Source organism: Aquila chrysaetos, chromosome 14 (assembly GCF_900496995.4).
Source record: "Aquila chrysaetos chrysaetos chromosome 14, bAquChr1.4, whole genome shotgun sequence".
NCBI classification, from domain to species: Eukaryota; Metazoa; Chordata; class Aves; order Accipitriformes; family Accipitridae; genus Aquila; species Aquila chrysaetos.
In genome coordinates, this window is record NC_044017.1 from 30,631,435 (window position 1) to 30,764,650 (window position 133,216).

A 133,216-nucleotide genomic window follows, 5' to 3' on the forward strand; every position below is an offset into this window, starting at 1 on the left:
GTTGAGTGTTTATTTTTTCCAACAAAGTCATCTGCTCTATGACTGAGGGTCAGATTAACTCCTTCCCAGACAGAAAGTGCAAACACCGAAGATGAGAAAGGCTGAGCCAGGGCAGGGAGCAGTTGACTCCCATGTGCCAGACTTGTTTTCAGCATGCAGCCAATGGGACACGAACAAAGCAAATGAATTATGTGACTAATAATTATGAAAGTTTCCAATGGACAAAGGAAACTTTCCAGCAGTTACAACTAGTGACAAAACGACAAGGTAGTTTGAATAATGCCCATAACCATCTGGGTCACTTCACTAACCATTCATTTAAGCAGTAGAACACTAGGCAAAACTGCCTTCACCACTGCAGAGACCAGAGGAGAAACGATTTTCCTATGTAAGTAGCAGCGGAAACAGTGAAACGAGAATCAATGCACAAAAAGCAGAGCTCTCTGGTAGAATGGGTGCCCCTCTTTTGTTTAAAAAAGAATCAAAAAATGTGTGAGGAAACTCAGGAGCAGTAAGTTTAGGGGCCTGGGAACTAATTAATTAAACCTTAGCCCTACGCAGCTAGGAAAGAACTGGCTTTTGGTCAAAACTGTTGTAAGACTGTGTAACCGGTAGCACACCAGTAGCACACCAGTAGCACATGGATTGTTCGGAGACATGTGAAAAGATGCTGAGCACCAAAGTCAACTGCTGATATGGCACTGATGTCAGGCTCAAGGCAGCTTGCCAAATATAGTCTATTGGCTGTTGATCAAAGCATTACGTATCTCGTGGTATGAATTGGGTTGAAAATTCAAGAAAAGAGGTTATTCAGAGGACCCATCCAAAAATCACTAGAAGTAACAAAAGTTAGCCTGAATTCCTCTTTACTCAGAAGTACACAGTTGAGTACTAACAGGTACTTAAGAAATGCAGTCAGGTGCAAGCTGCAATGTGTGAGCAGGAACTGGTTTGCATCAGAGATAATAAAAACCGGCTGCCGGCGGAAGGAGCTGGCCAAACTCCAGGAACAACTTAAGGTCAAAGTGGAACTAAAGTCCTTCTTAAAAGGAGAGAGACATTTGGGAAGTCAGAAAACAGAAGTGGCTGTCCTGCAAAATCACTCAGCATTAGAATCGGTCCAAATGATCTCTGTGCAAAAAGAAAGAAAGGAGCCATTCAAAGTTTACCTCAAATAAGACCCTCCCCACTGTAGATATAACACCTGGAAAGTACTAGGCAGTTACTAGGAGTTTCAGGAGGGGGTCTGAACATGAGTACCAGTTCTGAGGTGTGAGTTTGTACCTATTTTCTGAGAGGCCCATCTGCAAAGATACCTTTGCAACACTGCAATTGGAGCATGAACTCTGTGGGCTGCCCGAGCCATAACAACTGAAACATAAAATTTCTGGGAGGTCTGCGATGGACTTGGATGGTTGTAGAGAACTATTTTCACCGTATGAAGCGTTTACAGCACACTGTGACCCAATTTTTTAATTCCTTATGTTTTGACAGATTCATGTAAGGCCACAGCTAGCTTCTCAATGAGAACTGAAGGGGCATTGTCCCCTTCCTCCACCAGCGGGTAAGCTTGAACAAAGTTTCTCAGCTGCCAGCCTTGCCCCGAGATCAGCGCGGGGAGCAATACAGCAGGATGTTTTGACCTTTCAGGGGTAAGGCATGCCATCCACTAGCCAGGCAGCGGAGTGACAGCAGCAGCAGGGCTGCACCACAGGGATAGATCCTACAAGCACGTCTGGCAGCTCTTCAGTCAGAAAGGGAAAGCACCAAGTTGCCAGAACAGGCTGCCTTTAGGGGCAGAGAAAAGAGCTAATTTCAACTATATCACAGGGAGTCCTGGGCTCTGAACCAAGGGAACGGACTAGTTCTGGTTCTCGCCCAGCCTTGGTGGACTGGTAGCTGCCACTTGCACAGCAGCGGAGACCTGCCCTTTCGGATGTCCCCGAAAGATGTTCCTCCTCTGGCCAGGCAGCATTGTGGTGGCCACAGCCGATGTCCTGTACGGCACGCTGCCATCCTTCTGGAAGGGCACTGGATATACATTTACAAAGCAATATAAAGCTTGCATACTGGCTGCATAATTTCAGCGTTGGTAATGCAAAGAAATATACTTAGAATTGCACAAAGGCGCATAATAATAATACAAAAAATCACCTGTGGAACTGTTTTGTCAAAAATATTAGACGGGGTATTTTAAAGAGCAAAGTAGCTATTTAAACCCACCGGGCCCCTCTCTGTTCCTCCACAGAGCAGCTACCTAAGTTTCCCGTACCGATTTAAGGAAGCTGAACCCAGATACTGCTGTCGCGCCGCCAGCCAGCACAGGCGGCCGTACAGCTGTAAACCGGGGGACAAAACCAACGTCGTTATAGTTAATGATGAGGAAAAACCCCGAGGGGTGAGTGACCCGTTCCTTAACCGAGGAGCACTGAAATACCTGACATACCTGTTCCAGCCTCCTGGGGCGGGATTGCTAGTGGAAAATACCACCCCGCCCGGCCACACGCAAGTCTCCCAAGGGCCAGCGGCGAAGGGAGACTTCTGACTGGCAGGACAGGGCGGTTAATTTTTTTCCCCGGTTCATTACAGACCGGCTCAGGCGTCCCCCCCAACCCAAACCTCCCCTCACGGCCCCTTTAAATCCGCCCCTTACCCCCCCCCCCGACCTCGCCAGCTCGTCCCCTGAGGCGAGCCCGCCAACGGGGGAAGCGAGGCGGGGCCCCGCGTTCCCCAGCGGCCGCCCCGGCCGAGGGCAGCGCGGCAGGCCTTTATAAACGGCGGGCCGGCGGCGGAGCGTGGCCGCGGTGGGCACGGCGGGACGGCGGCGGTGGAGGAAGCTGCGGCGGTGAGCGGGGAGGCGGCGGCTGGCCCCTCGGGTTGGCGGGTGGGAGTTATCTTTCGCCCGGCCGGCGAGGCCGTTGCGGGCTCCGGCTCTTTCAGCGGATGGTCGCGCTGCTGATGGGGGGACGGGGAGTGCTACAGGCAATCCCTTTAGTTGCGGAGGGGGGGGGTTTCACTGGCTTTCGTGCTTGTAAGAGAGCAGGTATCTTGCAGAAACTTGCCACGGAGGTTGCTAGCTTTAGTCCTGTGTTTTGGAGGGTTTTTTTATTTATTTATTTCTGATGGTGCTTTCCTGCTTGAATACAAAGTCTGTAGCTGTGTGCCTGCAGGGTAATCCATGCAGTTAGAAAGTATTGCTTGGATAACTGTCTTGTATGTGCATGCTTATATTACAGGTAATAACTTTTTAGGACTAATAACTCATTTAGCATAAGCCTTCTATAACATTCAAGGGTCAAATCCATCTTAAATGGCTAAAACCACTGTAATCTGGAGTATACTGTGTGCCTAGTATACTCGCAATGTTGTTAACCAATAAAGAATTTGATATGTGACTTTTAAAGCCTGTTCTCTAACAGGGAAATATCTAAATATTTAAGTGATGCGTTCTTTTATGGAACCTTGGCTTTTGATTTTATTTCAGTCACACTGCTAATAAAAAGCAATCAAACTTGCTTCTGACTTTTGCAAAGAGTTTGTGGATGAATTGCTCTATTAACCCCTAACCCAGTGTCCTTCAGGGTTAGTATTGCCTCTGTCATCTTAATGATGTTTGGGGAACAACAATGTATATTTGATAAGGCTGATTTCTTTCTAGTAGAATTGGAGACCTCAATTTATTCTATAATGAGGGCTGGACTTCATTTTTAAGTAGTCTGCCAATTGAATTGCCAGTTGCCAATGGAATTCTTCTAAGGAGATGCTTACTATTTTTATCAGTGTAGGGAAGAATTTCTGAGAAGAAGCAAAACAGGAATTCAGAAAACGAGACGGTAGAGGAGAAAAGGCGAAGTTGCTGATATGCCTTGGATTTTTTTTTTTTGAGGTAAGCTCTGCCACTCTGTTTTAATTTCTTCCTGTAAGTATGGAAAGCTAGAAGGAGGGATGCTAGGTAGAAGTAACTGGAAGGACTCGGATGGTTAGTTTAGCCTAAATAGCAGGAAAGGAGACTAGTAAGCCTTTCAGAGTTACAAACCTCGATAGTGCTATGTGAGGCCTTTACCTTGGGATCTCTCAGAGGAACAGTGTGCTATAAAATTTCTGCATTAGGGTATCCTATACATATATCAAAACTTCAGCTAATATTAGTAAATCTGTGTATGAATTGAAAACTTTGTTTGGCTGTGCTTGCATACTTCTACATTGTGTCAGTGCCCCAGAATTGCATGGAAAAACTGAGTAGCCTTCCTTGCCTAGGCAGAGGGAAATACAAAACAAACAAAAGTACAGATATATATTTTAAGGTTTTTTTCAGTGTTGTGGGATTTGTGATAGATGAAAGTTTGTTTTGATGTGTTGAGGGGAAAAAAGTTAACTCTATTTTCATCTTTGATAGTTTCTCAAAAGCAAAGATGCTGTGTGTGGCTGATAGTGAGGAAACTGATCTTGGCTTTGTCTCCCTTAATTAAATGATCTGCCATTAATCACAGCAGGACAGGAATATGAGCGACTTGGAGCTGGAAGTGGCCAGCCTCTGGCACAGTGCTGTAGCCATGTAGTTCTGCTGCTTTCATATTGAGAAGCTCCCATAGTCTGTGCCAGTGGGTCCTGATCTCTGTTTGTACTGTGCTCTTTTTGGCAATGTAGTGGGTGCCCTTACTTGCCTTTTCTTTGTGGTTTTTTTTTTTTTTTTTTACATCAGTGGTGTTCTCTGCAGTGGCCTAAAGAGTAAGATGGATTTCTGTGGGCTTAGTTGTTGAGTATTTGAAATTGTGTGCTTTGAGCTCCTAGGGTTTTTTATTGTATTGAGTGTCAGAAGACTGAAGACCCAGGTTAACTCCTTCCGAAGTAAAGATGACAAAAGGAAAACCAGGGCTGCAGTAAATATTTGGGCATGCTCAGTGTCTGCTACTTCTGTTAACTTCATTTGGATGCTGGATTATTGGCACTTCTAGAGGAAGTGACCAAAGAATGTTCATCTTTACAAAAGGCGGTGCTAAGTAACTGGTGTATTGGCGATGTTTTCCAGGTGGGCAGTACAAGTGAATAAACAAAATAACAGGGAATGGAAGTGCCAAGGGAAATAGTTTGAGGTACAATTATTCCACAGAATTAATTGGCGAAAAGATAACTGTAGAATCCAATGTTTAGGAGGATATTATAGAAAATGGGGAATGGAAAGTATTTATATTATGAGGAAGGGGAAAGATAAGCTGTGGAGAGACCTACTTGGCTTTGCAAAGGGCAATCTTGTGTGGGCTGGACTAGTCTGGTTTTGCAGTTCTTATCTCTTTTCTAAGATAATTGGATTACTTTAGCATTTTGCAAAGCATGTGCCATAGTTAATTATGATTTGCGGCCACTTTGACAAATTCACTCAATTGACCTCTAAGTTAGAGCAGCCTTTTTCACTGTAAAAGGTCTTAGGCACCCGATTACTCTATTTTCATATAACATTCACAAGAATGAATATTGTGAACACTGGTAGCAGAAATAGGCCTTAAAGTATGTGCCTCTATTTTCTGTCCAGGTATACCAGCCCATGTTAATGTTGGGGGGGGGGGGGGGCGGGGGGGAAGACACAAGTTTGGTAATGACTGTCCTAAAGTTCCATTTGATTGCAGGGTGTAGTCAAAGTAATTCAGCTTGGTAAGAATCATTGGAGGCTATTCACTGCAGTGCTCCTTAAAATCATGCCTGGGAGACAAACTACTTTAACCTTGCATGCTGATGATAGTAGTGGCCCAAATACGTAGCGGAGACACTGATTTGAACCCAGATGCCTTTGTGCAATATTACCGACTGACTTCTGATTGTCAAAGATATTAAGTGCTTTTACCCTTAGCAGGTTTGGAAGGTCCTTCTTAAATGGACAAGGCACAAAGTTTTATTAAATGTTAGCATGTATAAATATATAACAGATGTAGTTATTGAAGCATTAAATCATTGTCTTATTTCACAGAAAGAAAAATCAATAATGTCAGCACTAAACTGGAAGCCCTTTATCTATGGAGGTTTAGCATCAATCACTGCAGAATGTGGTAAGCTTTTCCTTTAACTGTTTACATGATTTCTTTTACCCAGAAAATCCCTTCTAAAACAAGCTTGGTTCCATGCTGTCAGTGACACAGTAGCATATGGTGGTCTACAGAACAGGAGTTTTTTTCTTTAATGCTGACTGAAGAGTTGCTCAGGACTTTGTTACAATGTCAGAACACTTCTGTCTGTAAACTCATGTCCCATATAAGTCTTTGTTTGTTTTTGTTGGTTGTTGTGGGTTTTGTGGGGGGTTTTTTTGTTTTGTTTTTTGGGGGGGGGGGGGTTTTTTTTTTTACAAACTTTGCCTTTGGATTCTGGTATTTGCTGTTTGTTGATGTGTTCTTAGATAGTGGTCATAAGTATATACAGCTTTTGTTTTTCTAGACTAGACAAGCTCTTAGCTTGTAAAATTTTTCTCTTTTCTCAGTAACTGTGTTGCAATTTAAATTCTCTTTTCTTGAATGCGAGTGGCTGATTAGATTTGAACACTTACATTCAGTTAGCGTGCAACATAGAATAATTGCTATAGTGAGATGGTGTATCTGATGTTTTAGTGCCTACTCTAAAGACAAACCTAAAATACTAACATCCTTTTAAAGTCTTACCTGAAATGCATGTACATGAATATAAAGGAAATCTGTTTTTTCCTAGTAGCAGAACGTAGTCTGACATGGTGGGCTTGCATGTGAAGTCTGTCTAATAACGTAGATGTAGTATAAAATTACACTTAAAACTACTATTTTGTTTTTCTGTTCTACCTTCTCATATGAATCCTGTTCAAACTTGAGTTTGAAACCTCTCTTATTTGACTTGACTTAACATGGCCAATAATACCAAAAGCTTTGTGCGGAAGACAAGCAATTCATAAAAGCCCTGCTTGTCTGGTAAACTGCGTTAGAACAGATGTAGTTAATACTGACTGCTGTTAGTGTTTAGGTGAGTATTGAATGTTGAGCTGGTCCGTTTTCTAAAGATAAGGTGTGGAAGAATAAGCTTTCTAAACCCTTTCATAAAGGGAGGATGGAGAGTATGAACTTGACATAGCAGCAGGCTACAGGAAAGCAATAACAGAAATGGATACTGCTGCTACTGCTTCTTTAGATTCTAGACTAGAATCTGTATAGCTTGTCCTATGGGATTTATTTCTTTGCCTTCAAAGAAATGCTCTTCAAAGATGTTGGTAGAATACACACCCAAACTCTACTTGATTGTGATTGCAGAGTCCTGTTCAGTGTGGCTGTTTACAACCAGGCAATACCATGTTGCCTGAAAATATAGTGAATGCAAAATGTAAACATGAGAAGTAGGTAGGGCTTCTGACAAGCTTTTAGAAGCAGCAAGGTAACATAAAATGAACCACTTGTTTAGAAGAAAGTCTTGGTAAGAGAGACTTTCTTCCCTGGGAGTATTTTTATATGTTTTAGTATATAATGAACACTGTTGTTTCTTATATCATGTTCTTTGTTGTCTTTGGTTAGGTAAGTACTTGATTAATTTTCTCTCTGATTTTTCTTCAAGGTACTTTCCCCATTGATCTGACCAAAACACGTCTGCAGGTTCAAGGTCAAGTTAATGATGCCAAATACAAAGAGATACGCTACCGTGGAATGGTGCATGCGCTAGTCAGAATATGCAGAGAAGAAGGATTGAAAGCCTTATACTCTGGGTAAAATTAACTGACTTGCAGTAATGGTTTATGAACAGTATATTGATAAGTATAAGCCCATAGTGTGTGAATTCTTGGGCTTCAGATTTACAAGGTATTTGGTTAGCCTCAAATAATCTGGAAGTTGATTGCTTCAATCTTTGCACTCTGCAATAGCATTCATGTTTTCTAAAAAAAAACTTGAAAAAAATAGCTAAGCCTAAAGTTATTCTATACCATGCTGCTATGGCTGTTCCATCTCTCAGAAGAAAAGCTGAATTAACCTCTGTGTATAAATGGCATACTTTTCTTTAAAACATGCAAGATGGTGGGGGAAAGATGTAATCTGCAGATTATGTTTCAGACAAACTTGCCAGTTACAGATCACAAGTTGAGGTATGCTCTAATAGTAATCCTTCCACAGTTCATTCATGTTCTTGCAGGCTTTATTTAAAAAAAAAAAAACAAACCCAAACAACAACAACAACAATCCCCCCCCCCCCCCCCCCCCCCAAAAAAAAAAACCCAACCCCAAACCAAAACAAAAACCACGAAAGCTTGTTTTGTCTATAGTGAATTTAAATTGTTGATTTAAATGAACAAACCTTCCTCTGGTAGGTATCTTGTGTTCAGTCTCTCCTGCTCTAAAAAGTATTTGCTAATCAGTCTTTTGCAATTTTGAGCATAAATATTATCACTGCCTATTTTTACAGGATTGCACCTGCAATGCTACGGCAAGCTTCCTATGGAACTATAAAAATAGGCACTTACCAGAGCTTTAAAAGAATGTTTGTTGAGCATCCAGAAGGTGAGTGGGTTTTTTTTTTTTTCAATTTAATTGAGGACTGTTTTGCTTGAAGCTGGTTGTTTCCATTTCATATCTTACTGTAGTGGTTTGAACCAAGGCTACTGAGAAGACATTCCTTGTACCAATTACAGCAAAGTGAGTCGGCAAGGAGAACTTGTCAGAGCAGTTTTTAAGGCTTCTGTAATTGGCACTCTCTCTGGTTAAAGGAGGGGTGGCATCATCCTGCCCTTAGGCATATTAAGCTTTGTAAATCTGCAGCTAAACTCTTTTTCTTTGTTTATGGAATAGATGAAACCCTGATGATAAATGTTCTATGTGGCATTCTTTCGGGAGTAATCTCATCATCTATTGCTAACCCTACAGATGTCTTAAAGGTAATTATGTGTTACATAGACTTTGTCCTTGGTTTTTGTCCTCTCCTTGAGGAGATGCAGAATCTCCTGATGAATATAGGATTTGTTGTTTTGTAACCCTATTTATTCTCATCTCTTAACTTTTAAAAATCAGTAATGTCCTGAATTCTTGGAATGTCCTTCTGGTCTATACTAATTATTTGGAAGTATGCACCAGGAAACTGATGGCTGGGGAGGCAGTTGGATCCATATAGCTTTTTCTGGGGGTGGGGAGAGAATAATTTAAGATGACTCTTTCTAACTTCCATGCTGTAGTGTTTGTGTGGAAGCCACACTGTATATTTCATCTATACTTCTTGGTAACACTTGCACTAGGATGTTTCTAGAGCTCAAAATAGGTGAAGATCAATTCAGAGGCAAGAGTTTCAGTGAGTGCTACTTGTACTGTGTGATTCTCTAATCCTGTAGAGAGGCTTTGCAATCCAGTGTCCCATGGAAACAGTGTTCCAGCATCAGTCGAAGTGAATTGGTAAACGATCACCTCTTTAAGAAGCTGTTAGCTTAATGATAGTCAATGACCTCTTTTCCAGTTACTTAGAAGGGTTGATGGTATTTAACTTGCGAAACTGTAGCATGTGACTTACATGACTGCCTCTAATGAAAAATTCAAGAAAACTCTCTCTGTTCTTCTAAAACTACTAAAAACTTCATGCTTCATAGGGCTAGTGTGGTTATGTAGAGGCATTTCAAATATAAGCTTCTATTTCAAGTGTAGCTTCAATTAGTTATTTCCCCAAATTATGTCCCTGTACCAACTTGCCTGTCACCAGACTTGTATTTGGTGATTACCATGGCAGGTTCCCAAGGACATTCTTGGGAAGTACCCAAGGTCAAAGACCATGGATCTTCACTAGCTGAAACCTTAATCTTTTTAACCTTTCATTTTCACATGTTCCTGTGAGAACACTGTGAAGAACATCCTGCAGAACCCATCTGTCAGTCTAATCTAAATGGAGTAGTGTACAAGTACAGAAATAGAAGTGACTTAATGCAGTTAACTACACCACGTACTCGTTCAAAATTAGCAGCTGCATTTGGATAGTTAAGGCACTTCGAAAGATTGCATCATGGTTATGATAATGTCAGCTCTTAATCTGTAGTCAAACAGAAGTTGACTTTACTACTTAAAAGATTGTAACTTCAAATGTTAATGAAACTGTATTAAACTATTATGGGTTGTATGTTTGAAAAGTATTTATTTTCTAATTTTATCTTCAAATGAATTTCAGATCAGAATGCAAGCCCAAGGTAGTGTGATTCAAGGAGGAATGATGGGCAACTTCATACAGATTTACCAAAAGGAAGGCACTAAAGGATTATGGAAGGTAAGTTTTTTGAACTATATCCTACGCTTCAAGTACGCTTTCTTGCTCAACTGAATTTCACGTACTTCTACAGTATTCTCAGCCAAAATACAGAGAAGTCAGTAGCTAATATGTGTGTAATTTGTCATGACTACTTCACTGCTGGTGTCTCGGTGCATTTTGACAAAGAGTTACTGCCACTGTTATGTTCAAGGATTAGCCACTTCTTAAAAAAGGGGAGACAAATGGAGGCTTAAATTATGGTGACTGGCTCTAGGATCAGTTCAGCAACCCTTCGCAAGGCACTTCTCTGTCTGTATGCTCTGTTCTTTTATAAAAGATACACTAAAGAACATTTGAAAGTGAAGGTATTAATGAACATCCCCTCTAGCTCAGGAATTCTTGTACTCAGTCTTGTAGGCTGTCTCTTATGCCAATTACAGTCAGTGACTGTAACAACTGAAGCCCAAGAATGGACAATTGTTCTGAAACAGCTGGAAAATAGAAATGTTTTTCTATTGGTGTGCTTTTCTCTGCAAAGTTTCTTGATTTCCATTTTTCTGTTCATCTTCCTTTGTCAGTTTTTCAGTTAGCAGTGAGGGGAGCCAGTATCACGTGATTGTTGAGGTCTTAGCTGACTGTTGATGTAAGAATTGAGGTGTTAAGCAGAGATGGGGTAGCATAAAGGAACTGAAATTGCCGTTCAGTGTGGAAATGTGATTTATCTATTAATTTGAATTTGCATTTTTGGAGCACATATGTCTAAGACTTGTACTAATTAATCTTATTTGAATTTACAATGTTCTTAACACATTCATGGTGTGTTGCTTTGTATTGTAAAATCTAGGCTTTTCTGATGGTGCACAAGTTCAATTTTAAATTTCAACTATATCCTCTCTTCTGACAGGGAGTATCATTGACAGCACAGAGAGCTGCTATTGTTGTTGGAGTGGAACTGCCAATGTATGATCTTACCAAGAAGCACATAATTGCATCTGGATTTATGGGAGATACAGTATATACTCACTTCCTGTAAGTTTGTATAACTAACTGTTTGCATAGCTCATCATTGGTTAGTTCTCATTATGAGGGATTTTTCTGTAATCACTCTAGATGTAAATATACTTCTGATGTGTTTATACTTTTTAATGCAATAGCATTTCAAATGGTAGCACATGGTATGGAAGCTAATTTTATGTAGGACTTGGATTTAACTTTCTTTTGAATATAGAATTTTGTTTTGTGGATGGTCTGAATCATCCTCAAACAAATTGAGGTTAGAGGGAAGTTCCAATCAAATATTTGCTATTTTCAGAGGCACAAACATTTCTTCAGGTATACCAAAATTGTATGTAAGGGCTGTATATCAAATCTTCAAAATGATGCTTTATAGTAAATAAAAATAATTTCTCACATGTATTAACTGGTGTAACTGTGGTTTAACCCCAGCCAGCAACTAAGCACCATGCAGCTGCTCACTCACTTCTTCCCCCCACCCAGCAGGATGGGGGAGAAAATTGGGAAGAGAAGTGAAACTCGTGGGTTGAGATAAGAACAGTTTAATAGAACGGAAAAGAAGAAACTACTAATGATAACACTAATAAAATGGCAACAGTAATAATAAAAGGATTGGAATATACAAATGATGCACAGTGCAATTGCTCACCACCCGCTGACTGACGCCCAGTTAGTCCCTGAGCAGCAATTCCCCTCGCCCCCACTCCCCCCAGTTTATATACTGGACATGATGTCACACAGTATGGAATACCCCATTGGCCAGTCTGGGTCACTGCCCTGGCTGTGTCCCCTCCCAACTCCTTGTGCCTCTCCAGCCTTCTTGCTGGCTGGGCTTGAGAAGCTGAAAAATCCTTGACTTAGCTAAACACCACTTAGCAACAACTGAAAACATCAGTGTGTTAACAACATTCTTCTCATACCTAGCTCAAAAACATAGCACTGAACCAGCAACTAGGAAGACAATTAACTCTCTCCCAGCTGAAACCAGGACAGTAACTTTTAACTAAAAGCAGTAATCACTCATTATTACTACATGTTCTCTGGGGAGGGGGAATTCTTGTGCACCTTTAAATGTGCTAGGTCAAATTTCAATAAACCTTTCTTTTATTAGCTCAAGTTTTACTTGTGGGTTAGCTGGAGCCCTTGCATCCAACCCAATTGATGTTGTGAGAACACGTATGATGAATCAGAGAAGCCAACAACATGGAGGACACTCAAACTACAAGGGTACTTTGGATTGCTTGTTACAAGTAAGTAGTTCGTGTATCAGCATAAGTAGAAACTGGTGCCATCAAGCAGTGATTTTGGTGTAGAACCTGAAATTGTTCCAAGTTACTTGGATTAATTTTTAAGGAAACTTAAATGTGCTTTTTGCCATTATGCTCAGAAGGACTGTACTGCCAGTAATGCAGTTGGTGTGAAAATTATCTACCGTCTTGACAGAAGGGCGGGAAGAAAGTTAGCTTGTACTGCAGGCACTTACTTCCTTTTGGTACTTGGATGAGTAGACTGAGTCTCTCAGCAGCACTGTCTCTTACTTAACTTTTTATGATGTTAGGATATTGATAGGAAACAGTAATTTCATAGGTCAGTTCTTAAAGAACAACATCTTCCAGGGCAGATGCTTTTCTCTGTTGCTTACTGCATAATAGGAAGCCTAGTACAGCCAAAGGCAATTTCAGTCTCTGATGATTTTGGCTTGGTTTCTTCAATCCCTAAATTGGGTATGAGGTAGGAGCATGATGGCCTTTTACATGCGGAATAGTGGGTAGGAAGCTGCTGTTGACTGAACAGTCCAGTTTGTTTAACAGTCCAAGTCACACTGTCCAGTGCGATTTTGTGAAGTCCATAAAGCAAACTGAAAAATTTCAAGGGGGTGCCTAACATGAACTGCAGGTTTACATGCTGCTCTCTGCAAGATTTTTGAAAAAAAACAAGTCCAGGAATGCAATTAGGATGAATCTGGGTTGGGTACTAAATGACATGGACTACGTCTTTACCTGCCAGGTAATGCTGCAGGTGTTACTAATCTTGGCTTTATCTAGTGAAATGTGTCCTTGTCCCATCATACAATATATTTAAATCAAGGTTACAGCACTAAGCAGTCCCCTTCAGTGGTATAGTATCTTGTTAGTTGAGCTGCTGTTTAGATTTCTCACTAATAAAGAATTACATAAGTGTGTTCTTGCTGTGTGGTGTGGTTTTTTGTTTGTTTTCTTTTTTTTTCTCCAGACATGGAAGAATGAAGGCTTTTTTGCTCTATATAAAGGGTTTTGGCCAAACTGGTTAAGACTTGGTCCTTGGAATATCATCGTATCCTTTTTCAAATGTGTGCAAAACTATTAAGCTGGCCATACAACAGCAAGTATTGACAGACAGTTTCACAGAGTGCTCTGTGGAAAGTGTCATGTCAGCACAAATATTCCCGTTTTATGAATGGAACATGGTGTAGTTGACCACTTTCTTGTCAGCTGCTGCTGGTCAGATTGAATTTGTGATTCACACAGTGAATATTAGAATGTCATCTTGCAAAACACTTTTCTGTTCCTCCAATTTCATACCTGTCCATTTCCTTAGTTTGGAGCCTAGTTTTAAATAAAATTGACCAGATGAGTTAGAAATGGGGGCTACTTCTAGAACTGGGGAAACTGCTGGCAGTTAGCCATGAAGTCTTTTTCTATTTATCTTAGTCTCACACAACTTGGTTTGTGTTTCAAGAGCCAGCTGATTGGAACCCTGGGAAGTGGGTTGGTACTTTTTTTTTTTTTTTTTTTTATCATGAGCAAACCTACTTTAGCTTATCAAAGCTAAGTGAGTGAAGTCTCTAAGGGCTTTTGTAGTACTCTCCTGCCTTGTCAGTCCTGTCTTTAAGATCCTGAGGAACAGGGATGGGAAAGCAGTTGGCATCACCAGCCTTAAAGCTTTTGATGTACAGGAGTGCCCTGAAGCAAGTTTTACTGTTCTGCGTAACAAAAATGGTCAACCAGCACCATTACATAGGAGGGAACTAAGAGAAGAGCAAAATTTCACACAGATGCTGCTGTCCTTTAGAAGTGAAGTGACCATCTTGCACTGCGTGAACAGGAAACAGTTTTCCTTAATCAGCTGTTCCAGTTCTTTTTGACATATGAACAGCTGAAGAAATTAGACTGCTGACATGCTGAACTGTATACTGAATTCTGTTGATGTACAGTTTGAGTTCAGAGCAACTTGTAAGTTACCCTGAGTATCAGCTCTTTATTGTCTGAGATGCTGGCCAAAGGAAGAGGTCATTACAAGACTGTTGTGAATGAGAACAACCTGGAAGTGATTTCAAGGCAAACTGGCTCCTGTAACAATGGCTTGCTCACGTGATTCAGTGGATGTAGTGCAGTATTTTCTAGACTGAACCAAACGTGGTGGAATACCTTCTGTCAACTGTTTAAGTCGTCTTGAATGTGAAAATGCGTAGTGCAACTTTATGCTGTTGAGACTAAGATGCACAGTGTTTAGAGGTATAAGAGACAGAGAACAATCTTTCTGTAAAGGAAGATAGGTAGTTCCAAGGAGGTGGGCTTCTCCTGTTTTCAGAAGCGTATACAATTTGACTGTAATAGCTTCTAATGAACTGAAAGTTTCACATGACATCTTTGCAGGCTTTCAGTTCAGCAAAACACCTGTTGCAATACAAAAATCTGCTTCTGTTTTTAGAGCTTTCCTGTGTTCCAAGTCCTTAGATGTCTGCATAATTTGCTGGGAATTACCCAGCTTCATTTGAAAGTGTGGTTGCTGCAGTTGTCAGTTTTGCGTAGCTTGAGGAAAGTTTTTTTTTTTCCAGTGTATCATTCTTGATTTTCGGCATAAGTGATTCTTCAGCATATTCATATGTAAATTGCAAGTAGGAACGAAGTTCAAACAAGTCCATGCTCATCTGCCTGTCTTGCAGAGAAACTTTCCATACTTCTTTCATTGTTGGGAAGAACTATTTGTAATGGTTACTGGCTGTTACGTGTCATCTGAAAGATGCAAGTTTTACCCTGAGCAGTTCAGGCTGTGTCACGTAGGTGCCTGTGTGAAAAGAACCAAGCCCCTCCAAAGGTTATGTCCTCTGTAAAGGCTGCTTTCCTCCTTTAAAAAGACACCCAAACCCAGAACTATGGAGCACTGTCATATAGCAGACAGGCCCAGGTTGCTGTTACATGCAGGGAAACACTTCGTGTAGAAATCAACCACAAGTTCCTTTAAGCATTACTTTGAGTGAAATGTATATCAAAACTTCAGGGCCATTAACTGAACAGTTACGTCAAGGTTCTTATTAAATGTTGTTGTTGAATTCCAGGAAAGGCAGCGTGTGAGATGCAAGTTGTGGAGCAGTCCTTCTGTGCTCACAGAGGGTGGTAAAGCAGGATGCATAGCTCTGCATTTTTGTGGCATTGTGTTAATCTCATAAATATTTTTGGTTAATCATGCATTCCACTTAAAGAAATTTCATTGTGATTTCAAAATTGCTATAATCACTTAAAACTACTGATTTTGAGTTCACAAATGGATTTTTTAAATGCACAAGGCACTTTCTTTCCTAAGGCACAATGTTTTTCTATGTATATGGGTATGCTTATGTGCAGCGTTTTTCCTTACATCTGTTTCTATGCATTAATAGAAGTATTTGTAAATATTTTTGTACACTGTGTAAACTAAGTGTATGTTTTACATTTTTTAAGCTTATTAAAAGTTTTAAAATCCTTATGTAGTGACTCCGAACTGCTTTAAGTTTCTAAGTTTCGGGGGGGGGGGGGGGGGTGAGTTTCCAAATCCTGCAAGGTGATTGAGGAAGGAAAGCCGTTGCTGGCATTGAACCGTATGATGTTGTTGGTTATAGGCAAGGTGGACTGAAGTTGTAGTTAAAAGCTTACGTTTCTGTATCTTACTACCCAAATAACAGGTGTTAAGCACACGTACGCGGCTCTGAGGGGATGAGGCGCAGGGCGGGAGCGTGCCCCACCAGTTCCTCCGTGGGGGAAGCCGGAGGGGGACTGGTGGACGGTGGGGAGTGTGGAATGGACGGCTGAGCAGGGAGGGAGCGGCAGTTCGGGATCTGGGCTGGAGGCGGCTGCCGCAGTGAACACCCACCTGCCTCCAGCGATCTTCCGAGCTCCCGCAATTCGGACGTGCCTCGGGATTTAGTTTAATGGCAAAAGACTCGGTTTTCGTAAGCGTCACGGCCCACCCGAGGTCCCGAAGGACGTTTCCGCAGCAAACCATGAATTCTGCGGCACGGCGGGGAGCGCAGCTCCGGTTAACGGGGCCCGCTCCGCGCCGCGCTGCGGCCGGGACGAGGTGCCCGCCGCCGCCAAAATGGCGGGCTGCCTCCCTTCCCGCCTTGGCTCCTCCTCCCCGGCAGGGGGCGCCATCCCCCCCCCGCCCCGGCTCCCTCTCTCTTCCCCCTTCTCTGACGCACTTCTCCCCACGCGTGACGCCACTGCCACGCGACACGGAACGCAGCCCGCCGTGCTTCCCGCTTCCCCACCCCGGAAGCTGCGTCACGCTCCGGTCCGGCCCCGGCCCGGGTCTCTCTCACCCCCCCCCCCCCCCGCCGAGCAGTATGGCGGAACCGCCGGCCTCCGAGCCGTCGGGGAGGGAGGTACGGGATCGCCTGTGCCTGTGGGACCGCCGCCCGCGGCCCGCCGCCCCCCTCAGCGACCGGCAGACGGACTCGGTGTTGGAGCTGAAGGCGGCGGCTGAGAACCTGCCGGTACCGGCCGAGGTGAGGCGGCGGTGCCGGCCGGACAGAGGGAGGGAGGGAGGGAAGGAGGCGCCGGGCTGCCACGTCGCCTGGCGGCTCGGCCCGGCCCGACCGGCTTAGGCCTGCCGGGCCGCCGCTCTCCCCCGTTTTGGGGTGTTTTTACGGGTTTTTTCTGACAATAATCTGTCGTTAGCGTGGAAGGGGTGGTCTACCGCTCACTTATAAAATGTCAAAACTCCGGCAAGGTGGTTCTTTGCGAATGCTCCCCTGTCCGCAAAGGGAAGGAGCGAAACGTTTGCGTTCCTTACCTGCGCTCTCCAGGGGAGGTTTTGTATTTGACGAGGGTCAAGGCACAGTGCCACAAAATCCACAAAGCTGGCTCTCAGCGGGTGTCTGAAAGCTCAAAATAACCAAGGGGAGCGGGCAAGGCAATCCCTTCCTGACATGCACCTGCTTCACGTCACGCTCCCTGGTTTCTTTCTGGTGTCAGCTGTGTGCAACCGTACTAAAGTAAATCCTGGCAGGCATCCCAAAGGATTGTAGAAGGATGTGCTGCTGCCCGCGGGTGCCCTTAAGGATCTTCAGAGGGCTTTGCAACAAGGCAGGTACTGGATTTGCCAGTCAGGACAACAGGGATGCCAAGACGTTGAGTACTTCAGCTGGTCTAGGCTGCCGCTGAAGCGGATTGGGACAGTGGCGTCTCGTCTTTTCCGAAAAAGCGGGTGCTGATGGACTCGTCTTTTCCTCAGCCTTCCTCAGGAGAGAAACCCGGGCTCCCCAGCTAGGGTCCTGCCTGTTTCGGATGGCGGGAGGGGTGCGGGAGACACGTGGAAGTTGAACAAGATAGGTCAATCTGTCTTTTCTCAAATAGTTGAAATCCTGATTGTTCTGTCTTTGCCGGACTAATGTTACCAGGCAATGGATATTTTACTAAGCGAGTAATTTTCTAGAGAGATACCGACTTCTGTTTAAGTAGTGTTTTCTGGTTTTATGTTACTGATGTTCTCAGCAATAGAAAGTATACTTTACTCGCCAAGTGAATTAAAAAGGGTATTACATTCATTAAGAGCATATAATGATATTTGTTTTCTTGAACTAATTTCTTCTATATAAGCTAATTAATAGTCTCCAATCATCCCTAAATACAATTTCTCTCAAGTTACTTTTTTCTGTATTTTTCTTGCTTAAAAAAAAAATCATTGTGGCCGTTAATTCCCGTTCAGCAGAGCTATTCCTTGTCTTCTAAAAAAGCCTTTCTTTTTAGCTTGGCTTCTTCAGTAAAAAGCATTTGAAAGAATATGTGACACTATTTCCTGAATAAATTCTGGCAGTGCTATGTCTTGAATTTTCTCTCAATTTCTGGCAAAAAAACCTGACAATTCCTGTGCGGTAGTGTTGCCATGTAGTGTAGACAGTAGTGGCATTTATTTTTGCTTCTGCATCTGTTCTGAATTCTCATGTTCTCAGGTACTTTTCTAGTGCATTTCTCTGGGTATAGAACCAGTTAAATTGGAAATCAAAGTATAGCTCATCAGGATGTCAGGCACATGTACATTCAGTTTCTGTTCTTACACAAACGTGTACTTACATAAAATGCTATATAATGTTTTCTGACTTAAAAAAATAATTAGGCGTTTCTGAATATATAGATATGGTAGTTGTTGGCGTATTATCATATTGGTAGATAAAATGTCCATTGCATTTGTTTCTTCAAAACTAGATGCCTGTAATTTTCTCAAGTTGATGCTTTGGATTGTGTCATTGTAGTTGAGATAAATACACTTATTCTTGGTAAGTTCTCTAACTAATGTCTGTGGGTTTTTGTGAGCAGCTTCCAATTGAAGATTTGTGCAGCCTCACATCCCAGTCGCTAACTGTTACGCTGACGGCCGCAGTGCCAGAATCCACAGAGGATGTCCTCTTGAAAGGATTTGCCATACTGGGGATGGAGGATGAAAGAATTGAAACAGCACAGCAGGTAAGTGATGCTGAAAGTAACCTCCAAGTTGCAGTGATCTTCTTCAGAGAATTCTGCGAGTTTCTGTGCCTCTTGCCTAGCTTTTGGTGGGTTTGTAAAATTTTTTTGGCCTTTTTCAAGATGCATGAAGAAACTTGCGGGAGGTGGGGGAATCGTTGAAGTCTTAGCTCTTAAGTGACAGATACTTTTCCCATTTCGAATGGAGTCTTATGTGAGATTAAGGCACCCCTTCAGTAAGGTGGTGTTGCTCATCATGTAGAAGAATGCCGTGCCCTCTCCCCCCCTTTCTAATGTGACAGGCTTGTTCTTGTGCAAATAAAAAGAGGTGAAATTCAGTCTTTCCCATTTTAATTTGGTGGAGGAACAGAATAGAATATTTCAGTTGGAAGGGACCTACAATGAGGAGTTAATAGTTTGTTTCCTTGATTAATAATAAAGTTCTGAAACAGCTCTGTTTTTAACAAAAGCTCATCTTCATTTCATAGATCTGATTTTTTTTTTTTTTTTTTTTTTAATTGACTGCATGTGATATCTGTGTTGTTCACACCATAAAATCTCTTCTAGTTCTTCTCCTGGTTTGCTCAGGTACAAACACAGATGGATCAAGATGAAGGTGCCAAGTATAGGTACGTGTTCTTCCTCAGTTCCTTTCACTGTAAGCAATTTCAACCTTGAAGGACTTCATCTTGTCCGTATAATGTTAGCACGTGTTCAGATTCAGCTGGCGGGGAATGGGGGAGTGTGTTGGAACAGCTGAAGCTTTCCAAGGCCGTGTGCCCCACTCCCATCCTGAAGGCTATTGCCCTCGTGGCAGAGCAGTTAAAAGGGACACAGATTTCCTTCTGAACTGCCCAGTACATTAAGACAGATTGAAATTAGTTTTGGCTTATAGACAGGGCTGTAGAGAAAGGCAATCTAAGAGCTTTCATATGCCTTTTCAACTGCCGCTGCTGTTGAAATGGCATCCTCTGAGGGCGAGACTGTGTGAGCAGGTGTAGCTGGTAGTCACTTCTTCTCTCACCATTTGGTTCACCAGTGCCTGTGGCTGTGATTTGTGATTCTCTATCTGCATTCCCTGCATTCCTTGACACTGACCTCAACTCCGGTTTTGAGACTTGGCATTCTCATCTATTTATGTCTAATTGACTTTTCCGTCGGGCTCCCAAGAGCTCCTTTCCACTGACTTCTGCAGTTACTCCTCAAGAGTCTGAAGTACAGCTGAATGGCTTTGCCAAATCTGCTGATGGCTTTTATGGAAGCTGGCTTGTGTTTTCAGACTTTATAAACTTGCCCTTGGCCACAAAGTGATGCTGCTGTGTTCCCCTCTTCTGTTTTTCTCTGCTTGTCTTTGGTCTGCCTCTTCCTCTCTTCCTCTGACATTTGAGGACGTGATGGTTCTTAAAAGCAGAGGTTTAGGCATATACTGAGACCATGATCAGATCATTAACAACCTAAAAAGAGTAGCACCCTTACACTTTGTCAGTTGACGTGTTCATAATAGCGCACACAGATACTTAAGTGTGCCATGGATGCAGAATGGTCTGTAGGATGGTCAATATGTAATTGTTTGCAGGAGGCCAGAGGAGCAGGAGGAAAGTAAGTTCTTCGCCTGTTGTATGCTAAAGGGTTTTGCACGTGACTATGGAGAATTGTGATTTTACTTGCTGCTTTGTATGTGGTAAAGTAGAGCTCAGAAGTTTTAGCTGAAATCCAAGAGTGATTCATTTTAAATGATGTTTTAGTCAAGCTCAATGCTTGATACATATTTAGTGATCGTTTAGAGTTTATATCTGTGTTGAGCCTTAGACAAACTTGGTGACATTAGATACTGGATCTATTTCATTTAAGCCTCTTTCAATCCTCGCAGTAAATTTTGAATCCTCTGGATAATTTCAACTACTTTAGGAGAGTGAAAGTGATTTCTAAATGGAAACTGAAAATTGTGTAGGAGAGACCCAAATTAACACCCCTACTGGAAGGAAGGCAGGTAGAATTTGCCTGCTAGCAGTAGCCTGCAGTAGTCACTATGTTTGTCCTGTCTGTTTAGACGATATTCGCGTGCTCTAGACTAGCTGTGGTGCATGCTGCTGCTTTCTGGGTACGCTTGCTATAAGGAATGTCAGGGAAATGCAGTTACTGCAGTGGCTATTCCAAACCGTATAGCTGTGTTATTTCTGCGGGTCACGGAACATCTGCTTATTGTGCGCTCTTGCTTGACGGAAGTGGTCTTTTATTCCTAGAGGGGGAAAGGTAGTGGCAGTGTCCCTGCAGGCAGCCGGATTTGCAAATTCAGAAAGTGAAATTTTACTTCTGTTTTCTGTTGATTCTCTTTTTCTAGACAGATGAGGGATTACTTGTCTGGCTTTCAGGAGCAGTGTGATGCTATCTTGAATGATGTGAATAGTGCCCTTCAGCACCTGGAGTCACTGCAAAAACAGTATCTTTTTGTGTCCACAAAGACAGGAACGCTGCATGAGGCCTGTGAACAACTTCTGAAGGAGCAGGTAATCTTTGATGGGAGCATTACTGGAAACTTCTAAGATACCATAAATGAAAGTTTCTTTTTCTCAGGCTGGGAAGACTTGTGAGCTGTGGTGACAATCCCTCCATTTGCTTTGGACCTCGTTTTTGGTGTGTTTCACCTGCAGCTAGGGTGTCAGGCTCTGTGCAGTAAAATGTTCAGTATGTGTTGATACATGCTTTAATCAAGAAGGATAGCTAGCTGAGGTGAGCTTTTGTAACTGATGCCTGACAAGTGCAAACTTTATTGAGATTAATAATTCATATCCCTTACAAAAGTATTTTGAGCTGGTTATTGCAAGAAGAAAGATTTTTTTAAAAGTTACAAGCTTATTTCCACATACTTTCTTTCTCCTCATGAACTGCTCCAATAGTGATATAACAAATGTGTCTTTTTAGCATAACTGGATAAGGGAGAACTTTTAAAGGCTCCAGTCCTGAAATACAGGATTTCTACAGTTCTCCGTAATACTGGTGACAGCATTGCTCTTTGTATGCAATAGTATCTGTGGAATGCTGACAAACCTGGAGAATATATGTTTTTAAATACACTATTGAGAGTAACGTGTCTTTTCTCTGGTAGGAGAGAGCAAGAGAGCACAGCTGTATTCTGCATCTTTTGTTGTACTTCTTCAGTTGCAAGTTATCTAAAGCTAGTTAACACTGGTGCATGCTGAGAGCTGGAAGGGAGGCTGGATAATTTTTTTTATATATATTTTCTAGTATATGTATATAAATATATATTTAAAGTACTTGCTAGGTTGCCGATTTTCTTCTATTTATTGTTTTTTAATAGTCAGAACTTGTTGACCTGGCTGAAAACATCCAACAGAAACTTTCCTATTTTAATGAGCTGGAAAACATCAACACAGTAAGTATTATTTCACTGTTAATAGTCTTGGAAAATGAAAGCATACCGATCTTTTGAACTTTGTGGCCAACACGAAGTTACTTGGGTTCCTTACAATGATGCTTTGTCTTGTTTTCCAAAGAAATTGAATTCCCCTACGCTGTCCGTGAACAGTGAAGGATTCATTCCCATGCTGGCTAAGCTTGATGATTGTATTGCATATATTTCATCGCATGTAAGTAATTCCATATTGGTTTTAGTTAAATCTTAATAGTTTCAAAACTATGCATTCATACTATTTTTGTGGTGTGGTTTTTTTCCCCTATAAAATGTTCTCTCTGCCAAATACAGTAAGAAAGCAAAGATGTCGGTTTGTAAACATAAGAAATTTTTACTGAATATATTTAATATTCTGCTTAATTTTTATAAAATACTGCTTTTGGTTCGTACAAACTAGCATTTCTAGCTAGTAAAAAGAGTATTTTAAGTTTTGGTAAATTTTTTACTCTTACTGTTTGTATTTAAAATGGATTTTTTTTATTTCTTTCAGCCAAATTTTAAAGACTATCCCGTATATTTGATTAAGTTTAAACAATGCCTTTCTAAAGCTATGCACCTTATCAAGACATACACTGTGAATACACTACAGAACCTCACAAGCCAGTTAATGAAAAGGGTAAGGTGAATCAGTAAGTGGTAACTTAAGCTGTGCTGAAATGTCTATCGTAACACTATACGGTTTTCTTCTCTCTGTTTTTTTGAGGGTGGGAGGCATCAGCAGTTCTGTGTGAAAATAGGTCAGTCCTATACCACAGTGTTTGTGTAGGTTGGCCAAGTTCCAGCTGAATCTGACAGAGACCTAGTGATCCAAAAGATTTAAAAATAGTAATAATTAAAAAATCCTGGTAATTGAAGAAGGTGAATTGAGGTAGGTGAACAGTAACCTCAGTGAAGGCCAGGGATGAATAAATGGTTGTGTTGGAGAGGCAGCAACCAGCTGGCCAGGCAGCATGCCCTCCTGAACCTGTTTGTGCACTGTAGCTCTGAATCAGCTGCAGTGCACGCTGCTATCTGTGTTGCCAAATGGGGAGGGTGCACAAGAGAAATACGGCTACTGCGGGGGTCTCTTTTGGAGATGGATCGTTAAGAGACAGAGAGAGGTTGCAGGGAATACTTGAAGAAAGTATTCAGGAGCTGGGTGTTGTAGGATGAAAACTGTTAAAGCGCAACAACTCGTGAGTTCGTGAAATTACTCTTTCAGTGTTATATTCCAGTAAGTATTTTTGGGTGCTCCTGCTCATCTAAATATTTCTTTTTGATCAGTCTGCAGTGCTTTGTGTAGCTGCAGACAATAACTGTGATAGGTTCTTACTAGTATTGGCAGTATCGTTTGGTTAGTTTTAAAATGGTGACAGCAATGTTAGAGAGTCACAGGGAAGAGTTAGGTGCTCTACTCTCACTCACTCTGGTGGGATTTAGGCATAAAGGTGAGTAGGGAGGCTTTTTGGTCTCATTAAAATGTTAATAGTCTCGTGCTGCAATATTTTGGCAGAGGAGGAAGGAGAAGGGACTGTTGCCTTCTACCCACTTTCTTTCTGCAATTAATTGTTGTATGCCTTGTGCTCAGTCCTATTACAGGCAAACTTGTTGTCATGAGGGATAACCAGTGAAACTGAAAGATGCTAGAATTGAGAACTGACAGATCTAAAAGAAGGGGATTTTAGACAGTGTTCATAGATACTTGCTAAAGGATACTCCTGGAGTGAAGATCTTGGTTAAGTGGCATTGAACGTTTTTCATGTTTGGTAAAAAAATATTTTTTGTTTTTAAAAAAGTATTATAGCTTGGTTTGATGCCAATGGATTGCCCTGACTGAGCTGAACTCGAGCAGAATTGAACATCTCTGATAATAAGCATGTCTACAGAAAGAAGTGAAACCGTATTTCTGGCTTTGAATTGCTGCTTAGCAGTTTTAAGTCAGGAAGGAGACCTCTTTTAGGAGTCAGATGACCTCCTCCTTCCCAGCTAGATGGGGGTTTTGTGGATGTTTTGCATATTTCTCTGAAACATCTAATGTCTGCTTCTGCTAGAAGTGCAGTACTGGACCAGTGGTCTTTAGTTGCGATCAAGCACTGAGATTTCCTATTGCAACACGACAAGTGGTCTTGTCAGGACTGGAAAGGGACTGATGAGATCTAGATGTTCTTTGTTACTCCTCACATGTGAGTGTTTGGGGATTTTGATCTGTGTTTGTAGAAGGATGATCGGGTTGCTCACAGGGATGAAAGCAGGAGGTGGGGAAGGTGGAAGAGTTTTCTTGTCCCCACCATGTTTCAAGGGAAGGCCATCTGCTTCTCTCTCTGTCATCAGTAGGGAAAAGGGGAAGAAAGCCTGGTGGCTAAATGGAGTCTCTGGTCTGCTTCATTAGTGCTAGAATTGCCTAAGTTCAAGCTGTCTGCCCAGCTATGCTGGGGAGCCGCAGGGGGAACTGCGTCAAAACTTGATGTTCCAGTTGAAGCTTGAATGCGAGCTGAATCTTAGCTTCTCCACCCTGGGACTGGCAGGTAGAAGGGAAATTTTGTTCCATTTTAGTACAACAGATTAAGGAGCAACAATCAGTACTACTGTGGCAGGTCCAGAGAAAATTGTTGTCTCTAATGGAGAATGCTGTAATTTCTGAAAATGTTACTTTTGCTGTAGAGACTGTTGGTCAAAACTTTTGTTTTGGGTTTTGTTCTTCCAGCTGGCTTTATCCAAGTTCTGAAACAGGCATGCCTTTCTAGGTGGAAAGTGGGAAAGAGCTGTTCCACTGGCAATATAAGCATAAAGAACCAATATCCTGTTTTAGAGCCTAATTATCTCAGCCATTAAATACTAGAAGCCAAATATAGTATTTTCCTTTTTAACCAATTACTCATCTCTTCTTTCAGGATCCTTCAGCTGTGCCAAATTCTGACAATGCCTTCACGCTGTTTTATGTAAAATTCAGAGCAGCTGCTCCCAAAGTCAGAGTAAGTAGGCTGGTAACTAGCTGTTAAGAAGGAAGCTATGAAAATGGGGTTTGAATTTATTAGTAGTGTGAATGTAAGGATTGCATATTGTGCAAGTGTGAATGTCCAAAGATTGCATATTGTGTCCATGGAAAAATACTGCAAACTATTTTCCAATTATTAGAAAAAAATCACTGATAATACTTTTTTCTTTTTATTGAGCAGACTCTTATTGAACAAGTAGAGCAAAGATCTGAAAAAATGCCAGAGTGAGTATGTCTACATAATTTATTTTCAACAATTTTAAGTTTTGAAAATCTTTACTTTTGTTTAAGTACTGTTTAACACATTATTCATTCAAAAGAAAGTTTTAAAAATTGAAATTACGTAGACCTTAAAGAGGGTATTAGAATGAATTTTGTGTTTAGCAGAAAATGAGCTTCAGGATGCAGTTACTGTTTTAATTTCTTGGCTAGGTATCAACAAGTTCTCAATGAAATTCATCAATGTTACCTTGACCAGAGGGAGCTTTTGCTTGGTCCAAGTATCGCTAGCACCGTTACAGAATTAACCAGTCAGAACAACAGAGATCATTGTGCGCTGGTAGGTAAAGTAGTCATGTGTTGTGGGGTTTTTGTTATGTTTTAATCCCCTGTCCCCCAAGTAAAATGTACTTACTTAATTCATTAGTTTACATGTAGAATTGTCACTTTTATTTGTGGTTTTGAATCTGTCGTAGTTTAACCCCAGCCAGCAACTAAGCACCACGCAGCCGCTCGCTCACTGCCCCCCACCCAGTGGGACGGGGGAGAGAATTGAAAAAAAAGTAAAACTTGAGGGTTGAGATAAAGACAGTTTAATAGGACAGAAAGGAAGAAAATACTAATAATGATGAAGATAATAAAAAAAGAATTAGAATATACAAAACAAGTGATGCACAGTGCAATTGCTCACCACTTGCCGACGATGCCCAGTTAGTTCCTGAGCAGCGATCCCCCCCAGGCCAACTCCCCCCAGTTTATATACTGGACACGATGTCACATGGTATGGAATACCCCTTTGGCTGGTTTGGGTCAGCTGCCCTGGCTGTGTCCCCTCCCAACTCCTTGTGCCCCTCCAGCCTTCTTGCTGGCTGGGCTTGAGAAGCTGAAAAATCCTTGACTTAGTCTAAACACTACTTAGCGACAATTGAAAACATCAGTGTGTTATCAACATTCTTCTCATACTGAACCCAAAACGTAACACTATACCAGCTACCAGGAAGAAAATTAACTCTCTCCCAGCTGAAACCAGGACAGAATCATTAAAATTTTACTAACATTTTCAAGTAATGCATGTTTTGGGAAAGATTATTCTGTAAAAATTCTGCTCTGCTACAAACCTCACAAAGGAGTGTGCAAAAGCATAAAATGTGGTTACTTAAATTTAATCTGAAACTAAAAGGGACAGAAGTTGCACAATGAGCTTGTATTTGGCTAGTAACATCTTTTCAGTCCTTAGTTTTATAGTTGATCTCAATAATTTTGAGTTCCACAAAGCTTCAATTTAATCATAGCTACTGTAGTAATAATGATAATACAATATAGAATATAATGTTTTAGTATATAATAATAATATCTGTAATACCTCCTGTGGTACTGATGCAAGGAAAATAATTTAATAATCAAGCATTTGCATTTCTGTGAATACAGGTACGAAGTGGTTGTGCCTTTATGGTCCACGTATGCCAGGATGAACACCAGCTCTACAATGAGTTCTTCACAAAACCAACACCAAAACTGGAGTAGGTGGTACATGCTGGTTTTTGTTTTACTGCATGTTGTATTTACTATGCTGTGATATAGCAGATAATGTTATATGGCAAATAGGGTTGTATTGAAGTGGTTTGGTAAGAACCAGCAAGAAAAAAAACCTTAATCACTTCCTGCATCAGAATTTGATGTTCTTTTGTTTTCTTTTTTTCTTCAAGAGAAGCTGATAGTTTACATTCTCCATAAGTAATCTGAGTAATGTAAATGCTCTGTAGATGGTCTGAAAGAGATAAAGAGACACAGTTGCTTTGGAAATAGCTGTAGAAGTTTACAGTGCTACAGATCTCAGCTGGTTTTGTACTGCCTCTATGCCAATGGTTTGCACAGTCAGTTGCAGAAATGCTTTTCATTTACTTCAGTGTAATATTAAGCTGATGAACTCCAGCCGTTTTTCATCAAGGATTTAGAGTTAGTGAGCTGCCCTTACTGTCACGGAATATTTGCATGTGCCTGTATGTGGGCTGAACGGAAGGCAGGGTAGTGGACACATGGCAAGAAGAGTATCTGTATCTGCTCTGCCTAGATCTAGAAGAGGGACAGGTCATTGTCTTCCCATGGTAATTGCATTATAAAGGTATTCTAAGTTTTTTACAACAGACCTGTAATATTAGAGCAATTGAGTAGATTATTCCCCTTTTCCAATTTGCTGGTATGTTTTAATAATGATACTTAATTTTGAAATTTGGGCAGGTCATGTTCCCTAGTTATGAAGTTCATAAATAAAGTGTATTCCTATTAATATAACTGAGACACTGGTTTTGAGTGTTGTATTATCTCTAAAATCAAGTGCAGCTTGAGTTGAATAAGTGTAACGTAGAAAAAAATACTGCCCACTACCCTCCCCATCCTCTAAAGCTAAAGGAAAACCATAAATGTGTAAAGCTCACTAGAAATAAGCCATAGTGCCAGAGTAGTATCAACCTTTCTCTTTTCTGAGAAATCGAGGTGTCGTGTAGGACATGCTCAGGTTTTGAGGTGACCTGACTAAATTGGCTTAAGAACCAATTTAGCTATCTCAGTCCAAATCCTGAAGTAAACATCCCTAATAGAAATCAGTGTAAAATGTTGTTCAGACAGAGATTTCATCACTATTGCTCTTCACACCAAGAATGAGAATAGACTTCTGATTATTTTTCAGTCTTGATGGAAAGTAGTTAACCTCCTTTTGTAAGAACTTGCTTCCCTTTTTTTGCCTACATCTAAATAAAATAATTTGAGGAAAATGTTTCAAATAGTAACTACTTTATTAGGTTTTTCTTAGCTGCATAATAGCTAGCCTCATTTTTTTTCTGAAGTGCTGAGGTGCTCTGAGGACATAATAACTAGGTGTCTGTACAGATAAAAGAGTTTACCAGAAATCTAGCCAAGAGTAGAGATCTGAGGTCGAGTGTTGTATTTAATAATAAGGCTGTTGAAACTTTCTCCTTTGTTTCTGCTTTTAACATGCAGAGTTACTGTTTTATAGAGTTGCTTGTAAAGCTATGGAATACAACAGAAGAGAGGCATTCAAAATGTTTCTTCTGTGAGCATTCTTTTGTGAGCACTTTTTGTCCACACTCTGAAAGGAACTGAAGTGTCCTTGTCCTATTGTCAGACACTCTTAGTGAATTAGAAAAAAAAAATATAGTGCAATAAACTCAACAACTGTAGCACACTGTAAATACTTAAATATTCTTAGTGTTATATTTCCAAGTCTAACTGGGGAATTACTTGAATTTTCAACTACTGGTGACAACATTGTTAGCTAATCTGTGATTAGTGAAGGGAGCATTGAGAATGGCAAAAATGTCTAGGATGAATGCTACTGGTGTCTTAACCAAGATAAGCATCAGTTTGAACAGGAAGGGAAAAAGTAAATCAAAGCGGGATTTCTGGTGTTTCATATTGCATTGGTATCGTAACTTCAGTTAGGTTGGAAAGCGTGCCATGCAACGTAGGAAGTTGTAACAGAAAAGGTTACCAAGCTTCTCCTCCTGTGTCCCTCTCTGTGTGGTCCTGGTTCTAATAAACTATTGAGTACTTGGAATCAGATGAGCCTTTTCTCAAGGGGAGATTGGGGGTATGATTCTGAGCTCACCAGGAGCGTTTCTTTACACAGAAGTCAGGTAAACCAGTTTGCGGTATCTTCCCTTTGTGACAGGTTGAGTTGTCGGTTGTTTTTTGAAATTGGTTTTTTTTTTTTTTAATTTTAAAATTAATTCAAAACTGCACCACCGTTTTAAGCAGTGGTATCCTACACCTCTTCAAAGACTTTGTAGGAAATCAGGGGTTCATGCGTTAAACAGTCCTTTCTTAAGTCTCCTATGATGCTGTGTTGCATTGTTTTCTCACCCTCCTTTTAAAAATCTTTGCCATAAAATAATCCACATTTGTGATAACATTTTATTTTGGTATTGCAGGTTCCTGAAAGTGTTTTGCTTTGTTTTATTTTTTTTCTTCATAGTGAACTCTTGGAGAAGTTGTGTCTTTCATTGTATGATGTCCTGAGGCCAATGATCATCCATGTCATTCACTTAGAGACACTTTCTGAACTCTGTGGGATTCTCAAAAATGAGATGCTTGAAGATCATGTGCAGAACAACGGTAACTCATAGATGGAAGCTGATTGTTTTTAACTGTCTTCTTAACTGATAAAATTATTAAATTGCATAGGCAAAGAAATCCCTAGATTTTTTTTCTTTCTAATGGGTCTTCAACATGTCAAAGATGAGGTAAGGTTATTTTAAATAAATTAGGTTTCTTCATTTATAATAGAAGGGTCTGTATTTATGGGTCTGTGTATATCTTCATTTAAATTAATGTACTGATGTTGTACAGTCCTGTTTTCTCTGGATTGTACAACTGCAAGCAAGCATCCACCCAGTGCGTATACATGCACCAGGATTGATTTAAATGAACTTTTCAAATGAATGAATTACTTCGCTTGGCGCTGCTAATGCATCATCCGTGTAGAGCTTTCTGCATACATGATGATAAAACAAAGGAATGCAAACCTGATTTTTTCATTCTCCTTGATGTGGTGTTTCCCACACTAGAAATTGCAACTTCAGCAGAGGAGTTACATAGCTGGTTGAGTTTTTGGAGGTTTGGAAGTGTTCAGAGCTCGTAGTCTCATAGAAGTGAGCTGACCGTTAGAAAAAAATCTGATATCTCATTTTCTTAGTATGACCAATGCGTAATGGAATCATTTCGCAGTCTTAACCTTGCACCAAGTGATAAACAGAAATCGTACTTGGTAGCTGGTATGTAACACAGTGTACCCCTTTGTCTCTGAAGCTCTGCCAGTATCATGAAGAATTGCTGATTTTCCTGGAAGTAGAATTGTAACACTGTTGGGAACGAGGAAAAAATTGGTGACATAATCTTTCAGCTAATCTTAAGTGACTTTCTACTACTTAAACTCAGGCTGATATAATAGTTCTTAAATTGAATGTGAGCTGCTTTGGATTATCTGTTCTGGTAGGTAGGTAGATGAGTTAGCTTGTCAACTCCTGACAGTCACACTGCAGGCATTGGTTATGATGGAACAAAAGCACATTGGTTTGATGTCTAGGCAGAAATGCCACTCGACGTACCCAGGTCTCAAATAATTAGAATGCTTAATTCTAACATGGCGTCTGATGTTATCAGCGTGAGATTGCATTTTCACAATCTAATGAAAATTTGGGGAGCTGAAGCAACTGCAATACCGAGTTCAGTAGTTCCTTGTTTGTCACAAATTTGTCTTCATGCTGCTGTTGCAAAAATAGTCTGAGTTCATCTGCAGCGAGCCAGTTTTGTGGCGGTTCTATATGTGAAACTTCAAACTTTGTGTCTATAAGCTTGTTTTGTAGTTAAATTAACAAATTTGTGCCTTTTTTTACCTTTGTCAGCTGAACAACTGGGTGCGTTTGCAGCTGGTGTCAAGCAGATGTTAGAAGATGTACAAGAGCGTCTTGTCTATAGGACACATATTTACATTCAGACTGATATCACAGGCTACAAGCCTGCTCCGGGTGATCTTGCATATCCTGACAAGTTGGAAATGATGGAGGTATAGCATCAGCTTTTTTATTGTTCTTGATTGGTTTTCTTTTTATATGCAGTATATACAATTGTGCAGCGTAGCGCTTTGCAGATGGGGTTTTCCAGTTCTTGGGTGTATTTAGTATTACTGGGACTATCAAACTGGCACCTACTGATTAAATTATGACCTTAAACTAGATGTCAGAGAACACTTTACATCAAACTCAGTAAAACTGGTGATAGTTCTCAGAGTTAACAGTTTTGTCTAAACTTGAAGCTTCTAAATTTTCTGTCATAGCAGTAAATTTTTATTTACTTTCGTACCTAATAGTAGGCATTACCCAATGTATTTTCTAGTTGAGCTGGAATTGAAGAGAAGCTTTAGACAGGCACAGTTAGCTGCAAGTTTGTTTTCAGAATTACTGGTCAACTAGTGTTTGGTACGCATGTGTGCACACTACGCTCAGGCAGTGTGAAGGGAGACTTGCTTGCACCTTCAAATAATTTAACATGTCAGCGATGGGTTCCAGTAGCCTTTTTCAAGTTCTTATCAGTATTAGCCATTTTTGTAGTCATTCCAAGCCCTTTGAGTCAATGTTCGTGCTGAAAGGAATCAAACTACTTCTACTTACTTTAAAAGGTTAATACTATATTGATGAAAGATTTCAGAATGAAACTACTCACAGAAATAAAAAAGTGGCTGATGAAAGACTTTAAGTTAGTTTTTGACTAGAGCGAACTGCATTTGATATGCAACTGAAAGGTAGCATTGCACAGAAGGGATTAAGCATAATAAAGATCCCCTCCCCAAATAACTGTTGCCATTCACTTTATGATGAGAGGCCCAAGCTGTCAAAGGATTGAGTTGACTAAGAGTGGCAATTCCAACATGGACTGGCAAGATCCAGGTTTTATTGCTCTATTCTGCTTTCCATCTGCGTTCTGGAATAGCTGGTGGTCCTTAGAAAATTGTGGGACTTACTTGCAGCTGACCAGTTGGTAGAGAAGCTGTTGTTTGACTTCAGAATCAGAGCATTACTTATATAAAATGCAGAAGCTTTATAGCTATATATATATTTATATTTTGCTGTGGGCTGGAAGAAATTAACATCGCACCTTATTGTGTTCAATTCTTGCCTGTAAACAGACAAACACTATGAGAAACTTCTTAGTACTGAACTCAGGTTGCTATAATCTTGTCTTTATACATGTCTAAAGCTTTTATTATGTTACAGTTTATGCTTTGATGAGTGTAAGGAACATTCACAGGTTTTTAGGAAAGCATTTACAAATCCTGAAGCTAGTGAGTTTGTAGAATAGTTGCCCTTTATACTGAAAGTTTAAGGACTAACAAGATTTTGAAGACAAAGCAAAAATAGTAATTGAGAAGCCCACCACACAAAATGTAGCTAAATGGGATTCCTCTGTTAGAACAATTAGGGATCAGAAGTTTTACCAGTATAACTGTTAGGAGTGCACCAACGTTTGTTTGGTTTGGCTTTTTTTGCTAAAACTGTGTGAATAGAGCAACAGGATAAAAAAATAATTGTGCGAACCTTTTAATGTTAGCTATAATTTCTATAGGCAAGCAATACAGATACTTAGTCTATACAAGGCCTTATTTTCCAACTAGGGTCCTGTGGCCATTCAGTTAGGAAGAAGAAGAAAGTGAGTTTTACAGTTCATTCTAAATTGAGAAATTACACTGCTCTTCATGTGTCCTCGTAAGACTCCAGTTTTTGCCTGGTTTGAGATTTGTTTTGCTACTTGATGGCTTTTAAACCTCAAAACCTTGCTATTTAGAGAGACCTTCTGTCTGAGTAAATGAATTATTAAAATGTTAAAAGCACAGGGCAGAAATATTTCTTATGCTGTTCTGCTCAAATATTAATGCAGTTCTTTGCCCGTTCTTGCTGCATCTCGTTGCTTTGAAGCAGATCAAGTAGTGAAAAAGGTTGAAGTGTGGAAGTGTTGAGTAATGCTGGGGGAAAGCTTTTTGTTGAACTCCTGCAGGGAATAAACTAGAGAGTACTTTGGGGCCATCTGCATGTATCGTTTATAGGAATAAAGCCATCACAGAAATTATCTGTATGAAATCCACGTGAGTGTTGAATTGGGTTCCCCTATTTTGAGCTTCTCTTTCTAGGTGGCTTCACTGGTTGTTACTTACAGGTCAGTAAAACCAGACAAAATGGAAAGAACATTGCTTTACACAGATCTGTGTAATACTTGTGAATCTTAAATTCATATTGAAATGTTTCTGTTACTGTTTTGGAAACATCTGTCCATTTCTTTTAATGTCTTTGAAACACTGGGGAGCTGAGTGTAGCTGACTCCTTTTGAAATTTAGTATGCTTTTCTCTATTGTAATCAAAGCAGCGTAATGCTGCTTAAATTAATGAGGAAAAAAAAATAAAATTTTGTGGTATATCTTCCTCTGCAGCAAATTGCACAGAGTTTGAAAGAGGAACAGAAGAAGCTGCCATCTGAAGCTTCATTTTCAGATGTCCGGCTAGAAGATCCCGAGTCCTGCACCTTAGTTAAATCTGGTATGAAATATATCTCACGTTGTCAAATTAATGCATAGATCTCACAGAGAGTGAGCATTAAGTTGAACCATCAGTGAGAAACTTGCATGTATCTTAAAGGGTTGTTTTCCTAGAGACATTCATAAGAGATTTTGAGGTGAACTTTGTCTCAGGGTTCTTAATAACTTTTTTTTCTTTTTTTTGAATGAGAAGCAACTTAATCTTGTTCTTTTGGTGGCATTTCTTTGTGCTTCCAGTGCAATCCATTCTGTGAAGCGACTGCTTTTGTAGCTGACAGCATCTATTGTACTTTGTATAAAACTGAGCTTCTGTATTCTCTACTGCAAAGTAGCCCTACCATCAAGATGTATACTTAAGGATGCTTCTGTTTGTTAGCTGTGCTAAGATGAGAAGGGTGGTTTGGTGTGTCAGGCATGTCTCTTAAATGAATCCTTTGAGCATCTAGGAGTGTCTTTGTGCGTGCCTTTACCTGGGAAGGCAACTTCTTCCTTTGAATGTGTTTCCACTTACTGAAACCAGTTAGTAATTTTAGCTGTTTACAGTAATTCAGAATATAGTCCTTGACTTTTAAAATGTGTGAGACCATGTGCCTGTAAATTACAGTGAACTGGAAGCAAATTCCATGAAACGTGGCTCTTTTGATGCCAGTCATTTGAGTGTTACAACCCTTTCAATTTTTGTCTAAGATCCATGAAGAATTTCTCCCTTTATTTTATCATTTTTCAGAATGGTTAATTTCCCAGCAGCACCTTTCTCAGCTCTTTGTCAGTTGTTTCTCATATTCCTTTTGATTACAGGGTAGTTTCTTGCATTTGGCTTGCAAGGCCTGTGGAGGTCTTTCTGGCTGTTTCTAGCTGGACTCCACAAATCCCACTGAGAGTGGAGTTCATCTTGCTTCAAGCCAGGTGTGTGGCATTCGCAAGTCCTGTAAATCCCACCTGCATTCAGGAGACAGAAGGAAGCTATATGGTGTAATTTGAAGATAAGTGTCTGAGATAATTGGGATTATCTGCCCTTCAGAGGTGCCTCTCTCCCATTTCAATGCCTGCAGGAGTATCTGAAGTGACGAATAAAGAGCCTAGGAACCTCAAACTGACAACTAAAGTCTTACAGGCCTTCTAATTACTGTTGCAATAAATTTATTGTTGCAAAAGGTAGAAAGATATCTCTGAATTATTTTAGAAAATTCCTGCACTGATCACAGAAACGTTTCACAAGTGCTTATTCCATCATTAGGTAAAACTTTAAAAATTTTACTTTTTTGAATGGTTGCTAATTGGAATCAGAGTTCTGATGCTATTGACTGAGCTGTTTCCCAGGACTTAAGGACAAAATGAAAATAATACAAGACTTCTGTCTGTCAAGTGTTGCAAGAATCCATTTCGAGCATACAGAATTATTACAAAGGTTACCCAAGAGGAGCACGTTTTTGTGTTTCCAGCCCCCTCATGACAAAATTGGTCTTGCCATTATTTTTGCAGTTATTAACGTGATGTTTAAACTCTACACTTTCTGCAACTGTTTAATCCATGTGGGATTATCCCCAGCAGAAAGGAAAGCATGAAGAAGTAAAATTGATGGAATGTTTTTTTTCCTTTTTTTTGCTGAGCATCTCCTGTAGGTCCATGATAACTAACCATTTTTTTTTCTTTTTTTTTCTCCTATGCTTTTTTTAAAGTAATTGTTTGATCATTTCCACTGTTGAGCTAAATTGTGTGTGTGTGTGTGTGTGTGTCATTGGAGACATGCCTGTAAAACTAACTCAGTAAAAAAGTCAAACTGGGCCATGCCTGAAAGTGAATTCTTGTCTTTCACAGCCGTGTGCTCTATATACGTCAGAAATCTAGTACTGACCTGCTCAGAAGGAAAAAAAACCCTAACCTGTTTGGGTGCAATAAAATATGTCTTACTACTGCGGAGTCAGTATAAAGTGCAGTTGATACTGCAGTCTCCTTCAGTTGAAAGGACAGATGGGCAAGTTTTTTCATGGGTGTATTATTTTACTTTTAAACAGGTTCAGCAGAATCCCTTAATCCCAGGCACCAGACCACGATTTCACCAGCAGATCTGCATGGAATGTGGTATCCTACCGTCAGAAGGACTCTAGTGTGTCTCTCCAAACTGTACAGATGTATAGACGTATGCAAAAATTTCTTTATCTAAATTTTTTAAGTGAAGTTATGAAGTGTGTAGCACCGTGTCTAAATATTTTAATGTAAATTAGGAATGGACAATTACTGGCCTCTGTTATCTCTTAGTCTTTTTGCTGCTATCTTCATGTGAAACACGTGAACTGACAAAATTTAGGTGATCCTTTCCAGGACAATTTTGTATTTGTAGAGTTAGAAAAAAGGCACTAGTTTGTACATCTATTGCTTTTGCTACTACAGAAATACTTCAGTGTCTGATGCTCAAGATATTTATCACACCAAAGTCGAGGACTGAATAGGACAAGAAAGAATAGAAAGTTCTGGGTCGATTATAGAGAATGATTTTACTGCTGAAATTACTGGGTAATGTGTTTCTTGCTGTGGGCTTTGCAGGACATTAGACAAGATAATGTTTCTGGTCTTAAAAATGGTGACTCTACTACTTCTACATTTTGGAAATGTTCTCAGAAGTTTTTTGTGGCTCATCTTTTCACCTTCCAAAACGTAGGAGACATTTCCGAAGTTTAAGACAGTAGGAATCGCCTTGTCTAACAGAAACAAAAGCAGTGCTTACTTCACAAGTATTTTGAGACTTGCCCTTTAGAATCTGATTTATGTTTGTCACCTAATAGCATAAAAGACTAATAAGTTTCTAAGAAACTTAATGCCAGTGTTTTTGCTTTTCTGTACGTGTTGTATCTTTATTAGTTACATTTAATGCATTTCAAAATATCTTTGGTAGGTGTTAGGTGAAACTGCTACCAAGATGCTATTTGCTTAAAAAGAAAGCTGGAAATATTAATACTTTATTGCTTGATATATCAGTCTCATTAAAGATAAATGAGTATTTGCCCTTGTTTTCAGCTAGACCTTTGGAGATGAAGTTGTTTTTGCATTGTCTGCAAGGCTCATTTATAGTGTGTCTGCACAGTGATTTATTTATTTTTTTCACTGAGAGATTCTAGCAGAACTGGTATGCCTTGCCTGCACCCTGTAGATAGGAGAAGACATGAATGAAGTGACACTGGCAAGCCTTGGAGCAGTCAGGGCTGTCGTGTACGACGTTGGAGTGCTGGTGGAGGCTGTTCCTACAGCTAGCTCAGCCTTACGATCTAGTTGCTGCAGCTCAATGAGTTACTCTTTGTCACCTGGGCCATGGCAACTGTCATGTTTGTTTACTAACCTGGCGCAAATATGAGGTAATTCGAGTTTGCTTGAGGTTAAGCTCCCTTGAATGATCTCATGTCTATTGCAAGTATAAATTGCACACACAGATAGTTACCCTGACATGTGATCTGTCTAGTCAGGTTACCCGGTAAGCATCGTTCATGCCATTAGCTGTGAATGCATTAGGTGTCACTGACCATGTCGCTACCCGGCTGCAAATTCAGAGCCGGAGAGTGAACAGGGCACGCGTGAGTGTGTACCTGTATCCACTCTGACGAAGTGCTGTAGCAAGCTTTTGTATATGAACGCTCCATCCTGTCTTAATGCATTTAGATGACATGTTTGTAGCTAACTACTGTGGAGTTTTATGTGCTGGTTAAGCACATCCTTCACAAGCTGCAACTCTTAAATTCTGCTTAAGCTTTGCTAACACCTGGTTTTTTGGTCTGATTTCCTCTTCTCTGCAGAGGGCAGTGTTTCAGGGATTATCGCAAGAGGCCTTATCTGCCTGCATCCACTCGCTGCTGGGAGCTGCTGATTCTATCAGCAAAAACAAGGTCAGAATCTGTGCTTTGGGTATGATTTCTTTTTTCCCCATCCCTGTTCATCTAAAGGCATGAAGCAGTTGTTCAGAATTCTATTGAAATCTCAGTGAAAGCATGTTGCTCTGCCCCGAGAGACCTGATGGATTTGCCAGCTTTTAGTTACGGTTAATGTATTGTAAAGCAAAGATAATGATTCACATGCTAGCCTATCTGAAAAGGTGGAATACAAATCGTAGCAATCGTGTTTACAGGCTGCTCTAACTCATGTGAATTCAATCAAGTGATACCTAAAGAAACATTTCTGCTAGAAGTCTCTGCTCCCTGTATTTGTTTTCACTGCCTGTTACTCTGTTCTCTTTTTCTCTGCCTCCATTGTTTGAATTTTCAAAAATCTTTCCAAGTATTAAATTCACTGGGAAGATTTGTTAAATATTCTCTGCTCAGAACTGTCTATTATCAAAAGGTTTGATCTGATGTGTTGCTCAGAATTCAATGCCATTTCATCAAGTCATTTTAATTTTAAGTGTTACTTTAAGTAGTTGGAGTAAGCCTTCGAAGTATTTCTTTCAAGTGTCCTTTGAAAAATATCTGCTAAACGTAGTATCTTTAAAAAGAAATTCAAACCATGTTTCCTTCTAGGTTGAGCAGAAATTATTTCATATGTAATTGATTCAGAGTTCTACAGTTAATTATCCATTCCAGCACTGTATATCGGGTCAGCATTGACTTAAAAGTATTGCAGAGAATGAAACTCATCCTGCAGCAAACCCTAGATAGGTTGGCCCAGGACTAGGATCTGTACCACTTTGTTCTTGATGCATGTTAATTTAACATTATCTGGTGAAATCATGCATGTAAGAATAAAAAAAATAAAAACTCAATAAACCCTTCCACCACTTATTTTTAGTAAACATTTCTATTTGTTAAAACTGCAGATTTAAATCTGATTTCTTCTTTACGGTTTTATTTAACATTATATCAAGGAGAGTTCTCTTCCAGCTTGGAAAAGCAAATTTGAATTCTTGAGTCCTCCTCCATTTACCTCAATGAGCCATGAATTTCAAAGATTAAAAGCAGCACGCAGTATAAAGCACATAGCTGAAATAACAAGCAGTGCAAAACTGATCGTCTCAGTGGTGTGAACTAGGCCTTGTTTTATTCTTTGTATCTTTGCTGTACTGTTTAGAAATTAACTAAGCTTTGCGTTTAATGACATGAGAAAAATGCCTTGTAAGACCTTTGCACAATAGCACAGTTAATCAGGGTCATTACAGAAACATTAACTGTGTGGCTTTTTCTTAATCATTGTAATGATTAAAAAAATTCTGGAACCTCACGTTTTTCAACTATAAATGATATGAATTACAGGAAATAATTCCTGGCTCTGATGAAGAATAAGTTTGTATCTTTCAAATAACGGATACCTGTACTTCATGTGGACATTTAGTAATATGGCTGTGTAATCTAATTCTTCTAAGAAATGTGAATAAAGTCTGCTGCTGTAGAGCAATGTGTTAGGAACAGTACAGAAGCAGGATTGGTGGTCCCAAAGTGTAGTTAATGGCACTACAGACTAATGGAAAAAGCTTGTTAGTAAGGTTATTAGTGTTAAATTTGTTATAGGAAGTAACTAATAAAAGTGGAGGTGTTGAAACTTTGCTCTTCATTTAATTGTTTTGGGTTTTTTTTACATGTAATGCATGTTCTTTCTCTTGTTGTGCTGTAGACCCAGGTTGATGGACAGCTTTTCTTAATAAAACACCTTTTGATTCTTCGTGAACAAATTGCTCCTTTCCACACTGATTTCACCATTAAGGAAATTTCCCTGGACCTTAAGAAAACTAGAGGTACTAAACAGTTGCTGGCTACAGAATGGGATGGGATTGTCCTCCCTTAATGTGCCAGCAAAAGTTCTGGGTTTATTTTATGTTCACTTGCAATGACCTGTATGCTTGTTCTAATCTCTTGCTTTGTTCTTATCTTCTCTGAAAAAAACAAAACCATTCTCTTATTCAGGGTGATTCAAGGTGAATCTAACAAATTCTTTATTTTTGTATGAAATGCGTTGACTGCTTTTTGCTGCTGACATAATTTATTTATCCAGTCCTTTTTAAGAACAGCTAAGTAATCTACATTTCTTTTGCACAGAGATGTCTTTCCCCTTTTCTGACCCTTTAAAGGAATATCTTTTGTTACCACTGTTTAGCAGGTGAATTTAACAATACATAGTTGACTTGCCTAGAACAAATTAAGATTTCCTAGACCTTTCTGTGAGGCTTTGTTTTGGAAAGGATTTCTTATGTTGCAAGTTCAATAAACAGTATTGTTGAATAGTTTTATGTAGCAACCGTGTCTGTTGTAGGAAGGGAAAATAGAGAGTAGTGGCCCTGGTCATGATTTTTAAGATTGTACTGTGGTTCCTTCGTAAAATGCAGAAAAACCCCTCTCAATACATAAGTGAACTGCCACGCACTTGCCAAGTTTATAAAGATAATCGGAAAAATAACTGGAAGCATGTCAAGTTTCTCTCCCATTGCAGAAGAGAAAGCTGAAGAAATAACTTTTCTTTCCTGCCACCTAATGTGCTGCTGTTTTAACTCTGAAGCAAGCAATTCTTACACTAACCATTTCACCTGTTGCATTTGAACATCAATGAAACCTCCTACCTGTTGAGTAGTTTCTAGTTGACTGGAGGTTAAAGGGCAAATACATCCTTTTGGTGTCTTGTCCTGGCTGACACACAAGTTTTTTCTCCATCTTCATTTAATTGAATAAACTTCTGTGCCAGCCAGTGCTTTGCAGATGGTGGTGGTAAGTAATGGAAAACGCTTTCTTTATATTGGATGGTGATGGTGGTGTTGAAAAGATGTACATTGCGCTTAATTCTTAATGTAGTTTAGCGTAGGCCAGTAGGGCTTTTATATTTGGGATGGGTTGTAGAAGAAAAATAACATGGCTAATAGGAGTTTTACTGTGTTGTAGCCAAGCTTTCTGCACATTGATTTTAAGATTTAATTTGGGATTTATAGACAAAGGGACACTGCTTAATATAAAAGTCATGCTTCCGCCCAATTTTTTTTTAAAGTAGTATAATGCTAAGGTTTGTGCAACTGAAGTATACAGTGGGGAGAAGTGACTTTCACACTGACTAGCCCATAGGCTTCTGATCGAGAATATAGGCTCTTTTTGGAATCGGTGAAGTTTCTGGGAAATAATTAGGAGAACAAAGTGAATCTTTCTCTGTGGTCTCCTTTAAGTGCATAGGAGTGCAGATTCTTAGTTCAGTGCAAAACATACACGCCTACGTATCTGGTGTTCCCTCTTTGTTTAAAGCTTTTGACAGCACTTCTTTAACTCTTATGTCTTGTTTCCCTCCCATTGTTTTATACAGCAAGAGGGGCGCAGAATTGCTTCTGAAATGAAAAAAAAAGCAGATGGATGTGTAGGATGATAAATGAATGACATTAGGGCAATAAGCCATTCTGAAGCTGTATTGATAACTTTCCTTTTCCCCAATTTGACTAGATCTCAGGTTGACAACATCCTGTTAACACTATAGGAATAATAGGAATGTGTTAATTACAGACATTGTTGCTTTTCCTTCTTGGGACTTCTGTAGAGACCATAACATGAGTGTATATCAACCTTGATGTTTTGTTCTTCAGTCCTAACTAAAATAATTAAGCCCAGAGGAAAAGAGTGCCACTTCTAAGTTATTTCATGCAACTGTACTTGGTTTTCCTAGGCAACATGGGCCAAATTCTGCATATTGTTTGTAAATGCTTAGCTACATAGCTTATGTAAAAGTCTTTCACTTGTAGATAGAGTTACAAAAGGAAAAGAGCTCAGACAGTTTGCATGCTATCAGCACTACAGCTAATATCAGCCATTTGTTAGGTTCATACAATGTATTTATCTGTTTAGACTGTGCAACTGTTAATTCAGGTTTACTATAAGTGCAATTAAAAAATAGTGGGTCACGCTTTGTGTGCTTCTGTGCATGTGCACTTGTGCATCCACACCTAGTGGTAGTGGAATCATTAACGTTATAGTCCTAATCAGCTAGGCCATTTTTTGTGTGTAAATGAGTGATTAAAGTTTTTAATTTCTGGAGCTGAATCCCATTGACTTAAAGCATGAGTAACTTTCTGATTCACAGATGCAGCATTTAAAATCCTGAACCCTAAGACAGTTTCAAGATTTTTTAGACTAAACAGCAACAACGCCTTGATACAGTTCTTACTGGAGGTAATATGGAGTCTTACTGCATTAAGAGAAATTGGGTCATTTAAGCGGGTGGTGATCTCTGGCAAATAAAAAGGAGAGAATTGTTGTCTTCTGTTCAAGGGTACTCCAGAAATCAGAGAACATTACATCGACTCTAAGAAAGATGTAGATCGTCATCTGAAATCAGCTTGTGAGCAGTTTATTCAGCAGCAAACCAAACAGTTTATAGAGCAGCTGGAGGAGTTCATGACAAAGGTACAGACATGTTGTATGTTCGTTAACCTTACTGAAATACTGGTAGGACAAGGGAATTAGTATTTAAATTGGGTATAGGAGAAGCTGCTAGTTCTGTCTGATTAGCTGATGGCATTTCCCATTAGAAGGTCGTGCTTCCCTTTAAGTTCCAACAACAATTTCCAGGCATTTTTGAGATTAATAGGTTAAAGGAACATGACATAGCTTGGTTTTAAAAGCACCCCTTATGGTCTTCGATCAAGAAGCTTTAATGTTTCATTGAGTTGAAGCAGGTCTGTGAAAGTTGGCAGGAGCTTTTCTGTTTGCGGGAAAACTCCTACCTTAACTGAATTTGTAAGCCTTCAAAAACAATCTTGGGTCGTGCATGTTCTTGAGGGAGGTCTTAAAGCATGGCTGTGAAGCATGTTAAAATTTTGTTTTCAGCATATTTTACACCAGTGAGGTGCTTGCTAAGCAGGACTTTCCTCCTCCCAAGTCCTGTTTGCAACAGAAATTCCTGATAGAAGTTGGTCAGAAAGATTAGGCATCCTAGGGGATGGGAACAAAAAAGATGTCTTGTTACAGTACGCTTCTTGCTCGAACGTGCTGTAGAGCTCAGGATTTCTAGGCATCTTGAGAAAACCACACAGCAGGATCTATTACTTCTGCAAAATGAAAAGTGTGATGTGGATCCTTATGTACTGAGAAGAAGTGGCATGGCCTCTCAGAAACTGGGGCTACAGCATCGCATGGACATCACAAATATCCCAGCTGCTGTTTTTTGAGAATTTAGAAGATTACAGTATTAAATTTACTGATGCCTGTCATGCTGGGGTGAAACTAAAATATAAAGGGGTAACCAGTGAGATTGATAGATTGTGCAAGTGATCCCAATGATTCATTGGGAATCTGGGGAGTTTGACTAACCTCCTTAAGTATAAATCTCTTTTGAGGTTTTGTATCCTTAGGTGCCTAAGTGTCTTTGTAAATGTAATCCCATTTTGAATTTTACTTTCAAGAAGTGATCATGGTTGTAATTTTCATTTGCATTTCTGTCAAGCTGCTTCCCTTGTGTGTTGTTAAATCAGGGCATAGAAGAGAGAGAGCAAGGGAGATTCTGCACACTGCAGTATCTGAGAGACTTGTGCAATTGTTACTTGGTCCCTTTGTTGTGAATTCAGCTGAAAGAAACATCATTTTGTTGGTTGTCCTTGTTTTAGGTAGCTGCTTTAAAAACAATGGCCACTCAAGGAGGTCCCAAGTACAGCCTTTCGCAGCAACCTTGGGCGCAACCAGGTATTTGCTTTGGTTTATATTCATGTTTTCTCTGAAGTGCTTGTAGGCTAATAAAGCCATGATTGTTTGCTACTTTGAGATGACTTCTAAAAACTTCTCATCAAATGGAGAAAAAGACCCTTTCCATTCACCGTTTTTGGTAGAGCTATATCAGCTGCATTATATGGGGCTTGAGTATTTCAGAATGTCATTTGTCTCTGTGCCTGACTTCTAAAACACAGGAATCTGAAAAGCAGGCCAGTTTAATTTGGACTGTAAGACTGTGATTGATTTGGAAGAATTCTAAGTACCTAAGAACTGTCTACCTTTTTCTTGAAAATCCTGGCTTCTATTTTTACCTGTGTGCTAGTTTAAATGTCTTAAGATACCTCTAGATCAAAACCTGATAAACTTCAGAGTATGTATTTAATTGGTGCAGTACATGAATGACTCGAGTATTTCTCAAGCTGTGACTGTTCTTGCATGAAAACAGCATTTCCGCAACTGCATACGGAATGTGTTTAAGGAATTATTTGATTACATTAAGATAAAGCTTTTGCTTTTGTAGGAAAAAATGAATCTGCATTGAAGCTTTTATTGTCTGTACATTTGGTACCTACTGCCTTTTCAGTTTTCCTGTCGCTATGCAAAAATGGAATCCAGCTTTGTTTCCCTTTTCTGAAGAATTCAAAAGTGAATGCTTCATAGAAACATTTGGTTCCTGGGTTGTTTTGCTCTTCACATCACAAAGTTGTGCTTCTGGGTGACACTGAAAAATCTGATTATTCCAATTCATACATTGGAACCTTCTGTTGCGTCATGTTCTTAAAATGCAAAGCCGGCCACATTCATTCATAATTCAGTGCTGCTCCATGGGTCAGACACTCTCAAGGGCTAACTCGAGCTTCTACTTAACATCTCCTGCTTCTTCAGGAGTATTTTTAATGTTTGTTTGGAGATAATTATATGTGTAGAGGCAGATCTAAGCAGAGCTTCTGCTGTTTCTTGGCGTCATTTGTCTGGGAAGCAGGAGTAGACAGAAAATTTAGATACAGTAGAAATTGCGGGGAAAAAAATAAACATAGTATATTAACTTTGGTACTTACATGAAATGTACTTTTCCCCTGCCCTTTAAACAAAGATCTTGTAAAATCATTAAAATACCCAGCAATAAAGAAAGAAGGTCTTGTGTGAAAGAGGATTCCTGCCTGGTTGATTCAAAATCCAGATGGCTGTGCAGCCTTTCTTCTTACAGATGTGGCCTGTGGTCAGTAAGGAGAATTTATGATATGTAGTTCTTTTTACTAGCACTGTTTATTTCCCAGCAGTTGCTTTTCCAGGCAAGTTTTCCGGGGCAAGTTTTTCCACAGGGGAGCCTGTGGAGGACTTGTTGCTGGTGGAAGGCTGTGACTTCAGGAACCTCAGGAAGATGTGGCAGCTTGCAGAAATGGGTTAGATGCGTTTTCTGCAGGGAGAGAGAGGCTGATGTCTTGAGTAGGTCCCAAAAGAAAAGTCTTGTCTGGCATGTTGTGGTCATATGATGGGTTGATGCTGCACAGCCCAGTCACCCCCTCTTTCCCTTTCACTCAAACCTGTGGTTATGATCAGCCCCAGTAAAGTGGAGGTGATATTCTGGAGTGTAGATTTCAACTAGCAGAACGCCGTTTTAGCCTATTAAGCGTATTTTCTTCTACTTTCAGCAAAGATCAACGATCTGGTCTCTTCCACTTATAAGACAATAAAAACAAAGCTGCCATCAACGTTACGAAGCATGTCATTATACTTGTCCAATAAAGATACAGAATTAATTTTGTTTAAGCCAGTTAGGGTGAGTATTGTTAGATGTACTTCAGCATGCTTTCCTGTAGGTGTTGGGCCTTCATTTAGTTAGACTTTAAACACATTTTGTGGGATCATTCACCTTGTATTTCTGTGTGTGTGTCGTTATGTGAATAATACATCTATATAAATATACGTATGCATGCATATATTTATAAGTGTATATATAGACACGCGTACATACACACATCTGTATATCTGTAGACTTATTCTAGGCTACCAGTCCAGCCAGTAAACGTGACAAATACCATGCACCAAATAGCGAACAGACTATTACAGTTGCTGTGGTGTCCCTGATCTGAGAAGCTTGTTAAAAAGACATATGAAATACAAATAAATAAATGTAATAATATGTTTTATAATGATATGTTTAGCTTAAAAAACCCAAACAAACAAACCTAGCTGTCCTGCTCTCCATTGTACTCAGCCTACATAACATACACACATTACAGGGAAGTAACCGCTTCTGTTCATTCTGCACATCTTCTGCTTGGCACCACATGAGCTGCTATACAGAATATTAACTCTGTCTCAGCCAAAACCAGTACAGCTTGGTCAGTTATGCATGGGCGGAAGCACTGGAGGCAGAGAGGATGGTACAGATTCAGTGGGAGACCCACTGTAAACCCACCAGAAAGAACCAAGCTTGAGTTTTAAGCTTCCAGGTTAAGTCTGTTGGACTCGGTGTTTCAGCTTAGCACATCTTAGCTGAAGTTTTTATCTCACAGTCAGTGTGGATTCCTCGTGGTTGTTTTGGGGCTTGTTTTAGAAGGAAGGCTCTTAAAGCTCAGCTGCTTCTCCCTACCTGGTCACTTCAGTAGCTATTCCATGTACATTGTGCTTTTTCTGGTTCATGTTTGAGATGTGTTTCGTGTTTTTTAATATTGAGTTTTTTCTTCTTTCCTTTAAAAGAATAACATTCAGCAAATGTTCCAGAAACTCCATGCTTTGTTGAAAGAAGAATTCAATAATGAAGATCTCCAGATCATAGCTTGTCCTTCAATGGAACAGGTATATATTAAAGCTCCCTGTTTTATCAGTTGCTCTTTCACATGATTGGCTTTTTTAAACATTATTTTTTTCATTTTAATATTTTCAGTGTTCAGAATCTTTATTTATTTATTATCACCCTTAATCCTGGACGATTAAACTCAGGGCTTTATCTGAACTCTAGGCTTTCAGCTAAAAGGGGGTTTTGGTTGGTTTTTTTATGAATATCTAATAGAGTTTTTAAACTGAAGGTGGTGATTGATGTTGCTGGGGATTGAGTTGTACAACATTGTGGCAGAGTCTTGCTGTTTCTGGGCTTGTCTTTTTGGAGAGATATCAAAGCTAGTGAATACGCTTTAAAAAAGCCCATGCATGTGGAGGCAGTCTTGCTTTTGACAGATACAAAAAGCAGCAACTTTTACATTTAGGAAGCATGAGAAAGAATTACAAGGGTTCATCTGAAGTAAATTGCATTGGGAAAATGTGCAGATGTTTATGAAAATGTAACCCTACATGATAAGGTCTTTAGTCTCACAGATGATTGGGGTTAAGAATTCTTTGTATTAGGATGCTCTGACAGAAACCAAGTAGGTTTTTAAAAATCTCACTTTGACCTTAATGGTCCAGGGAATGTGGATAGAATCATGATTATCCCAGGATGCCAATATTTAAACAGACAGTCTAGTTTACGGATTAGAGGACGTTGCCTGCAGTGAATGTGGCTACAGGGATGCAAGATAACTATCCTGGAGCACAGAGTGGGAGTGATGCACTGGAAGGAGGTGGGGTTATCCTAGAGGAGATGGCTTCCTCTAATTGTTTATCTGTTAATCCTTAGGATCGCTTCTTCTACAAACTGAAGTGTATGGGAAACCGTATTGTAATCTGTGGGAAACAAGTATTGCAAAGGATCCCAAATGTGTTTCAGATATCTAAGATGAATGTTAACATTTTTTGCCAGTGCGCATATTTCTTGGAATTCCTTGACAACGCTGAAGTCATCCTAGAAACCTTGATACCGTAGGTTGTGACTGCTGAAATGACTAGTCAACATGGTCAGCAATTGCATTTTAAAAAGCCTGTGAATAGGCATTTGACTGGAAATTTTGCCCAGTTGTTTTGTACCTGTCTTCTCCGGATTCATCTAAGACTCTATGTGCTTCCTGGGAATCCTGTTTGAAGGTTAAAATACAGGACGTCAGTTCTGAAACTTAGCTGCTCTGTCTAATGTAGGCTTTGCTTTTGTCTTTCAGGTGAACTTACTTTTATCAATGTCCAAGTAGCCCAACAGTGGGGCTGTTTGAAGTAAACTTCAGCTGAATGCCAGGCAGTGAAGGCAATGCAAAGACATTCGCTTGAAGTAAACGGAGGATCCCACTGTGCAGTCCAGTCTGCATCAAAACTATCCAGGCTGCTTAACCCTGTTTTAGGAAAAAAAAGAAAAAAAACAGTTTTATTGATATGTTAAAGGTCTTCCTGGTCATTGGCTTGAGAAGTGGGGGGGGGGGGGGAAGAAAAAAAAAAAAAAAACCCTTTGCTGATCACTCCTATGGAAGCTCAGTTACTGCCTTATCCAGATGTTTTCAAAGTTGAAATCCTGTTTTTTTTTAATGTAAAAACCTTTCTTGCTTTCCTTTAATAAGCTGATGTATGCAGTGAAAAGCCGCACTTTTCAAAGACGTGCTGGAAATAAAGCGTGGGGAATCAAATGGGAGCGGTAATAGATATTTGCAAGGCTTGGAGATAAGCCCATTAGTATGACAATTTGACTTAAGCAGGCATGCTCTGATTTTTCTTTAACTCCCCCCAAAATCCTGGTAATTCATCACGTGCTTGAACATAATTCAGAGGTTTTTAGTTGGGAAGACTTTATTTCCCGCATGTGAAGCATTTCTTGGAACACTGGATGTGCTGTTTTTCTTACACTGTTGTGACTGGGAGCTGTGAGGTCAGACCTGAAGTTTCATGCTCTAACCTTCCTCCATGTAAAGAATCTCAGTTCCTTTGGATTTGCAATGGAAGGCTGTGCAATGTAATTTCTGGTGTTTCTGAGGGAACTGCATGTTTTCAGATGCTTTACAGCAAAGCTTAGCGTTGAGATTCTCAGGTCCTTAGTTTTAGGTTAGAGTTGTTTTTTTGGCCTTACCCAAGATCAGGTGGTGGTGTGCATTGTTCAAAGTGGGAACTGGGACTGGAACTTGTACAGCCTTTGCGCGCTGGAGTAAGCGCTAATGAGGGGGTGTGGGGATGCCAGAAAATGAATGTGCAAGCCTGTCAAATCAGCATTGTCAAGAGAGGATAAGTACTTGGTAACTGGTGACTAATGCACGCTGTTCAGTATGCATTAATTGGTCATCGTTTCAGAAAGCTGAATGCTAAACACTTGGCCATTAATGGAATGAGACACTACTAGGAGCTTTAGGGTGTCTGAGTATGTAAGTCTTTATTGTGCAGCACTGCGAAAGAAAAATGTGGTGACTTACATGGCAGATTTTTAACTTATTTATAAAACCTGCTCTTTAGTTTTAGAGATGTAGAAATTTCCATGCACATCGGTGGTGTTTTGATTTAATAATTTTCCTGTTATAAACCATATAGCTGGAGACGGTAGGTATTAAAGCTACCACGAGAAGTGTTGCAGCAGTGGTGCTGAGGTACATAAATGGTACTCGTAGGACCTTACATGACTCCTTAAAAATTAACTAAAGGAACTAACAAGGAAGAAAACTTGCCCTTTCTTTTTACTTATGTAGAAATACAGGCTGTAAAATAATGTCCAGTGCATTGTAATATATGTATATTTGGTTTTTATAAAGTTTTACAGGAGGACTGCATGGTCGCTGTATAGAGTTATGACTGACTTAATACGGACATTGTACAGAAAAGACATGAAGGGTAAACCATTGCAGTAGTCACTCTTGTGCTTGGGATCTTTTTCTCTCTTAGAGTACCCAGACAGCTCTAGGACAGCTGGTTGAAAGATTAGAAGAGCAATCAGTTTATACAGCCTGTTTGCTAAATGAACATTTGTTTAAACATGTACAGTTTCAGATATTTACGTTTACAAATAGTGTAAATACTTTCAAAAGATTAATTTAAGATGCTTTATATTATCTGACTAGAAACTTGCCGTTTTTAATTTTTTTAAATGAAAATGTTGCCTATTTTGGTCCAAGAGTAAAGCTTTATTCTGTATCCTGAGGCTTGTCTGTCAAGATAACTGTAATACAGAGACAATAAACATCCTTGTAAGCACAAGCAGTGCATCGCTGAGAAGAAGTGTTCTTTTTTAGCAGTAAGAGAATTGACTTTATTTGGCAGAGATGTATACCTGAGTGCTGAATGTACAGCTAATTGTTGAAGTAATGCCTCTTTATGGTTATAATAAAAGTAAATTTGTATTTTCTTTACTGACAAATGATGTTGTGTGACTAAATGGTCTCTTGGCTTGCAATTTTGTTAGGGGGGAGAAATCGCAACTGTAATACAAGAACATATTTTAACTAGTTGGCTTTTACTAAGAGAAAACTTGCGAGCTGGTGGCAGAAGGCACAAGTAGTATTGTGTTTGATAGCTGTTCTTGTTGCCTGGTTACTCGCAGCCTCATCTACCCATAGTTTTTCATTACCACATACGGTTCTTCTGGCTGTTGGTATTGTAGAAACACATCATCCAGACGCTTGTGGTTTGTCCCCTGTAATGTCCATGTGAAGCTTCCCTTCACCCTCTGGCTTTGACAATGTCATTTGAATGAACTAACCTAAGGAAAAACGCTCTTTTCTTGTGGAATTCAGCTTCTGTCTGCCCGGTGTGGGGCAGTGATGTGTGACCATTGCTTCCTAGGTGCTTGGAGCCTCCTAAAGAGGATTGGCCCTTTGGATTACATCCCTCGTAAACGAAATGAATGCCAAAGCAGCTGGCCAGGCATTCACGCTTCTTTTTGTACAACAGTGATGCCCACAGCATAGCTTATCCTCTGCTGGGTGTTTTCCAAGCAAAACCAATTGTCCCTTCCTCAAACTCTGCATGTTTGGTGTTGACAAAGGGATGGGGCTAGGAAAAGGGGAAAAAGTCGGTGCTGCTGCAGCAAATCATGCGGTGACTGCAGGTAGATCCAGCCCTGTGTCCGCAAACACTGCTTTCTCCTACCCTCGTGCATTTTTATCCTCACTGAACCCTAAAACCAAGCCAACACTGTGGAGCAAATCAGATCTTTGGTACAAAGACCCCTGAATAGAACAAAACCAAAAGAAAAAAGAATTGGTTGGCCCCTTACAGTGGTGGCCAACGATGCCATTAAGCTATCTACCACCAACTGGAGCCCTTGAAACCCTCGTCTTCCCTCTCCTGGATTACCCCCGGTCCCTGTACCCAAGCTGTTGTTCGTCCTCCCCTCTCCACCAGCCCGGGTGTCTCCGGCTGAGAGCCAGAGCAGGCTCCTCAGTCACGCTCGGTACAACAAATTCCCGAAGTCCAGTTCATCAGCTGTAGGAATGAAGCCGTCTCCTTCGAAGTACTGCACATTTCGGCGTATGACCCCACTGATCGTACCAGGATCCATCAAGTGCTTTCAACCGAGACGAGTTTGGCGTTACAAGGACTTGATGTACAGGGAGATGGGCATCGGGAGCTTGAAAAAAGGAGCTTTATTTTCATCGCAAAGTGACCGTTCCGTCCTTGATGAAGGCAGAGTTGATCTGAAATGCTGATGTAACTGCTTGCTGCGAGTCTTAATACCTTCATTTCGATATTTCGTGCAGATAGAAGACGGTGAAACAGGAGGTGTGATATCACTGAGAGAGGGGTTGCCAAAAGCATCGCAACGCTGTCTGTATTTTGAACAGCAGGTTCCTGAGCTGAATCTTTTTAGACTGAAGGAAGAGCTCCTCTTCGCTTTCTGGCCGCTTCAGCAGGTGACTTGTCTCTGGGTCTTTTAACTGCGAAGAGAGCCCGTGCAAAGCGAAGAGCGTTAATGCTGACCCCCCCGAAGCGGGGCAGCGTCCCTTGTAACCCAGCCTTTCATGCTTACCCGTGTAGCGTGTCCGGGGTGCCCTTTCCCTCTGTGCCCATGGAGCACGATAACCCTACGGCTTCCCTCGGGAGGCGATCCTCTTCCAGCGCACGTACAAGGGGACTGAGGAGCTAAAATCACGGCTCTTGCCTCCTTTGGTGGGACTGGGCTGCCCAGAAGTGGTGGGGCAGCAAAGGTGACTTCCTTACCTAACGTAGCAATGGGTTGTGGGAAGAAGTCTGAATTTTGGGGATGGAAGAAGGAGGTGCCAGAGCTTTACGCTTCCACATACTGACCTTGAGTTGTTGCCACCTTTCTGAATAGCTCCCCCAGATGTCTGTTCCCATGAGCAATACATCTGTGGGCACGTATAGACTATTGCTATGAGGGCTGTCAACATTTGGTTTGTGCCCGCGTCGGGGAAGACAACTTAAATCCTTCGCCCTGAGGACACAGCCCCCAAGCAAGCGTGAGCTCCTGGGGACGTGACCTGCGTTTCAGAGCTGACCACTCGTGTTTGCATCCAGTGGAGGACGGGGATGCACACCAGTAGGCTGGGACGGTCACAGTGGCACCGAGCAGGGCTGAGCCCTGGCCAAAACAGCATTTCCACCTCCAGGGAAGGGTCAGAGGTGGAAATTTGAGTGACAACAAATACCAAAGGATTTTGGTGCTCCTCTCCCCAGATGCTCGTTTCATGTTAAGTGAAATGCTGTTTAGATAAAATCAGGAGCTTTGTGTTTGTATTGACATTTAATATAAATGTTTTGAAAAGAAATAGTGTTTCAGAATAAATTTGCTGTTCTTGCCCTTTAGCAACAGCATTTCAATCTTATCTAAATGTTTTCCCGAAAGGGAATTTCATTAAGATTCACACGGGCAGGAAATTTGCTTTTGAACGAAACAGTGATTTTTCCACCTGAAAATTTGTGACCGGTCCCATGCGGCAGCCCCAAGCTTATGTCCACCGGGAGGTTTCCCTGCTGCTGCTGCTCTCCAAGGAGGTGGTAGACAGGAGCTGGCCGGGCTGGGTTACTGCAGCGAGCGCTCACCTTGAGCCGGGACCCCACGTTGAAACGAATACGATCGCTGCGGCTGGTGAACAATAAGTCGATTTGATCCTGAGCCAGGATTTTAACGGTGAGGTGGCCGTTCAGTTTCATGGTGACGGACTGGAAAGGAGGGCTGTGAGTGTGGTGGCTGAAGTCATGCCACTTCCAGCGCTTCTGACTGTTCCCTGCCCGGTCCAAGCAGATCCCGGTGCAGGGATCCAGGGCGGCCCTGGGGACAAACGAGAAGCTGGATGAATCCAGAGCTGACAATTTCCCAGTTCCAAATGCCATCTTTTGTCTGCAGTCGGACCAATCTTCTTAATTTTGCCATCCAAGAGTCACCGCTGGGACCTGATGCATCAGGTCGGGGACTGGTTTTTCGGTAATAGTTTTTGCCCTATGCTAAAAGCACGCTACAGAAATTGGCCGGCTCCTGGGAGAGCAACGAGTCCCCGAAGGGCAGAGAAAATCCTCGGGCAGAGCGTGGGCTCTGTGTGTGTGTGAGTCTCCCTTTTCCTATTGCACATCAGCATCTTCTGAAAGTCCCTGGACACGGTAATTTCTTTTGCTCTAGCAACCTTTATGCTAAAAACAGGTCCTCCGTGCGTGCGTGTGTGGTTGCGCGCGTGGCTGGGAAATGGCCTTGCCAAACTACAAAGGAGAGAGAAATGCAGCGTGTCGGGGAAAACAGCCCCTAATTACGGCATACAAATACAAATTGATACTCCCCATCTCATGACAGGCTGAGAAGGCGGCTCTGGGCGCTGGAGCATCCCCCAGCCGTGGCACGCGGAGAGTTTTTATCATTCACGGCGTACGTTACGTTGAGTTTTTCCTGCCTAAGCGTGAAGTAGTTGATTCTCAGCAGGCTGCGAGTGCGGCTGAGCCTCCCCCAGTGCTACCTCACGCTGCAGCTCAGAAAAAACAGCAGGGAAAAAAATAAATCTAACTTTGCAGCTGTGACGTGCTACAGCTCCAGCCATGGACAAGCCTGAACCGGTCCATATGCGGGACAGACGACCTACCCACAGGCTGTCGGTTTTCTGTTTTCCTCTCATCAAAGCTATCATATTCTTTTTATAAATAGCATCACTGAGCATCAATAGGTCACTGAGCATCATCCTTAATTTACAGATGCTGGGAGAGGTTGGGGGGTCGTAGCAGCCTGCCCCAGCTTGATGGCAAGCCAGCAGCCGGTGCGTGGCTAACACCGATGGGGAGCGTGTGGTCCGGCGGGGTGAGGAGAGACCCGCGGCGGGGTCGGCGATGCTTTAGTGCTGCTACGGATCGCCTGGGTGCCGGGCTGTAAAAACCTCGCTGCTGCGTGATGGATGAAAGACCAAACATGCCTGCAGGCAAACGGTAGGACTGCAGGAGTCTGATGGAAGCATTATTGCAAAAGCTATTTAAAATGATTTGTAATAGGCAGTTAGACATTTAAGATGTCCATTCATTAGCCTCAGCACGGGGAGGACTTGTAAAACTGAGATGGGATTTACTGATTCCCCCAGACACTAGCTTTCTGAAGGGAAACTTTGGAGACTGGGGATGGGGTGTCGGAAAATTAGTATTTGATGGCTCGAACGCCAGCAGTTTCTACTAAAGCCATCGGTCACCTCATATTACAAAGACTGCAAGAAATTGGTCACCTAAGTCATTCTTTAGTGAGGAACGCTCACTGGATATTAGAAAGAAACCAGAAGCAACGTTGACCTCAAGCTAACCGACTCTGGCTATTGAGGCTTTCACTCGTGTGCAGATAATAACCCCATGTTTTTCCAGCGTGGCCACCTGGGGCTCCACGGGAAGCCGGTAAAGTAGATTCGCCCTCATCCCTGCACTGTAATGGGGCCAAAAGACCTCTGTGGCCGGGTGGCCAGCCTTGGCCGAGATGAGCCCTCACGCCGGGGTCTGTGGCCAGATGTTGGTGGCGATGGAGATGGGGCAATCCCCACGTGCCCTCGTGCCGTGCACGGTGCCTGCACCCAGCACCTGGGTGCAAAACCCAAGAAGCCACCGCGCCGGTGGGCTGCAGCACAGCCCTCCCTCCTTTTCCTGCGCTTTCTCATGGAAAAAAAAAAAAAAAAAAAAAAATTGGAACAAAAAAAAAAGAAAATGCTTTCAGCGTGCCTTAAAGCCCTAGGGTGCTACTGGGGCGAGTCAGGGACGAGCTGGGACCCGGTGTCACCTCTGGGCTTGCCGGCACTTACCAGAGGTGGCCGTCGGGGTGGAAGCAGAGCCCGTGGCCGTGGCTCCCGAAGGCAGCCCTGATCTCTGGGTACCTGCTGTCCTCCAGGATGCAATAGGTGAACAGGGCTTCCTTGGTGAACGTGATGAGAATGGCCAAGTTGCCAGACGGGTAGCTGAGAAACAGTTAAGGAAAGAACGAGCCCGTAGAAAGCCCACCGAAAAGCACGCTTGAGAAGAAAACCATCACGGGACAGTGTCTGGGGGGGGTGGGAAGTGACCCAAGCCTCCACCACCCTTCAGACAGCCAACGCCAAGGCCACCAGCTCTGTAGACCTCATTTTGTTGCAAGAGCAGCACGAGTTGCGTAGCCAGCCAAACACGGTTGCTGCTGGATACTAAACCTGACCGCTTCCATCCGGGAACAGGAGGAAAAACGTCTGTCCGTCAGGATAACGTCGTCTTACGGGCTCAGGAGAACGGCAGTGCTGTAGGAGCAAAACCAAGGTGGTGAGAGGCAGGTAGGTCGTGGGGATGCCTGCCTGGACGCAGGGGATGGGGATGCTCTGCCCGAGGTCTTCCTCTCCCCACACTGGTACCAAGCCCAGAGCACTGCCAGACCATCACACTCCACACTTTCCACCTAGCCTTGGGGTTTTTTTTTGTTTGTTTGTTTGCTTGCTTACTTTTTAATTAAATCCTTTTAAATAACTGAGGAAAACTCATCCTTCACTTCTGTGGTTTTTCTGCATTTCATGTACAAAGCTCAGCTCTCTTATTTTATGTTATTAGCTGCTCTCTGATGATATAATTTGCCAAGAGCCCTCTTTCCATCAGACGCACAAGTAATTTATCCTGCAACATACTGACAAGCGAAATAGAAACATTTCTTTGCTAAGGGCTTAGCTCCCAGCCTTACAAGGGAGCTGGGTTTAATGCTTTCTAATAGGAATAAGCAGCATTACCGCCTGCTTCCCCGGGAAGAATGGAGAGCAGCTAGGAGACGGGGGAAGCGGGGAGACCTCGCTGTTCCTTTTTAACATCTCTGTTAAAAGCAGCAGCTAATTCTCATGTGCAGAAAGGGGCCGTGCTCGGGTTTTTGTCTGTCGCAAGGACCTGAGGGACTCGTCCGCAGCAGCTCCCAGGTGGAGGCATTTTGTACATGTGAAGTGGCTGACTCTAGCCATAACTGCGGCGCTAATTTATAACCTGAAGATGCACGCTTTGGCTCTGCAGAATAGCTAAGAATTACTTCCCGGTCGTAAGGGATGGAGGGGAACCAAAAAGCAACAAACCGACGATATTGTTCCTGCTTTCATTTTTCAGGCTTTTTATGAGGCTAAAAAGACAGAGGGTCCCAGGCAGGAGGATTTGCTACCCCTATATTTCAGGAGGGGAGAGCAGTATAAGGCGCTTCTATGTCAAAAATAAAAAAGCCAACAAAATCACTGATTGTGTGATAAATCACAGGTACTTTTCTTGCACACCCGCAGAAGCTGCAATGCTTTCTGGTTTGGGAAGGGAGAGGAGAGGCAGGGGAGGGAAAAGCAGAGCCGTGCTGCCGGGGGCTGAGCTGGCGAGGGGGTCCCATCCAGTCCCTGGCTGATGGGGTGGACCACCAGTCTCTGCTTGCCCTCTGGGAGACACTGGGGCTCGGAAAACCGGCCCTGGGGAGCTGCTTCTTGTAGCACCCTGGGACACGCCATCCCTTGCTGGGCACAGCGGTGACGTCCCTCCTGATGAATTCAAGGCTGCCTGGACCCGTAAGGCTTTTGCCTGTGCTGTTAAATTGTTGGATTAGGGCTTGGCCCGGGACTGGGGGCGCTCCCCCAAGTGATTCCTGGCTGAGGAGCCTGGAGCTGACGCTGCTGGGCGGTTTGGGTAAGGCAGCCTGATTTGGAGGGCGAGGGATGAACGGTATGGAAGTGAATAGACCAGGGTCTAGGGCTTCAGTTTGGGTGGAGATCACTGGTGGTGTTCAGCCTTCAAGCTGCATAGGATGCTCCATAAGTAAAAGCCTTCATACATGGGCACCGTCCCAGTAAAACCGCAGGGACGCCAGACTCAGCTTTCCACCCCAGCCATGAATATCTGATTAAATCCATCTTCAGACAGCCACAAGTTGGTATGTCCCATCTACTTAGTGCACCCACCGATAATCATTTTATTGTTTCGCTGAATCAGGATCTTCTCCGTACCTCACGGGAGATATCTAAATGGGCTTGACTGGAACCACAGGACTCTCACGGGGTACGACACCATACAGCTCTCTACAATTCCTGCCTGAAAAGCAATAAGAAGAGACCCACCTTTAAGTGCTCTGCAACAAACTCGCTGTCTGGCTCCAGCAGGTCTTCTGGAGGTGCTGATGTCGGTCGGTGCTTTTTGAAAGGGACGGTTTTCGGCCTGACAGCATATTTGTTTTGTTCTGAGAGTCTGAACGAGATTCTGGTCCCTGAAAAAAATTTTAGAAGGTTGGTGTTGAGGAGAAGGCGATGCAGCTCTGTTTCTCCAAGCCTTGTATCATGGATTATTTGGAAAGGAGGGGGGATGGAGGGAGAGACTAAGGAGTTTTTGTGTGTTTTGCCTTGTTTGAGGAGAAATAAGTGGAAAGGCAAAATCTCACCTAACTAGAATGGGGTGGGATCTGTGATGCTGCAGGATGGCTTTCCTAAGAGATGTAAGGGATCTCCTCGGTTAAAACAATGAAACATCCAGCCCATGAACAGCTGATATTTACTTATAGCAAAGGATGGATTAGACATGGACTAGCAAGTCACTTCTGCACCATCTCCTACTCCTCTCAACCAGAGGACATATGGTGATGACAGGCCTTCTAGACAGGGAATTATGCAGACCTGTGTTTTGAGAAACTGTGGAAGGTTCCTGGCCACTCGTAATTAAGATTATGGCACCTTTTACTACACAAAGGGCTGGAGTCTCTGCTTCTTCTTTAGGTGCACTGAAGCTGCCTTGTGCTTCTGGCTCCAGGTCAAGCCCAGCAATCACAGCAACTCACTAGGAAAGGCACTTACAGGCAACAAATCTCAGATACTGCTGAAATATTTCCCTGTAGCTCTCAAAGCCTCCTTCGCCTAACCTAAGATCAAAAAAAAAAGGGAAGTTAAAAATAAGATCAAATTGTTGGCTAATGACACCACCCACTTAATCTAAAGGGAAAAAAAAATATCGTCATGGGATGTTATACCAGGATTCACCTGAAGCAATGCAAAAGTCTGCATATGAGATTGTCACCATCGATGGCTTTTATAGCCAGAGGAATGGGAGAGCCATCTCACTGCAGGTCTGACGAACGGTGCAGTAGAAACACCTATTTCCCTGCCCTTCTGTCAAGGGGAGCTGCAGGTGACGGGCGAAGGCGTGGGTATGGACTTGCAGAACTGAGGTGAGTCCCAACCCTCAGGACATGCTGCCCACACGTGTGGTGGGACACCCTGCGCCTTGTGCCCCTGACTGCCGCTCTGGTCTCTCAAGGCGAAACTCAGCTTACGTGGCTGGTGGGACCAAGCGTTGCACGCCGCGTACGCTGCTGACCCGTCCAGAGCCAGAAGGCAGACCCTACCCAAAAGGCTCAAACCAGATCCTACCCGGAGACCTGGTTTAGTGGGCATGGATGATGGCTGGACTCGATGATCTTGAAGGTCTTTTCCAACCTAAATGATTCTATGATTCAAGAGTGGCACTTGAACCTCATGATGCTCTTCTGTACCCAAGGGAAATTTTAGTGTGGGCCGTCGTTCCCATGAAGATATGATGGCACTTACAAGTCAGACCCCAAAGGACCAAAATAGTGGGAGAAAAGGGGAAACAGTGACAAAGCATGGACAACTCAAAAGTGATGCGGTCCGGTCTCTGCCCACCTTGGTGAGGTCAATATGCCCCAGCCACGGCCACCCGTGGTGTGCCCTGGGAGAGATGCGTCCCCAGGGGGGGTGAAACAGGAGTTAGACCCTTCTCCTGCTACTGAGCAGCCTGGGAGGAGGTTGGGAAGTCACATCCATGTCCACCAAGGCATGGGGACCGAAGCAACTCTGGTGGGAAGGTGTGTAGGGGCTCTGCAATGGGAGGGAGACCCCAGATGGGGTCAGGTGCCTTCAGGGTCTCTTGGCAGAAAACAGTTACCCGGGGTTTGACTTGGGAAAAACTTTTGCCATCTGGGAAAGCATGTGGCTCCATTCTTCTTTCTAGGGCACTTCCTAATCTGCGAATGTCACACCTTCAATGCCAAAATCGCAGAGATGGAGCAGCTGACGGCTGCTGAGCCCTCAGCTCTAGCTTCTCCTTATCAAGCCATTCAGTGCCTTTCTAAGGGCTCTAAAGTGAAGATAAGCTGCATGAGGACTCTCAAGCAAGTATTGCCTTGGCAGCACTGAACCGTCCTGGTCCAGCATTTTATTCTGGCCCTATTCGGTACTGTTGCATATTCAGCATGTCCTGCCCGGGACGGGCGATGGATCTTTCCTGCCGGGGGTACCATCATGGGATGCCTCAGTGCTTGTTGGTGCACGTGGGCAGCAGTGCAATGCCACAAGTTTCCACCAGCAAAATTCCCTGGGACCGAAGGGACGTGGTGATGGGGCTCCGCTCCTCCCACCAGGGCCTGGGGCTGCTCTCCCTCAGTCCCTTACTGTTGCAGCAGTTTCTTCTTGATGCTGCTCCTCAGCTCAGCTTGGGAAGGGTCGGCACAGGGAACCGTGTCCAGCTCTTCCTCCACTTCACCTTCACTCATCAGCTCTTGGATGACAGCGTCAAACGCTCCCTTATATCTCCTGCAGCAAAAGAGCTGTGGGGTGCAGCGCCCATCAGGAGCGGTGGGGCTGGCGTGGGGCACCTGGGTGGACCGGGGACATCCTCACCCTCCAGCTCCCACTGCCCACATCCCTCTCCCCTTCCTCTCTGCCACTTCCATGGGGTGGTTGCTCTCCCTTTTGCCAGGAAGAAACTAATGTTACAGGCATGCTCACATGGTATGGGTAGACTCACATTTTCCTGGGGCTGTTCCTTCAGATCCACCACTGTTGGGATCGGCTTTTCAGGAGCGCTGCAAAAGGTGCACTTTGCAGAGTCTTTGGTCCAGGTGGTCTCCCCAGAGGACAAAGGAAATTCAGCATCAGCATCATTGATTTTTTAAAAACTAAATTGGGCTTAAGTCTAGGTTGCTCCCATAAAGGCAACCAAAGAGCAAAGAAAGGCTTTAAGCCTTTTTAAAAGGCTTAAAACTTTAAAAGAAGTTTTAAAAAGCAGCTCCTGTCTCTTCTTTAAAAACAAAACCCTGAGAAACTGGAACAGGCTTCCTAGAGAGGTGGTCGATGCCCCAAGCCTGCCAGTGTTAAGGGCATTTGGACAATGCCCTTAAAAACATGCTTTAACTTTTGGTCAGACCTGAAGTGGTCCAGCAGTTGGACTAGATGATCATTGTAGGTCCCTTCCAACTGAAAATATTCTATTCTATTCTGTTCTATTCTATTCTATTCTATTCTAGTCTATGTCTCTTAAAGGGGAGAGCATCTCCCCTTTGGAACAATGTTTGCTCCATTATCAGAGAAGAGACACTATCGTCCTTTCTCCCCTCACAGCTGCAGGAGCATCAAACCACCTCCGCAGAGCATTTTTCTGGAAGCGGCATGCCTTTTCTGGAAGATGTCTTGCCAGACAGCTGGCAAATCCTGCACTGCCTGGCTCTAAATGCAGCAACAAGAAATTACCGGGAGGGGAAAACATGCTCGGTGGGAACCCACGGCTCCGAGGTGCACCACTGGACAGGGAGGAGGAATCCTCCACCAAAGCTGTTCACTTTCTCCGAATTTATTTCATGCTCACCTCTGGTGCCATGGTGCTCCTCGGCCTGACTTCTTTTGTCTACAAATAGCAGCGGCAACTCTCCAGCCTCTTCCCCCAAACGAGGATGCACCCAGCAGAGCGAGGTTCTCCTCACTGTTGCCCACCCCGGCACCGACCCGCAGCCAGGCACTGCTGCAAGGTGCTGCTCCCCAGGGAAAAAAACACCACTGAAAAAGCGCACGTCACCGTAATTCCTGGTTAACCGGCCGGCTGGGTCTCACCTCACCCAGGTGGAGGGCAGTCACAGCCATCCCGGCATCCTCACGCTCTCCTCCCGTGGACGGCGGCTCCTCGTCTAACTCCAGCCTTGGACTCCCTTGGGCAAGCTCAGCAGGCTCCCGGGAAGCTTGTTGCAAGGAAGAGTTGCCACTTAGCTCCTATTTATTCAAAGCAATGTCTCACAACTTTGCGTACAGTGCTTTTCTCAGAGAAAGGCTTTGCCATCCATTGCTTCCCCTCCGCCTCCTCTCCTGGGACCTCAGGACTTCTGCGCACCTCTTTTTGTACCAGGGCCCAGCTTCAGCAGAAGAAAGGGCCACCATCACCCTATCCGTCTCTCACTGGTCCCGTACAGTCTTGTGGAGGGGGCAGGCAAACATCCCAGCAAATAGCATCACCCCCCCCCCCGCATCTTTTTGTGCAAGGGGAGAGGGAAATGTGCTGGCTAGGCACAACGCCGTCCATCCCCAGAAGCACCAACTGATCTCCTGTCGCATGCCAAGAGCTTGGGAGACTACATTTCTTCCCTCTTCTTGGGACCTGGCACTTCAAATTTGAGAGGGAAAGCTGCTAAATTAGCCCAAGCACTGTCCCATGCTTTTGAAATATTCATAAATAATCTCAAAATAGCAGTGAGCAGGGAGAGGAGAAGTTTGCTGATGATATTCAGGGTGGTTGAGGCAAAGGGCTGACTGTCAAGAGTTGCAGAAAGACCCTCGTGGCACTGAATAAAAGGGTAATAAAATCACAGATGAAATCTGATGTAGATAAATGTAAAGTGATGCGCATGGGAAAAGACAATCCTAGCTTTACATACAAAATAATGGGCTCTGAGCTGGCTATTTCCACTTGGGAGCGAAATCTTCAGGTTATAATAGATAGCTCTATGCAAATGTCAGCTCAACACTCAGTAGCAATCAAAAAAGCAAACAGAAAGCTAGAAATTATTAGGAAAGGAGGAGAGAGCAAAACAGAGGAAATCATTAAGCTGCTGCGTAAATCCATGGGCTCCCATCTCTTGAATGCTATTGTGCAGTCCTGATTCACCAATCTCAAATATGATACAGAAGAAACAGAAAAGTTACAGAGGAAGGCAATTGAAGATGATCAAAGGCATAAAAGGGCCTCCATTCAGGGAATGACTGAATAGATTAAGACTTTTTATCTTGGAAGAAAAAAATGACTGAAGAAGAAATATGAACAAGTTTTGTGATGGGAAGAGTGGCGTGACTGGGGAACAGCTGTTCACATTATTCAGTGCTCTTCAAAGGAAGAGAGTGATCGTCAAAGAAAACTATCGAGTGACAAGTTCAAAATAAACAAAAGAGATTTTTAGCTGTGGCACTCCTTGCCATAGGCTACAGTGGATGTTTAAAGTTTGTGTTGGTTCAATAAGGTGCAAACTAATCGATGGAAGAAGAATCCCTCAAGCCAATCAAGGGCGATTAAATGCAGAGGGGGTGTCTACAGTTCAGGAGGTTCCCGAGTCACAGACAACTAGGGGAATGGAGAGTATGCTGCGAAGCATGAACAAATGTTTGCTCTATTTTTGTGTTGCTTCCTGAGCATCTGCTGTCTCTCATCCAGGGCAGGACACTGGGCCAGGCGCACTTTGGGGCTGACCCTTTGCAGTCAACCTTACGTCTTGCATTTTACACCGGGCCATTCCTCCCACTAAGGCCAAGCAGCTTAAATGTAGCCCGAGGTGTCTGGTGCTGCTGGTTGTCGTCATTTCTGACGCAGCCCCCTGCATCACAGAGATATAGCTGCTTGGTGGCCTTCCAGCCTGGGCACCCCAGGCGCGATTTTCGGCTTAAAAACCCTTCCGCCAAGACCTGCAGGAAAGCGCATCCCCTTTTCCTTTAGCTCCCAAAGCAAAAGCCTCTGTAGGGCAACCGCTTCAGAGCACGGACCCCTTCTCATGGGATACCCCCACCGTGGAAGACAAAGCAGTGACCCCTGTGGCTGTCGGTGGGAGCCCTGAAGCAGACCTGAGTGACCGAGGGAAAGCATCAAGCCGCCTGCTCTCCCCGACAAGCACGGTGACATAAAGCGAAAATCACCCCCTGCAGAAGCCTGGCTCGCACCATCTCTTCCCATCACCGGGTCTGGGACCTGAGGAAGCCTGTCCAGTCCACCTTCTCCTGCATGGACGAGTCTTCTCCGCGGGTCCTCAGCTGGAGGCCAAGTCGTTCTGAAACACGGCTGATAACCAAGGGATGCACCTCATGCTCATGCAGATCTCTAATTTCGCTGTGCGGTGGAAACGTGACCTGGTGGTGGCTGTGGCTCAGAACAAGGATGTTTTATGGCAGTCGGGTCACCTTCCCCTAGCCTGACCCGGATCATCTCGGCTTTTATCGTTCTAAGGCAGCATTCAAAGAGAGCGGCTCCCGTTCTGCTTGTGATGCATGGCTACAAATGACAGGAGAGGAAAAAAAATAAAATGTGCAGGAGTGGCTCGCACAGTTGGTCCAAATCTGAGCAATTCACTCAAGTTTTCCCCCAGTAAATTAAAAACAAACACTTGGACGCTCCGATGACACAATATATAAGTGTCTCTTCTGGCTGAAAACTCACCACCTTAATGACAGGGACATTTATGTCCCTGTGCACTTTTCCAAGGTTGCCTTAAAAGCCATGCCTTGGCTGTTTACCAGCTGATGGATACAAACTAGGAGCCTCACTTTGCACCTCCTTTCCAGCTAGAAATGAGAGTGAGGGATAGTGGTTATTACAAGGTAATCACACCCCGGGGAAAAATTCCTGAGCTCAAGTATCTCTGTTCCCCACATCAGGGTAATCTCCTTGCACTCGGCTAGCCATTGGCAAAGCTTGTCAAGCTAGGCTGGCTTGTCACTCTCAGCGTTTAGGAGTCTGCCCTATTTCTGGAGGCTGCTGCATCGCCTAAGCAGCCTCGTGTTGACACTGCGTGCTCAGTAATGTGGAGGAGAGGCTTATTTTTCTGAAAAACCTACCTTTTTCACCTATAAAGACTAATTTAAAATAAATGTAAGGCCAAATTCTGTTCTTATTGACACCTGTGCTATTTTGCAGCAGCTCCGAAGGAGTAATGATGATATATGTTGAGACAAGAGGACAATCAGACATCTATCTGGTCGATTGATCTGCAGGAGACGGAGCACAAAAAGCTCCATTACACATACTGAGGCAAATAATCTGATAGCGATAGTTATGGGGAAAAAAAACCCAAACCCCAAACCAAGCAACCAAAAGACACCCCACCCACATTTCTCAGCCCTAGATTTCCAGCAGGAAGGAGTCCCTGCTGTGTTTGGCTCTGTAGGATTAGGGAGAGACATGAGAGCCTTGAACGTAGAGTGTCAACTGCAAGTGGGCAAGAGCAGGTCTTGGCTGCAACCTGGGGAAAACAAGTGGCTTCCCCTTCCCCTTCCCCTTCCCCTTCCCCTTCCTCTTCCTCTTCCTCTTCCTCCCTCATTGCAGCTGCCCCCAGGTTCCCCCCAGCAGACCGGCAGACCCCAAGCCGGCAGAACCCTGGCATCCCATGACCACACCGCTGGCGCAGGCTCCTCGCTCCCGCGATGGCCTTATTTTCATATATTTGCGCTGAATAATACATATTTCTTGTGAAGAAAGGCGGGTGTTTCCGTGCAGGGGGGAACTTGGCAGCTCTGAATACTGAGCAGCTATTTCCTCAAAGCAGTAGGATTCGACCTGGTAATCAACCCTATTAGCATTAAAAGGAACTGTCTAAATGTCAAGCCAGGTTCAATAAATAAGCACTAACACATTTAGAAATGGCTTAGAAAGGGGAATTAAAAGTTTTGCTGCTAATTATGCTCCTTGTTTTAGATTTTCTGTCAATTGTAGCTCTTCCATTCAAATGAGACAATCATTTGCTGCCAAGATGAAGGACATGAGATGGCCTCAAAGTTGAGGGTGGGCAAAGCTGTTTATAGATAATAGAGAGCTAACGGGGACCTCAGCCCCTGGCAGCACCGTAAGGATGGGGTCAGCAGCCCTTTTTGGTCAGGTCCTTCCCAGCCTCCTGTTACAGCAGGTCCCAAATCCTCTGATACCTCTTGACCCCACCAGCGTCGGGAAATGCCAGGAGACAAAGGAGAGGAGGGCAGGCTCCTCCGACCAGCTGAAGGCATGCAGCCCAGGAGGTGGGCAAGCAGAAGCAGGGAGCACAGCTTGCTGGAGGCACATTTTTATAAGCAGCTTCAGAAACCAGTGCTGGTTTTACCAACCAACCCTACTCCTCTGGACCCAGCCACCTCCAACGCTGCCTGAATGGAGGTGGCTCACCCACATCTGGTGCTTTGATGCGGTAATGACATATAACTGATACTGATGGCAAAGGCTAACCCACTCTGCCCCATAATGTCCCCAGTCAATCACGCAATATTCTGTTATTGGAAAAACTCATTTTTGCCCCTCCGATGGTAATCAGTCTATGCCCTGAAGCACGAGGCTGGATAGCCTGTGTAATTTGCAACCTAGCTAAGTGTAACTGCAGATGTTAATCCTATTTATACAAATGCCTGACAAGCAAAAGTAGGGATGGAGAGGCGAGCTGCAGGGTGTGGGAAGGAATAGAGCTGGGTTTCCAGGAACTCTCCTCCTGCAGGTTTCAAGCTGCTGGACCCCAGCCATGGGAGACCGAGAGATTTGGTGTGGGCGAAGGGAGGTAGCACAGGCAGCGACTCTGCAGTTGTGCCCCTCCTTTTGCCTGGTATCTGCTCTGGAAAATGCTGGAGCAGAGCTCACCATGGAGCATGTCCCCTGCTCCAGGGAACCACCCTCTACCTAAGAAATGTGTGTCAAAGCTTGTTGTGAAAATAAAAAATTTAAAAAAAGGAAAAAAAAAAAAGAAAAGAAGAAAAGAAAAGCAAGAATGTCTTCTTTCTGCCCTTTCCCCTTTTCTCTCCAGAATGAGCGCTTTTCATCCCAAACAGAAATGAAATGCTTTGCAGTCCCAGGTCTTGCTTTCACAGCCTGATTCCTCCGAGGACTGCAGATACCCAGACAGAAGAAGAATAGACGAGTTACCTTTTCTGCACTAGTTTGTCACCAAACTTTCAATGGACAACCAGGAGCGTTGTCTTGCTGATCCTATCTCCCCTGCTCTCTGGAATCAGCTGCTCTTCGCTTTGCAGTTTTCATTTTGCAACACCGCTAAATTTCTTCTCCTTCTAATTTATACCCACCTCTGCTTTCAATGTCTCTCACTCTGTTTTTCCACTATCTCCCCCCAGTCTGCCTGTCTCTTAATCCCTATTCTTGTTTTCCTCTCCTCCCTGGGGTCTGTCCTCCTTAGTTTTTCATTCATATTCCCACAGCTATTGACATTTTTTCCTTCTTTAATCCCATATTTCCTGTCCTCTTTCTCAGATTCCCAGCTTTCCTTCTTTCATCCCCTTTCCCAAACCACATATTTTTCTTGCCTCCTGTGGTGTCTGACACCCCATGTCCCACCCAGCTGAGATGTGGCAGAACTGAAACCCACTGAAACTGAGGAGGAAGACCATGGGAGGAAGAGGGCTGCGACCCTTCGGTTTAAGGCTGGTACTCCCAGACATCCACTTGGCCCTTTTCTAGAGGCTAACTCTAGTATTTGGACAAAAATGCTCCCATTCACATTTCCCTTCTCATTTTTGTAATGGCCCTGGATGACTAGACAGGATTACTTGTCCTCCATGGCCACCAAACCGTGCTAATCTCTGATCCACAGCAGCAAAAGGAGGACTTCAAATGCTTCGGCCATTCTCATGAGCAAAATGTTTTTTAGTTTAGCCTGGGATTTTCAAAGGATGGGAGGTGGGCACCTAGAAAACACAAATTTATCTCGCAGTGGCTGTGATTATTCCAAATATCGCACTGTACCTTGCTCATACAGTCCTGCTTGGCTATTCTCCTCTCCATCCTCGGCCGCTGCCTCTTCCTTGGTTTCGGCTGGCTCCTTCTTATCTCCGTCCTCGGGGTACACCTCGGTGTCCCTGGGGAGCACTTCCACGGCTGGAGGGGAGAGCAGAATTTCCCGTAGCGTGAGGACACGGCGCCGAAACTGCTTCTGCACCATTGCAGCGCCTGAAGGGTGCTGGATGGGGTGGTGGGACCACGTGCCTGGGTGGGCGAGCTGAGCATGACCGGCCTCTGCAAATACCTTACCTGCGCCTTTTGAGGAGGGTGTCCCGTGAGTCAGGAGACCTGTGTGAGCTGAACCAAGGCCCACGGTCATCCCTGTAGGTGCAGTGCCTGAATTAGGAGCCTAATACTGTCAACAGCAAGGAACAGGCACCTCCAGCAAGCGATTCGGAGGAGTAGGCACCTAGCCCAGGGACGATGAGACGGGGACACAGTTCTCTAGCTACACACTCCTAAAAGGGCAAGAAAAGGCATTTCTTCACCTCGCTGGGGTGCAATGAGACCTAAACACTTTAAATAATATATTCTGGGTGAACTGCACCCTGAAGTGATGCTCAGTTTCTCTACCCGGCTGCACAGTACTGAAAATACCCTCCTAATCGCCTGGTGCAGGACTAAACTGTGGGAGGAAGGGTTATGTGTTCAGAGAGGCACCGAATCTGCTCCCATCGCAGGTGGGTGCTCAAAACGCGCTGGTGATGGGTACGTGTGCCTGCGATCGCTCACTCCACCTATTTCACCGAGGAGGGGGGAGGAAGGGGGGTCACTGCTTTGTAACTGCAGGAAACCCCCCGATTTCTAGGAATTCACGCCTTCGGGTGAAATCTCCCCGAACAAGTCTCTCCAGGCTTCACGGAAGAGAAAGGTTTGATGCTAGCAAGCCTGGGTTTTGCAGGAGCTGTGACCTGCCGATGACAACGGTCCCATCAAGACGGGAGGGACCCAGTGTCACAGGGACCCAGCCGCCCAGCAGCGTTTCCAGCCGCGGATTTCCCTGGATTTGTTCCCTTCCCAACAGCGCCGCAACACCCAGCACCTGCACCCCGATGTGTTACTGCTGGCACCATCCCTTGTCCTGCAGGATCAATGAAATAGCAGCATTTCCCTGGTCTTATTCCAGGTTTAGCTGACCTAAACCAAGCACCCAAAACCCCCCAAACCCAAACCAAGGAAAACCCAGCTCCACAACTATGTCATTAAGGATGATACCTCTGGAAAACGTAGTTATAGACTACACCGAGTTTGTTGTGCTTTGTTTTCCTGCGCTTCATCTCTACGGACGTCTCCCACTTGGGTGAGAAACACGGGATGCACTAAGAGCGCACGCTTGCGGGTGCACACAACGCTTTACCTCACCCACACATCCTCTCCTCCTGCTTACACCCAGCCTTGTTTGCTTTTCAGAGCAAGGCTGTGACGGCTTGGCCCTGTCGCACATTTTCGTGGCTGCAGGAGCCCCGACCGCAGCCAAGAGCCCCCGCTCGCTGTGGTTCCAGCTGCAGGGTTTAAGGACAGCAGCGAGGATGGGCTGGCAGGGAATGGTAATATCTTTAAGTATATCCATTAATACAGATGGAAAACAACAGATGAGCATTTGAGTACATTTGCTGCTTTCTTTCAGACCTGAGAAAGAGTTGGTATGGCCAAGAACACATTTCCCACCCCAACAGTATACTACAATTGGTCTAATAAAAACGTATTTCATTTGCCTACAAAAATCACTCTTCTGGGCACTTTACAGCTGTAAAGCACTCTGTTTTCCATTCCTGGCTTCCTTTAAAAGGCCAGGTCTTGCTGGTTGTATTAGTGAATGCACCAGACACATGGTACAGCCAAGTGAGCGCTGCTGTAGGAGTCTTCACATTATAGTTTTCTAAGCTTGATCCTCCATGCACTTAAATTGATTTTACACTCATGGTACTCCTGGGGCACCCAGGCAGCTGCTTCAGGTTTTCGCCAGTTTAAGTAAGATTAGGATCGGGCCCAAGAGCTTGTGTGCCTTGCAACAGCCTACGTGTTGCAGGTGCTTTTACTTCGGTGAGCTCCTATCTGTGTTTCCAGGGGACAAAGAGTAGAACTGGGATCCACAACTGGGATGACTGCAATACTGATGGTCAACTGTGGGAACGGGCAAGCAAACTCAGATGAAAACAGGCAAAACTGGTTTAGGATCTGGTTGTGATGCACGTGCCAGCAAGTAGCACTTGGTCCTTTTGGCATCCCTGAGATCATGTGCAGAGGATGGTTTGGTCAAAAAAGGTGTATTAAAACCAGAATCTTAATGCCGCTCACCTTGGCCTTCTGTGGGCTTAAGGCTGCTCTCGCCACCCACAGCCTCTGAGCTCTTCTCCTCTCCTATTACTGAAACAGCCTAAACATCATGTTTTAGTTATAAAGTGAGTTTAGTGGATGGAAGGGTGGGAGGGGAAGGGGGATTAAATTTACTGCTCCAGTGACTACAGATCTGAAATAAATCTCCAATTCAATGATAGATCAATAACACCAAGATTGGGTTTAAATTATTAATAAACTATGAGAAACGAGGATAATTATTCTATGAGTCACAGCTCTCTAATGCACTGCACATTTTTTCTCTGAGACATCTGCATCGAAGCACAACCTGCCTATCTCTTGGCAGAAAGCTGTAGCCAAGAAGTTAATGTTTTTTGTTTTGCTAGCTAAGCATTTCATAAACCCTCGTGGGCTGAGACAGCCTAGTGACAACATCGTGCTTCTCTCACAGAGCAACTCTTAGGCCAGGATCCCCTAAAACATTTAGGTGTCTAATGTGCCCCTGGAAATCAATGTGATTGATTCAAATCACATTTGTGAACGGTTCAGAAGGCCCTCAAGTCTCCTTCTGAGCCTGGGTGGCTGGGGATGGAGGAGTTGCGTTAGCCCAACAGGAGGTGCTGGCCTTGAAAAGTGACCCGGGATGGTTGCAGAGGCCCCTTTTGTTGGGGGTAGCAAGGAGGGACAACCTCGGAGGGGAGGAACGGCTTTGGCACGCTGCTGGTGGACTGCGATGACAGCACCATCGAAACGCTCGTGAACCTCAAGTGAAGTTGACTTCCCTCCCCCTTTTTTTGGCAAATAATAATATTCCTCCATTCTGGGTCGCGACCATCTTTGTTGAGTGAGACAACCCGGGCTGGCACAGGCGTGGGCTGGAGATGCTGAGCACCTCTGGGCATCGTCCCACCGCGGGAGGTGTCATCCCTCGGCTCCAGCATCGCGGCTCAGGGCGGTGATGCAGAGCAAGCCTGACTTCAAGGAGCAGCTCAGCGCAAAACCAGCTCATCCCTGCTCTTTGACAGAGCAGGCTGGGGTCGTATGAGCTCAGAGCACTCTTGATGAGGCTCATCAGCTGCTGGGCTATCACGCGAGGTGCTCAGCATTGCCCTGGCTTACCAGGAGGGTGCCTTACTTAATAGGGGAGGAACAGAATTCAGGATATTGGTAAGAGGATATTTATCAAATAAAAATTTCTGCTGAACAAAGCTTACCTTGTGTGTATTTTTTTAGTAAACTGATGCCAAAAAGACACTTTTAAAAAGAGATCTACAGTTCTGAGTACTTGTGATTTTGTACAGGGCAGCTTTAAATGAACTTACCGTCCTTCCTGGCAGCCAGGGACTCATCTGAATAGCTCCACTCCGTCTGGGTCATCTCATCTTCCATGTCGTGCCTTCTGCTGTGGCAGGAGACAGGACAGACGTCTACACGCTGTCTGCAAAGAGGTGACACCGGGTGGGATGCTCGTAGGCAGCTCACGGCCAGCGGGGAGGAGGGCTGTAGGGTTTAGGAGCAGGCAAACTTTCCCAGCAGTTTCCAGTGATTCTTGGTGGCGTTCTTTTGGGCAGGGAAGCGCCAGTCACCTTAAATGAGTCCTGCCTCAGAAGATGGGAAAGTTAGGTCTCTGCAGCGTGCGGAGGGGAGAGATGCGCTCGCAAAGCTAAGGACCGCAGAGTGGAGAGGGGCAACGGCCAGCCCCCCAAAAACGGGCAAGGAGGGTTGGTAGCAGCCGTGCACGGAGTCCTCTATGGGCTTACTGCTTTCCTTGCCTCTAGTTCCCTGGACGAAACAAGGTGGTATCAGTCCTAAAATCCCTCTCCTGCTTATCTCTGCTCACGCAGTTTCCCAAAAGGCGTTAGGCGAGCCCCGCTCCGCCAGGCGATACGGCATCGCTCTGCACCCCACGCGGGCTGGGGGTCTACTGGGGCAGCCCTCCTTTACCACAGCACGTCCAGCAGCAACTGGGGCTTTTCACTCCCGTTCTCTCCTTTCACCTGAAGCTGTCTGGCAGGGTGTGAAATCATTCCAAGCCTACAACACGGAGCTATCAAGGTGTCCAGATGCTTCTATCTGTGTAACGCAGGGAGAGTTTTTTGATTGCCCCTGTGATATACTAATTTAAATATGCCTGTGGCCTTGGCAAGTGAAAAAAAAAAAAAAAACCCCACACCAAAAACATGAAAAGAAAAAAGATGCTGAACAAACTGTGGTTGGGGCATGACTTGAGCTGATTCAAGGGAAGGAGTGAAGGGCTTTTGATTTTTTTTTTTTGATTTATCTGCATTAGTAATTCAAAAAGGCCTTTACACATCACTGCTTTTTTATTAGTTACCTACAAATAGTAAAGGATTCTGGGCACAGCACACACAAATTAACGCATCCGTGGATGAAAACTTTAGAGGAATAGGGGGAGCAGCGATGCTCTGGTGCCTCCACCGCACGTTTGCTCTCCCAGCCCTCCTGAGGTAGCAAAACGCCGTCACCTCTGCCTTACCCGTGAGGAGCAGAGCCCAGTAAAGACCCACGTGCAGGTTAACTGGGACAGGTACCGAACCCAAATGTCACGGGAGCCCCCGTTCCTGGCACCGAGGGGTTGGCGGGCGACTCGGGCTGCCCCGTGGGTCAAGCCGGTGTTTGGTGGAGGACGGGACGCGTGCTCAGACGGAGCAGCCTGCGTGCCCGTGAAGGGTGTGGGTCTGCCCCAGCGATGCGTGGGCAGCCGGCTGCATCCACCCCAAATCACGGCCGGTTCCCTAAGGACGGCTCCGGCCAGCCCCGCCAGGAGCTGGGATGCTGGGTCCCCTCCAGCTCCCGCAGCAGCAGCTCCCCGCCTCGCGGGAAGGCACAAACCGCTCAGACGGGCTGGAAATCTCGTTTTTCTTGCATTTGCGTAATGACTTTCTGTTAGCCTGGAAACCGTAAGACCGATTTCCCTTGATATCGCAGCGGAGGTTTTATCTCAGACCGTAACAATTTCATAATTTTGGGAAAAAATAGAGCCTGCACTCTTTCAGGCTGCAAGTTATGAATTTATAACCCTATAATGAAAAAACCACCTCGCTGCATGTTCATGTGGCAATACAACAGCCTTTGCTTAAACAGCTGCTTATATGCATTTCCCTTGGTGCCAAGTGCACGTAGTAACATCTTTCAGGAAAAAAGCCAAACCATCCTTCAGATATTCACGTAAGGACTGTTATCAATGAACTGAGTGCCATTTAAAGTACACTGCAGAAGAATTTGGTCTTTATTTGTCTCTTGAACAAGCGTGTCTACTCAATTTCTCTTCTCTCCCCTTCTCTCTGTCTGCAAGGAAGATTAGATATGTCTAACATTTATATCGGACAGCCGAAAGGAGTGAGCTACATCCCCGGCTGATGTAAATCCATGTTGCTGCAGCAGCATCCGTGGTGTGAAGGGTGGTATTAGGCTGATTTACCGTGGCTGGGGAATCAGACCTCCCTTTCCTCCCCAGCTGGAAGAACAGCCTGCAAAATAAAATCACACACTGCAGCCGCTTCGAGAGATGCTGCACAGCATTTATCTGTCTAACAAAAAAAAAAAAAAATTAAAAAAACCTCTGCAGAGGCCAGCAGCATCCCTTTTAATACAGCAAATGTGGAGGGGCCCAAAGACAACCACTCGGACAGACATAACTTCCAGTTTATTAACAACAGAGGCACAGCAGTGGCTGCCAGGCTGTGGATGTCTCAGGCATACTGTAAATCTCCAGTTGTTAGATGTTCCTGATGCTCGCCCGCGTATGGCATAAATACAGCCTAACGTGACTGAATTATATAGAAAAATGTTACCAATTACTCTCCTTACTTGGATTCCTTCCGCTTAGAGCCAGTGGGCTGAGCTGACAGGGAATCTGTCGCTGGTGCTGGAGGGGAGAGAAAAAGCTTTCTTGAAAAAAATCCAAAAAAGATCCTCTTTTTGTGCAGAACAGCAGGGTTTTTTTTCTTGCCTTGAGATTTCTTGCCATTTCATTAGTTTGTATTTCAGATAAAACCTTCCCACCTTAACGACGAACATTTTTCCCCATCAGTTTTAATGGTATAATAAATTGCGGGAGAGCGAAGAAAAAGCTCCCAAAAATGAGCTGTAAAAAAAAGTTGCTGGAGACCCAGGGCAGGCTTTGCAGAGGAAGAGGCAAGACTTACAAGCTAATTTACTTTGCCTTTCTGTTCAGGTTTCATCTGTAAGCAGCTTGGGTCTCCTTATTTTACCGACTCTTTGGGAGGGCATATTCCCATGCGTGTTGCACCTTCCCTGCTCGTGCCACAGGCTGGATGTTTCCCTCAAGCACAGCAGAACCGGGCTCTGTTGCAGCCCCCATTTACTGGGTTAATTGCACATCTCAGCTCCGCTCAAACGCTCTATCAGATAAACCACCGCTTAGGCAACCTACCTCAGTGCCAACATCCCAAGTGGCGTTATTTCCAAAAAATCAGAGAGGATAGAGGGAGAGATTTAGGGCAGGCGTATGCAGAAGGTGGTGGGAGAGAGGAGAGGCACCCGTGGACATGTAGAGGTCTGGGGAAAGAGCACGGGCGTGGGGGCATTTGGGGAGGGCAGTAGGGTGGCAGAGGAGATGATGGTGGAAAATAAAATGTAGAAAAGTAAGAGATGTGGAAAAAAGAGAGGCATGGCTGTGACAGGGCGCCAGAAAAAGCATTGGAATGAAGGTTACTGATCAGATTACATAAGCCACTCTTATGAAAGACAAAAAGCAACGAAAAGAGGTTGAAAAAGGCCAAAAAAGCCCTGTGAATCACTGTACTGTACAAAATTCTTGAAGACATATTAGCTGTTCACTCTAGGTCCCTAATGAGGCATTCCCATATTTGATTTTCCTTGGTAAACCTACTTGTGTCTAAATACTAGCCCTCTACTGGAACAGGCTGAGAGAAACTTCATATTTCATCTGAATTTTAAATTCTGATGTGGAAATCCAACAAGCGATTGCCTGGGATAGCACTGAGAGAGGTTTCAGCATGCATTTGCTTCCAGTCACTTGTGGCTGTTTCAGATCCTCAGCCTCTTGCAGGGGCAGATTTGTCCTCAAGGATGCAGCTCACGTGTATGCCTGCTAAGAATACTTGATTTCCACACGGAAAGCTCTTCAAAAATAAACCTTAGGTTTGCAAACAGTTGATTTTCCTATTCTTGGGAGCTGACAAATTTGCACTGAGAAAAATGCAAAAGTGAGCAGAAAACACTTCTGTTGGCCAACCCCCAAGGAAGACCAATGCATGAATTCTGTAGGAAATAGGTAACCCTTTACTTCAAGGATTAGCCTGGCTCTTTCATGCCGGCTGTGCCAAGGCAGGCTGCGCTAGGGGCTCTCCTACAGCAGGTGGAATGCATGCTCATAGCGTGTTCAAACGAGAAATATGGAAAAAGTCCAATCTTCCCCCTAAAAACCTGATTTATACTTAGGATAAGGCCAAGTTGTCCCACTTGGACCCCAGTTTGGGATCCAGCCTCTGTTGCAGAAAGCCAGATTCTCCCTATGTAGGGAACCAGTTGCTGGTCCCCACGGCTGCTGTGTGGTCCATTTCCAGTGGCTTTTGATGGGACCAGTTGTCCCTTCCTCACCCAGTCACTGGGAACAGCTGTGACCCTGTCCTGCGTACAGCCACAAGCCACGTCCTGGCTTGCAAGCAGAGGAGGTGGGCTGTGTCACCACATGCAGCCAGAACCAAAATGGGACAAGTTCTTGCCATCCTTAAAAAAGGGTTTTTTCCCCGTATAATTTAGAGGGTTTTCTTTTCCGTGGATTAACTACATTTTTGTCCCTGCTATCTGCCTCTGAACATTGGCTGGGTTACTTAATGAGCTGTAAAATATTATTAAAAGCGGAGTATATGTATATATAAAAAAAGTAAACATAGCTTGAGCTATCTAGTAAGAGAGATAATTGTCTAATATTAATTTGCTGGCATTTACACGCAACAGAGCAACTCTGCTCCAGACAAAACTAATCACTGTATTTGGACTCTGACCACCTCGGAAATTCAGGAGTGCTGCCTAAAATGGATGTGTGGGTTTTCTGTCTACACTCTATCCCGGCTTCACTCTGCTTCTGTTTAAATTACTGTTGAAATCCCATTTTTTCCAGCCGGGGCACTTAGACTAGCACGTTGCATTTGTGATGAGCTCTCTGACAAACTCCGTGGTTAGGATTCAGGTCTGGGTGCTGGTGCTCCTTACCGTGCTCTCACAGCTCAATACCTTTGCCCCGAACACGGGACAAACCAGCCCAGCAGTCCACAAAACCACAGCCCTCGCTGGCAGGCAAGGAAGGGCAGGCACATGCTGCTCCTCAAAAATCCATCGCCATTTTAGCTGTCCATGCATGGCATTCATATTTACCATATGCAAACAGAAACGTTGGAAAGATCAAGGACAGCTGTCTTTCTCTCCTGCCCTCTAACAGATCGCTGAAAAATACCTGTTAATAGCTTATCTTTCCTTGAAATTTCTTCAGAGGTCTTCCAGCAAACTTCTTTGCTATTTTCGCTGTGCTTAGCAGGAAAGGATGAGGAGGATCCTTCAGGCTCTGCTTCCCAGACGAGCTCTGTGCTGCTTTTCCTAGTCGTGTCTTTGTTGAAGTGAGTAAGATTAGTCTGCTTAATATAATCTTGTATTCTCTGCTTATTGAAGGCTTCTTTAGAAGTCATGTACTCCTTTTCCAGCCTTTTCACATTTTCCACTGTGAGAGAAGAGCTGGAATCTGATGAACCAGTCCCAGGGGGAAATATTTTTGGTTGGGACTGGTTACTGCCAGGCCCTGACAGCTTGCATCTATTAGACATATCTGCAATGCATTAAGGAGATGAGAATCTTCAGCAACAGGCAAAGTCAATTCATCATTCTGGTAACAAAGAAAGAAAGAAAAGAGAAATCCCATTAGTCATTTACTCCTGACGGGCATATTGATTGATGTAGTTAAAATGTTCACACTAAGATAACCTTATTAGATTGAAAATCACTTTCTTTTCAAGAGGATCTACTAGGCTCCAATTCAACAAAGCACTTAAACAAATACCTGATATTAAGGGCATGCCCAAGTCCCATTGGTGGGATTTTCTTAAATAGGTTCCACCTAACGCTTAAACACCAAAGCTTAAGATAGCTAAAAAACATGGCATAATGCCTATCTGTGCTCAGACAGGCCCAAACTTGAGCAACCAAATACCTCGCATCATAACACGCAATGGTACCCTCGTCTCCACTAAGGCTGTACTAAAGATTGCATCAGTGATTTCATTATTAACCTAGTTTGCCTTGGCTGTAAAAATGCTGTACAGCTGAAACTTACTGTATGCAGGCTGGAACAGAGTGCACTTTATATTCATTACTAGTACTCAGACAAATTATTTTGGACATTTTATGCTACACGCTGATGAAGAAAATAATAAAAACGTACAGTGGAATCTATTGAATCTGTTTAATTGGACCTGCTGGTGGCCATCCGACCATGCCAATTAAATAAAGACAAACAAAAGCAGCTCTCAAAGGACTTGCAGTGAATAAACCCAGGGTAACTACCACATGATTTTTGTTATTGCATTATTCTGTATAGTTGTGTGTCTGAAACATAAACTAGCCATAAAAAGCGACTCGTCCTCCTGTTTGCAATATCTGGTTAATTGTGTCTGCAGCTTCCCTTCATCCACTCAGCCTGTTTAATGTCAAAAGAGAAAGAAGGGAAAAATAATAAGGTTAGTTTGGCAGAACTAGTGCTTCGCAACCTCCTCTTCCCCTTCCCTGCCAATTCCCATCGGGCATGATGCTCCTCTGCTCTGACTGACTGCAAACCAAGATGGCTGTTTCCAGGTGTTTTAGGGATGCAGGATGCCCAAAACCTTCCGGTGCCCTGGGTGCCATCTTTGGGGTACCCGGGGATCACCTCCAGACTATGCATCCCTCTCCGTCCACATGGGCAGAGTGGTCTCTGCCAGCTGTGGGAGCCCACGGAAAAATACGCACGCGGGCACCATGGACCGCTCGGTGGGACGTGCTCCTCACCCCTCGGCTGGGCTTCCCTGGCAGGACAATTTCTGGGAAGAGAGTAGGCAAATGCCGAGCAATGACCCAGAGAGATCCCAAAGGTTTCTCTTTTACTACTCTTTGGTCTGGGCTAGATGTCTACATCTGATTTTAAAGCACCTAGCTTTACCAGTGGCAGTCTCACACTGCATCCTTCATTGGAAGTATCTCATTATCATGTAATCTAATTACGTCACTTGATGTTCATCTCCTTGGAGAATTAGCTTTGGAAAAGTCTGTCCTTTCTGCCTTTCACGAACAGTTCTGTTGTTTCTCTTGTAACAAATTAATGTTAAGATTCCTTTGCTTCTTCACTGTACTTTAAAGCATCTCTGATGTCATTAACTCTACTGATCATGGTACTGCTGTCCTTTTGCTTCCTGTGTCAAGTTTTCATGGTCATGGACCTGTAGAACAAGCCAGGCTGGAAGGTGCCTCTGGAAGTCACCTGCTCCAGGCCCCTCCTCAAAGCAAGTCAACTAGATCAGGGGCTTCGGGGTCTTGCCCAGTCAAATCTTAAATATCTCCAAAGATTGAGATCCTACAGCCTTTCTGACCCCAGTATTTAATCGGGATTTCCCGTACTCCAGATGGTGTCCGTTGCCCCTTCTCCTACAGCTGCCCAGCTTCTGAGTCTGGCTGTCTTCCCTTCACCCTCCCATTTGTCAGCTGTAGGCAGCAATGAGATGTCCCCGAGCCTTTTCTCCTCCACGCTGAACAGTCCCAGCTCTCTCAGCCTCCTAATAGGCGTATAGACTCCAGCCCCTACGTCCTGGTGACCCTTCACTCCAGTACGTCCATGTTTCTCGTACTGGGGAGCCCACCAGTGCCAAGCAGAGGGTAGTAATCACATCCCTCCACCCGGGGTTTGGAAGCCAGGTCTCACCCGGCCGTTTTGGTTGCCGCTTCCTCCAACCCAGCGTCGCCTTCGTCTCCCCGCTCTCACGGCCTGGAATTGCCATTTGCCTTGGATTGCAACGCACGGATCTGGGCAAGCTCAGAGACCGCCCTGGGGCAAGCCGGTGCCATTTTCGTAATGTCTGCATGGCGGGGGCTGTCCTGGCCCCGCGTCTCTGCACGGCGCTTCTCTTCTCCTGCGGCCAGGCACCGAGGTAAGTCCCTGCACACCATCGCCGCTTAAAACCGGCTGCCGCCCTTGAACTCGCCCTCTTTCACCAGCGTTTTAAAGGACGTTTTGTAGGATATTCTTAGTAAGTCTTTTTAAAAACTTTCTCTTGCAGTCTTGAAAATGGGGAATTTGAATTAATGAAAGCACAACTGAAACGAGCACTTTTCAAACCCAGCAGAAGAGCACAAGCCACGAAGAGGCGGGCTTGGCTCACCTGCCTGGCTCCACGCAGCTGCAGCAGCAGTGCCTAGGGGCAGGATCTCATCCTTAATATACAGCTTGTCTGTCTGGCCTTGTCACCCTTCCTATCCCAATTTCCCCCTAAAACAAAAGAGAAAAATCAGCTTATACAGAAAGTGCGGAGAACTTCTCTTCCAGCAGTGGAAAGTCTTTTCAAATGGAATTTCCCGTTCTCACTGTGCCACTCCGCACAAAACCAAATCACTGACCCTATGGGAATTGTATACCAGGAGGGTAAAGCCTTCAGGACAGCCAGCCTCTGGCTCTGTGCTCGTACCGTACCTGCCAGGCTGAGCTTTCACGCTCATCGGGACGGTCTTACCGAGTAATATGAATTACAGGAGCTTTTAGAAGGCCCTCTCTTGGCACTTGGCACATCAAAGCTGCGCAACTCCCAGATCAGCAGTTTCCCCACGATTTGAAGAAATGCAGTACTTAAATGTTCATGTTGCACTTTTCCAGGAAACTGAAGAGGATCAAATGAAGCTTTTTATTGAATTCTAAATAGAGGGTTTTTTTTGTTTCCATGCTTGCTTTCATAAAAAGAAATGTTCGAAACAAAAAGCCCATGGCAAATTAGAGGCATGAAATGCCACATTTTGAAGGTGCCAAAATTAAAGATTTCTGCTTTGGAAGTTTGCCTCCCCCTCTCCGTCATGAGCCATTCTGGGATTTTGATATCAAACCATCACATTTTTCACTTGACCTGATACATATTTTTGTTACAAAGCCCAATCTTTTTTCGCAAAATGCAAATAAACACTTTGCTAATCTGGCCAGATAGGATCGCCACACAAAGAAGAGTGCTCTTGCTTTTGTAAGCTCATAGTTCATGGGGACCGGTATTAAATAGAAAATTCAGTCACATCAAAATGACAGGCTTAAAAATCTAATAGATAATGGTAAGCCTCCCATTACAATGTCACAGGAGATTGTCCACTAAGTATTCACAAACACATCTGCAGCACAGCGACGCATCTTCTCCAAAGCCATATCTGTCCCTGACATCAGAGCTCGCCATAAAAAGCAAGTGAATTCAAAGCAACATTTATTGGCTGTTTCCTCTGTGAAGCTTCACTTTCTCTATAGCTCTTCTGTTCTCACAATAATATGCTGAAATCCAGTCAGAATATTTGAATCTTAGAGAAACAAAACACAGCTGAAGTAGCTGGAAGGCGAAGGGCTCGGGAGGCAATTTCCTCCGATTCATCGGGAGACAAAGGCAGACCGATGACTGTGTTTGTGTTAATAACAGTAGAATTGCCTCGCTGGTGCCGTTACCCCCATATTTCTTTGACTCTTGCTGTCGTGTCCCATCTCGCAGCCCCTCACTCCTTCGCTCTCAGCCACGGCCAGGCTGGATGAGTCCACGGCAGGTCACGGCAGGACCTCCTGCCATCTCCATCCCGGGGCACTGCCCTGAGCTCCGTGGGGCTGGTGAACCGAGACACCCGGCCCCCCACGGATATACCCATCACAGCTGCAAGAAAACCTTGTTTTCCTTACTCCGAGCTCTCCCATCATCCCCCATTAAGAATCAAGCTGAATTCGCCGTTTCTATGATCGGGGTCGGGGTCCCCCGTTGGGTGCGAGGATGGCCAGGAAAACATTGGCAAGCTCTTTTGCTGAGCGCGACTGGTGGGACCCATTAATCCAGGCTGCTCCGCTGGGTGCTGCAAACACACGGTCAGGGATGATTCCTTCCCAGCAGGATCGTCCCAGGGGAAACGTTATTATTTGCATGGCTGTAACTCCCCAGGCAGCAGCAGAAGGCAGAGGGTGCAATGCCATCAAATGAGGATTAAACTCCTCGCCGTACTGCAAAATGCCAACCAAATTAATTCCCGTCGTAAGCTCCCTGCACGTATCCCAAAAGGTAGAGGAGTGCTGTGTACACAAGGCTGGAGAGACCTTCATACCCAGACACTGCAGGGGAATTTCCACACCACAGCGGGTCTGGAGAGAATACTGTGTAAATATGAATTTAGTCAGCCTCTGCTTTCCTTTGCTATCTTCAAGATATTTGTGCTTGTAGAGGGAATCTTTCCCTCCAAGCAATGCCTGCTTGATCCTACGAGATTTATAATCTCCTGCTCTATAGTCCACCGCAATGAAAGGCATCTGGCAGTGCCTCTGCTTTCCTTAGACGTGATTTTGAGGCAGGGCTGTACAGTACGCCACCAGATCTCAGGAGCTTCCAGACCCACAGCCCAGGAGGGACTGAGGCCCCAGCGAAGTGATCCCTTCGCTGCGGTCACCCCGTTTTGTTGGAGCAGAGGGGACCACTGGCACCGTGGGTGCTGTGATGTGCAGATCTACGGCTTGATACCACCCACCAAGGGCAGGCTGGGCTGGTGCGAGTCCACACCTCCTTGAAGAAGCAGCTATATGTGTGTATATGTGCATATACATATGTATATATGTATCCATTTACAGATCCAAGGAAAGTAGTTGACTACTTTCCTAATAGTGTGTACATTATACACACTATTATTGTTATACACATTACATACATTTATATATATAATACAATACAATACAATATTATATATATTTAAAAAAGCATTTATGGGCTTTAATTGCAGAACAAGCCCATCAAAAGCAAGCAGGAAGTTTCCCCTATTTCTGCCGTTGCAGCTGCGTCCAGGCTAGATCTCCAAATTCCGAGTTATAACCACTACTCTTGTAGGGAAAACAATCTCCTAAAATAACTCCGTTTCTGCACTTTGCACTTTCAAAGACATTTGGAGAACAATCGGTCGCCGTAAATCACACAGAAGACTCCTGAGTGGTCTCCCGTTGTGCAGCCCTTATGCCTATTACATCCTACCAGTCCCGTAAGCACCAGCCGAGCCAGTAATACTCATCTCAGCAGCGTCTTTCAGTTTGAAGGGCTGCATCCAAAAGCCTGGATCTCACCATAGCGGTGACATCGGCTCCAACCGAGGGGCTGCCTACGCCTCTGTAAGCCGCAGTGGCCGTTATCAGGCTTATAGGAAAAACAGAAGGAAATGGCAAATATGCGGTGATCCAGGCCCTGGTGAATTCACTCATCCTCAGGGTTATAAAGACCACGCTATTTCTGCAGGTTCACGGATGAGAACCAGCTGCCTCTGCTTGGCAGCCACTAACACCCGCAAATTAAGAGTTAAACCCATTTATTCTGGTAAATTGGGAAAGTAACTTCTTCCCCTTCGCATTTGTAATATGTAGGCATAAACAGCTTGGGAGGGGCATGCAGAATCAGACTACCAACCTCTACCATTTAAAATAAACCTGATTTTAGCAGATGCCATTGCCTGGGCCGTGGAGCGGACAGGACACACACTCCACGCACAGCTGAGGAGCTACAGTCCATGAATATTCTTCGGAAAGCCTGGCTCTTCAACAAGATAGCAATTACACGACACAGTAAAATGAAGCGGCTCCAGCCGTAAATCACGGTTATTAGTGTGTGTTCTGGGATTTGTGTCATGAGAGACAAGAATTAAACTGAAGTTAGATTGTCTGAAAGCACAGAAATCCCCGAGTTACTGCCAGCTGCAGCCTTGATTTCTAGCACTGCAGCGAACAGCAGGTAGAAACATTTTGTGCTCGTTTCGGCACGCGGGACCCCATCCTCTCATCCACGCAAAGGTCTTTCGGCAGGAGAGTCCCTCCTGCTTCACGTCCCGCAGTGCAAGAAGGAAGCCCAGGCACCGCTGCCTTTCGCCCTGCCCTCCGCAGAAGTCAAATATTTTAGCAGAACAGCATTTCTTACAGGTGGTGAATAACGCATAACTAATCCATTAGCCCCTAAATGCAGAGCTCAAGGTCACAGTCATGACGCGCCCAGTGAAACGCCAGCGGTGTAAATTTGCAGCAATACGAAGTAACTACAGTTACTGTAGGTTTAGAGGCAGAATAAATCACAGAATCACAGGCAGTTGTACTGAGAAAGAGCTGAGAAGCTCTCTCATGTCTCCTCCTTCCCCTGACAGAATAAACTACTACTTACACTCTTCAACTGAGCCTCTTTTTTATGCTATGCTCTCTAAAGTGTGCATCTAGAAATATAAATGTTATGGTGAGTCTCAGGAAACAACACATATATTCACGGAACGGTCTATTAAAGCTACAAGTTCTGAAGTAGAAATTTATGATGGCATAATCTGATAAAAACAAAGAAAAACAAATAAATTAGTGTGAACACTGTTTATGAAGAGAAAAACAGAGAATGAGAAAGAAGCCAAGAGCCAAAGCAGCCAGCACTGACCCTGCTGAGGCACAGTCCTACCAAATGCCTTAAAAACCACTTGACTGCGCGTTATCCATAGGCGCCTTGGCAAGAGGCTGCCTGCAAGGCTGCCCTGTCCCCGTATGCCATTTATAGGGTCTGCAAGCCTGAGGGTCTTTGCTGGTGCCCTGGGGTGGGTGCAGATGGGGGCACGGACTCCAGCTCTCACCAGGACCAGCTCAGCAGATTTGGAGAATGAAAGTTTTTCTTCCCCCAGCCCCCCAACTTTTTTTTTTTTTTTTTTTTTTTTTTTACTTTTTAATTCAGGTATGTTATAGTATGGTCTGGTCAACTGTTGCTCCTACATTTCAAAAAAGTCTGATTTCAGGGAGGGCTGGGGGTCTGAAGGGGGGAGGTCTGCTCTGTGTCTCTCCCCTTTCCATCACCGACCCTTGTGTTTCCACCCCTGCCTGCTGCGGGGAAGGGGACAGCTCTTGGGGCACCCTGAATCTTCCTCCTCCTCCTCCTCCTCCCTCCGTAACCCCCTTACAGTGCTGGGTTTTTCATGCGGGAGTTTGATTTCTGTCTCCTGGGAGAACGGGAAAACGGGGAAGGAGAGCAACAAAAGTGGGAGCAACAAGGAAACACGGAGGTAAATGGTAAAGCAGCATCTGACAGCCACAGTGGGGCCCCAAAAAAGCTTCCTCCCCATGAAACCCTGGACAGGCATCCCAGGACAGGCTTACCTCTCTGGGTAGGAGCATCCAGGAGAGTGGGAGAGGAACCCCCCCCCACGAGGGGCAGGCAGAGACCCACTGGTGCTGGTGGTGGGGTGCCTGGGACACCCTCTTGGTCCTCAGCGGCCCTGAGGGTTGGTGGACCTCTTCCCTTTGTTGTCCCGTTGTCCCGTTGTCCCATTGTCCCCTCGTTCTGTCCGGCCGCTGGCGTCAGGACCGTAGCAACGGGGCGGGCAGGGAGGTGGGGGGGGGGTCCTGCCACCTTGCAACCCTCCCTGGAAATTTTGGCAGGGCTGCGGGAGCCTGGCGCAGGGCTGGGGGATGGAGGGGACAGGGACTTGCGGTGGTGGAGGATGTGCGAGACCCCCGTCCAGAGATGTCGGGACTGCCCGGCTTGCTGGAAGAGGGATGCCGACCTGCGAGCTCGTTGCAGGAAGGGATCAGTACCACCAGCCCCAGGCAAGCCCTGAGGGCAGGCAGGTGAATCGCCCTTCTGTGTTTCTCCACAAGGAGAGCCTGGTCCTGGCGTGGACCCATCCATCTAAGTCCCGGTGGACGGTTTCCACCCAAGGGCTCCCTTGCCGTTGGTTTTTTTGCCGTGTGCTGCAACCCGAGCCACCTTTGGCATGAGATGTCCCCAGCACACCATCATCCTCACCCCATCCAGCTGCTGGTGCTGAGGCACGGAGTGAATTAGTAACCCCTGCTGTCCTCAGAAAGAGCTCTCCAGCTTGGTGGGTTTAGGTCTTTTATATATATATGCCTTTTTTCCTCCCATCCAGAGGTGAAATAAGGCTGCTTCTAATTCTGGCAGCTGGGTGTCTGAGCTGAAAGGGCTTGGAGTCCTGGGGAAGTTGCAAAGGCCAATGACTCAGGCAAAAACTACTTCTTTATTTCATTCAGAGATTTCTTGAAAGGAAAGCCAGGTTTAAACGGAACGCTTGCTTAAGTCAAGCTGTGAGATATACCGGTGTTGTCAGGAAGTTGTGGCTCCATCTCTGCTGCCTTCAGCTCTGTTTTACCCCTTGCAGCCAGTTTTGCACTGTCAGACTCTGCCAGATATTTTCTATGTTGGCAGCTGTGCTCGTGGCGGACCCAGGGGCTGACATTACAAAATGCACAGAGAGGAATTCGCCTTGTGCTTGGCAGTGTCTTGGTGGGTTTTTTTTATTATAAGGGAACAAATGACAACAAGTGAAACAAAAAAAAAATGTGGCCAGGTCAGCCGTGCAGCCAGGCTGCCTGCAGAGCTCTCTGCTTTTCCTGCCCTGCCTGGTTTTCATCTTTTTGTGGGACCAGCGGTAAAAATGGAACCAAAATGTCAGTGGGTTTGACCTTTGCGTGTGGTCCGAGAAGTTACAATTGATAAGTTGGCGTCTGAAGGGCCGGTGGGGCTGGAGGAACTTTCCTCCTCCCGGCTCTTGCTGCAAAGGGAGGAGAGAAAGAACTAGATGATGGCCAAAGACGATGTCTGGGGCCAGGGGCAGTGTTCTCCTCCCCTTCCAGACAGCCGTGATTTCGATTTTCGCCTTGTGTCCCCGGAATTTCCCTAAGGGCACCCAGATGTGGAAGTTTCTGACGCAATGGTGCTGTCAGACTGGGGCTGGGGCTTGGCTTCCCGTTGCAAAACAATGAGTGGTTTTGTGGAGGCAGGGGGCATTCCCTAATATACAGTAATTTAAATCAAAAGCATGTATTGTACAGTACATACCTCTAATATATTATAGATTTTTATAATTGACTCAAATTTCTCACTAGGAAAAAGTCAATTCCTGCATGGCAGGGCAGCCAGAGGAAAGGATGCTTTAGTCTGCTCAGCAAACAGGGACCTATTTTTAATCCAAAGGCCCTCCGTTAGTTCTTACCTATTTAATGTAACAGCAGGATTTACTACACATACAACTTAATCCCCTTTTTATATTTGCATAGAGATCCCGGAGCATGTGTATGAACAGTTTTTGAGATAAGAGAGAGAAGGCCTCGGGAGTCAAAGTCATTATTTTTGCATGAAGTATTTAATGCTAAACATAAATATTGAGAGGACTGAATTCCCATGCACTTGCAGACTTCACTCTTGTGCTCCTGAGGATTTTTGCTTTACATCCAATTATTAAGAGCCCGGTTGTAAGTGAATGAAAAAAAATTACAGGAAGCCTTTATAGCAAAGACACTTAGCAGGCTTCATTTTCCAGCTGAAAGGAGAGACAGGTTATAGGCAAAACAGAAGCAAAGGTGGTATACTCCTCGTCACCCCCAAAAGAGCGTGGCTAAGGAGTGGATGTGCCAGGCAGTAGAAACCCAGCCCTAGGAAAGGACTTTCTCCAGTGATGACCTCGGAGGAGATTGAAGCTGGAGTTCCTGTGGTGCACATTCATCAACTCCGCTCATTGTAATTCGCATGATTTACGTTCTCACAATCATGATTAGGTGGTGAAAAAAAAATGATGTACACGCGGGTTGACTTCAGAAAGCGACATTCTTTGTCCAAATCCAATCAAGCCCCGCGGCAGGCAGTCCTTTTGATTTAGCATTAATTTTAATACGCGTGGCCCTGAAAATAACCCTCCTGGCTTTGGAAACCTCAGAGATGAAAAGACTATCGGGTAAGTGCTGGGCAGAATATTATCTCCGAGAGCTGTCATTCCTTCCTCCAGAGGCAGTTTTGCTGGAATGAAGAACGGGATGCTGCACTGGCATGAAATTCATTTAAAAAATGTAGTCAGAGGCAACTTGGTGGGGAAATTTAGTTCTCAGATGTAAAAGGGGGTCCAGAGGAGCTCCACCAGAATAGCTTGTGGAGTTGTGGGGTCAACAGTACCGTGCAGTGAATAGCAGACTTTTGCCTTACCGGGGGCCACGTAATCGGATTAATTTTTGCTCTTTTGCTTCTAATGGCTATAATAAGACTGGTGAAATGCGCCTACCTTTGAATGTAAAACCCCTGACTCACTTGATGCCATTGTGACTTCAACGGGCCAAGATTTTACACTGAAGCCTCCTGCTGCTGCTACTCAAAGCTTTCCAAGATAGTCAAAGAACAGCCTGGTTCTTGCCTGCCGACAACTGGGCTCTTCATTGCAAATCAAAGAACAGAAACCAGCAAACTGCATGGGTATCGGTTTTATCCTCACTCCTAAACCGGGGCAAAACAGGAAGGTAAAAACCCATGCAGCATCTCTCCAGCATGTCTTTCTACATTGCCTTGCTGTATCAAACTTCAAAAGCAAATCTTGACCAGCACTAATGAGCAAGAACAGTCTGTGGCCAGTCATCCAGGCAAACAGCTCATGGGTACGGGGGAGGAGGAAATCAGAAGAAATTTGTTACTTAACTACTGCAGGCTGAGAGAATAAGTTTGAACCCCAAACTTGCGTCAGGTTCAATCAGACAGACAAATGAACAGCAGCGTTTTTATTAGCGTGCTACATACCGAAATTAAGGAACTGTTCTCTCCTAATAACGTTTTTGAAATCATTAACCAGTCACACTGCACCGGTGACAGCTTTTTCCTATGCTCTTGAGTGGTTCTCCCGCCCTACAATTTTTCTCCTATGAACAGAAAGCTGTAGTGCTGATTGCAAAGGACAGATACCTAATTATAGGGCTTGTTATTAGTAGAGTCTGGGAAATAAAAAGTCTGCATTTCATATAGCGTAGAGAATGATGAAGCATCTCAAATCGCTAATGTGACTTAAAATAGGGTCTGTTGGAATTTGCACATTTTTCCCCCATTAAATCCTTGGGAAAGCCCATTTGCAGCAAGATTTGGAAGTCTTTGCAGTTCTTTTTCTTGACTTTTGCAGAAAGTAAACTTTGAACGTTTTCCTGACGTCTTTATGCCATCGGTCTGTCAGTCAGACTCACAATGCCCTTCATGCAAACCTATCAGGACGTTCTATAATCCGGTGTTTAATAGATGTCTTGAAGGAAAACAATGTTTGACAGCACCGCGAAGGCTCGAGATCCTGCTGTACTCGGGCATATCCCAGCAATTTTCTGGGGCACGTTGTCCCTTTGCTACCCTCGGCGCAAGCTCGCGGCTGAGGACGGTGTCTGGGGCTCGTTGTCCTCAGGTGTGGTTAATGGGGAATGACCTTGGGAAGGGACGGGAGCGGGGCTGTTTCCAGTTGGCACACACCTCTGTCCCTACTAACAGTCTGCTTTATAGTTGCACTCAAACCAGATATATTGTCTAAAACAGGGAGGGGGGAGGAGAGAGAGAGAGTAAAGAAAGCATCCAACAGTAAAGATGTGAAGTGAGGGGAAACAGGCATTTCTTTCTGTGTTGCTGAAGGCTTCGTAAAGATAACAAGCCATTAAACTTTATGACCAAGCTCTCAGGGTAGTACTGGTTTGGTTTTTTATGCTGCAGTTGCCTGTACAAGTTTTGGACTGCTTTTGACCCCTCTCCTCCCTTCCTGCATTTTCCTCCCTTCCCCCTGCCCGTTTCTGTGAGATATTCGGTCCTTTGAATAAATTACACCTATTCGTTTCTCACAGGCTCGTTGTCAAGTCCAGCGCCCGTCTCTCAAGGACAGTCCATCAGGCTGAGTTAACCTCATTTGGTGATGGTGTAAAGCACATCTGGGCTTGTTTCTCTTCAGTGGATGTTCCTAGAAATGTTCTGTGCTGGTACTCGGTTAATGAGCACTGTGTCTTTATGGCCTGAAATACCCGACTCCAGAGTCCCTGTTACATGACACACGGTATGCATGGAGACATAACTTTGGATTTTTCCACGATTTTAATCTGGGCAAAAATATAGAGGAAAGGGTCATTTCTAATTTCAGACTTCTCAGTTTTCACAAGAAAAAATACAGATCCTCCAACCCTTCTTCCTATTCACACCCTCTTTCGGGACTATTATATCTTAGGCTAGTTCTAAATTTTGGCCAAAACCCAGAGGAGACACAGCTCATCATCAGCAAATTCTGACTTGCCAGACATAGAAGTATCAAATGCAAAAGGAAAAAAATGAAGAAAAAAAAAAGAAGAAAGAAGAACGGTACATTCTTGGAATTGGATGAAAGGAATTAGACTGTAGCATAATGTGCAAAGGAGTAACAGAGCAACTCAGGTTAGAATGATGTGGCAGCTGAACCCACCTAAATGTTGGAAATCTTAGTTAGTCCTTGTAAGTTTTGTGGGAAAGCCAGGGCAGTCTCTCAGAAGAGGAATGATGTGATCTTGACGTTGCTAATGAGCGGGCGGCTGTGGGATTCTGAAGCAGCTGCAAATGGTATAAAGAGTTTACCAGGGAAATCAAAGATGGGAAGAAAGGAGCAAGGAAAGAGAGTGACAAAACTGTGTTTCAAGGATTCTGGTTCTCCTTGACATAACATGTCAAAAGCTGGAAATATCCAGGCATGGGCTGTAAACAGCTTTGACAATCTGATTGATGTGGGCATTAACTGAAGTTACAACACAAAATATATGATCCTGCAAGTGCTTATTTTTCCCCATGAAAATGATTACCACAAGCACTTTGCGCAGTGACATGTATGTGAACTTGTACCTGTGGTTTCTCAGACACACTACAGAAAGATGTCAGTATAATGAAGAGCCACTATCTCTATCATTTATTTTATAAGTATATGCAAGTGACAAGGCATTTAAAGCAAGTATCTTTTTAATAAACTGCATGGTCCGACCAAATTTTAGTTCAACTCTTTTTACCCACATCTGCCTTTTTTTACTTAGGAAGTGTTTCAGTGATTCTGTCTTTTGGAAAAAAAAAAAAAAGTTGTGTGATGTTATTTCGCAGGTACTGGTGTTTTATATGCATAATTTGCAGGAAATGCTGCTTCAGATTTCTTTGAGTGTCTGTACTTCAGTGCTGCGTATTTTTCCTCCCTAAGAACACAGGTATCCCATAGAAGGATACAGTTTCACTCGATATTAACATTCACCTAAATCTCAGAAGCAGTTCCTTTGGCAGACCTCCCAGGAGATCTGCAGCTCAGCCCTAGCCATCACCCAGCTACGTCTGTGCTTTGGTGGCAGTTGTGCATCAAAGATGATGTGTTTCAACAACAAGGCAAGCAATCTCTGGTCTCATTTGCTCAAGCAGGTTTACTGCATCTGAATTTTTTGCCTTTAAAGAGTACTGCCTGGGGCTTCCTCAACAGAGGCAATGTGAGGGTTGTGTGTGAATGTGTAAATGGAAATGGTTGGAGATGGTTGATAAGGGCTCAATGTTTGGTGGGGTGGAGCTGGTGCAAAGAGAAAGAAATGGAGATAGTGGCAGGTAACAGAACTGGTAGGACTGTAAGGGCTGCTGATAATCGCACTGGCCAGAGGAGCTGGAGGTAGGTAGCTGTCAAGTCGTCTATCTGCTTGTCTCTTCTGAAGCAGAGTTACGTGAAGTAGATGCTCATAAAGTGGTCTTCTACTCCCTATATAACAAGGAAACACATTCTGGCAAGAAAATCACAGAGCAAAAGTAAATATGACAAACCGAATACAAATAATTAGGCAGATGTCTCATTATTTGTAAGAGAGCATCCACTGTCATCAGAAAGAAAGTAACTTTCTGTCTCCCATGGGTGTGAAGGAAATTTGACCTCCATAAAGATCCAGAATCCAGATGTCAAATGAAAAGCACCCCACTTTTTTTTTTTTTTTTAAATTACCTTTATTTTTAGCAGTTTTTATGATTGTTGAAGGCTTGGGGTTAGCAAGGCTGAACCTAGTCAATGAGACTGTAGAGTACAGCAGATAACGGTATGTTTGATCGATCAGGCAAAGCAGGTAAAGAGGCACTGCAAAAAATTGGCCCGCAAGCCACAGAAATATCTTTTTTCTGTCATTCATCAGTTCTCGGGATGAGACTTGTAGAAATTAATCAGCACTGGGGTGGAAGGTGAAGGAGATATGGCTGACGACATGTACCTTGTCTGTAAGCTTATGACAGGCTTTGGTTCAGTCATTTCAGATGAGGCTTCCCAGGTCACTGGAGTGCCCCTTTCTGCCTCGAAAAGGCGGTGTCAGGCCACTGCCTTCTTATTAGTGTCAGGTAGAAATCTTCGCTAGAAATAGGAGGACAGTCTCCAGGTACCTTGTTAGATACAGGAGATGTGACAATCACAGCAGCAAATAATACAAAGCATTTCGTGGCTGAGGAAAGACTTTGCTGTCTCGTAAAAAAAAGGGTTTGCAGAGATTCTGCAGCCAGAGCAACCGTTCCTTTCTGCGCAGTTCAAATATGTGAACAAACATGCAAGCAGGCACACGTTTAGAGGAGCAGTTGTGCAGCTTTCCACAAGCTACAGACTAATGACAGCTTGGCTTCAGACACGAACTATTGACCCGTTCTTGTCTTTCTATTATAAGTACGGGAACCAGTGTCCTTGGTGTTTGTCCATTCAGCAGTGGTACTTGCAGGTGATAACCTGCAATGCACTGACAAGTATAAGCAGTAAATCATATTCCTGATACTCTCTCCAAGCAGAAAGTGACTTTGGTAAGATAGGAAGAGTAACATCAGCACGATGCGTAACCTCAGTGTTTGTATTATGCAAAACGGTGTTTCAGTTAATGGGCTGACTGCCACATACTATACGTTTATCTTGCGCAGAAAGTCCAGGTGGCTTACGGTTTCTACCGCAATGCTCAGGTTAAATACCATGCCAAATATTTTAATGGGCAAATACCATGCAAAATATTTTAACGGGCATCGCGTATTTCTGCCACCTCATCCCTGCTTACAGTTGGAAGGAGATAAGCTGTCTTTTCCCCAAGCAGAAGAGGCTTAGCTGCTCCGGCCAGGAGCGATGCCTGGTGATGTCCGAGACGGCCGGCAGCTCAGTCACAGAACATCACTGGTGTTGTAGGAGACACCTTGCAGAAGGGACAGCATCCCTTATGCTGTAAATCGGCGATCCAAAGCTATACGTACGTGAGCCCGTTGGACAGTACACGTTACGGTGTTCTGCGCTCCGGGGCCACCTTATCGGAAACTTTGCACGAGGGGTGGTTGCCATCCCTTGAGCGCGCTGGAGGAGAGCTGGTGTAAAAAGGCCACTGGAGGGGAACCAAGGACACACGCGGGCTAGCAGCTCACAGCTAACGTGCAGCCGCGTAGTCACAGAGCCTCACGCTTGCCCCGCGAAGACGGGTCGCCTCCGATACTCTTCCCATCAGTTGTGGTAGCAATCGGAGTGCCGTTCACATTTAGCAATGCGGGACAAGGTTACGGTTGTGTCTGAGGAGCGTCTCTCCCCATCTCATCACACGCCTCGCCCCACCTAAACCTTTTTCTCAGACTTTGCTGGCTGAATTGTTGACATTACAGTAACGTGAACATCTTCAGGGAATTTGTCCCGTCACCTAGCCGAGATCTGTGCTTTGACTCAGTTATGCGCTTTTTTTCCTTCTGGATGGTTAAGAGTGAAAGCGCTACGCCAAGTAAGGAACAACGATAGTAATAAAAAGTAGTATAGCATTTTTTTAAAGCCCAATAACTCCGTGCTTGCTCCTGCTGAGATACACCTTACTACGAAGCTTATGCCACTGATGGGACCGTTCATTTGAGCGAGGCAAAGCAGCAGGGACATTATAATTAATAATGCTTAGCAGGAAACAAGTTATTGTGCTTGGGGCAAGAAGGGCAAAAACTGTTCTCTATTATTTTTTTGAAGAGTTAATTGGTAGTAGGCAAAGATTTGCTGCATTGAGCCAGCAGGTGCTGCTTTATGACTACATTAATGTTAATGATAGCCTCCGGACACATACGAAGACAGTTTAACCTGTTTCTTTCTCATTGTATTTTTCTGGGTGGATGTGTGTTCCGGTTCCAGTTATTTTTCAAGTGCCACCACAGAGCACTTGGACATGCAGTGACCCCAGATTTGCAGATGTTTGCAGGTAATTTTATAAGACCAGGTAACTTCTGTAACCACCATTCACCCTGGGACAGACTTTGCAGATTAAAAGTTGAGAAAAATGGGTAAAAGGGGCTGCTTCTCTGGTGTAAAATCATTCCTAGGGGTTGCATAACATTTCTAAAATTGCCCATTTAACTGTTCCTAGGTGTGCTTAACAATAGTACCTGGGATCTAACTGTTTATTCTCTTCTTTTATCACTGAAACCTCTATTTTTCCAGCAGACCATTTAAAAAGTACTCTGGCAGCAAGTTAAACCCTGAGATGAACAGGTGTTAAAATTGTGTTCCTCTGAGCAAAGCGTGCGGTGGCCCATCAAAGCCTGACACACGCGCTAGAAAAGGTAAACCAGTGGCTCCACAGAGCTTGAAATGGTCTCATTTCAGCACCGCTCCACATTTGAAGTTTTGTTATGAGCCTATATTCTCTTTTTTTTCCTGTGCTTTTCACATATCTAGTTTGGCAAACTTACACGGTCCGGCAATAGGCTTCAGAGATCCTTCAAGCTATTTATATTTTTCATAAGATGCTTTTTTTGCACAAACCCATCAGCTACAGTCAAAAACTGGGTGCAACTAGCAGGCAAAAATGCTGTGGAAGGACAGTCCTTGGAGCTGGGTGTGGAGCTCTTCGCAAAACTCAGGTGGCAAAGCAACCATTAGAGAAACCCACAGGGCAGAGTGAGTTTCTGAAAGCCAAATCTGATTTTTAATAAGATTACCAGACGTGTCCTGTGCCCCGTTAGAAGTTTGCCCCTGCAGATCTAGCGATAACAAAATGGGAGAACAAATCTGGCATGCCAGTAAAGACCAAGAGAGTTGTACGCAGCAGCGTTTGCCTGTTAGAGCATGGGTGCAACTCCAAGTAAGCTATTTCATAATTTCTTGAAGGACGAATGAACCATGAGTAATGAGGAAGGGAGGGAAGAGGCTGTATAAAATCATAGGAAGGAGAGTGGGACCTTACATTCTCAGCCTTTTTGGAAATGGCATCTCCAGGATGCAATGCTGTTTCATGAGCTATAGGTATAGGAGAAAGAAACCAGGACCAGCCGTGGCTGGGGAAGACAGAGAAGAGGTACGGCGGAGCTGATGGAGCTGGGCTGTGGTGAAGAGCTACTAGGTGACATACCTGCTGGTGACATATGTCGATATCAATGCGGTTGTATATAATCAAATTTTCTCAGTTCATCTCTTTCAAAAATGTCAGAAAAGGTACATGCACAAACACATGTCAATGGAACATTAAGGCTGTAAAGTCAAACAGTCAAGAGACGGGAAATACCTGAGCTTGCCAGTATTTCTAAATAAGACATGTCTTTCTTCCCTGGTAGGTTTCCACCATGCTCCGCCATTTAATTATCCGGGTTAGCATCTGAATAGATTTTTATGTTGCTTTCATGATTCTTCGTTTAGCATTGTTTATAGTATAGAGTCTAGTAAATCCTAATGAGATACTAATTTTTTAAGATCTTAACTTCCTCCTCTTTACAGCTTTTAAAATAAAATGAAATGGTTAGATTTCAGTTAAACAGATTCTTATTAAAGCAGGAGCTAGTCTGATAATGACTTGAATTGGTGCTACGTGGCCATCACATGTTATTTGATGAGCATTCCATTATAATTAAGAAGTGGCTAATAGACAATTAATATACAGGATTACAGACTTAGCTAATTAGATGATTTTAATTTTTTTTTTGTTAGATTAAAATGTACAGGACCCCATAAATCACTATTAGAGATTGTTTAATAAGCCTGAACCCTCAATTTTCTCCCTGTCAATCAGGAACGGAGCCGCTGACTTTTCCTCTCACCCAGAGAGACTCGCCACGTGGAAGAACCGCTGCGTTCAAAACGGGCTGCAATGCCCTCGACTCCCAAACATCGCACCCGTTTACAGGACATCACAGCTCGGCTCCGTGCTCTCGCGGTCTGCCCCGCTCGTCGGGACTCGCATCTCCTGCCCTCGCACATGAAATGGGACATTCCTTAGTGTTCCCCCACCCCTGCACTTTTTGGAGTCTCTTGATTTATGCCCCTGAGGGACAGGGATTTTGCACGTGGCTTTTTTGTAACCCCTGGGAAGAGGATGCTTATTTTTAACCTGTTCTGCCAAGCGGACCCCGTTTCGGTGTCCCAGCCCACGCAGCAGTCGTTGGCTGGGCAGCACCTTCCCTTGCAGGGTGCGTGTGCGAGCCAAGCTGAGCTGGAGAGCTCTGCTACGGTGTGAGGTCCTGCTTTAGCCACCTCATCGAGGAGGCTAACAACTCCAGACTCCTCAGCGGTCAGTGCACGGAGAGGCAGCTCCGTCTTCAGGAGGTGGCACGCCACGTCCGACGACACTGCGGGCCAGGGAGGATTCACCTCCAAACTGTAGACAACTACTTTGAGATGTCTACATACCTACAGATGTCTACAGATGTCTACATACCTAGATACCTACAGGACAGTGAAGTGTTTAAGCTCTCCTGCAGTCAGCAGGGACCTGATCAGCGCAGTAACGAGGGCCAAAGCATCACTTGATTGACCAAGGGCTCAAATCTGTTGCCTCAAGACCAGCGCCTGTTGCCGTTTGGGGTTTGTGGGTATCGGAGACCGGGGCCAGCGGGTTCGGCACGCAGGATACCCCGTGGTCACATATGGCACATTGAGGCGGCCGTACCCATCCGAATCGTCCCGGTGTGAGGGAAGACCAAAGAGCTCCTTCGGGTGCAATGTCAGCTCTGCCCCTCCATCACCCTTGCTGAGCGTGCCTCTGCCCTCACAACGAAAATAAGTGCGCCTGTGGTCATCGCTTCTAGCATTTACTCAACAATAAACACCTAATGGGCTGTTTCAGCAACACAGAGTGCTCTGTAAAGTTTGATCAGACAGAAGTAGGAGAGTGATACGGTAATTGGGCTTTGAGTATTTTGTTGGCAAGGCTCACAAGCAGTCGATCACAGCAGCACAACACAAATGACTAGCGTCGACAGGCAATGGCTTAGAGTTGACCAAGGGACTGCATGTGGTTTTGATACGTTTTTTAAAATATTCATACCTAAAGTAGAATGAAAGCGAGGTGGGAATGAGATCTAAGGCGGAACAACACAAAGCCTGACATCTCTGTAAGATGCCACTTACTAGCAAAAGTCAAATATTTTGCTTCAGCTTGTAAACAATGTATTACAGTCGTGGGGATAAATAGGAGTGGTGCGTAGGGCTTCTTTGCTGTAGTGTTCTTCACGTTCAAAGCACTTTATTAGTGCTTAGTAAGTATTAATTAATTTCTCTTGACGGCTTGTGTCAGAAAGTCAGTATCTCAAACTCACTGAGAACCCGAGGAAATGGGTGTATGGGAACAGAAGATTTGCCCAGTGTCTAAAATGAAACTAGGACCAGAGGCAAGGTATAAAAGCAGATATTTCCACCTCTCGTTTCAGCTCTCAGCTGACCCAACCATCCTGGCCGGTGTTGATATGAGTATGCGGAGTTTGGTGTTTTGCACAGCATTGCACATGTGAGGGCTACAGTGAGGCACACAGGCAGCAGTGCTGTGGCGGTGTCCTGGAAGGACAATTAGTCCGAATAGATGGTGACATAGGTGTGTGCCTCAAGCCATTTATCTGTCTGAAAAAAACCCACTCTGGAGGTTTTCATTACTGATTTTCACACTGCTGACCAAGTGCATTCACCTCTTCCCGGTGGAATACAATGCTGAGGTATCACCACCTCTCCCTCCAGACACTTCATTGCCTCAGAAACTGAGAAAACACCATTTTTACTCCCTATCTCATTATTGAGGTCAGGAGATGAACCTTCAAATATGCAAGAATCTTTTTAGGGACTCAGTGGGATTTGCATCCAGGCTTAATGCCCTGTAGAACAGTGGATGAGTGTGTGGTGAGACGAGGCTGTGCTGACATGAACAGAGGTTGGCATAAATGTGTTTGGGGTGGTAGGAAGTGGCAGTGGATGCTTTTGGTTTTGTCAAATAAAGATTTGGGAATATAACACACTTATAAAAGAGAGAAGATGCTCCAAATTCAAAGAAACATTATGCTTTTACTAAAAAAAAACCCCGATTATTTTGATTGCAGGCACTTTAACAGGTCTTGTAAACCCAAAAGCAAAGGAAAGGGCTGAACTTGACTGTAGGTACACACCACCATTCCCAGTGGGAAGGAGGTTGGGATGGAGTCTCCAGGGTCCTTCCTGCAAGATCTTCGTGGCAGCAGTTCAGACCTCGCTCTCCCGCCCCTACTGCCAGCCCATCACTGGACGGTGACCTCTTGCAGCCCAGCATGGAGCTGAGTTTCCAAACTGGAGAATATTATATGAGCGTGCGTGTGTGTGATCATCCACTCTCTCCCACTGGATCCTTTCCAGAAGAAGATAATCTCCAAGAAGGACAGCCAGGTCAGCTGAACAGCCTGGTGTAAGGTGTGCAGGTAGGATGGGGAATATGGCTTAGGTTCCAATTAATATTTAATTCTTTGTATAGTGAAACAGCTTCACCTGGAGAAATTGAATAGTCTGAAGCTGTGGACAAAGCACTCAGTTGGGAAGTTAGTTCAAACCCTTCTTCCAGAGCAGGGGTTACTTGTCTCTTGGCAGGAAGGGGAACACACTCAGCATTATTTCTGCCTTTGTAATCTTGTGAATGACATCTCCGTCCTTTTGAGAGTCCAGCTCAGAAATCATTGTAGCTGCTATAAAAAATTCTGCAGCGAGCTGTTGCAGCATTTCCAATTCTGATGGATGTGTACACACATCTGATGATATTCACTAAATTTGATCCAAATATATTGGTATTTGAAGTCATAATTTTCAGCAAATAAATGACTAGCCAGAAGAACTTTATCCAAGTTTAAGAAAAATATTGCATAAAAAAATGCGAAGGTATACTGCTTAGTTCTCAGCGGCTCTGGATTAAGTAGGCTTTGTCTGCTGCTCAGTGCTATGCTGCACGTGTCTCTATTAACTCAGTTTCCAGTCAGCTCTTAGACCTTAAAATGTTCATCAGAGGTCTGTTTCAGTGGTCCACAGCCTCAGCTCTTCAGAAGTTCGGATCGGCCATTTCAGTCACCTCTCCTGAAAACTGGCTGCACCTGGGGAGCACCCTTAAATCCCCATCTGATGGCAGGCCAAGCACAAGTACCCCATGATAAAATCTTTTCCTTTCTCTTTTGAGGACATTTTCCTGCTTTCCTGTGCAGGATCCTGGAGCTCGAATAAAGGAGAATGCTCCCTGGGGAGTTGCCATAGTAACCTGTGATGTTTTTTGTTGTCTACAATTAAATATAAGGAAGGGAGAAATTACAGAGAATTTTATACCTGAGTTTATCATTGAACACCAAAGCAGAATGGTACCTCCAACTTCCTAAAAGCAATAACAGTCACCTTGAGACTGATGTCAAGTTGGTAATTTTCACTGGAAAATAAATTAAGTGCTGTATTTATTATTCAAGAACCCTGATTAGAAAAAAAAATTCCACATCTGAAAGATGTAGCAAATAAGAAAGAGAATGAGATCATTAGAAATGTAAAGACATGGAAGTGGGAATAGCTGCTACAAATAATATTGAAACTTGCAATGCATGAATGCCCTGCGTATTCTATTTTCTTCTTAATAGGGTTCAGTGACAGTCTGCTCTTAAACTTACAGTCAAAGAAAAACTCCAAACCCATTTTGTCCTTGGAAAATAACTTCAGGTCTCATAGCGCATCCCAGGAAGTGATTTTTGAACATATCAATATCAGCTCAGCAGCAAACATAGTTGGAAGATTCGGAATAAAGACAAAATTTGTTGTAAGAGGGTGTGATGGAGAAAGAATCCACCCGAACTTCTCTCAGTTGTGAGCATCAAAGGCAGATCAGGAAGTCTGGGATCAGGAAAGGGCATGAGAGCTGAGCTACCCGAAAGATCATTTCCATGAGAAATCACCCAAAAGCGTCTTGCTGGGAAAAAAATCAAAGAGAGTCCTGGGAGGCCAGCAGGGAAGGAGCGCAGAAGTGGGTTGTGCAGGGAGGGTGCTCAGGAGCTCCCGGCTCCCAGGGGCCGTCTCCCTGCCAGTTCTCGCATCACAATCGGTCCCCTCTGTCCCCCCCCGCCCCCCCCGGACACCCCGGCAGCAGCAGGACCCCCGGCTGGGCTGCTTGGCAGCGGCACGGGGAGAGGGAAGACCACCGGCCCCGCTGAGCAGGTAGGCACGTGCCAGGCGTTTAATTTAGCGCTGCTAAATGACCCAGCCTGGCTCGGTTTCGTGTGGCTTCCCCCGCCGCCCACCCAGCGTTTCCTGGGATTATTTGGTTCAGAGATGGGGGGAAAACGATACGGGAGGTGGGAGAACTTGAAGCATCTCTCTGAAGTCTGGGTTGATGTCTCCCCCGCAGTGCAAAGGAGCTGACAGAGCTGCTGTCAAGTTTAACTGTCCCCAAGATAATGTCCTTCAATGCCGTATATATTATACGTTTCTGTTTGTCCTGAAAACATGCCGTCTAAACACTTCAAGCCTAAGTGACTTTTAACGACTCTAGCTGCTTGCCCATGATATGCAGTGGCAGGTGGGTCTGGGCTTATGATGCTGGATGTTTTCTGCTTCTCCTCTGGATATTTAGGGGTCCGGTCCCCCCGTGGCTGATTTACCTCCCCAGCTTGGGGCTGTTGGTGGAAACAACGGGACTGGGCAACCCGAGGGAACGGGATGGGTCGGAAAGGCGGCGGGGGAGAGGGTGCAAGGGAGGGAGCGGTACACGGCTCTGAACGTGGCATAAGTGGAAACAAAACCCTCCAAAACTGGGAGTTTTGGGGGAAAACCCTTTTAGCAGAGGAACGATATTATGAAAACACAAGTCTGACGTGAGATAAACCAGCTGGTGATGTGGAAGACAACCCTGAAAGTCAGATGGAGACCCTATTGCAATAAAATCAAGTGTTACCGCAAACAGACATATATTGCGGTTTCCCTCTCCTGCATGAAGGGATTTTGGATTTTAAATGCAACCAATAATTCCCTGAGCTTTTGGACAAGCTTGGGAGGGGGGTGAAGGAAGCATCTATGGATGTTGGCTCTCAGAAGCAACCTGGAGGAGCCCGGAGAGGCAGTGGAGATGGCAGGGAAAGCAGGGAGCAGCAGGTTTGGGAAAGGAGAGGGCGAGAACAGGGCAGGGGACGCACAATGTAATGGCAGAGCTGGAGGGTATGAGGAGCTCGTGCGTGGTGGTCACCTCGTGCCTAATGCTGGGGCCAGAGACACAGCGGTGAAATTCATAAGGGTAAAACTCTCCTCACCAACGGAAAGGCAGAACTGGGTTTGCCAAGGGACAGGAGGGCAGCTGGGGGACCTCAGCAGGGGAGAGGGGTAGACCTGGGTGAAATCTGACAACCAACTTTTTTTTTTTTTTTTTTTTTAACTAGAAAAAAGCACGTTTGTGCTGTTAGAAACACTGCGCAGAAACCCTAAGAATTCCGACAATTTGGCTATAAAAAACAGTTCAACCTCAGTTCAAATGACTTCATCATAAAAATCACACAAATTTAATTTTGGTGAAAACAGCAGAAAACAAGATATTCTCTGGCACAAACCACATTTTGTCTGGTGGTTTTTTTTTTTTTCTCCTGTAAAAAGACTGAAAACCTTCATTTGCCCAGGTTTACTCATGACTAGAAGGTGATTTAAGCCACAACATTTCAGGTAGAGGGAAGGGGGGAAGAGTGCTGATCAGATAAGTCTGAGGTTTCTGTGACTGAAATGAGAAGCATTGGAGGTATGGCGTGCAGTGTGGATTTTAAAGAGATGGGTTTTCTGATGATGTGAAAAAGAGGCAGATGGACTGTAGGAAAGAGATGAGCAATCACTATTGCAAGGCTAGAAAGCAAGAAAAATAATGGAGCTATCAAAGGATATAAAGACAAGAGTGATGGGAGGAATGAGAAGGAAAGATGGAGAATTATCTATGGGTTGTGACAGCTTCTGGACCATGGTGATGGGAACTTGTCAGAAAAACATGCAAAGACCAACAGAGCTCTCCTGGTCCCGATGTCCCAGGGCTGGGGTTTGGAGTTTTAATTATTTGTGCATATTGTATCACTTGGTGCTTTTCCTGTTCACAGTTCTGTGGGTTTTAAGATCAAAAAGCACAACTGCCACTGCAGTTTTGTGGTGTCCTGTTAACAGAGGCTACTGGGCATCAACACAAAAAGCTTCTCTCAAGGCCAGTTTTTCACTGTGATCCTTTAAAAATGTTTTATTTTGAAAAGTTGGTTTCAGCCCCATAACAATTTTTAATTCATTTGTCTGTCAGTCATTTGGGAACAGGCTATTCTGAGGCGCAAGATATTCTTACATTTTACTCCCTTTCATGTCTGTCAAAATGAGGTAGAGAGATAAAAGGAGAGCCCAGGTTTTTATACCAAAGCTTGCGGTGCTGCCATAGAGCTGCTTTATCTACCAATGCCAATTTTCTCAGCTTCTATAAACTATGTTTCTAGTGTATTCCTTACCTTTCAGAGCCAAAGGGGCAACATGGTCGACTGTGGGAACTGACTTATTTGCTTTTTCCTGTCGTCCAAACGTACTTTAATTCTGACCTTGAATTTTGGCAGTAAATCTGTGCATTTGTGTTCCCTGTTCTTGCAGTCCTAATCAAGCTTCTCCAGCTCCCCTGTGTCACCTGCTCCTTGCCAGTGGACAGTGGCCTCTTGCAGAAGTCCTGGAAGAAGTCTTTTCACACAGTCCTCCTCAATTTACTAAAGAAAGGCCATGTCTGCTTTTGATCTGACGAACCACAGCATGCAGTGTACAGATCCTGAGATAGAATATATCACCCCACGGATAAAACTGAGGGATGAGGTGTTTGTCTTTGTGGATGGTAAATGGGTGAATGAGATCTACTGCCACCCATCCTTCACTTCCCACCGGAAAGTCTTCAGCAAGAAGGCACAGAACGAGTGGAGCATCTGGGAGGAGAACAGAGCGCTCTGGGAGGAAAACCAAGTCCTCCGGCTTGAAAACAGGAGGCTCTGGGAAGAAAACAGGGCTCTGCAATGTCTCCAGTCACAGAACAAAGCTGTCCAGGTTATTTACACTGATGCCACTCAGCAAAGCCTCCAGAAGGAAAACAAGCCGTTCCCGTTCTTCCAAGAGAGGAACATATGCTTTCAGGTCAGCCCAGGCAACAAAGCTCTCCGGGCGGTCCAGGAAAAGAATAGAGTCTTAGAGGATCTCCAACAGGAGAATGAAACAGTCCCCATCATCTGGAAAGACCAACAAGCCACCACAGTCCATGAAGAGAGCAAAGATGCCAGCTCAGATCTCCAGAAGGATGCTGACACCGTCGCAGTTGTGGAAGAAGGTAACCCTGGCCCAGCCCCCCAGCAGGAACATGAAGCTAACGAGAAGAACACCACTCCAACCCAGAATAAGATCAAGTCTGCCCAAAGCACGCCGGGCGAGTATGAAATCCTCTGGGCTCTCCAAGATTTATATGAACTCCTCCACATCTTCCTGAAAGTGAACCATCTCCTTGGGGAGAAACAGGGCTGTCATGTTCTCTACGATGTGAACAGATGCTTCCAAGAAGATCACAACAAAATGAAGATGCAGCTGAATGCCATTAAAAACACCGTGTCAGACATTATGGCTCAAATGGAATTGTTGGAAAAGGAGCTCATCGCCATCACTTCCCCAATGTACGAAGCAGCAGGACAGAAGCTGGCAACTGAGCATCAGCTTGGAGAGATGTGAAGCTTGGTGCTAAGACCTGCTAGTTCAATTTCCTGGAAAGCTTCTCTCCTTCTTTCAGGGAACCTAATAAAATCCCAGAGCCTGAAGACATCTGGGGAACATTGTGTCATTCTGAAACTTTCTTACATTACTTAGATGTATTTCACCTTCGGATTGTATAGTGTGGGTGACTGTCATGAATTTGCCTAGTGTCAGGAAAACACTTTTTTCAGCTTTTTTTTTTATTTTCCAAAGTTTCTGATAATAAGGCCTAGATTCTCAAAAGATAATTCATGCTTTCCACACTTAATTTGAGGTACCTTATGTTGGCCGTGTTTTTCAGAGGGATGGGCGCTTACCCTGAAAATGAGGACCCCAACTGTAAGCTGAATTTGCATCCCCGGTGGTCCCTTTCCTTCTTACGTCTGGCCAAGTTCAATGGCTGAACTGTGCCTTCTGCCACGCACCAGCCTTCCCTCTCACACATGGTAAGGAGTGGATCATGGAAAATGTAGCCTCCCAGATCAGACAGGCCAATGAAAGACAATGGGACACAGAAAAACACACTGTATGTGCCATATGTATATGTTCTTGCTGTCTCCTTTTCCCAGTCCCACATTCCCATTTAAATTGTTGTCTCTTTCCCTTGTTTAAAGCTCTTCCTCAGAAGAGAATCTATCTCTTGCCTCGGAGCATAACAGAACCCTAAAGCAAACATCGCCCACCAGAACAGCATGTCCCCTTCCGCTTTGGTTATTTGTAAATTACCCTCATCGTTTTGTACCTTAATTAAGCTTAATTCTTCTCAAATTGGCTTGTTTTTGTACACTTGAATAACCCTACTGATTTCAAGTGAGATTATTATTTGCTGATAAATGGCACTTTTAGGATGCAGTGTGTATAGGAAAGACTGCTTAGTGTCTTATTTATAGCTCGCTGCTAAAACAAAATTCCTGTAGACTTTGGTGGTCTTTTTGGACCAGCTCTTCTTTGTGGCCAGGAGTAAAGCGTGTCTTTGTCTGCAAAGAGTCACGTGTAGTTACGGGGCTAACAGCTCTCTAGCCTGGAGGAGCATTGATATTTCTAGTGGTACCCCAGGGCAAGGGAAAGGGCAATGCCCTGCCCCTGCACAGCAGAAGCCCCTGGGCAGCTTTGTGAGTCTGAGCTGTCTTTCCGAAATCTTCCATTGGACTTGGAGACGTGAAAGCAGGACCGCACGTACTGCAATAACTTACTGTCACGTGCTGAAGACTGGGTTGGGGTGAGCATGCTGCGATGTTCAGTCCCGATACCCTCACCAGCCCCGCTCCATCGCCCAGTGGGTCCCCATCAGCCAGACCTCCTCTGCACCTTGGTCCTGCTGCTGCCTCCCTTAGGGTTTTTACACCTTGTCCTTGCAGCGCCTTTTTGTTTGAATGTCTGATGATTTCCCTCCTTTGTTTTAAACTGTTGATAACATATCAACTCAGCAGTCTCCTCGCCACGGGCTTTCTTCAGCTTTGCTTTTGTGCCTTGCACAGCTTGGCAGCCACCAGACGGTCTTGCATACAGACCAGCTGGTGGGACGCCTGCAGTTCACCATTAAGCTGCTTTCGGCAGAACTGGCCCATTGACTTGACAGCTCAAAAATTTGGGCCCTGCCTCAGGGATACGTCCCCAGAGAAAATGAAAGGAGGTCAGGGGTATGCCCTCACTTGTGATGGAGGGGGAGAGAAAGGGAAGAGTTGTCACACTCATGGGGGTGCTGAGGCTGTGGGGTCACTACTTCTGGGGAGAACTGCCTGTTTCTGGACCATCGCTGAACTGTCGCGTGCAATCGTAGCCTGGCAGGGGTGGACAAGAAGACTACGGTGAGAAATGTGGGTCCCAGCTCATAGTCCAAGGGCATACTCACAGCCCTCTGCTACAAATTGCTGATGGGTAAGGGAGGATCCCTTCTCCCACGCATCATGGTGGGACCACAAGAGTGAATGGAGCAGGCAGCAGGGCCACATCTCCTGCACAGAGCACTGAGGTCCCTCTTGATTTCTTGAACAGCCAGGTAAGGTGGGTTTTCAGCTGCTCCATAGGTTGCCAAAAGCAGCATTTTGGTGGCCGTTCCACGGCTTAAGCTGGTACTTGGCTGTATACCTGCTCACACTATGAACAGACACACCAGCCTCAAGTGACCTGCTGGCACAGGAGAAGGAGAGCCTGTTGATACGCTCATGTTTAAAAAGTCTGGTCTCAATTGTGTGGCCAGAGTGTCTGGAAATGCATTTCCCTCTCTGTCTTGGACATCTCTGGTGCAGTGCAATTTGTCGCAATCTTTCAGGCAGAATACAGGAGAGTCTTTAGGTAATCTAACAAGACAGGCACAAGGAGACTTCTGCAGAGCAATTGTAGAAGCATTATTGTAAAGCAAAGGGAAGGTTATCGTGAGGTTTACCTCTTTGCAACAGGACCCAAGCAGCAGCTTGTCACTCCAGTTTATAGGTCTCTAAGTGATTTGGCTCCAAATTACCTAAAGGATGAATTATCTTTCACCTTGTATTTCACTCAGACACCACCAGGTCAAATACCAGCGATGACTGTTTACTTCAGAGGCTTGAAGTAAGGGGCATTTTCTTCTGCTGTTAGGGCTTCAAGGAGCTGAGGCAAATCTTCTCTCATGGTTGAAGGTAAGGGGCTGGCTCTCAGCGATGCCAGGGAACGGAGGGTTGTGTGTTTAAGGACCAGGCGAGAAGAAGAGGGCCTGAAGCAATGGCCATTAATAGAAGGATGTGCAGCCAGCAAGTTGCTCCTGCTTAATGACAGGATTACAGCTATATATAGATAAATACCTCAGCCCCGTGCTGGGGAACATGTTCGTGCTTCTGCGCCTTCACACTCCTTTTCTCCTGGCTGTCTCCCTCACCGTGTTTTAATGTCATATTTGTTAAGAGGGAGGAGGGGGTCTATGGACACCCTAACGCTGAGCTCCAGAGGGGAGTAGCAGTAGTGAACCAGCTTTGGTCATGTGTTTGTATTTTAACAAAAAGTGATCTGTGTCCTGTTTGTTAGAAGAAATAAACTGCTCCTTTGCTGGTGGTCAGGGCACTGACTCCTGCCACGTCCCTGTAGATGGGCAGGAAAGGCACACGGATGTGCAGCTTTCCACCAGGCGCTTGGGAAGAGTCATCTCACCTAACGTCAGGTGTCCAGGAAAGGAGATCCAGATCTCAGCTAGTCACCTTGGGCTTCCTTTCTAGCCCGTGGGAAGAAATGGGCACCCTCAGGCTGGGATTTGTCTGACGTCTCTTGGACATCCATTTTAGGATGGTCTGAGTCACCAGCTGGAGTCACCTGCTTCTCTCTGTTGCCTCTATAATTGCTTTGGGGGCAATTAACTCCAACTTAGACGTTCAGTTTGGAGCTGTCTGAGTTAGAGGGGACATATCCTGCTCTCTGAGTTTGGCAGTCCCGAGTGGAGAAGGTGCTTCACCAGGTGGTGAAGTGGCACTGCCCGTCCCAGTCCCTGGCTTTGCTTTCTGTGAGATGCCTTCATTAAGCAGCTGACTCCGATCTCTCCATTATGAGGGGAAATTATTACTTTGTGAATAAAAATGAGTTAGTTTGGGCAGAGCTTAACCGTCAGGAACACGTGTAGGATCCTCAGGGAAAAACGCTACTTCTCCCAAATGCTAGCAATGTTCCTGGAGGGAATCAGGTCTTGTGAGCCCTTTGCACTTTGATCGCTGCTTTGGATCTTTGATCTTCCTGGTTATAAAAGGTCTATACCTGGTGTGTGTTTTTTGGCATCTCTCAGAGAGAAGTTGAATTGACTCCTGCCTTAAAGGTTTCTCAAGTCTGTCACGTGCTGAGATATCAATGCCCACAGCTACTGCCCAGCGCCTAATCTTGCAGAGGATTGTGTTACAAGCAAACTCTCAAAATCCCAGAAAGTACCAAATCTCCAATCTGCATTTATTTGGTTACAAGCAGGACAGTGTTGTTGACAGTGGTGGAGGATCGCATCTGGACGATGGGAGGAAAGCAAGCGATCATGAGTATTGCTCGGTCTACATGAGTACTGCTCGATCTGTTACTCAATGTCAAGAGCATGGATGGTGAGACTCGGCTGGGCTGCCTGCAGAGTGTCACAGGACTGCACGGGGACAGTCCGAAGCACTGCCGTGCTCTGCTTTGCTCCACGCCCCCGGCGAGCGGCATGAACCACTTCAGTGGGGCCGTCACAGCATCCTGCAGGTCTCCATCCAGGGTGGGTGCTGGTGGGGAGGGCTGGGTCCACAGCTGTTGAAGCCTACTTAAAGTACAAATAGAGGAAAAAATGCAGCAGTGGGTATTTACAGGAACAACCCATTAATTATCATAACATTTAGGCAGGTTTGGGAAGAAATGGGGTAAGCTTGATTTTTTCTCCTAGCCTGTTCACTGATTTACAAGTCCCTGGAAACTGAGAGCTATTCTGGTTTGAAACGGATGGATGTCATTCTTATGCTGCACAATTTACCTTTTGCAGAGAGACAAACTTTCTGTCTCTCTCCTTCTTATTGTTGCTGATTAGCTCCTTATTTTTACACTACTCATTTGTCAGTACTATTTTTGGAAAGCTGTTTTTTTGGCAAGGTCACCATCAGCCTCTTGCTTCCCTGTAAATTGGATTATTGCCTGTAGCTGGGCTCTGTGCAAATGCTGACTTTCCTGTTCTCGTTTCTTATTAGGCAGTCTAATACAGCTGGTTTTGTACTGTCTTCGTATAACACCCACCCTGGGCTTTTGTGCTTGTCTTAGCAGCCCCACCACATCCTCCCATCCCTAGATTGCAATTTTGGAATTTTTTCAGAGTGTTTTGAGCTTCCTTGAGCCCTGGCTTGCTCCTGTTCACTGCTGAAGACAGTTTTCCCAGAGTTTTGCTTGTGATTTCATGAAGCTGGGGATGTGCTTTAGAAGCTGTGGCACTGGCCAAAACCCATGGTGTTGCAGGCTGTTTGTTGGGGTTCTCAGCAGCCTCGTCTGATCTTCCCAGTGTTGGTCCCAGTTCAGCACATCGGCACAGAATTAGCTATGTGTATACTTTTAAATGCAGGAAATAGTGGAATTCGTTCACTCAACCTTTGTGCTGAAATGGGACTAGTCCTCTTCTTTTTTTTGACGTTCACATTTGAATGCAGACTACTTACAATATTCGTGCAGTGGGGTGCACAGAAGGTGGGGAAGCAACTCTTCGGCTAAGCTGCAAGCAGAAATTGTTACCCACAAGAGGCCATTCGCTGGTTTTAAGGCAGACAGCTTTAAAACACTACCGCGGTTTCCAAATCGGTATTCATCCCACCAAGGTGGAGGCACTTAAATGAAAGCAGCAACTGAGACCCATGGCCACCTGAGGTGGCTTCTGCAACTGATGGAGAGAGACAGAGAGACCTTCAGTGCCAAGAGGGGATGAGCCCCTCTCCAGGGGTGCAGGTCTTTCCCTGCCGGCTGTGGAAAGCCTGGAGTGGCCAAAGTTAAGTGGGAAAAGCCTGGTCCTGAGCGATGGTCACATCCCTTAACGCATTTGCCCAGGCAGCACCACGAAGGATACCGAAGGAAAGGGAGGTGTGGGAGCGGTAAGTGTCTTGGCAGAGGTCGCTTGTCTCGCTCGCCTTGTAAGCAGAAAGCTAAAGCTCAGGTCCTGAACCCAAAATCAGCTCCCCGGCCTGATCCCGGTGGCTCCCAGCCAGTTACCCAGCCTCGGAGTTAGGGATTTAGCCCCCGAGCAGGTTTTCAGCGTTGCATCTGCGTGTTTGGTCCTGCGCTCCTTGATGCCCATGGCAAAACTCCAGCTGAGCCGAGCTTCAGCAGGACAGAGGATCGTAGTTAGACTGCACGAATAGCGCAACCAAATCTCACCAAACTCATTGTAAACATATGCATTTTAGCTTTTCAGCCTTTCCATGCCTCTGGGTTAATAGGTTTTGTTGTTATTTGGGCTGCAGAAAGTAAAATAGCAGAACTTTCAATTTTTCAGAAAAATATAATTGACAGAAATGTTTTCTAAATGCAAATTGAACATCTTCCTTTTGATCGTGGGCTATGCCAAAGCTCTAACATACATCTTTGATCTTATGGCAGTGTCTGGAGAAATTATGGGATTCTAATATGGAATAATAGATTCTCATCAAGACTTCTAGCTTTAGGAAATTGTTTAATCTCCACTCTCAGTGGCTGTTTCTTTGATGCAGCTGTGACTGAAGGGTCCCAAGTGCTGGTAAAAACAGCTCACCAGCTCAGAACAAAGCTGATTATGTAAATTGTACATTAAGATTCAGCTTCGATTTAATTTTATTCTGTAAATAAATATCCCATTAACATCCATCTGTTAAAAGTCAGGTAAAACATTTTCAAAACCTCCACTGCTATGACAGATGTGACTGTACCGTAAATAGTGACGGGGTGGTGGCATGAGGACATCAAAGTATAAAGTGCGAAGCACATTTTAAGAAGCAGGGAAAGTGATAACATTTATTATTACAAAGGGGACCTTGTCTGATTGAGACAGACAGCACTTCCATTTGTGGTTGTACCGTTTGCATCATGCAAAATGCTTTCTCTGATCACTGTCTCAGAGATCACTAATAATTATATCTCATTAATTCACTTAAAATATAAGAACATTTCAGCTGATGAAGGTCATTACTGAATGATGCCCAAGCCTTGGCTTATTATCTTTTTATTTCAGCAGCTTACTTGTGAGAAGTCATCTTCCCTTGGTCTCGCTGGTACTCCACCGCCCACATTTTAAAAGATTAGACTGATCAGGAACAGAATGATGAACCCTGACAGGTTTTCTAAATTACTCTTGGAAGAGTACAAAAAGGTTCAAGTGCTCTTAACCCATAGCTATTTTTAACTATTTTAAATAATCAGAGATTTCATGGGCACTGCAAAAGAGCACTCGACAAAGAAGCGGGTGGGGTATTGGAGCAGATTTCACTTATACTGGAAGTATAAAACTGTGTGTCTCTGTCAGCTGGAGATGAGAAACAGGTTCTTTATATATTCTTTAACATCCTAAAGGAAGAATTGTAACAGCACTAATTTAATTCCATAAAGAGAACGGAAAAGTTATTTTCTTTGGGACACACTGTAGGGAATGGTTAGAGGTAGCGCATTTTTGTACGCCACCAAGATGGAACGAGCAAGGGAGAAATTGCAATTCTTCAAGGTACTGTCAGACTTGAATGCAACCTTCTAGTGCTCTGCTATTCCACCGAGGCTCCTTGTTTACAGGAAATCTGCACCATATGTGCAAAACCTTACTGCTTGGCGGAAGCTAGCCTTAGGCATAAAATTGTATGCCTGTAAATACCTAATTGTTGGTACAACAAAATACTGTATGCCATGCTAAAGCTGACAGCCTAATTCCCAGTAAAACCAGTGTGCGTTAATGCTGCGCTGAAAACTTTTTACCAGAGCAAATAAAAGCAGAGTCTGGCACCGGGTTTCAAGAATGGTTTACTGCTCAATTTAAATGTGTTTGCAAATCTGAGACAGCTCAGTGGTTCTCCAGGTATCACATATCACAAGCCGTGTCCTCGTTCCTGTCCAATTTTCCGCGGAAAGCGTGAGGTCATGGGGACTGTAGATACAGCTGAAGAATATCAGTGGCATTACGGGCTCTCCCCAGCTATCGGTATGCAGCAAGTCTGTTTTGACTGTACATTTTTTTCCGCCATCTTAGGCTTTCGTCTTCAGCTGGACCTCCGGCGGTGTGGGTGTAGGGCCATGAGTAGGGGACCGTGCGGCTTTGATCACCTCCCACATCCCCCAGCTGTCATAGGTGCAGTCAGATTAGAAAAGGGAGGTTATCCCACCCCACCAGGCCAGAGCCAGGGCTCTGACCGGCCACGAGTGACCTCTGCAGAGGACATGGTTGGAAGGGGCCCCGAGCTTCGCGGTATTCAGCGTTGCCTTCTTGCCCGTTGCCGGTTGAGGTTAGGAAGGCCAGTGGGGTTCCCTCCTTGAATATCCACCCAGCCCTCCCCTTCTCCCCCATGTGAATTGGTTCTTCTGCCACCACACCTATAGGCACGTCTCGGGCAGAAACATCATCTTCATCACATGTCCTCTAATCCTCCCAGGCTGCAGAGGTACCAGCAATCTGGGGAAGCTGGACGGTAGTAGGGGAAGGTGTATTGAACGTTGTTGCTGCAAGCAAAGCTTCGTTCAGGTGCGGGCTGAGAGACCCTGAGGGGTTTCTTGGCTCTAACACCACGTGTGAAATGCAACACACGAACGTGACCCTCCTCAAGAAGGTCGGACACCTCATTCACAACATTATTCAGGCTGATGTGCTATGCCAAGGTGGGGGGGGGGGGGGGGGGGGGGAAGCAGCAAGCAACCCTGCTAGAGAACATCTCTGGAGCTGGAGCACTGGATTGACCAAGACTGCCCAAGCAAGTAGTATTTTCTGGCACAGACACCAGCTATTCTGTGAGTGGAAAGCTCAAACTCCTTCTAGGAATAAACACAGATAGAGCGTGGATGCACACAATCCATGGAGTTGTTCTTCTCTGCGCAAATGGACAGCCACAAACAAAGCAAGTGTTGCATGCTCTGTACTCTTTTACAACATATAATCGAGGTTTCGTCTGGGCTGGTTTTCAGAGGATTCAGATGCAAAACGTAAGTTAGTCTTCAAAAAAATATTTGTGTTTCTGTCCTCTTGACAGCCCATGTCACAGATTTGCTCTGCCCCTCTGCACATGATGTGACACCATGGTTATCCATTTCCTCACTATATTCCTAATCTCTCCTCAAATCCTTTCCCACTCTTATCTCCTAAAACCCAAGAGCCGTACGTGGGACAGGTTGCTGTAAGTCATGTAACACACATGTTGAAATCGATGCTTTTCTGAGGGATGAGGTTCCTGGGGACCCTTGGATGTGTGACTGCTTTTGCTAGGATCTAAAACTGGGCTTGGATTTTAAGCCCAAAACTGGTTTCAGGAAATGACTTGAATGCAGGACTGATCAGAGCTATTTCTGTTGCACTTACTTACTTTTGGCAGGGAAGAAAAACTTGCCACAGCTGATGGGTTCCGCATCTTGCAGCAGGCAGACAGCAGTAGGACTCCTGGGGCTGGGTGGGCTTGGTGAATGCCCCCTTCACCCCACACTCACAAAGGGACATTTCCCATTCATTACATGTTGCCTATCCAGAATGAAAATCTTTTGAAAAGAGGATTTTTAGAAGACACGCGTTATTCTAATCAGATGCCTCTGTGATCTTTGCAGCAGAGAGGCCAGGGATTGTTGGCAAGCTTTATTGAGTATGACTTAAATGCATTAGATTAGAAAGCACTCAATTTAGCTGGTTGTTTTTCCTGATTTGCTTGGCTACTCCAACCATCTCCCCCTCCCGCTCCTTTATTGTGATGGAGATGCCGTGAGGCTGGCACGCAGAAAAGACTACATGTCAGCATATTCAGGGTCCTAAAGGCGAGATGCATCTATGATTGCATAGCACAATGATGAACAGAATTCCAGGGCTTCCTAATTAACCTATCTAATTTATCTTCCCACCATATGGTAAATCGGAAGTTAAATACAAGAGAGGAGTAATTCAAGGCCTCATTTTCAGAAGGTCAGCATTGCAATTTGCACGGACTCTTTCCACCTGGGATAGAAAAGCAAGCTCAGATAAAACTGATGCCACCTCCAGCCATTTGCTGGGGTAAAGGGGAGTGGGGAGAGCTGCAAGTACACAGGGAAGTCTTTTGCAAGTGCAAACGTGGAGGTGCAATTTTTACAGGTGAAAAATGTCATCAGGCAAAAGGGAGGGCCAGGCCTTGCCCCGTTTGAAATGTTTCCTCTTAATAATCTAGCTCTGAGATTTCTACCACTGCAACTTGAGGCAAATCTGTCGGGTGGGTGCAGCCACAGGGCTGTTGCTCCAACACGGTGGGACTTGACGTAGCTGTGGTTCAGAAATGTGTAGTGGTAGAGGGCTGTGCTACGCTAGTAAGACCTGCCTTCTCCTTTTAAACCTCTTTCTTAAGTCTCAGCAGGACAGACTTGCTTGGAGCTGTACTAATTTCTCCGAACAGATGTTTAGGAGAGCCAGGTATGGCTGAAGTCCCTTGCGGTTGTCTGTGCCCAACTGAGTTCTCCATTAAAATGGAGACGTCTCGTTAGAAAACTTGGTGTATTGAGATCCCGTATGGATTGCAAGGAGTCTTTCCTCCTGAAGGCAAAAGGCATATTAGTTCTGGCCCTGCAAGAAGCAGTTTGCGAGGTGTGTGAGGGAGAGGGGATTTAGGTGAAGGACCTGACGACAAGCCCCTTTCCCAAGGCTTGCACCCTCCTGGGATGTCAACCATCGGTCCTCAATCCTTTAGCTCATGCACTCCCTCCTGGGAGACCCCCGAGCCTCCCACCGTAACAGCACCCAGTAACAGCTCTGTGCCGCTCCGCTTCTTTTCTGGAAGGGAACGCACAGTTTTCAATAGAGAAAAGAGGCAAAGGAAGGGAGAGGGGCAGGGAGGGAGCTGTGGCCATCCCCAGGGGCTATGACGGAGGGGCAGGCAGCAGCCCCTTGCTCTGGGAGAGATGGGGTGAAGGCAGAGACCAAAAGTCAGCTGCTTGGTAATTTTTTTTTATGGTGGTTTAATAAAAGATATCCCCAGTCACAGAGTCTCCAGGAAAGGGAATTAAACACATGCAAAACAGTCTGAAGACCTGCCCGTCTTACCTTAGGGCTTGACGTGCCCTGGAAGTGGGCCAGGCTCCTTGACAACTGCTTCTTGGTCTGCAGAAAACGACTTAACTGTCTGCCGTGCCCAGCCTTGGAGAAATGAGTCCCAGGTCTTGGGCTGCAACACCCCCGCAGCCTCCCCCAGAGCTCGAGCATCTCTCCGGGACGTCCTTGTTTACCCGCAGATTATTCATCTACAGCTATGGCTTTCCTTTCTGCCTGGCCTCTGGCTCTCCTGCTATTAAACTAACGAGTAAAAAGCCCAGAAAACACTGTGGGTGGAGATGTCCCGGGCACTCGAGGAGACAGGACCCTTCTTGCTTCCTCAGTGCTGCAATTTAGCCATCCCACATCTGCGTTGCAACAGGCTGAGGTGTCACTAACACAGGCAGTGACAGTGGAAACAAGGCCCTCATGCAAATATACATATCAGAGGTAAAATGAAGGTGAAGAGGCACAATTCACGCCTGGTTAATTCTTCTTCTGGATCATCTATTTCTAACATAATTCCAAGTTATTTCATATATTAATATATATACACCTAAAACACATAAGCCATATATACACATGCATATGTGCATGCGCATATGCCCACATGCTCCGACACACATACACACATACACACACACACACACACATATACATGGAATTCATTATCATTAATTTCCAGATCCTTTACAGGTGTCTGGGAATGAACACGTAATGACCTCTCACAAGGTGGGTTTTGTGGATGTTTACAAAGGACAGCGATATGCTCAAGTATGCAGCAGTAAGGCTGGTGATGGACAGTCTTGAGTACACGGTCCCAATAAGACTTACACGGCACTTTGAAGCTTCAAAGTGTGCTGGAAACACAAATAAATCTCACGAGCTGAACAGTTTGGTAGCACTACCTGACTCTTTCAAATGGATTACAAAGGAAGAAGTGCCGCCATCGTCAGCAACCGGCTTCAGTTTTTCACTGAAGGAAAGAAGCAAGGGCTTGAGCTCAAAGCTGAGAACTTGAGGTTTTCAAGTTTTGAGGAAAAAGTAGGCTCACCCTTGAGGCAGGCTGTGGGGGCCATCGTGGCTGCTGTGGAGGTCTCCAGTGCCGGGGCAGGGGGTCTCCTCTCGCCATCGCCCGCAAAGGGGACCAGGGGCAGCACCCCACTATGCTTATTTCCTTGGCGATAAAGGAAGCCAGGGTAACGGGCTTAGATGTAAATGCCTACATTTTAAACTATGAAACTGAGTGAGACAACTCTGATTCCTTGTGCTACAAGATTTGCTACTGCAAAGTCCAGTTTTCCGCTTAAAGAAAAGCTAATAATAGCAAAAAATTAAAGAGCTTCTACACTGTCATTTGTTTCCCTTCCCTATAGGAAGAGATAGCTTTAACGCAGATGCATTTTTCCATCCTGAAAATGTTTACAAACCATTTTACTAATAACCCATTGAGTATTAAATGCATGTGTAAGTACTCTGCTGAATTAGGACCTACAGCAAACAAGTTCAGTCCACAGAAAACTCAGCTAGTGAAATGAAAGAAGAAAGAAAAAAGAAAAGCGACTAATCTATTTTTGTGTTGTCTGTGACAACGACTAAAATGAAACCCTGTGGGATTACTCTTCACTAAAATAAAACTCGCAGGAGAGGCAGCAAGAAAATGGTTGTGAGTCAGCGGCGCACGTTGCTTGATCCCTTTTGCCTCTGTGTGCGCTGGCAGGCGAGAGCTCTGCACAGCCCCACGATTTCTGTATGCTTCTGGGACTGATGCTACTGCTGACGCTGAAAAGTGTTTCTGCGTGATCCATGTTTGCAGCGTTAGTTCCTAATATGCAATTTGCTTTTAGGTAGAAAGCGTTGGAGAAATTAAGCTGCGAGCAACCAAGCTTGAAGCAATGCTGCAAATGACACCAAAGGTTCCTCGCAGTGTGGTACACCTTTCAGAGCAATGTACTCTAGTTTAAAGGACAGGTGACAACAAATGTCTTCGCTGAGTTTTTCCCTTCTGCTTTAGCAGCTCAGATAAATTATAACATCTCTTGCACTCCTTTCCCCTCAGAGCAGAGCTTTGATTTTAAATTTCATAGTATGCTGGAAAGAAAACAAACAAAAGCAAATGACAGAATAAATCTACCAGGGAAAAGAAAATGATGGAGAGCTGCTCCAGTCACTTCTGAACATTAGAGGTGTCCACTTGATTTTGTGGGTATTACAGTCTCAAAGTGGTCAGAGGTACCTTGCTGTATTACAGTCACTGCAGTTCAGGCATGAAGGTTTGGCTTCCACTCTTCACTTTAACCTTTTTAAATCCAGAATGAAAAAAAAAAAAAAACAAACCCCAACATAAAAAAAGGAAAAGCTCAGGTAACAGCTTATTTCCTGGACTTTGGCCTGCCAAATCATACAGCCCACGCTGGGGGCTCCCACGCCGTTCATCTGAGTGAGCAGTAAGAGTGGGGACAGAGCGCTGAACATAAAATTAACAAATCATTTCATTCTGACAGGGCTTAAGTTTATTTTTGCTGCAAAACGTGACCAGTACTAAAAAAGAGGGAACCATAAGCAACAACCCCCCTCGATACCCTCACGTCCTGTTTTCTCACTGGCGACCTCGGAAAGCAATTGGATGTCCTCCTAAAATGCATGCCATGGCTCAGCAAGGAGTTTTGAGCTCCGTGTGAGAATACTGAGAGAAATCAAATGGCCCTTATTTCTGTCAAGGGGCTCAGACTAGACAGTTAGTTCCTTCCTAGCCCAGAAATTTATGAATTTTGTACCAGCAGTGGGTGGCACCAGGAGCTTTAAGCCAGGAGAAAGTCTTTGTCGCAGGGGATTTCTCCCCCGGCTGGCTACCATGATCCAACCCTTTATGGGCGACCAGAGACAATTTGCCTTATAGAGAGTGGCAGAAGTTATCTTTTTATAACAGCTACAGAACTGGGAGAGGGTGAGAGGATATTCTAGACGTCAGAGCCAGGAACAGCAAGAAATGTCTCTTTGAGGCTGTGTCCGTTAAGATGCACACAGATTTAACCATCCTACTCAGCTACAGCTTCCCAAACCTGTAGGGTTAGGGAGATGGGATCCAAGCAGATGACTGTGGTGATGCTGTCTCTGTCGGACAAGGGAGAAGTTTTCCTGCCTGAGTGTCCTCTCTACACCAGTGTGTGATAAGGCAGGCTCAAGCAACCTGAGTTGGAACTGCAGTGAAGAAATCATCCTCATCTGTCCCTGAAATAGCGTCTCTCTTGCTCTTTCCTCGGGCCCCGAGGCACTCCTGATGCCGTCAGTGGAGAAGACTGATGTAGGTACATACACTGGCTTCGCTTTAGGAGCATCTTGGGAGGACTGACCAAGGCTGTCTGGATTCAAATGGCAAGTCTGCAGCAGGGATCTCAAGCTCAGACATGGTCGGCATTATCCAGAGTGAAGGCAAATAGGCACCTTCAAGGTGCAGGACCTCTCCTGGCACAGAGGTCCAAAAGCAGTCAGATGGGTTAGATGCTAAACGCGCCCATTTCTCCCCACAGACAGCTGAGAATGGGATGTTCAGGAGGAGGCGACTGCTCTGTTGGCACCCCAAGCTAGGTGAGACAAATCCCTGGCCCCTCTAGCTCAATTAGGACCATCCCATTCCTCCAGATCAGCTTCACTGATGGAAAGCTGTGATGGTCCCCTCGTGTCAGAATGCCACAGAGGTGGGCGAGAGCATCGGTCCCTTCCTAGCAAAGAGGAAACTTCTGCAAGGTGTGCACGAGTATATACCCATGTGCAGTAATAAGATTTCGTGTATTACTGGGGTTATACTGAGCACCTAATTAGGTGCACGTGCTCCTGGAGGACCAGGTGCACTACCTAGGTCAAGAGCCTCAGCTCCAGCTCCAAATTAGGAGGGTAGGTGACCCCAAGGATAGATTGAGAGAGCTGAGATGTGAAATGTTGGGTGACTAGCAGCCCGTGGCCAAAGCACGTCTGAGAGCCTTCCGTGTTTTTCAGCAGAAAGGAGGTGGTCAGGCTCTAGTCTCTCATCCAGGCAGACAGTAAAACCCTGAACCATGTTTCTTTTCTAGCACAGTCACAGAAGTGGCCTGTAATGCACCGTTCACTGTCCTCATGTGCATGCCTTGCAAGCGCATCCCACCAAAGACAAAGCTATTCCGGCTAGTCAAATCAAGGAAATAATCATTACTTGTAAAACTACTGCAAGATGATTTTCTCATTAAAATTTCATTAATGTCTTTTTTTTTTTTTTCCTGACTGTGCTAAATCCCGTACTTTTAAAAGCATCTCATTCTATTAGATTTCCATTAACACTACCCACCATATTAATAGCTTGAAAACACAGATTGGTACATTTATGCTGCTAATGAGCACCGCCCTCCCCTTCTCAAAACACAGTTATGCCGTGCAAAATAAATATTACAGCTAATGCTTTGCATTCCTCCCATGGACATGTTTTAAAGACATCAGCAGGGTTTCCAGTTGATCTCAAAGGTCTCATCCGTGTTTGGTTTGGAAACAAAACAACACCGAGTTATTATTGTCTCCATCCGAGCACAGTCAGAGCCCGGCTGACAAAAAAAACAAGTGTCCCATTAATACAGTCTGCTACTTTGCCATCTTCTCTGGGCTCTGAGAAGGGTTGTTTCACAGGTGGAATCTCGTCCTGGTGCCCCAGGGCTTGCTGAGCCCTCCGGTGACACGGGTTTCTGCAGTGGGTCCCCTGCCCCATGGCAGCTGCACTTCTCCAGGAGGATTTCTCTGCTCCACCTTGTCCTCCAAAACCAGCCTTTTCCTGCTGAAAACCAGCAGCCCCAGACGGAGGCACTGGTGAGTGCAGTGGCTCGAAAAGCCGAGGGAGGGGAATTCGCCAAGGACGTGCCTCGCTGTGATGGGGACCCGTTGGCACCAGTGGGAACTGGAAAAAGCCCCTCCGCTCTGTCGGGTGTGCAACGACGGCTTGCACGCCTGCCTCTGCTCTCGCTGGAGTGTCAGCCAGGAAAAAAAATGCACCAGGGTCTTACTGGAGTGAAGGACGGTGGGAGGACAGCAGGGGCGAGAGTGGTTTCACCATGTACCAACGCTGAGCATCTTCCCAACTGCATTATCCCACGGGCTGCCGCCTGTCTTACAGGGCTGCGTCCCTGTAACATCCCCGGAGGACATCAGCCGTCACAGACCCTGGCTGCGGGATTTGGGCTCCTTAGTTCAAAACACCTAAAGGCAGCCCTCCGCCGAGAAAGCAGCCTGCCTGGCTGTGTGGGGAGGCTTAGCGCGCTAATAAAGCAATCAGCACGCAGGCAGCCCGCTCCGCTATGCCAGTTACTGTGCAAGCAGCAGCGTTTACTTTCTTATACTTTCCTAATTAGGGGGGGGGAGAAAAAGCCATATCCATGCACGCCGTCTCCTGGGAGGAGATTGAATTTTAACACGTAACTTAAGGAAAAGATAGAGTTATCTTTTTTGGGACCCAGGCTAATCTCCCCTTTCCACAGGGGGGGATTAGGGTTAGGGTTGCAGGATTTGCAGTTTTAATCAGAAGAGCCTCGACAACTTCCATTGTCTGCTCCAGATTACTCTGGCATCTCCATATCCTCCCATCCCTCTGAATAATGAGGAGCCGCAGACTGAATCCTATCTTACTGATACTGCCGGACTTTTATGGCTTTATGGAAATTGGCAGGAACTTAGGCTGCTGCCTCTCTTTTCAGAAAAAAATGAATGTTTCGTTGGTATTGAGCTCTTGCCCTGCTCCCTTCAGTGACCCAAACGGTCTGGAGAAATTAATAAACTTTTTTCTACTGGTGGTGGGAACAGCAGGTCTGGTCCTGCCTGACATGAGTGATGGTTGATAGATGGCCCAGAGCAACAGCTGAAGAGGAGAAGGGAGGAGAGGAGAGGAGAAGAGTCTGTTTCTCTGACTTCACCATGGGTTTAAGTTCACAACCTCAGGAAGCCCAAAGGTTTAAGGGGATGGATGATTCAAGAAATTGATGAATGATTATAGATGGTTTGTTTTGCTTTGTTTTACTTACAAGAGTAATGTTGTTAGTAGAGGCCAATGTATTTTGGCAAACCGCTATTTATTTACACAGAATGGAAATGAAATCCCATTCCCCTTATTGAAGTAGAAACAAACACGCCTGGCATTTTCCTGGCTCAGAAATCCCGTTCTGGTGAGTTCTGTGACCAAAAAAATCTCATCTCTCTCCTTGCATGGCCAACCTGCCACTGCTCCACTGACTTACTGCTGCCAGTGCCCTCATGGGGCAAATCTAAGGGCTCAGCTCTTGCTTGTGCAATCAGAAAGCCCCATGACCTGCATTAACCAGCAATGACCAGACCTTGAGATGAAGATATTCTTGGTTGAGGAGCTAACACAGTGTCCACCTACCCGACAACAGAAAGAAGCTTAATCTATATGTCAGCTGGGATGTCTGGGAGGAAAATGTGTTTAGGTCAGTTGCAAAGGATTTTTTTTTTTTTTTTTTTTAATTAAAAAATTGTATTTTTTTGCTAGGTTCTAATTTTTTTTTTTTTTTTTCCCCTGAAGAAGATATTTTGTGGTCATATATTGATTTTGACTGTTTTCCCATTCTGCTTTAGTGAAGTTTGAGGTGGACTGTCTGGTTGTATCCTTGATGGAGGGAAACAAAGGGGGAGAAATACGGGAAGACCTGAAAGCCCTGACCTTTTCAATCTTCCAAAGGACCTTTTCAATCTGTTTTGACATAATCCCCTGCTGTGAAAACCATCAGAAGCTATGGGATTTCTTCTAATGGGAAAAATTAAAGCAGATTTCAGAACTTCAAAAAGTCTCGTGACACCAAAGTGAATTGTCCCCCTCCAGCTGTCCCACGTGCCCTGCTTCAACCTCGCCTACAGCTGGCCTTGAGTCAGAGCTCGCCTGCTGGCCACCACTTATCCCCCCTCGTCCTCACGAAATGAATACTTTAGCTTATGTTTAGCAGGTCTGTCCCAAAGATGACAATAAGCAGCCCCAGAAGAGGGCTGAAGAGAGGAGGTAGGGGATCCCTCTGCGTGGGAAGTAGAGTGTGCGTGTGGGAAAAAGCCTGGCTTGGAGCTCTTGGAGGCAGGACACATGCAGATGTGCGGCAGGACCCAGCAGCTGAGGACACTTCTGGGTCCAGTTATGTAGATGTAGGCATGGGGAAAAAACCCACCCTTTCACCCTGGGGTGGATGTGAGGGTACCTGGTGTCCCACACGAGGACCTCCTACTTGCTAGGAAAAATAGCCCTGAATGATTTCTCAGGAGCGGCTGATCCAGAAAGGGGGAAAGCACGTGCATAGAAGGTTTTCTAAGTAAAAAAATTAATTACTCCCTCAGCGTCAGTGTATTTATATGGATTGCACACAGATGTGCTTATATTTGGCGTTGGATACTCTCAGCGTGGGGATATCAGAATCTCCATCCACTGGTGCATGGGGCTGCTCTGTATTCCCTGAAGTGTGCTGATACGGCCAAAAAAGGGCTCTAAGAAGCTGGCATTGTACTTCCTGGGGGAAAATCCAAAATTTGCACAAGACTCTCTTGTAGCTGTGCAAATTGTTTTGGATTAATCTCAGTCATGTCAGTGATCCTGGCGGGGCGATAACTGGCCTTTTCCCGATTCCTCCTGTATTGTTTGATGTAGGACTGATCAGCTTTCAGTCAAAGCTGATATTTTTATAAATAAATCTGAAAGCAAATTGAGTTTACATTCAGTCTCTTTGTCTATAACGCAGTTTTCATTGATGCAATAAGTTGGCAGAATGAATTTCTTCTGAGCATCTTTATTATATTTGTTAACGAGAGCAAGGCTATTCTACTGGAGCATTTCTACCGTAGTATTTTAAATACAGAGACATGTTAATGTCTCAGATGCTCTCATTAAACTTAGTGGCTTAAAAAACATGACTCCGTGTGGACAGTTGCAGGCATGAAGAATTTATCATTTGTTCAAAAATACTCCTATCCTTCCTGAATCCACCCTTGTTTTGCCTGTAGCTCTGGGAAAACCACTTCTTTTTTTTCACAGATGTCTGCAGCCTCCTGCATTACCCTGTCACTTCCAGAAAATAGGATTTCTCACCTACAGATGGTGAGGAGAGAGGAGGATAGCCGTGAACATTAGGTTGAAATTACTTGTCAAGTTTGATCAATTCATAGAAAGACAAAAATCCCTTTTGAAAAGGCACAGTTGATTTTCGAAGATTAGTAGCGGTGTCCTTGCAGCTCCATTGTTTGGGTAAATTATACAAGGGTGCAGTTTATTACCAAAATGAAAGATACATTTGCATGTAGATGGTACATAAATTATTTCAGTCTACGCTGGACGGTGCAATAAACAACCCCTCTCCTATAGATACGTGCCCAGAAATGCACACACGCCTTCACCTACCCGGGACTTATGGCACAGGGGGTGGTTCTTTCCTTTGTGTTTTCTTTTTCCTTTTATTGCCTTGTAAGTATTATTATTTGACAAAGCACTAGGGAAGGAGTACATGAATCTATTAAAGATAACAAAGCTGCATTGTGACCCGAAACTCAGGAAAGCAGACAAATAAATCTTTCATAATGTGGAATAGCTGGTCCCTAGCTCTTCAAGCAAAGAAGAAGTCGATCTCGAAATGAACACCAATCTGAATCCTGCTGTTCTTGTGGTGACTTCTTGTTGCAGCAATTTCTTCTTACAATTTAGTCATGTCATGATGCATTAATTACCATCTGTGTGGCTCTGTTTAATGGGAGCATTAAGAGACAATACCTGTTTCGTTCCCTCCCGGAGTAGTATTTATAGGAGACAAGCGTGCGTGTGCCAGAAAACAGCTCCTGATCTGCTGCGTGCTTTATGGTCCACCAATGTAGGCTGCTAACAGGCAGGCAGTTGGCTGTCTCCGACAGGGAAAAAAAGATATGTTTCATAAACACTTCTACCTTCCCGCCCTGATTTGCAGCCTGCTTTCCTTTGGAAAAATGTGGTTTACGCAGCCCTGCGCCATGCGATGCCAGGCGACAGTGCAGAGCCTGGGAAAGGGCCATGAGGCTGCAGAAATGTCCCGGGCTTGCAGAAAGATCCAGCCGGAGCCCACAGTCCATCTCTTGCGCAAGCCACGTGTCTAAGCTTTGGGCTGGAATAAAAAAAGTGTGGATGCTTCAAGTCCCCAGCACCTAAAAATTGGGGAAAATCAAAGTTCTTCTGTGTAAGAAGTAACCTGATCTCCCACCTTGGGGCCGTGTGGAAATCCATCTGAAATGTTATAAAAGCCCTCTCTGACCCACTTTGTTTGCTGATCACGTGCGAGCAGCCTCGGGAAAAATAAAGCAACTCTTGCTCCTAGTTGTTTTCTCCTTTGTCCATTAACATTTCATTTTCCTAAGATTAAGGAGAAAAAATTGAAGCCCCAAACAGCCTCGTGTTTCTCAACACCTTGCAGCAGCAGCAAGAAACAAAATGAAACAACCCCTTAAATTATTGCATTTTCAAAAAGAATCATCGTCTCGTCATACAGACGGTGTGCGCCAAGCCCTCATTAGCATCCTGGTCTATTTTTAGCCCCTGTTCTTGCTGCGCATGAAATTTGGCTGTATTAAAGGAACTACCACACTGCCTTCCCCAAACATCATTTCGGTCCACAGAAAGCACTCTGCACCTTCCTGCCTTCGGTTTTAAGGCACAACTGCCTTCTCTGCAAACTAGCGACTGCTCTGCAGCCAAGAGTCTATTTGTTCATGGGGAAGTGAAGGAAAATCACCTGCCAGATCTCCCCCCTCCATCACCAGCTCTTTTTTTTGTGTCTGACATGAAAAAAGTTGTTAATCCTGAAAGAAATGGAGTCCTCCTCTTTAAACCTTGTTGAAGCAGAGTCTAGGATTGCACTGGCAGGCCAGAGAAAGTGAGGACAACAGAAATTAAATTTTCCGTTTGCTGCTCAGCTGGAGACCGATGCTAACCCACAGCCCAGGATGCTCCTTTGGTAACCTTTTGTTATTTCCAGCTGGTAAATGAACGATTTTCCTGGGGAATTTTAGCATATGGCAGGAGTGCAAGCACAAGGTGCTTTGCTTCTAGCCTGCCGTGTTTGGGGTAGGTTTCACTCTGGTTTTCCTGGAGATCTGAGCCCCCAACAAAGAGCGGAGGTTGATGTGAGCAATGCAACGACTTTATTCCTTTCCTCCCAAAGTAGGTGTCTAAATAGCTGCGATGGGTCACATCCTCAAAGCGGCCTGCCTCCACGCGGGACAAGGGCAACTACTGGTGACCTGTGCAGATGCAGGCGCTTGTCTTCCAGATGTCTAAAATCAGAGGGGACAACATCCATGCTTCACGTCCAAGGGGAGAAGCTGGTTCTTGTAGTCCCTTCAAGTCCACTTTCATTTGCACGTATGGCAGGGAATTTCAGGTGCCTCCACTCTGGATCAGATACAGTTTTCTTTCACTGTTTTTCTGAATTATTTAACATGAGCTTGATGTCCCTCGCAGCTAGGTTCCAGAGGAATGAGTGGTAATGAGGCAGTAATTTGTATGAGAGACAACAGGTCAGCTGAAGGTACCCTGCTCTGAGAAGAGGGTGGAGGTTGCTCCAATAAACCATGAATATTCATCTTGCACGTCTGGTCAGTTTTGATCACTCAGCTCTTTTCAAGGCAATTTCTATCAAGCTTCATGAGTGCCTGAAACAGGTTTTGGCAATAAGAAAGCAAAGGAAAAGATTAATGTTAAAAGGAATTGACAGGCAATAGGGTTAGAGATGCTGCCCAATTCTGATCTTGCAAATAACCAACCTGAAATTAAAGAATTAATATGTGAAGGTCTTTGACAACTTAAGGGGTAGCACTAAAGTATATTCCCTGTTAATTGTCCAGAAGAAAAACCCAACCAAACAAAAATCAACACCCAAAGCCTGCAAGAAATGAGGAGCAGCTTCGTGTTGTTTCCATTTAGTGAAATGGCAGGAAGATTAGAAAATACCAAGAACCCCTTGCTCTGTTTCCCCACATGACCAGCTTTGGACTAGACACAGAACCAAAGCTCTGATTCCCAGGTGGATTTTCAAGCTCCTGCCACCAAGTGCCTAATCCAGCTCATGAGGGCAACTGGGGACAGCCCAAACTGGGAGTACTGGGACCTGTGTTTTGCCTTTAGTGATGGTGACACTTTTGTTTTCAAACTGGTTGTGACTGTAGAAGATTAAAGGTAGGCAATAACAAATTGTAAGGCAAGCTTTAGCAGGCAGTGCACTTTGGCAATTGTTCTTTTCTTCCTAATATTTCATTTCTAGCCTCTCACGATGCACTACCCTCTTCATAAAAGTAGCCCTCCAATGCAAGAAGGTGATACAAGCTGAGAATGCCAAATAGGACTTAATGGCGTTTTTCATGGCAGACATTGTGAAATGTTTTACAGATATCAATGGAAAGGTTTATTGCTGCTCTTTCGTGTAATACATCATCATAAGGTTTTCTAGAAAATTATATACATTTGCTCAGATTAAGAAATTCTCTCTGAGGTTCATTGCACGTTAAAGCAGAGCACTTCATACAATGTAATACATTAAGTCGATGTCAAATATTTTGGGGGGGACAGTGGAATATGAATGCTAACAAATACATGTATATGTCAAAAAACATATGGAAGAAAACACTGCTTAGGATTTGTATAGTAAATTTCTTACCTGTTCCTACATCACTTTATTTAAATTCCAATCTGGCATACCTCACCTGGGTTCAGGCAGGTTATCCACGCTTATCTTCGAATCTGTGCTTAGTCCTTCCCTGTCCATTGAAATGCTTAACCACATCCGAAGATCTCCTGACTGAAGTCCTAGGGAAAAATTGCTATGCATTGGTCCTTAAATGAAGCAGCTGCTCTGGGAGCTTTGCCATCCTGAGAATCTCAAGTGGCACAGCCTTGGACTGCTCATCCAAAAAGGAACACTTTCAGTTTCTCAAAGGATTAATTTTCTCGAGGCATTAGCAGAGTGATACTGCTTGAATTTTAAAAGAAAAAACCAGGCTTTTGAAGATGCTGTCATTGATGCTCACCGATGGACACACCTCAGCATCTCAGAGGTGAAGCATTCAGATTAAGTGACCTGAACTGTAATTAATTCATGGAGTAGTCATGTTGCAGGATCGCCTCTTTTCCATAGTCTTCTGCTGAGCTTCAGGGTTGCCCACCTTGCCAGCCCTGCTCCAAGCACTCCTTGTTGCACTCCTTGATGCTTCTTTCCAACTAAATGAAACTGGAAGCCTGTCTCACGGTTTCTTGCTGGTTTTCTACCTGCTGCACGCTTTGCAATGCCTTGTGCTAGTTTGCCTTAGGGTTAAATGTGTCTGTCCTGGGAAATGACACTGTGTTATGGCATGTGGCATCTAACACAAGGCTGAAGAGATAGCCAGGATCCCTTAACCCTTTGGGAATACGAAGTTTTGTGCAATTATGTTGGCATAACATAGAGGTGGTTTGCGTTCACTTTTTGAGCTGGAAAGTTTTCTTTTTAAAAGAATTAAAGCGGGGGCCTTTAAGCACTGCAAGGGGATGGGATTGCTACCTGTGGAGGAATAAGGATATTTTTGTGGGGTGTTGGGGCTGGAAGCAAGGCTGCTTGCCAGGGAAGGAGACTGCTCTAGGGTGGGATGATGAGGGGACAGCCAGCTCTTCTGCCGTAGGGGTGGTGACCCCATACCCCGTGAGGGTGTTTGAGCTGGAGCTGCCGCCTGAAGGCTGTGGTCTGAGGGACTGAGGACCACTCTCAGGATCATGTGTCACCATGAACACAATCAAAATCTCCCCCAGACGAAGTGATTTGAAGATGGTGGTCACCACCGGATGAGAAGAGAGCAGTAAGCCGTAGGCATTTTAGTGACAATGAAAATGCTTCCCAGCATCACCACTGTTATTTCTGCCTTTCCCTAGAGGACCTGAGACCAAACATTTGTGTAGCTGAGGAGTCAGGAGGACTTCTCCTGATCACAGCCTTGCGCGGGAGCTAGCCAAAAGCAGCCTCAAACTGCACAGCCCTATTCCAACACTCTCCTGCTTGACAACAAGTCGGTCCCCAAGGCAGCTCGGTTAGTGCTTCTCTGATCAGAGACAACTGCCATCGAGTCTTTTAACACGCAGTTATACTTTGAAAGGACACTCCGTGAAAATGGTGCCGTGAGGCTCCATGTTTATTGACTCCCTTCCCTGGGCAATTTGCTCAGTTTACATGTAATGAATAAATGCTGTTCTTGGCTGCTGCCCAGCCCAACAGATCTGAAAGCCAAGCTGTGTCAGCTTTCTGCCAGGGCATTATCACCAAAACTAAAGGCTCCTCCAGAAAAACCTCTCGACCTGTAGCCTAGGAGTGTCTTTTGCCTGTCATGTTTGCATTTGGGCACTTTGCTGTAATCCTCCTTGTCAGCATCCCCCGTTTCTTCTTGTTTTCAGCTGCTGATGAACTCCACCACTCCTTGTATGAGAGTTAGTTAGAGTTTGGTGCCATTTTGTCCCACTGTCAATTTTCACCTGTGGCGTAGCCCCTAACTTAGCTGTGATGGTTCAAACCTGTCTCTAGAACTGGTTGTTCTGTCTGCTCAAGACGCTCAGGAGAGGAAAATGGGGTTTGCCATGTTGGATAGTGTATTAGCCTTATAGATGGCTGCAATCTGTAGGGTTAATTTAGCTCCAGGATGGGCGGCAGACCCACCATGGGATAAGCAAGTGACTTAACCTGCTAAAGTGGTGGGACTATTATGGCAGGATGGCTTCTGATGCTTGTGCTGGCTCACCTGTAGTCAGATCGTGGACTTCACAGCAATGCGGTGTGAACGTAACTGCTTTACGGATTTAGGGCTGGAAAGGATCATTCTGATCTTGTGGCTGAATGGTGCAGATGTGGTTTCTGCAGCAAGCCTGCGCCTGGGGAGTATCATCAAGTCTGGAGAAGAGCTACACTGTGCCTACACAGAAAAGCAGTTATGTCAGTCGCTGAGGAACTGAGAGCCCAAAGTGTGGCCCATTCGACCTGATAGCCATCGAGTCTGAATGGGAAGTGCAACCATCACTGCACAGGGAAATTTCATGAGTCATGGTAGAGCTTTCACTTAGTTTGCAACTTGAGTGAAGACGAGTGCATTTTGCGGAAAGAAATCCTCTGTTTCTCTCTGGATGGGAGGATCTCTGAAGTTAAGGGTTATATTCAAAGTCTTCTCAGTATTTGGGTCTGTGCTGTTTGGAGTTTCTCTCTATGCACAGCGATGGGCCCTCCAGGACGGACACCCCCGTGGTTCTTCTGTGCTGGCCTCAGTGGCCTGGACACCAGCATGGCCAGTGACTCAGCTCTGCTTCCTCCAGCTTTCCAGCAGAGAGAAGAGGAGCAATCAGGAGGCATGGGTGAGACGCGATCCAGCACAGACGGTACGATTAAGTGCTCACCCTCAATACGCTAAGGACATATCTCATGCAGAAAAGTTTTTTCAGCGTGACTTCTCAGTGTATACATAACCACCAGTCAACATATGTCAGTCCTGCATAACAGGCTGTAGGGCCGGGGAGTTTGCCATAACCCACAGCCTGGTTGTCAACATCAGCCCGTACAGACGTACACTGCTGGAGGGCCCAGGTTTAATCTCCACTGGTTTTCAACGTGGGAGTTATCACACACAATCGCTGTAAAACAGCAACAACAATTTACAGGCTGTCAGGAATGCAGCCAGTCCTCCTCAGACCTGGGGCTGTCCCTGTCTTCTGCCAATCCAGCAAAGGAGCTTCGTGGAGGCTTACCCAGAGGAGGCTGGATAAATCTCCTTGGCAGCTTTCACGCTGGTCACACTGTTCAGTGGATATTTATACTCTCTTTTTTTGCAGTCCCGGTTAAGTATTTCTTTACGAAAACTCTGGAAGTGACAGAGCAGGGGCTGTGAAGTGCCAAAGTTCAACACTTTCTGCCTCCTGGAAATCCTTTTCCAAGGACATATGTCACAAGAAACTGCTGCCCAGAGGCAACAGCATTATATTTCTGCTTCACTCAGGATTCTCCTAGATAAATTTTTTTTAGTTCAGCATTTCTTTGAGTAATCAGGGTAGCCCTGAGACTGCCACTCTTCTGGATGTCTTCCTCCACATCTCAATAAGGCAAGAGCACAGGCATCACCTGAAGCTCATTTTGAGTAATGATCCCTTTCAGTATCAGCTGCTACTTTTAAAGATGTTATCAGCCCTAAAAGGCCTCACTGCATTATTATTTTATGTTAGTATATTATACGATTATTCATTTATATTACTGTAGTTCCCAGAGACCTTTCTGTGGATCAGGACCCTACTGTGGGAGGTATGGTAACACCTAGCCGTGTTTTGTAGCCTACTGTCATCGTCAGAAGCCAGAGAGGACCCCATATCCCGAAATAGGAGCCACCTGATGGAGATATGAATGGGCCTAATGTTTCTGTGCAAGATCCTGTTTTAATTCTCACAGCTAAGGGAGGGACTCACATCGATTTTGGCTGCTGTTGGACTGAACATCTCCTGAACTCGTGGCATCCAGTTCTGTGGTCCAGCCATTTGCCACCGTTTATTAGGAGAGACCCAAACTGATCCCTGCGGGTGTATCTAGTGCATCTATCCTATTTGAAAGGCAGAGGCAAAGATGTAGGGCTTGCCTGCATCCCTCCCATGCACACACGCCAACGAGCCTTGCAGAGCCTCAGTGGAGCCTCGCTGTCTCGTGCCCTAAAACCATCTCAGCCTAAAAGTCGATATTAGTAGATTTTTAGAGAACAGTCTTAAAGTCAGCAAAGGTTTCAAGCCAGCTGCCTGACAGCTGTTATCTTCAATAGTTGAAGCAGGGATTGTACCATGAATAAAGTGTCTACATAGGTTGTGCTTGCTTCTCTGGATTCACCCTGAACAGGTAGGAGATGTAGAGCTCTCCCCACAGTCTGCTGGCCAAGCAGTCCGGTCTGAAAAGAAAGATCCTTTCCAGACTTGGTTCATACATGACAGTGTTTGCTTTACTTTTTAGAGTGGTCTCCCTCCGTAGAGAAAGGCAGAATATCTGAGTTTCTCTTGAACTCAAGCCAATAGGACCTGACTGGCAGTGAAATGACTCTTGCTAGGCAGACATCCAGTCTGTGGCAATAAGGAAAGTGCTTTTAAGATCACCTCAAAACTCTGCCCCAAATCTCACGTTTGCATTTGAATAAGTTTATTTCTTTGTCTAAAAGCTCTGATTTTTCAGCCTGCACAGCATGGATGTTGAAGCAGTTCATCACTGTTGCCATGAAAGTTCAAAGCCATTTATCTTCAATAAGGTTACTTGATGCAATTTCTAACAGCAAGAACCCCTCAGTCCTGGGGCTTTCTACAAGATTAAGTGATGTATTCAGATAAGCAATGTCTCAGGAGGATTTTCAGTACCTGGAAGATATAAAGATCATTCTAGTCAAAGGACAGCAGGCTTTGCAATTGGTGTTTCCCATTTGCCTCCCACTAAGGTTTGTTAGGCTCTTTTTTGGAGCCTGGCTTCCCTTTGTGAAAGTACCGCGAGAACAGCCACCTTTGCAATGAATGTTAGTCCTCATCCTTCTCTTGAAGATGATCACTGCCTGCATTAGTGCCTTCACATGCATGTTCTGGAGGGGCAGAGCCCAAAGGAGGATAAAAACACCGTGCGTTAGTCTATTGCCTTTGTGGAGAAAGAAAGAATGAGCGATCCTAGTCCTAACCAAGGGTCTGAGGTACAGGTTTAATTTGATGTTCTGCCAAAGATTTTTTGGGTGGTTTTCAGCAAATACTTTCCTACCTTGGTGGGAGCTACGCAGGTGAAAGACGACAAAACTCTCGCATGCCAGGGCTTGGAGGACCCCCTAGCAGCTGCAGGTAGCTGGGTACCCACAAAAAGCAGAAGAGTTGTGGGGCAGGATTGGGGCTGGGTGTCTGCCCTCACTTCGAAGCGTCAGGACCATCCACACGCAAACCCACAGTGCCGAGGGCTGAGCCCCTCATCTGCACTGCTCCCAAGACAAGGCTCCCAGCAAACGAGAGACCCTTCTGCCGGGTGGAAGGTGCCGATGTGCAGAGACACGTCTCTGCACAGAGCCTCAGTTCCCCCGCCTGTTTGCTGCTCTCAAAAGGTCTGATAATTTTCCTGACAGCCCCCGCTGTGAGCTCACTGCGAGTGGTTTCTGTTGAGTAATGTTTCTGTCCGGAGGTTTTGCTCTGCCCTCGGTTGTACGTGTACAGCTCCGGAGGCTGCAGGTGCTGCCCTGTGCTACCCTGCTGTGAAACCCCCTCGTTTTCTGCAGGGTCATCTCTGCAGAAGATGAATCATCTTTTTGTGTGAATGGTTCTGGTGATGACACATGTGGCAGTCTTTGTTTTCCACCCTTCACTCAGACGGTGTGAGCCTGCAGAGTTAATTGGATTAAGGAAAAAAAAAAAAAGGATTAAAAACTTATGCTTGTGTCTGAACAGTTCAGAAGCTGCACTCCTCCATGTGAGAAGGTGTTTCTGATCCAGTTGTAGCAGAAGTGCATCTCTGAGTCTGTTCTGATGGACTCTTCTCTGATCAAAGTGTTTTTCAGGTGTGTTCTGGGCTGGAAAAGCAGATAAATCACCTATACTACAGTACTGTCAATCGGGTTTCATTCCTCTGATGCCCAAAAGAAAGCGAGCCATGCAGCAGTGTCCAGCAATTTATTGTAAACCATTCATTTTGTTATAACCCTTTCATTGTCCAGAATTTACCGTCCCTCCTTTCTTCAGTAGCTTACTGGCCAGTATTCGTAAAGGATGGTATCAGAGCCCAGTGGGAAGAGGACTACTTCCCTACTTCTCAGCAAGCCCTCCGGCTGGCGCTGGCACTGGCACAGCAAGATCTTTTGTCATCTTCAAGATGATGAGACTAGGGATGCTTCAGCTGATTTATAAGTAGTCATGGATATATGATGTGAGCTTAATTCATAATGGGATTGAGCTGAAAGCACTAATGCTGTTTTACTGCAGATCTGACATTAACATTCACACTGTGTCTGATGGATAGTGCAGAAGAACCAAAGTAGGTTTTGTAGTGGGTCTGGTAGCAACCCATCTGGCTCAGCCTGATGGAATTATTGTTGCGATTTACTAATCTAGGCACAAGAAAATCCATCCATGAACACAGATATGTAAAAAAAAACCCAAACAAAACACCTCACCACTTTGTCTATGTAAAAAAAACCCCAACAAAATAAAGAGGGAACACTGCTTTCAGGTAGGTAGGAAAGCAGAATTTTGCAACAGCTGCATAGTAATTTTGCAAGAGCTGCATAGCAATTTTGCAAGACCTCATTTTCTCCTGCACCAGAGGAAGGGTACTTCCTTACTTCAAAGAGATGTAAGGCTGTGTTCTTCACATTTTTGAAGGAATTTGCAGCGACTGGGTATAATATTATAAAGATGCAAAATATTAGAGTACAAAATGAATTCTAGGAGCCCCAACTTCAGGCCAAATTTGCAAAACCAAGCTACAGCTGCCTTTGAAACATGAGTAAAGAGCTGTAAAAAGTGCTATATTATGGGCATTGAAAGAGTGCATGTAAACTGAATTTCATTGTTGATCCCACTTGCCAGCATTTTAGGATTTATGTCCCACCATGCAGCATATTTGCTTCACCTTTGCTTTATGGCAGTGAAGGGTTGCTCATAGGCTTTGAATTATGACAGAATTAGACTGTCTTCCATGGTAGAAAGTCCTTAAATATACCCTTAAACATCTGGGTTTTATACTGAGATGCCTATGAAGGCTAGAATTAGGCACCCATATCCCCTTTCTCCCAAAAATGTGTCCTCCTTTTCTGTACTGGGAGTCTTACTGGGCAGAATTTCATCAGTACTCCAACACATCTGGATTTCTGAAATCACTGCCAGAGCTGGGGCTTTGCAGCTGTGAAGAGAGCCGAGCAAGGAGGTTACTTGGTTGGCTGCAAAGAGCAGGGAAAACAATTTAAGCAACAGCACCCAAGAGGCAAAAGCAGGAGGAAGCAAGAAGTGCCATGGGCTCTGCAAGCCGAAGGGTGAAACCCAGCTTGAGAGGTTGAGAACGGGCTGAGAAGGGTGGCCACCAGATGAAGGAAAGGGAAAGGCTGAACTGTTGGTGTGGTCATGAGAAAGCTCTGGGAGAAGGACACGTGGGATGCGAGGAGGTCCGTGTTGGGGACCTCACACTTCCAAGTGCCTCCTGCTCCGTTGAAACCAGAAAACCAGGATGCTGGCAAGGGATGGGGATGCCCATCCCAGAGAACTGTTGCTGTCACACTCATCCTGCCCCTTTGGTGAGGGGCATGCCCCAAAATACCAACAGCGCATTCGTCTTTTCAGTAGATATTTCAGGAACAGAAGGTGCCAACTAGCAAGAAATAAATAGTCTGGCACAAGTGAATACCCGAGGAATATCCCTCCCCCTAGAGCTGATTGTGATCAGGCAACAAAAGCAGCATTACGTTAGGTCTCTACCACAGTGTACAAAGAGCTCAGGATATTTAAGCTAGAGGAACTCTTTTTATTGGGGTTTTATTGCTTTTGCTTTGTTTTAATTCAGCAGCAGAATATTTGCCGGAGGAGCTGGAGAAGCCAGTTTCAGTCCACAAAAATGCCAATGATTTATTTATTGCTATCATTTAGGGAAAGGGCAGCAGTTGCTGGTTCTGAATATTTAACGTCGCAGGGAAAAAGGAAGCCGCTCTGAAGCCTGCGTGTTCCAGTGAAGCACTGCAAACCAGCATGCCCCCCTGGCCCCCCAAATTCAGAGGTGGGAGAGCTGTGAAAGTATGCCCCAGCATACTCTTACGGGGACTGAGACGACTTCTTCAGACCTCGGCTTGCGTGTTCATGAGCAGCCTGTTGAAGAGACCCTAGCTCCTCTCTGAGCAGGGACCTGCTATGAAAGTCCAGGTAAGGAGGCGAGGCGCATCTGCAGCTCAGAAGGTATCACCTGCGTAGCAGTCATCTCAGGAAAATTGCAATTTGTTTTACTTCACGCATCATTTGTAATAATTCCCAGGAGAGCAGCAGGTGGGAGAGATTAGCATCCGTGGGTTTGCCCACCCAAAGCTGGCTACAGCGAGATGCCTTTTGAAACGCTGAACGCTGTTCTTAGCTTGCTTCCCCCCTTCCCTGGTTTTCCGAGGGACTCAAGCAACGAGCCTCAGTCTCCCTAGCTACTAACTGACTCAACCCACCAGATGTTTCTCGAAAAAGCGTTCAGGAGCAGCCAGGCCACAGCCACAAACGAGCAGAAGGGAAAACAGGCAAAGACAGTTTCCCATGCTTCTCGTGTGTCACGCTCACTGCAGAGCCCCATCCTTCAACACGTCACCTACTGCGGAGGGATTTTACCGCTGGTGTTGGCTATGGAGGAAACGTGCCTGACTCCAGGTGGGACCGAGTGTCAGGACATGGCCAGCATCTGCCTCTGACTCTCCCCAAGGAACCATCCAAGGGAGAAGCTCTTAGAGAAGCCTGCGCCTTCTTGTGACCGTTGCCGTCTGTGAAACACCCTCAGCAGAAGAAAGGGACCATTACCACCCCCCCCAAGTGGATGGAAGAAAAAAAATTAAGGTTATTTTTAAAGGAGAGCATTTCAAATCTCATAGCCAATTTGCAAATGGATATTCTGGCTGCATTGTTTTAAATCAATATTTAGCTGAGCACACCCTGTGGGTCTAAGGGGCACAGAATTCAATAGCAAGATCAGTACACAACTTAGGACCATCCTGATACTTTATTTTCTGAAATTCTCCTTTTGAATGCTTAAGGAAAGAGCAGCTAAAAAGGTGAACGCCCCGATGGCTGGCTATGGTTATATCCATCCTGGAGCCAGACCATCTAGTAAGCCTCTCACTGCCCATCACGATACAAGAGTGAGATTTAACCAGTGACCACCCACTAGCTGTCATCC

General features: G+C 44.6%; 3 protein-coding genes across 4 annotated transcripts; all 3 read left to right on the plus strand.

Moving 5' to 3' along the window:
* Positions 1 to 2,705: 2,705 nt before the first annotated feature.
* Positions 2,706 to 15,899, plus strand: SLC25A30 (solute carrier family 25 member 30). Its single transcript, XM_030036354.2, has 11 exons — positions 2,706 to 2,845; positions 3,781 to 3,886; positions 5,963 to 6,041; positions 7,558 to 7,705; positions 8,398 to 8,492; positions 8,781 to 8,866; positions 10,135 to 10,230; positions 11,117 to 11,241; positions 12,338 to 12,476; positions 13,459 to 13,539; positions 14,341 to 15,899. The coding sequence occupies exons 3-11, from the start codon at positions 5,978 to 5,980 to the stop codon at positions 14,380 to 14,382; spliced, it is 876 nt and encodes a 291-aa protein (XP_029892214.1). The 5' UTR covers positions 2,706 to 2,845; positions 3,781 to 3,886; positions 5,963 to 5,977; the 3' UTR covers positions 14,383 to 15,899.
* An 835-nt stretch (positions 15,900 to 16,734) lies between these two features.
* COG3 (component of oligomeric golgi complex 3) lies at positions 16,735 to 49,496 on the plus strand. 2 transcript variants are annotated; one of them, XM_041128656.1, is made up of 24 exons: positions 16,811 to 16,969; positions 17,439 to 17,549; positions 18,780 to 18,926; positions 19,491 to 19,552; positions 21,265 to 21,430; positions 22,243 to 22,317; positions 22,439 to 22,531; positions 22,847 to 22,972; positions 25,227 to 25,307; positions 25,512 to 25,555; positions 25,763 to 25,889; positions 26,978 to 27,069; positions 29,541 to 29,680; positions 30,970 to 31,130; positions 33,546 to 33,651; positions 35,666 to 35,790; positions 37,436 to 37,525; positions 39,240 to 39,360; positions 41,673 to 41,761; positions 41,861 to 41,995; positions 43,195 to 43,270; positions 44,950 to 45,077; positions 46,001 to 46,099; positions 47,332 to 49,496. In XM_041128656.1, the coding sequence occupies exons 2-24, from the start codon at positions 17,496 to 17,498 to the stop codon at positions 47,359 to 47,361; spliced, it is 2,367 nt and encodes a 788-aa protein (XP_040984590.1). In that variant the 5' UTR covers positions 16,811 to 16,969; positions 17,439 to 17,495; the 3' UTR covers positions 47,362 to 49,496. The 2 variants fall into 2 exon arrangements, with proteins under 2 accessions (XP_029892213.1, XP_040984590.1); XM_030036353.2 differs by lacking the exon at positions 17,439 to 17,549 and having other exon boundaries at positions 16,735 to 16,969.
* A 51,131-nt stretch (positions 49,497 to 100,627) lies between these two features.
* On the plus strand, positions 100,628 to 101,611 carry CBY2 (chibby family member 2). The gene has a single exon (XM_030036492.2). The coding sequence runs from the start codon at positions 100,628 to 100,630 to the stop codon at positions 101,609 to 101,611; it is 984 nt and encodes a 327-aa protein (XP_029892352.1).
* Positions 101,612 to 133,216: the final 31,605 nt, after the last annotated feature.

Bases quoted from the DNA above. Each gene is read 5' to 3' on its own strand.
- SLC25A30 (XM_030036354.2), top strand. From the start codon at position 5,978: ATGTCAGCACTAAACTGGAAGCCCTTTATCTATGGAGGTTTAGCATCA. The intron at 8,493-8,780 runs GTGAGTGGGTTT...TTTATGGAATAG, and splicing joins GTTTGTTGAGCATCCAGAAG to ATGAAACCCTGATGATAAAT. The intron at 12,477-13,458 runs GTAAGTAGTTCG...TTTTTTCTCCAG, and splicing joins CTTTGGATTGCTTGTTACAA to ACATGGAAGAATGAAGGCTT.
- COG3 (XM_030036353.2), top strand. From the start codon at position 16,808: ATGGCGGAACCGCCGGCCTCCGAGCCGTCGGGGAGGGAGGTACGGGAT. The intron at 19,553-21,264 runs GTACGTGTTCTT...CTCTTTTTCTAG, and splicing joins GATGAAGGTGCCAAGTATAG to ACAGATGAGGGATTACTTGT. The intron at 22,973-25,226 runs GTAAGGTGAATC...CTCTTCTTTCAG, and splicing joins CAAGCCAGTTAATGAAAAGG to GATCCTTCAGCTGTGCCAAA.
- CBY2 (XM_030036492.2), top strand. From the start codon at position 100,628: ATGTCTGCTTTTGATCTGACGAACCACAGCATGCAGTGTACAGATCCT.